The sequence below is a fragment of the Acomys russatus genome, chromosome 9, assembly GCF_903995435.1.
Source record: "Acomys russatus chromosome 9, mAcoRus1.1, whole genome shotgun sequence".
Lineage (NCBI taxonomy): Eukaryota > Metazoa > Chordata > Mammalia > Rodentia > Muridae > Acomys > Acomys russatus.
This window is the reverse complement of record NC_067145.1, coordinates 41228586-41350481: the sequence shown is the minus strand read 5'-3', so window position 1 is coordinate 41350481 and position 121896 is coordinate 41228586. Positions and strand designations below refer to the sequence as shown.

General features: G+C 40.5%; 3 protein-coding genes across 4 annotated transcripts; 2 read left to right on the top strand and 1 right to left on the bottom strand.

Moving 5' to 3' along the window:
* Positions 1-431: 431 nt before the first annotated feature.
* On the top strand, positions 432-35842 carry Acbd5 (acyl-CoA binding domain containing 5). Of its 2 annotated transcripts, XM_051151218.1 has the most exons (13): positions 432-639; positions 826-1000; positions 6848-6968; positions 9132-9204; positions 11534-11648; positions 11898-11930; positions 19494-19628; positions 22790-22987; positions 23685-23791; positions 25349-25577; positions 29612-29811; positions 35287-35328; positions 35710-35842. In XM_051151218.1, the coding sequence occupies exons 1-13, from the start codon at positions 625-627 to the stop codon at positions 35821-35823; spliced, it is 1557 nt and encodes a 518-aa protein (XP_051007175.1). In that variant the 5' UTR covers positions 432-624; the 3' UTR covers positions 35824-35842. The 2 variants fall into 2 exon arrangements, with proteins under 2 accessions (XP_051007175.1, XP_051007174.1); XM_051151217.1 differs by lacking the exon at positions 11898-11930 and having other exon boundaries at positions 434-639.
* A 13234-nt stretch (positions 35843-49076) lies between these two features.
* Positions 49077-83856, bottom strand: Mastl (microtubule associated serine/threonine kinase like). Its single transcript, XM_051151216.1, has 12 exons — positions 83636-83856; positions 78484-78621; positions 73466-73605; positions 72777-72865; positions 68760-68866; positions 68217-68364; positions 64176-64348; positions 60618-61712; positions 58959-59100; positions 51780-51893; positions 51335-51436; positions 49077-49602 (listed from the first exon to the last, which is right to left on the bottom strand). The coding sequence occupies exons 1-12, from the start codon at positions 83816-83818 to the stop codon at positions 49445-49447; spliced, it is 2589 nt and encodes an 862-aa protein (XP_051007173.1). The 5' UTR covers positions 83819-83856; the 3' UTR covers positions 49077-49444.
* Positions 83857-84224: 368 nt separating this feature from the next.
* On the top strand, positions 84225-120499 carry Yme1l1 (YME1 like 1 ATPase). Its single transcript, XM_051151215.1, has 19 exons — positions 84225-84723; positions 88960-89091; positions 91256-91418; positions 93702-93800; positions 96995-97104; positions 98815-98965; positions 99504-99587; positions 103795-103877; positions 105885-105975; positions 109635-109787; positions 110419-110551; positions 111346-111408; positions 114276-114388; positions 115412-115567; positions 115933-116084; positions 117158-117284; positions 117366-117439; positions 118043-118129; positions 119546-120499. The coding sequence occupies exons 1-19, from the start codon at positions 84691-84693 to the stop codon at positions 119687-119689; spliced, it is 2148 nt and encodes a 715-aa protein (XP_051007172.1). The 5' UTR covers positions 84225-84690; the 3' UTR covers positions 119690-120499.
* Positions 120500-121896: the final 1397 nt, after the last annotated feature.

Sequence of the window (121896 nt, the reverse complement as noted above, 5' to 3'; positions counted from 1 at the left end):
CTAAGCACTTCCATACGTGCCCCTAATCCCCCTTCCTACCCTTTAGCATAGTGTAAATGCGCTGGAGAGACCAAGTGACTCGTCCTAGGCCACTGATATTAAATGGCAAGAAGGAAGTTTTCAAGCGAACTTTTTATGACTCAGTACCTTCCACCGAGGACCGCCGACTCGTTTTATTTTTTATTTATTTATTTACTTATTTCTTTATTTATAAACACTAGGGGTATCCAGGGGCACGTTTGGGCAGGCGTAGAATCCTAGCGCGTCACCGGCCTTGGTCTCCCCAGCCCGAACATAAACAAGCACAGGGTCCCAAACGCAGACTGACCCCAGCCGGGACGCCTCGCAGCCTCTTCCCCCCTCCTTCGAGCACGCTCTGCCCGCGCGCGTCACCAGGGCCGAGCGGGTGGGTGGGGTTTGCTGTACCCCGGCGGCGGCAGCAGCGGTAGCTGCGGCTAGTGGGTCCCTCCGGTGACTCCGGGGCGGGGCTGCGGGGAGGGTGCCCACCGACAGACAGTACGACTTCTCCGGAATGGGGGGTGTGGCTGGTCCTCCAGCATCTTCCGGGTGGGAGAAAGGGTCCGCTACTACTAGCGGCACAACCTCCAAGGCCTGCTGCTAGAGATGCTCTTCCTCTCGGTGAGTTGTTTTGCTGTTTTTGTTGGCTGGCAATGTAGTCTTAGTCACGCCCCACGAGGGAAGGAACCAGGCCACCTTGGTCGGTGTGGCCTTGATTGGGCAGGGCAAAGGGGAATTGACCAGCTCTGCTCCGGGACCACTTCACTTCGGGCTATATCCTAAGCAGTGGCTGCGCTTGGTGTTCAGTTTCATGCAGGCTCTTGGGAAAGCTGGTGCTGCTGCTGCTGCTGCTGCCTGATTCCCGCGGACAGTCCTTGGGACCGGGGCCGGCGCTGGCAGCTGGAGATGGCGGACACAAGATCGGTGTATGAAACCAGGTTTGAGGCGGCCGTGAAGGTGATCCAGAGTTTGCCGAAAAATGGTACGTGCATTGGGCTCTCCGTTAAAACCTTTCAGCTGGCTCTAGTCTACTTTTTTTTTTTTTAAGCGCCCCCTCCCCTCCAGTCATTAAAAGGAATGTAATTGAAAAAATGACATTCAATGTAAATTACCCGCCGATCTTGAGTCCAAAGGTGAATGTATTATCCAGATTTTAAGCAGTTTATGTGGTTGAGAACACCGATAAAAGCCTCGCTAATGACTGCAGACTTGGGAATGCGTGAGGGGAAGCTGAGGTGGGATGTCTGGTGCCACATAACTCAAAAGCGTGTAATCCAAACCTTTAGAAACTTGATTATGAAATGAAAGAACATTCACTGGTAAAGGGATTATTTTGACCATGATATGTCTAGATACGGTTTTCTTTCATTTATATAATCCTGGTAACAATTTGAAAAACTTTTTGCATTTTTTTGTCTGACCAGTGTTAAAGGAGTTTTTAAATCACCACTAAATTTTATTTTTTCTTTCAGTGTTCTAAGTAGAGAAGTTTGGTGAGGGAGACTTTTAAAAAATTCGTATGTTTAATTATAAATTAGATTAAAAACTGTCTTAAGCCAGGTGAGGTGGCACATGTCTTTAATCCCAGCACTCAGGGAGGCAGAGGCAGTCAGAAGGCTGTCAGTTCAATGCCAGCCTCGGCTACAAAGCTAGTCTAGAACAGCCAAGGCTAACACACAGAAAGCCTGTCTCAAAAAATCAAACACCAAACAAAAACAAAAAAACTATCTTAAGCATTTTTACTGTGGGTGCTAGATTGGTAAGCCAAATCAAACATAACATCACTATATTCTTATAATATTTAATGTCCTCTTCTCACTTACCATTATCTGGCTAAGTAATGAATAGTCAGCATAGTTCATTTCAGAAAAAAAAAAAAATTCAAGCATGGTTTTGCAAGCTTGTGGGGCATGTGTTACCATGCACAGTGCCTGGATTTGGCTCTGTACCCCTCCTAAACAGTGGCACAGGCTGTACTCCAGCTGCTGTGCAGGATCAAGAGGAGTTAGGCTTACTAGAGCTGGGCACGTGCCTAGTGTGTAGCAGCTCTAGGCTCGATCGTGTCTTATTTTATACATTTAACACGGTCTTGGAGGAGAACATATGGAAGACTAAATACGTACAAATAAACCAAGTGAAGGAAGGAATGCTAAGCTCAGTGTGGTGGCGCTCACAGTTAATCTCAGCACTTCAGAGGCGAAGGCAGGTGGATAGATCTCTGTGAGTTCAGGGCCAGTCTAATCCGGATGGAGACCTTAAAGAACAAAAAAGGAAATACAATGGGAACTCTTTAGATATTGATAAGCTTTTTAATTTTCAAATTTTTATTTACATTGGTGTTTTGCCTGTATGTGTGTGTGTGTGTGTGTGTGTGTGTGTGTGTGTGTGTGTGTGTGTGGGTGTCAGCTCCCTTGGAACTGGAATTACAGACAGTTGTGAACTGCCCTGTGTGCGCTGGGATTTGTACCTGGGTCTTTTGGAAGAGCAGCCAGTGGTCTTAATCAATGAGCCATCTCTCCAGCCCCAGATAATGATGTTTTAAAATGCTCAATAAAGATATATATAGGAAATTATAATTTAAGAGTTTTATGTAAGTAGAATGTTCACCTTTCTTTTTTCTTTTTTGGTTTTTCAAGACCGGTTTCTTTGTATAGCCTTAGCTGTTCTGGACTTGCTTTGTAGACCAGGCTGGCCTTGAACTCACTGAGATCTGCTTGCTTCTGCTTCCTGAGAGTGCTGGGATTGAAGGTGTGAGCCACCACACCTGGCTTAAATGTTCACTTTTGTTTTTCTTTTTCTTTTCTTTCTTTTTTTTTTTTTATGACAGGGTTTCTTTGTGTAGCCTTGGCCGTCTTGGACTCTTTTTGTAGACCAAGCTGGCCTTGAACTCACAGCAGTCCACCTGCCTTTGCCTCCTGAGTGCTGGGATTAAAGGGGTGTGCTACCATGCCTGGCTCAAATGTTCACTTTTCTAAGCTATTCATTTTATCTTTTTTTTTTTTAACCATAAGCTAGACCTGGTCTTTCGATTCTTCCTACTTTATTATTTTTACATCCTACTTATTAAAATACCTATACATGATAAGAAACCTGTATCTAATGGATTGCAGGCCAGCCAGTTTGGACTACATAGCAAGATCCTGTTTTTAAAAAAGTATTGTGAAATTAAGATAAACTTATTAAATGGCCCTTGCAACAGATGTGGTGGGCTGTAGCTCAATGACAGAGGTTGCCTGGGGCCTTAGGTTCATTCTTCAGAGAAAAAAAGGTAGGCAGACATGGCTGATGACAGCATGGCTGATGACAGCATGGCTCGATGACAGAGTAGGTATTTATAAGACATGACGCCGTCAATAATACAGAAAAAAAATCCCCCCACACCAAACAAAAAGTCGAAGAGGCCCCCCCCCTTGTGTTAGACAAATTCAATGTACTATCCCGAAAGCTAATTGATATTAACTGAATAGTATTTGCTACAATGAATATTTAAGTAGTTTTGTGGGGTTTTTCCTTGGGGTTTTTTGTTTGGTTTTGGTTTTTGAGATAAAACTTATTATTGTGCTCAAACTGACCTCAAAATTGCAAGATTCTCTTGCTCCTGCCTCCCAAGTGCTGGGATTAAAGGCGTGCGCCTAATTTTTATTTAAAGCCTAAAGTGCTGAAGAGCTAGGCAGATGGTCCAGTGGTAAAAAGTGCTTGCTGCGTTTTCAGAGGACCCACGTTTGATTCCTAGCTCCTACCCATCCCACCTATAACTCCAGCACTGGCTGATACAATGTCCTTTTCTGGCCTCTACCGGTACTACCAGTATATACACAGGTGCACAAATAAAAATACAATTACAAGTAAATCTGAGTTAATAAATTATATAAAATCTATTTGGTAGAATTTTAGTTATTAGACATGTATATTCAAACATCTGTTATATCTGTCATCAGAACATCTTTAGGCAGAAGTTAAGCTGTCTTATACCTAGTACATTCAACATATATTCTCAGTTTTTGTTTATATACACAATAATATGTACGGACCATTTACCTAAGCCAATAAACTGTAAATTCTGTCAGCTTTCTGAAGATACGAGATGAAGTAATTTAACTAAAGGTTTTTTTTGTTTGTTTGTTTTTTAAGATTTATTTATTTATTATGTGTACAGCATTCTGCCTGCAGGCCAGAAGAGATGGTTGTGAGCCACCATGTGGTTGCTGGGAATTGAACTCATGACCTTTGGAAGAGCAGTCAGTGCTCTTAACCTCTGAGCCATCTCTCCAGCCCTTTTTTTTTTTCTTTGAGACAGGGTTTCCTGTGTAGCATTGGCTGTCCTGGACCCATCTTTCTTCTAGTTTTATTCTTTGCTGTATAAAAAATAATTATCGCTGGGTGTGGTGGCCCATGCCTTTAATCCCAGTACTCGGGAGGCAGAGGCAGGCAGATCTTTGTGAATTCGAGGCCAGCCTGGTCTACAAAGTGAGTCTAGGACAATGAAGGCTACACAGAGAAACCTTGTCTGGAAAAAAAAGAAAGAATAATTATCTTCTGCAAAAATTCCAAGTAGCCACCTGACAGAGAAAGGCCAATATAGAACCTCCATACCTTTGGGGCGGTGGTAAATGCATCTGTGTCCCTGAGACTTGTGGGAAGCATCAGAAGACAAGTAACTCATCATGAAATGGACTCAGCCCCAGCCAAATGAAAATAAAAAATGGTTTTCCCTTTCCATTCACCTGTTTTGTGTGTGTTTTAAGAGAGCGTGTCTTAAAGGCGCTTTTTGACGTAGTCAGTCTTTGACCTGGTGCTTTTTAAAAGTACACTAAGAAAAGATTTAGTGGAGGTAGCAGTAAAGCCATTTTGTGGAAAATGTGAACACCCCTCACGTTTGACAAGTCTACCTGACGAAGTGTGCTGGGAAGAGACTGGGAGCTGTTCTTCGGTCACTAAGATGTTCTTTAAGTTGAAAAGCCAGCTAATAAAATGCCTTAGTTTGAAAAAAAAAAAAAAAGGAATAATTATCTTGCTGAAATACTGTGTCTAAGAAATACTACTAAATAAATGTTCAGATATAATATAGGTAGTTATTACTGTGACTTTCGGAATTAATTACCCATTCTGGGCCAAACCTGAACTACTAGTTTTTCATGTATTTACATTGTAATTTCTAGTTAAAAAAAAACAAAAACAAAACCAAAAACCCCTAGATTTTGATTACTGAATGTAATCCTTGATATATAATCTATTATCATTAAACTATCTTTTTAATTTCTTCTTATTATGATGATGGTGATCATGTTTTCCAAGACAGGGTTTCTCTGTGTAGCCTTGGTTGTCCTGGACTCACTTTGTAGACCAGGCTGGCCTTGAACTCACAGAGATCCTCCTGCCTCTGCCTCCCAAGTGCTGGGATTGAAGGCATGTACCACCACCTCCCAGCTTTAGAACGAGAATTTTCTGAGAACTAGAAACTTACTTAAATGTGTTTCTATTTTATATCATGGATTGAAAATTGCTTTACCACAAGACTTTTATTTAAAATATTAACATTTCCACTTATGGCTCTTATTGACTATTGCAATTTATAGTACTTGATTACATAATTTGAATTCGAGAGTTTTAAATATAACACTGTTAGCTGGGCAGAGGTTGGTCATACCTTTAATCCCTGCACTTGAGAGGTAGAGACAGGTGGACTCTTGAGTTTGATACTAGCCTAGACTGCAAATCAAGTTCCAAGAAAGCCAGGCTACAGAGAAACAAACAAACAAGCCCAACCCAACCAAACCAAACAGGAAGAAACAGTTACTGTGTTAAAAACAATATATATACATATATTAAGATGTATAATAACTTACTATGTAAAGTAAAGCTCCTGTGGGAAACTGGGTAGCATTAAAATTTTAACAGTAAATATCAACTTCTTAGCCAAATTCCAAGTTTTCACTAGATAAAGGATTTTTGGGAGAGTCAGTTATTATGGACTTTGGTTAAAGAAAATAATAATGTGAGCCCGGCATGGTGGTGCACACCTTTGATACCAGTACACAGGAGGCAGAGGCAGGTGGATCACTGTGAATTGGAGGCCAGCCTGGTCTACAAAGCAAGTCCAGGACAGCCAGGACTACACAGAGAAACCTTGTCTCCGTGAGGGGGAGGGAAATGTAACAGATTTCACAATTTCTACCTTTTAAGTGTGGATACATTAATTTCTTTTCTTTTTTCATTTAGTTTAGTTTTATTTCATTTTGTTTTTTTGAGACAGGGTTTCTCTGTGTAGTCTTAGGTGTCCTGGAACTTGCTCTGTAGAGCAGGCTGGCTCTAAACTCAGAGATCTTCCTGCCTCTGGAGTGCTGGGATTAAAGGTGTGTGCCACCACCAGGCCAGCATTAATGTCTTTGAGGACAGTTTGTCACATATTTCAGTTACTTTTGTAAAATGGTTGCTTATTTGTTTATTGAACTTAGACTTCTCTTAAAAGTTTGAACTTGTGAGCCGGGCGTGGTATCACACACCTGGGAGGCAGAGGCAGGTGGATCTTTGTGAGTTCGAGGCCAGTCTGGTGTACAAAGCAAGTAAGTGTGAACTTGCTTAATTTTTTGAAATCAAAGGAGGTGTAGCCCAGGCGTAGTGGCTCCTGCCTTATCTCACCACTCAGGAAGCTGAGGCAGAAAGATTGCTGTGAGCCAGAAGCCAGCTTGAACTGCAGAATAGCTCCAGGCATCTGGATAAAACCAAACCAAACCAGGAAATCACAAGTGTGGTGTGGCTAAGCTAATGCCTAGCTTTTGTTGTGAGTGAGAGTCCCAAGTGACGTGCATTTCATGCGTGTTCCCCATAGGCTCATTCCAGCCGACAAATGAAATGATGCTCAAGTTCTACAGCTTCTACAAGCAGGCGACTGAAGGGCCCTGTACACTTTCAAGGCCTGGATTCTGGGATCCTATTGGACGATATAAGTGGTAATTCCCTTTATAGCGCTAACAGAGAATTTTCGTTTAAATGAGTTAATTACGTAGCTGTTACTTATTGTCTTGTACGTGAAGCATCCTAGGTATTGGTCACAGTTTTATTCTTTAGGTTTTGCCTATACGGTGAACATGTTCTGTTGTGCAACAGGAGACTGGCTCTCAAAACAAAACAAAACACAAAATACAAACAGAACGCCCCAACAACAACAACAACAACAACAAACCCCCTACAAAACTTCTTTATCTCTTTAAGCTGCCAAAGAAAATAGTGGCTTTTGTTTGTTAAGCGAATTGTTTGGTTGGACACTTTAAGGTAATGTGTAACTAGGCATGATGAGCCACATTAACTGTGGTCGAAGGTGACTTCTGGCCCGCTGGACTTGAGAATAATGTTGTTTTCTAACGTTAGAGTTAGAAGAGTCATGAAGTGGTTAGAAGCTCTCCCGCTTTCTGAATTGACTAATACTTGTGAACAGCTTGATATGTGTGGGTACCACTGCAGACTTACAAATACCTGGCAGAGGTTCATTTTAGATTATGCTTTATCAGTAGTGTGTGTGATTAGGGCAACGTGTTTTCAAATAACTAACCTATTGGATTCACAGATGAGGAAATCATTTTCCCCCAGATTTAATCTTTGGCAGAACTAACTGCTCTCAAGATAAATGTACGAAAACAGACTCTGTGCTACTTTTTGAGGCAGTCTTATCCTAAAACTCACATGTAGCCGAGGATGGCTTTAGCTTCTGCTCTCCTTCTCTGCCTTTTCAATATTGGGGTTACAGGCATGATTACAAGCTTGTGCCGGAGTACCTAGTTTATTCCATGCTAGGAAAGTACCTTTACTACTGAACTCTATCCTCTGTCCTGCTCCATCTTTAGTACTAGTATATAACTTAGTTGTTTATGTAAATTAATGGGAGAATTTTAACCAAAATCTCTATTTGTTTACATAATGGCTTTCAAAGTTCTCACAGGTTTTTAAACTATTCACTACTGTTACTGTTCTTTATAAATGACATAAAATCCTTTTTGTGGCTGGAGAGATGGCTCAGCAGTTAAAAGCATTTGGTACTCTCTCTTGGCCTTGGGTTTGGGTCCTAACATCCACACTGGGTTCTTACAACTGCCTCTGACTCCAGTTCCAGGTGATCCAATGCCCTCTTATGGCCTGTGAGTACAGATTCATGCAAATGTGCACATACACACACTTAGGTTCACATACATACACAGAAAAAATAAAATAGATCTTTGGGGCTAGAGACATAGCTCCGTGGTTAAGTGTGCTCACTTTCGCAGAGGACCTATGTTTAGTTCCCAGCACCCATATGGTGACTTCCAACTGTCTGTAACTCCTGTTCTGGGGAATCTGACAACATCTTCTGGCTTCTGTGAGTTCCTGTACATAAGTGGTGCACATAAATTCCTGTAAGCATACACACATGCAAATGAATTTAAGGAAATTATTAAAACCTTTTAGAGGGTCTTTAGAAAATACTTATGCATAGTTTATTGTCTTCTGCAGTCTATATTTATGTAGATGGGTTGAAATCTTAATGTTTTAAAATCCTATTTTTTATGCTTTCAAAAATTGTTATAAAATATTACATAAGGCCATTTACACGCACGTATGTAATGTGCTTGAGCACCTTTCTCCCACACTTAGCTGCCCTCCACTCTCCTGTCTTCCATTAGTCCCTGTGCTCCTCTGTTTCACTTGATATTCATGTCATCAGTACAGACATGATTTTATGTGTAAAGTTTAAGATCCATAAGTGAGAAAAAAACATGATGTTTGTCTTTTTTAAAGATTTATTTATTATGTACACAGTGCTCTGCCTGCATGTACACCTTCCTGCCAGAAGAGGGCACCAGATCTCATTATAGATGGTTGTGAGCCACCATGTGGTTGCTGGGAATTGAACTCTGGTCCTCTGGAAGAGCAGTCAGTGCTCTTAACCTCTAAGCCAACTCTCCAGCCGGATGTTTGTCTTTCTGAGAGCTATTTAATTGATTTCATTTGATTTTCTCTAGTTGTATTCATGTTTCTGGAATTAGCATAATTTCATTCTTTAATGCCTTCAGGCATGAGCTTGCATGCCTAGCTCAAAACTCAAGTGTCTCTTGTTATTATGTCTATATTTCCATTTGTAGGGATGCTTGGAGCTCATTGGGTGACATGACTAAAGAAGAAGCCATGATCGCATATGTTGAAGAAATGAAAAAGGTAGGGAAAATAATTTAGTAGAGAATAAACATATCCAAAAGAACTTGAATTTACATTGTGTGTGTGTGTGTGTGTGTGTGTGTGTGTGTAGTTAGGATTAAACCCATGCCAGTCAACTACTCTACCATTGAGCTGTATGTCCAGTACCTCTCATTTGATTTTTTTTTTTTTTTTTTTTTTTTGAAACAAGGTCTTATGTATCTTAAGCAGCTTCAAAGTTGATAAGAAGACCTTATGGACAGCCATCACACAGCCCAGTTTTATGTGGTGTTGGAGGTAGAGTCACATGCATGCTAGGCGAGCACTCTGTTAACTCATGCCCAGCCCTTGTCTGATGATCTTAAGTTGCTTTTGTACATAAAGAAAATCTTCAATAAGAGAATTAGTTTCCACAACCCACAGAGGGTTTTCAGCAATTTTTATTTGGAAAATTCAGAAAGCTATTTTTTAGTATTGCCTGTGCTACTCTTGTGCCCTTTGATACATTTTCACAACTTTTATGTAGTAGACTTTAGAACAGAGGGCAGAGTTTAATTCTTTCCACTGTTAGCTTTATCAGTAGCATAAAAACAAAGGAGCATTTCAGAGCAGAGAGAATCAAAAGGTATTGTGGTTTGATAATTCTTTCTTAGTTATTTATGAGTATGTGTGTCATAGTTCAGGAGACACTCAGAGGACAACTTGTAGGCGTTGGTTCTCTCCCACTGTGTGGGTTCTGAGTATTGGCCTCAGGTTATCTGGCAGCAAGTGCCTTTACGCACTGAGACAGCTTACTGAACTTTTTTTTTTTTTTTTTTAAAGATTTATTTATTTATTATTATGTGTACAGTGCTCTGCCTGCATGTATACCTGCAGGCCAGAAGAGGGCACCAGATCACATTATAGATGGAAGAGCAGTCAGTGCTCTTAACCTCTGAGTCATCTCTCCAGCCTGTTGCTGAACTTTCTTAACCTAAATAGTGTATAATTTTCAGGATACATTTTATATTCAGTATGAAGTTTAGCTGACATTAATATTTATCCATTTTTTTCTATTTAGTTTTATTAAGTAATGGTTTAATCACAGTTTAGAGTGGGAAAGGGAACTGAAGTGGTGACTTGTACTTCTAATTCTAGCACCCTGGGCTCTAAGGCAGGGGGATTGCTAGGAGTTGAGGACAGCCTAGGTTACAGTGCTTAAGAGCCTGTCTCAGCAGGACATGGTCAACCACACCTTTAATTCCAGACCTTTGGAGGCTGTGGCAGGAGGATCCCTATGAGTTCCACGACAGCCAGGGCCACATAGTGAGATCCTGTGCACCCCTCACCCAAAACAAAACCAACAAAGCCCCCAAACTCCCAAACAAATGGATGACTCTAACTTGTCTCATAGTCTTGAGGGTGTCAACATATTTCTTGGTTCCTGCTTTATATTCTCTTAGAAACTTCCTTACTGTCAAAACCAGATAATTTCATTCTAGTGCTACTGTTTCTGCTTTTAATAAACCCCAGTGTTTAATATGCAATTTAAAGATTATTACATTGAGTTTTGTGTGAAGCCCATGTAAAATAGTCTTCGAATGAAAAGACTTTTACAGATGAAAGTTACTTTACTTTGTGTGTGTGTAAGGCTGAGTGCATGTGAACCACAGGCATGAGGAGAGGTCAGAAGTGCAGCCGGTGGTTGTACGCCACCACACGGGCGCTGCGGACCGAACCTGGGGTGGCTTTAAGAGCATCAAGTTCTCGATAACTAACAGCCAGCTCTCCACACCCCAAAAAACTTTTAGATCTTTAGTGTATACATCTTTAGTTTGCTTGAAAAAATTTAGTTTGAGATGGGCGTGGTGATACATGCCTTTAATCCTAGCACACGGGAGGCAGAGGCAGGCGGGTCACTGTGAGTTTGAGGCCAGCCTGGTCTACAAAGTGAGTCCAGGACAGCCAAGGCTACACAGAGAAACCCTGTCTTGAAAAGACAAAAAGAAAGAAAGACAGAAAGAAAATTTAGTTTGAAGCTGGAGTGATGGCTCAGTGGTAAAGAGAACACCGTCTACTCTTCCAGCAGTCCTGAGTTCAATTCCCAGGAACCACATGGTAGCTCACAACCATCTATATTGGCATCTCATGCCCTCTTCTGACATGCAGGTGTGCATGCAGATGAAGCACTTAAATATATAAGTCTAAAAATTAGTTTATATATTGTATAATGTAGACCCTTTGTGAATGAACTTTGCTAATGAACTTCAAATCTGAAAATTATTGACAATCTGGAAATAGTAGATTTTATACCACTATAGATCAAGTTAATAGTTGGTAGTGTCACAGTATTTCTTTCTCTTAATTACAGATTATTGAAACTATGCCAATGACTGAGAAAGTTGAAGAATTGCTGCATGTTATAGGCCCATTTTATGAAATTGTAGAAGACAAAAAGAGTGGCAAGAGTTCTGACTTGACCTCAGGTGGGACGGTCTTGTGTTTCTTTTCGAGACACACATCTTGTGTAGAAGGCGGGGCCAGGCCGGCCTCGAACTCACCGTCTCACGGCCTCATTCCCCGCAGCCTGGGGCCTGTGTGCCCCCTGCTCAGCTCTGTTTTCTTCTCCTCCTCCTCCTCCTCCTCTTCCTCCTCCTCCTCCTCCTTCTTCTTCTTTTTAATGCAGCAGCTGATGTATACATGCACTAATTTTCTCTTTTACTTTCACATGCCAGTCCGATTGGAGAAACTCTCTAAACACTTAGAAGGTAGGAGTAATGAAATCCATGGGAAACGTTTGTTTCAAATGTATAGGGCAGTGGGGTTTAAGTGACGACTCCATGGTTAAGAGCATTTCCTACTCTTCCAGAGGACCAAGTGTGATTCCCAGCACCCGCGTCAGGCCGCTTAACAGCTGTTTATTACTCTTGCTTTAGGGCATCACCGGATGCCTTCCTGGCTCTGTGGCGTCCCGCACACACATGGAGTGCACTCAAACTCACATACCCTGAAACATAAAAGTGAAAGTGTAATGCCCAAGTTGTGAAACCCCCAAAGACCACCAGGAATCAGCCAGATGCCAGTCACACACTGTCTCGTTTATTTCAAGCTCAGAGCCTGGACCGTCAGCCCCCTCATGAGGAGGGAAGATGGTGGCCCCTGGTAGGGGAACAAGGTTTTTAAAGGAAAAAAAATGCAGGTGTGGGGTATGCGGGTGTTTGGGTGGGTTCTAGCCATTTCTAAGCCTTGCTGTTACAATGTAGCTTAGAGGAGCGCAGGAAAGTTGCCCTTTAAGCTGATTGGCTGGGGGACCAGGGCCAGACTGCAGGAGGGAAATTTTTGTTTGTTCTGGTCACTGTGACATGTAGCTCTGAATCATTGGTTCTGGGTGCAGGCTCCTAGGAATACTTGCTAGCTATCTGTTTGTGGCTCTTCCTGGAAACTCTGGGGACGGGCGTGTCAAGTTCTCAGGCCCTGAACACAAAATGGCGTTGGTTTGGTCTCTACAAAAACAAGTAATGCGGCTGGAGAGACGGCTTCAGTGTATAAGGGCCCTGGCTGCTTACCAGAGGTGCTGGATTCAACTCCCGGCACTGACACGCTGGCTCACACCTGTAATTCTAGTTGTAGAGGCTCTTGTTTCCACTTGTAGCCTTTGGCGGGGGTGGGGTGGGTGATGGGTGGATGGGGGTGGAGGTGTTACCAGGCATGCAAGTGGTACACAGGCACACATGTAGGCAAAGCACTCAAACATAAAATAAAATGAAATAATTAAAAATACTAATAGAGCCAGGCGTGTTGGTGCACACTTTTAATCCCAGCACTTGGGGAGGCAGAGGCAGGCAGATCGCTGTGAGTTCAAGGCCAACCTTGTCTATAAAGTTAGTCCAGAACAGCAATGGCTACACAGAGAAACTCTGTCTCCAAAACCCAAAACCCAACCATCAACAAAAGAACTAATAGAAAAATAAATACTAACAAAGTTTATAGGGAAAGATAATTCTGCACCAATACATAAAACGTAAATTTTATCATCTAGAAATTGTTATTCAAAGCAAACACATTGTATTGAGATTCTAAAGTAGTGAACTGAAAGTTTTAACCTTTTATTAAATTATGCCAAGTGGTTTACTTTTATATTATATAAATTTAGAAGAATTCATAATTTTTTTGTGTTTGTTCTTAATTAAATAAAAAAATTATTTAGTTAGTGCACTCATGCCACTGTGCCAAGGGTGGAGGTCGGAGGATGAGTTTTGGGACTCACTTTTCTTTTTCTACCATGTGAGTCCTAGGGAATCAAACTCAGGCCCTCAAGCTTGGCAGCAAGTGCCTTTACCCACTGAGCCATCTCTCTGGTCAGTTTTGTTTTGCTAAATGATTTGGTTTTATAAAATATGCTAGTAACACCATGAATTAAATGTTTCTGTAGCTTATTTTTAAAATGTTTATTTAGAAACAGTTTCTTTCGCCAGCACTGACTTTGAGCTCATTGTGTAGATGAGGATGGCCTTGAACCCTGGATCACTCCGTTTCTACCTCTCAAGTTGTGGCGTTACAGGAATGTGCCACTATGCTGGGCTGCTCCTGTAGTTATTTACTTATGACAGAGTCTTGCTGTATATATAGCCCTGGTTGGTCTAAAACTTACTGTGTAGGGGAGGCTCTTCTGGACCAATTGTCTTCTTTCTTCCATGTCCTAGTACTGGGCCCCCCTCCCCCCCCCCCCCCCCCCCCCCCCCCCCCCCCCGCCAGGACAGGGGTTTTCTGTGTAGCCCTGGCTGTCCTGGAACTCTTTCTGTACACCAGGCTGGCTTCGAACTCATAGATCTTCCTGTCTCTGCTGCCTGAGTGTTGGATTAAAGGCGTGTACCCCCAATGCCTGGCTTAGTACTGGAATTGTTAAGTTTATGATGGGACCTCATTGTAGGCCAGGTTGGTCTAGGACACTGTGAGGCCCAGGCTGACCTTGAACTCATGGGACTCCTATCTCACCCTCCCAAGTGATAAGCGTACAGGTATGAACTATGATTTCTGTGTCGCTCACTTTAAACATGGGCGTTTATAGTGTGGCTTAACGATTGCAAAACAGGCTAAAATAAAACATCTCATGAATTCACTAAGCTTGTTGTTTATTTTAAAAGTTTCTCTGTTTTGAATTTTGTTTTCACATTCCCAGTTAAGAACTTAAGAAGCTGTTTTTTATGTTCCAGCAAATGTTAAGCAAAATGTTAAGACTTGCTGTTAGTAATTAACATTTTCTGTCTTACTCGTTAAGCAGAAATGAGACTACCGGAATAGATTTACGTGAAAATTATGTATGCTTTAATTAAAGATTAGATTAGCATTCCTTTTTGTGGTATCTTTTCAGTAATTGGCAGTAGTGGTAGTATTGTTTCATACCGGAAGCAGACGATGGTTTGCTTCTGTTAAGTTAGGCAGTAGTGGCTGCTTCTGGATATTGCCTTGTATTGCGTCATTTTTATCTGATTTGCTTAGAGGAGTTGGATTTTACCTCTTTCTACTTCTTGCTTACTAACTTAAAATAGTTAAATGTTTTCTTTATGATCATCATGCTAAATGCAGTGCGGCTAAACCTAGACCTGCTTGCCTGAGGCAGGTGTTGACTAATTCTCTGAAAAATTCCTGTCTCAGCTAAGTGCTGGGACAATAGGTGTATGCTGGTGTTCGTAATCTTTTAAGAATTTTCCAAATATGGGGCTGGGAGATGGGTCAGCCGCTCAAGTGCTGCACAAACACGAGGGCCTGGGTTTGGAGCTCAGGGCGCATGTGCAAAGGTGTCTCTGCTTCACTAAGCCCTGTGTTGGGAGGCGGAGACCTCAGGATCCCTGGGGCTTGCTGCTCAGCCAGTCTAGGTGAACTGTCAACCTGCAGACTCAGTGAGAAAACTATTTCTCAAAAAATAATTCGTCACAGTGACATGGCTCATGGAATAGAGGCACTGGTTACTGGGACTGATGATCTGAATTGAGTCCCTGGGTGCCACAATTTGTTATTTGCCCTCCACTAGTGGGCTGTGTGCATGATCCCACTAAGACATACAAAAAGACATACAAAATAAATAGATGTTTGTTACAAGAAAAAAACACAACAAAACATAAGAAAACATTCAAAAATTAAGTTGGAGAATGACTGAAGAAGACACTTGATGTCAACTTCTGTATGCCACATGCACCCACACATGTGTGCACCACCCCCATGCACACACAAACACACATGACCATTTATACAACATTCACTTACAATAAAGAAATTGAGTTGGAGAGGTGGCTTCATGGTGAAGGCTCTTGGCACCAAGTCTGACCACCTGAGTTTGATCCACAGAACTCACGTGGTAGAAAAAGAAAACCTATTCCCACAAGCTCTTCTGTTCCATGAGTATGCTATGGCTCTCTCTCTCTCTCTCTCTCTCTCTCTCTCTCTCTCTCTCTCTCTCTCTCTGTGTGTGTGTGTGTGTGTGTGTCTGTCTGTCTGTCTCTCTCATAAGCAAACATAATAAAATACTTTTTAAAAGGGCTTGTGATGGGCTCTGTGGAACACACCTATAATTCCTGCAGTCGGGGAGGCAGAGGCAGGCTACTCTCTGTGAGTTCAAGGCTAGCCTGGTCTTCAGAGCCAGTTCCAGGACAGCCAGGGCTGTCATACAGAGAAACTCTGTCTCAGCACGTGGGGCAAGTCGGGGTCTGAATTCCATTCCCAGGGCATGTGTAGTGGAAGGAGACAGCTGACTCCTGTGTGGTGTCCTTTGACCTCTTACATGCAAGGTGTGGCTGGTACATGGTAGCTCCAGAGTAGCTAGGATTGCAGGGCGTTTTGCTGCATGATTCTTAGAATCTTCTGGTGAATGTCTGCACTAAAGTCAGTGGAATTTTGGTAGGGGTTACAGTGAACTTTGATCATTTGGAGGTCAGTGGGTAGATTCCCATTTCCTGAGAGCTTTTACTGTGTTTTGATCATTTGCAATGTATGTCTTGCTTTTTTTTCTTTTTTCTTTCTTTCTTTCTTTCTTTTTTTTTTTTTTTTAAGTTTTTTTTGGGACAAGGTTTCTCTGTGTAGCCCTGGTAGCTCTGGAACTTGCTTTGTAGTCCAGACTGGCCTGGAACTCACAGAGATCTGCCTGCCTTGTCCTCCCAAGTGCTGGGATTAGAGGTGTGAGCCTAGTGCCTGGGGAGCAGAAGAGCACATCAGATCCCTTGGGACCTCGGTATGGGTGATTGTGAGCCACCATGTATGTGGGTGCTCACATCTGGGAACCCAGGTCCTAGGCAGCCAGTGTGTCTCACTGCTGTGCCAATCTCTCAGCCTCTCAGGAATCTTTTGCTTTATGAGGCTTAAGGAAGTTTTCTTATATTCTTTGTTTCTTTACCATTTTTATAACAAAAAAGTAAGTTGTGTTTTTGTTTCTTCATCTCATCTATGTGGTAATCATGTGGCTTTTGTTATTTAGTCTATTAATATAGCATTTTACATAGATTTTTGGGTGTTGAATAATGCTCACTCTCACGTAACTACATGGATGTTATGTTTTCTGCTGTCAGATGGTTTTGTTGCAGACGTCTACTTGATGGCGGTTTGGGGGAGGTTCTTGTTATATTTGATGAAGGTGTCCACAGATGTGAGTTTCTTTTTGTGTGTGTCTGTGCATACTTGGGTTCCTTTCTTCTTGTTCTGTTTTAAAAATGAAAACAAACAAAAGTATGCTCTCATACACAAGGCCCTAGGGAAAAGGAACTTTGGTATGTGATATAACAAATACCTTATGATTGGGACTGAACATTGTTCGTAGCATACTTGCCTTTCATGGATAAGACTCACAGTCTGATTCTTTTTTTTTTTTTTTTTTAATCTTTATGTGCATTGGTGTTTTGCCTGTATGTGTGTGTGAGGGTGTCAGATCTTTGAGTTACAGACAGTTGTGAGCTGCCAGATGGGTGCTGGGATTTGAACCTCGGTCCTCTGGAAGAGCAGTCAGTGCCCCCAACCGCTGAGCCATCTTTCCAGCCCTCACAGTCTGATTCTACAAAACAAACTATGGAGATGTCATGATTCTCTCATAGAAAATAGACTTGAAATTTTAGTCTTTTGTTTGGTTAGTTAGGTAGACTTAAATAAGAATGTAGGTCTTGGGCAGCTGGGCTTGGTGGCACACATCTGTAATCCCAGAAGCAAGTGGCTCTCTGTGAGTTTGAGGCCAGCCTGGTCTACAAAGAGAGTCTGGGACAGTCAGGGCTACACAGAGAAACCCTGTCTTGATATACCCCCGAAGCCCCAAAAAAGAATGTAGACCTTGTGGGTTGGTGGCACACGCCTTTAATCTGTGAGTTCCAGGCCAGCCAGGGCTACAGAGAAAAACTTTGTCTGGAAAAACAAAACTAAACAACTAGCCAACCAACCAAACCAAACCAAGCAACGACAATAATAAAACCCAAAAAAGAATGTAGGCCTCATTGTTTAAGGTGTATGGGTATTTTGAAATTTACTATAATTGGAGTTTTTCCTTTTAATGGTTTTATGTTAATTTCTGTGTGCATGTGTGCATGTGTACACACTAGTGAGAATGTGGAGGCCAGAGAAAGTTTACAAGGACTGGCTTTCTTAGTACCTGCGGATCCTGAGAATTGAATTGAACTCAGATCAGGTTGGTGGGGACATCTCTACCCACTGAGACATCTTACATGCCCAAAGAAGATTTTTGTAAGAAAAAGCCAAAAAGTTTATGGCACATGATCGCTTCTTTTTTTCTTCTGTTTTTTGGTTTTGTTGTTGTTTTGTTTTGTTTGCTTTTTGACAATGTTCAGTATGTAGACTCTGCTGGCCTGAACTTAGGATCCTCACCCTCAGCCTCCTGAGTGCTGAGACTACAGGCATCATACCCAGCCCCTTCTACTTTCTTTAGTGATTAGTGTGTTAACAAGACTGTGTAGATGCTATTCACTGTTGTGTCTTAAAATGTGGTCTAGAACCCAACAGCATTGGTAGTGCATGGGACTCTTGGATATGGACAATCCACTGTAGAACTACTGATTCCTGATCTGTGTCCTAATTAGATCTTAATTGATGCATAAGCACATTACAGTTATATATCCTCTGAGGGGAAACTTTAGCCAATACAGTTTGCCTCTTTAAGTTAAATTGATACCTTAAAAAAATCTTATATGGCTGTTGGTGTTGGCTGGCACATGCCTTAAATCGTAGCACTTGAAGGGCAGAGGCAGGTGGATCTTAGTTTGTGTACTCTAAGCCCTAAATATAGCAAACATTTGTTTCTTTTCCTTTCTTTTCTTTTTTAAAGACTGTGGATAGTGCCCGATTCAGCAACATAGGTGCTAAAATCAAATAATGCAGTGATTAGCATGGTTCCTGTGCAAGGGTGATGGTGCAGATTCATGGAGCATTCTATATCTAATGGAAAGAAATTAGCTGGGCATGCTGTGTATGCCTGCAGCACCAGCACTTTGGATGCAGAGGCAGGAGGATAGCTGCAGATTTGAGTCCAGTCTGACTGACTGCCAGGGCTGTAGTGTGATTCTTTATCTGAACAAACAATTAAAATGGAGTCCAACTATACTATCAAGGAGACTGGTCATAGGGCTAAAATAACATGCGGATGCTTTCCACAGGCTAGCAAATCATTATTCATTTACTGTGTATGAAGGTCATTTACCTCCAATTTAATTTTTTTGTTCGATGTCAAATTCAAAATCAGTTCTCCCTTGGCTTCAGAAAGGATAGTTAAGACAGTGTTTTCATTTTTGTTCTAAACTGGTAATTGAAGGCATTTGTGTAGTTGTAAATGTATAGAGTAAAAGAATACATACGTACGTACACACACACACACACACACACACACACACACACACACACACCACACTTTTTTTTCTTTTTTGAGACAGGGTTTCTCTGTGTAGCCCTGGCTGTCCTGGACTCACTTTGTAGACCAGGCTGGCCTCGAACTCACAGCGATCCACATGCTGCTGCCTCCCAAGTGCTGGGATCACAGGTGTGTGCTGCCACCACACCCGGCTTCTGTGTATACTTTTAATAGTTATTTTTATTTTATGTGTATGAGTGTTTGGCCTGCGTGGATGTAAGTGGAACTGGAGTTATGGACAGTTACAAGCCACCATGTGGACGCTAAAACTGCACCTGGGTCCCGTGGAAGAGCAGCCAGTGCTCCTGACCTCTGATCCATCTCTCCAGCCCCCATTCTTAGTATTGCAACAACAAATGATGTTTTAGTTTATTTTGCAAATTTCAACATTGAGCTATATTAGTACATTGCAGATTGAGGTTTTCATTTTGTGTTTTAGATCTTGGTAATGTTCTGACCTCTTCAAACGTCAAAGCTGTTAATGGTAAAGCTGAGAGCAGTGACAGTGGAGCTGAGTCTGAGGAAGATGAGGCCCGAGGAAAATTCAAAGGAGTAGAGCAGAGTAGTAGCAATGGTAAGTTTTGGGCAACTGGTTAATGCAGGTAATTATTTTGTACCTGATAAGATAAAAGGACATGAGAATGTTTGGGCTGATTAAAAAAAAAAAAAAACTGTGTGATTAATAATGCACGTGGGCAGCCTTTGGGTTATCGACTGTGTTTTTTGTTTTGTTTTTTGTTTTTTGTTTTTCAAGACAGGGTCTTACTGTGTTAGCCTTGGCTGTCCTGGACTTGCTTTGTAGACCAGGCTGGCCTCAAACTCACAGCAATCCACCTACCTCTGCCTCCCGAGTGCTGCGATTAAAGGTTATCGACTGTGTATCCTGGTATTCACTGGGTCAAAGTGCTCTATTATGGAATATGTAGCCAGCCAGTCTTTTTTTTTTCCCTCATTTTTATTTTTATTTATTTAAAAAAAAATTTTTATTATTAATTTATTCTTGTTACACATCAATGGTTATCCCATCCCTTGTCTCCTCCCATTCTTCCCTCCCTCCCCTTTTCCCCTTATTCCCCTCCTCTATGACTGTTAGCCAGCCAGTCTTAATCATGACTGAAATAGGAGTTAGTTGAAGGTAGACAAGAGTAGTCTACTTTTCCAAGTGTAGTGCATACAATAATGTATTATATATTTTTTAAAAAATGGTATTTATTTTCATTTTATTATGTGTATGGTGTTTTGCCTACATATGTGTCTGTGTACTATGTACATGCAGTGCCCTCACAGGCTAGAAAGCGCATCAAATTCTTTAGAACTAGAATTATAAATAGTTTGAGAGGCCCTGTGGAAGAGCAACTAGTGCTCTTAACTGCTGAGCCATCTTTCCATCCATGCATTTATATTTTTTTCTTTTTCTTTTTCTTTCTTTCTTTTTTTTTTTTTTTAGTGACAGGGCCTCTCTGTGTTAGCTTTGGCTTCTCTAGACTCACTTTGTAGACCAGGCTGGCCTTAAACTCACAGTGATCCTCTTGCCTCTGCCTCCCAAGTGCTGGGATTAAAGGCATGCACCACTACACCCGGCTATAATTTTAATTTAAAATTTTTGGAAACAATACCTCAGTTGTCCGAGGCTGGCCTTGAGTATGCTGTGTAGCTGAGGAGGACCTTTAATTTCTGCACCTCCTGCCTCCACCCTCCTCACTGGATTACAGGTGAGTGCTTCCACGCTCAGTCTATGCATTGCTGTCATTTAAGGCCAGGGCTTCATTAATGTCATGCAAGCGGTCTACCAACTTAGCTACATCCCTAGCCCCATCTTTATATTATTTCAGGTGTTATTTCCCGCCTGGATATAGGCATATATAGTAAATTCTTTAGCATTCTATCAAAAATAAAATGGAATATAGAGAATAGAATACAGGCGTGGATTTCTTTTTGCTTGCTGAGGATTGAATGCAAAGCTGGCACATACAAGGCTAACATTCTACCACTGAGTTACTTACTGAGTTCTTACTGTTTTGAGACTAAATCTTACTATGTAACTCAGGGTGACCCCAAATTTAATAGTCCTCCTTACTCTGTCTCTAGAGGGTTGCAATTACATTGTGTCTCTTGGCCATCTCAGGCATAATTTTTGATGGAGTATTGGAATTACAGAATACCTCATCCGATGCGCTATTAATAGAAGGACAAGAAATTCTAATTATAGAGAGATACTGAACTGCTCAACTTAGCTTTGCTTTCACACTCTGTTCTTTATGGATCGGTTTATTAGTCTGGTAGTCTTCTTCATTTCTCGGTTTCTAGAACAGCTTGCCTGTCTGAGATAATCTAAAAGCATTAGGACATTATTCTAGTTGCTGGAGAGGTGGCTCAGTAGTTAATATCATTAGCTACTTTCCCACAGGACCTGGGTTCAATTCCAAGCACCCACATAGCAACTCACAGCCATTCTGAATTCTCATTTCTAGGGGATCTAATGCTCTCTCCTGACCTCCTAGGGCACCAGGCATGCATGTGATGCACAGACATATTTATTTACTGTGTGTGTTTGTCTGTGTGTCTGTGTGTGTTCATGCATGCATGCATAGGTGTCTGTGATTTTGTGTGCCGTAGTGCTCATATGGGCATCAGAGGACAGCTTTTGGGGTCAGCTCTTTCCTTCCATCATGTGGGATCTGGGGATTGAACTCAGGTCATCAGACTTTACAGCAAGTACTTTTACTTGTCGAGATGCATATCTCTAGCTCAAGAGATTATGTTTGAAGCCAGGTTAGGTAATCCTATAGGCAAGAGGGCGAGGCATCAGGATTACTGTGAGTTCGAGGCCAGCCTGAGTTACAAAGTGAATAGTAGGCCATTTAAGGCTACATAGTGAGACCCTTTCTTATAAAAACCAAAACTGGAGTTCTGCATGGTGGTAGGCACTTTTAATTTCAGTATTTGGAAGGCAGATACAGGCCAGTCTCTGAAGTAGGGTGAGACCCTCTCTTAACGAAACAAAAAAAGAACACCCACACCCAAAACAAACAAACAAACAAACAAACAAGCAAAATATAAAACCAAAGAAAAGAGCCACCACACCTTTAATCCCAGCACTTGGGAGGCAGAGGTCTGCAGATGACTGTGAGTTTCGAGGCCAACCTGATCTACAAAGTGTGTCCAGGATAGCCAATGCTCATAGAGAAATCCTGTCTCAAAAATTAAAAAATTAAAAAAAAAAACCGCCAAAAACAAACAAAAAACCCCCAAAAGACCTCCACCACCAAAAACAATAAAACCAAAGAAAAGAGCAAGATGATATTATTTTAAATATTTTTTTCATTTTTAGATTTATTTTATTTTTGTGAGTCTGTGTGAGCATATTGTTGCCTGCAGAGCCAGAATAGGGTACCAGATGCTGTGGAGCCAGAGTTCTAGGCAGTTGTGAGTCTGTCATGGGTGCTGGACCATCTCTGCAGCCATCCATCTCTCCTATGCAGATAGGAAGCCCTTCAAAAGAATTGTGGTAGTTTGGGAATTGACTAGTGATTCTAGAACTTTTTCCTTTCTTGAGACAGGGTTTTTTCTATATAGCCCTGGCTGCCTTGGAACTCTCTATATAGACCAGGCTGGCTTCGAACTCACAGAGATCCACCTGCTTTTGCCCCTTGAGTGCTGGCATTAAAGGTTAAGTCACCATGCCTGGCTACTATGCACTTTTATGCATCTCTCCTTTTTTTTTTTTCATGCAAGATAAGAAAATGACGAAGAAATCAACAGATGAGAATTTGGAGACCATTGTTACCAATGGCTATAAGGATAGCTTTGCTCAGGACACACACAGTGACGTTCCTACTGACTCTTCCCAAAGTGCAGGAAGCTCCGAAGAGGCAAAGCCTGCAGACCAGAGCTTGCAGCAGGCTGGAAACACTGCTGTCTCTGTTCACCAAGGTATAGTCCTCAAGTTCTCCTTTGTCCAGCCTGTTTCTTGTAGCTAAAATCTTGTATTTAGTAATGACTTCTTAGGGCTTGTTAATACTGTAAGGGCTAATTAGTTGCTTTGAGATACAGTAATTAGAGCCAGGACGTTTTCTTGCATTTGTTTCTTTTTTATTTTGTTTATAATGTGCAGTTGTGTGTGCACCATGGTACGTCTGTGGAGGTCAGAGGGGCAGCCCCATGGAGTTGGCTCTCTTTCTACCTTCCCGTCCCATGTGGGTTCTGGGGATTGAACACACGTTGTCACTTGGCTGCCAGTTCCCTGACTCCCTGAGCATTGTGTGTTTTATCAAGACCCAGCTCTGTAGACCTGGTGGCCATGAGCTGCTGGTTTTTGTCCTGCGCTTACCTCTTAAGTCTAGCTGTAATCTGTTCAGTTAAGTAGATATAGGTAGTTTATTAAAAAAAGCACGACTTGGAGCCTGGTGTAGTGGAGTACCTGTAATTTCAGCATTTCAGAAGCTGAGACAGGAGCATTGTGGATTTGTGACCAACCTGGGTGCATAGTAAATACTATGAATTACTAAGACAGCTCTCCCTCCCACAATGAGTATAATATAAGACTGAGAACTTATGAAAAATGGAATAAAAATATGTTTTTCTTGTCTTAGAGCATAGCTATACTGTCTGGACATTTGCTTATATTTAGATACAAATGAAGATCACAGTGAAGATGCTTCAGGAATTCATCATGTGACAAGCGACTCAGATAGTGAAGTGTACTGTGATTCTATGGAGCAGTTTGGACAGGAAGAGGTAAAGATGACATTTTCTGAATGACAAATTACAAAGAGGTGTATCCAGTGCACAGAATGTAGTGGGACATGCATGCAGGAAAGTGCCATAATGAAACCTGCCACTTTGTATGTTAACAAAAACTAACAAAGGCAAAAAGAAAAAAATCCAGTGACTACCTTTTGTTAGTAGCTAATAAGTGTGTTCATTGCTTTGGAAACATTTGTGCTATAGGGAAAAGTGCTTGCTGTGCAAGCCTGAAGACTTCAGATCCCCAGAACCTGTGGAAAGCTCAGTACTCCTTTAGTGGGATGGGAGGTGGTCATGGGGGCTCCCAGAAGCTGGTCCATGGATTTACTCTTCAGGAGTTCAGCTTCGGTTACTGCTTCTTTGGTTCCAGCCATTACTTACTGCCAGTAACTATCAAAGTAACTCTTCTGAACTCTGCCTTACTCTTTGCCTAGTATGCTGGCTAGTTTTGTGTCAGCTTGACAGAGGCTAGAGTAATTTGGGAAAGGGTACCCTCAGTTGAGAAAATGTCCCCATCAAAATATCCTGAAGGATCTTTTCATGATTGAGATTGAAGTACATGGGCCCAGATTCCTGTGCATCGAGCCACCACTGGGCCCGTGTTTCTGGATGGTGTAAGAAAGCAGGCGGAGCAAGCCATGAAGAGCAAGCCAGTAAGCAGCACTCCTTCATGGGTTCTTGCCTCTAGGCTCCTGCCCTGACTTCCTTCAGTTATGATTTCTAAACTGTAAAGTGAAATAAGCCCTTTCCTCCCTTGCTTACTTTTGGTCATGGTGTTTTTAAGCACACCACAGAAACCCTATCTGAGACAACTATGGCATCAGTTTTTGCTTACCTGTATTTGAACTGTTATCTCCTGTATTTATCTTAGTAAATCACCGAACTGTCTAGTCCTCACAGCTCCTTTTCTTGCTCCCCATGCTCAGCATTTTAAGACCAGCATGATTCTGTTGGAAGTTCTCAAACCATCTTCCATCCAACTACACGGATGGCCATTCTGTCGTCATGACACCTTTGATTTGGCTTAGAGTCATTTGTTCTTTTTTTGGAATTTGCATCAGGGGCTGACTGTAGCTCTGGTTGGTCAGGCTGCCCTCTGACTCACAGACATCCAACTGCCTCTGCTTCTGAGTTCAGGGATTAAAGATGCATGGCACCATGGCCCTCAGTCATTTGTTCTCAGTTGAAGCTTTTCCTGACCACACCTGCAGCTCCAGTAAGGGCTGGGCACTGACTTGACTGACTCCTGAAGCAGCAGCTGTGCTGTTCTCAGGAACCTCAGCAGACAGTGGAGCCGTAACATCATCTCACTCCTTACTAAGTTGCAGGACCTTCTTTCTTTGAAACTCATGCCCATCTCAACTATTTCCTGTATGTGGGAAGCCTCATACAAGGGGAAGAACTTTTTAAAGAAAGGAGTATTTTCAGCAGAATCATGAAAGGACCCTTTTAGAAAACAGTATTTATATTACCATGAAAACTTGTTGTATTGTTTATATTTGTAACTTGAACTGTCACAGCTTTATGTCAAACAATGGACACTTTCAGTGTTACTCAGGTGGTGACCCCAGTCAGCATTTGGACAATCCTGGGTTTTGCAAAGATGTTCACATATCTCCTGGAAATGGCAGCATTGGGAAAACACAGCTGGGAGCAGTTGAGGGAAAAGGTGAAGTAAAGCATGGAGGAGAAGATGGCCGGAGTCACAGCGGAGCGCCACACCGTGAGAAGAGAGGCGGGGAGAGTGAGGACTTCTCTAACGCCAGAAGAGGGAGAGGTGTGTGGTCCTCGCTCCTTGGCTCCTTTTGATTTCTGATACAGTCTCATATCTAGCTCAGTCTGGCCTGGGACTTGTGATCCTTCTGCCTCTGGCTGCCAAGTGTTGGTGTGATAGTGCCCAGCTTTATTTTCTTAATCTTCTGGGTATTGTTTTCTAAAAGAATGTGTGTGTGTGTGTGTGTGTGAGGGTCTGGGTATACTCTACGTACAGTGGCATGCGTGTGGAAACCAGAGGACAACTTGTGGGAGTCAGTTTTCACCGTCATGTGGCTCTCATCAATCAAACCCAGGTCATGGGTTTTGGCAACAGGTGTCTTTGCCTGCTGAGCCACTCTGGCAGCCCATTTCTAAGGAAATGGTAATATTTCTTAATATATAAATGTAGTATTTCTAAGGAAACATGTTTATGCTTGACTTGTTTTTCCTTCTGTGCAATTACTGACTGCTCTAACCTTGATGCCACTTTCATTCTCTGTGTAAGTCAGTCTGAATTCTTTATCTTTTCCTTACATGGGTTAAAGGAGATCGGATAACGCTGACAAGTCAAGTAATAAGAGTGAAGGAACATCAAACACTAAAAAATTGACAATAAGGGCTGGAGAGACGGCTCAGCAGTTAAGAGCACTGTCTGCTCTTCCAGAGGTCCCGAGTTCAATTCCCAGCAACCACATGGTGGCTCACTACCATCTATAATGAGATCTAATGCCCTCTTCTGGTGTGCAGGTTTATATGAAGGTAGAGCATTCATCTACATAAAATAAATAAATCTTTTAAAAAACTGACAATAGTGATGTGGGCTGGCAAAGTGGTCCTCGGGTAAGTGTACTTGCTGCCAAGCCTGATGACTTAGATTTGATCCCTGCAAGGAAGGAAATATAGCTGACTTCTGTAAGTTGTCCTCTGACCTCAAATGCATGCCTTGATGTAAGCATGCCCTCTGACACACCTGACACAAAATAAATAAATACATGTAAAAATGATAAAAAAATAATAGTGATGTGATCAGGGAGTAGAGTAGATATGAGTGTGAAAAAAGTAAATATATTTGTTATAATTATTTATGGTAAGAAGTGAAGATACTGTTGAAAGAAGACACACACATGCACACGCACGCACACGCGTGCGTGCACGTGCACGCACATACACACACACACACACACAGAACGAGAGAACATGAATATATAGAATTGTAGTGTAGAACAAGAGTTCAGTCAGAGCTTGAGTTCAGTCCGCACCATTGATCAAAAAATGAAAGGGAAAGGAAGGGTTGAGAAATAATCATGTGAACAAAGTCTGGCTACTTCTCAATTTTCATAGGGGTATGTCCCAATACATCCCTTAAATTGTGGATATTGAAGTCTAACAGTCTTCACTGTACGCACAACACTTGCATATTCCTTCTCTAGGGCAAAATCAGCCACCACAAAGCCTGTTTAATAAAATACTGTATGTTAGGGGCTGAGAGATGGCTTGGTGCTGCAAAATATTTGTTGATCTTGGAAAGGATGTGTGTTCAGTTTCCAGCACCCATATCAGGGCTCACAGCTGTCTGTAACTCCTGTTCTGGAAATTGAACACACTTTTCTGGCTCTGTAGGTATCATGTGGTGCATAAACAAACATTCTGTCTCTGTTTGTCTGTCTCTTTCACACACATTCGCACAAATCTTAAAAGAATACTGTACTTCAGGCAAAATCCACATTATCATATGGGTCCCCTCCCGTGCCACTGTAATGCTGAAGCAGTGTAGGTAGAGTCTGTACATTCAGGAGAAACTTTCACACATGAGTGCGAATAGTAGAGAGGGAACGAGAGAGCGGGCTGGGTATCCTGATACTTAGTTCATCGAATGTGCATAGGCCTACCTGGCTCGCTCTTTGCACTATAAACAGAACTGTATCCCGAGCTCAAGTGAACTGGGGTTTGCTTTCATACTTGATCTGCATATACCGCTGACCAAGAGAATGTGGAAAGGGCAACAAAGAAAAGCCATTCGGCTTCTGTTTTCAGGAAAGGTCTGTAATACTCTTTTTATAAGAATACACAGGAATAAAAGTGTTAGCTGTGCTGGGGATGAAGTTCAGTGGTAGAGCGCTTGTCTTGTGTATGGGAGGGCCTAGACTGAAGCCCCAGCAACACAACACACACACACACACACACACACACACACACACACACGGAGAACACAGATAAAGGACAAACACAAGAAGAACAACAAGAAATCTTTTTAGCCTTCAGAAAAACAAGTTGGCAACACTAAAAACCTTAACGACTCTATTTTGAAGTCTTTTGATCCAACAGTTATTATATTAGAGTCTGGACTAAAGGAGGCGTGATGGTTAACATCGCTTGTTAACTTGGCAGGGTTTACAGTCACACCTAGGATACAGCTGCTGGGCACACTTATGTGGGATGTCTAGATTGCGCTAATGATCTAAGAAGACTTTCTTTCTTTTTAAAATATTCTTAGGGTTTATTTATTTATTATTAATACAGTATTCTGTGTGTATGTACACCTGCACGCCAGAAGAGGGCAGCAGATCTTACTGTAGATGATTCTGAACCACCATGTGGTTACTGGGAATTGAACTCACCACCTTTGGAAGAATAGTCAGTGCTCTTAACCTCTGAGCCATGTCTCCAGCCATAAAAAGAGTTTCTTAAACTGGGGTTCTAGATTCAATACCCAGGAGGAGTTGCGCCGAACACTGGCATTCAGCTCACTCGTCTTCCTAACTCCAGGTCCATTGTGACTAGTAGCCCAATGTTTCTACTGCTGTGCCATTCCTCCCGTGATGGACTTTGCCTTGACTGGAAGCCAGAATAAAATTCTTCCTTCCTTCCTTCCCTTTCTTTCTTTCTTTTTTTTTTTTTTTTTTGGTTTTTCAAGACACGGTTTCTCTGTGTAGCTCTGGATATCCTGGAACTCTGTAGAACAGGCTGGCCTCGAACTCAGGGAGATCCACCTGCCTCTGCCACCTGCTGGGATGAAAGTTGTGTGCCACCATGCCTGGTGCAGTTTGTACTCTTAACTCTGAGCCATCCACAGCCTGTAATGTAACGTTTAATACTTTAAAACAACAGTTAATGTTTTCTTTTTAAATTCAAATCAATTTTGATTACAATAAGGAGGGTTTACATTTTTTTAAAAAAGATTTTAAATTTTACTTTCTGTATATGTGAATTTTGCCTGCATATTGTTTATGTGTACCATGTGCATGCTGGTGCCCACAGAGGCCAGAAGAGAGGGTCAGATCCTCTGGAATTGGAGTTACACATGACTTCAAGCTACCGTGCAGCTGCTGGGAAACAAACTCCAGTCCTCTGTAGGAGTGACAAGTGCGCCACAGTAAAAGGGTTTTTAACATGTACTCTGAACATATATCTTCCTTATGGATTATACAAACATGGTCATAGATTAGTAAGTTATATACAATCTTTCCCCTGATAGAGAATAGAAGTTTTATATTGATTTTTTTCAGATGAGACTACATCTTTTTTTAAAAAAATGATTTATTTATTTTACTTGCATTGGTGTTTTGCCTGCACGTATGTCTGTGAACAGTCCTCTGGAACTGGAGTTACAGACAGTTGTGAGTTGCCATGTGGGTGCTAGGAATTGAACTCAGGACCTCTGGAAGAGCAGCCAGTGCTCTTAACCTCTGATCCATCTCTCCAGCCCTTATATTTATTCTTTAACCTTAATGTGCTTCCTGTTGCTTTTACTATACTTTGTACACTTACGTATCAAGGAATTAACAAGGAAAATGAATAATACACTAATTCTATTTAAAAAGAAACCTTTATTTTCCAGGCATGGTCATGCACACCTGTAATCCCAGCACTCAGGGAGGCAGAGGCAGGCGAATATCTGTGAGTTTGAGGCCAGCCTGGTCTACAAAACGAGTCCAGGACAGTCAAGGATACACAGAGAAACCCTGTCTTGAAAAAACCAAAAAATTAAAAATAAAAAAAAAAAAGAAAGAAAGAAACATTTATTTATAGTTATTTTACTTTACTTTCTTAAAATAGGGCATAGAATGCCGCATATGAGTGAAGGAACGAAGGGTCAGCAAGTAGGCAGCGGAGGTGATGGAGAACGCTGGGGCTCAGACCGCGGATCCAGAGGCAGCCTGAATGAGCAGATTGCTCTTGTGCTCATTAGATTGCAAGAGGACATGCAGAGTGTCCTTCAGAGACTTCATAAGCTGGAGACACTAACTGCTTCCCAGGTAAGCAGTTATCTTATTCTTATCTTCTTTTTTTATTCTGTAGAGCAATATAGAATCTGTATTGATGATATTTGCATAAATACATTTTTACATTTCAGATTTGCATAAATACACATTTTTCACGAATTGGCACAAATTTTAATTTTAAAAAAATCTTTAAAAGTCATGTCTTTCTTTCTTTTTTATTTTATTTATTTATTTATTTTATTTTATTTTATTTTATTTTTTTTGAGACAGGGTTTCTTTGTTCCATAGAGCTCTGGCTGTCCTGGACTCTTTGTAGATCAGGCTGGCTTCGAACTCACAGAGATCCGCCTGCCTCTGCCTCCCGAGTGCTGGGATTAAAGGTGTGCGACACCACACTAGACCTACAGATTTTAATTTTTGTTAACAATAAAATAACCTAATTTTGAAAAGGCTGGCCTAAAAGGTGAGTGCCCCTTACAGTAATAGAATGTTTAGAGTGTGCATTTGAGCAGTTCACAGGCCCTAGTGAAAGAGTTGAATGGTTTAGCATTTAGAAGGCCCTGGGCTCAATCTGCACACTGAAGAGAATAAAAAATTAGTGCATTGAAGTTAGGGACTGGACACTTGATGTTAGGAGAAAAATTTCTACTATACACTAAGTTTAAAGAACTAATTAAGGAAATCTTTACTAACATCTACTAGTTGTCATTAGAGTCATCCTTAGCCACTCAGGGTGGCACATGCTTTAATTCCAGCCACTCAGAGTGGCACATGCTTTAATCCCAGCCACTCAGAGTGGCACATGCTTTAATCCCAGCCACTCAGAGTGGCACATGCTTTAATCCCAGCCACTCAGAGTGGCACATGCTTTAATCCCAGCCACTCAGAGTGGCACATGCTTTAATCCCAGCCACTCAGAGTGGCACATGCTTTAATCCCAGCCACTCAGGGTGGCACATGCTTTAATCCCAGCCACTCAGGGTGGCACATGATTTAATCCCAGCCACTCAGAGTGGCACATGCCTTAATCCCAGTCACTCAGGGTGGCACATGCCCTAATCCCAGCCACTCAGGGTGGCACATGCTTTAATCCCAGCCACTCAGGGTGGCACATGCTTTAGTCCCAGCCACTCAGGGTGGCACATGCTTTAGTCCCAGCCACTCAGGGTGGCACATGCTTTAATCCCAGCCACTCAGGGTGGCACATGCTTTAATCCCAGCCACTCAGGGTGGCACATGATTTAATCCCAGCCACTCAGAGTGGCACATGCCTTAATCCCAGCCACTCAGGGTGGCACATGCCTTAATCCCAGCCACTCAGGGTGGCACATGCTTTAATCCCAGCCACTCAGGGTGGCACATGCTTTAGTCCCAGCCACTCAGGGTGGCACATGCTTTAGTCCCAGCCACTCAGGGTGGCACATGCTTTAATCCCAGCCACTCAGGGTGGCACATGCTTTAATCCCAGCCACTCAGAGTGGCACATGCTTTAATCCCAGCCACTCAGAGTGGCACATGCTTTAATCCCAGCCACTCAGAGTGGCACATGCCTTAATCCCAGCCACTCAGAGTGGCACATGCCTTAATCCCAGCCACTCAGAGTGGCAAATGCCTTAATCCCAGCACTTGGGAGGCAGCCTGGTCTGCATAGAGAGTTCCAGGACAGCCAGAAACAAAGCAGCAGCAACAACAAATTCTTGTGTTAAACATTTTTTGTTTGAATTATTTAGGGTTAGTTTTACTATCCACAATTTAAAACTAGAGATCAGTGTAGAGTGTGACTTTCACTGTCTTTTGGCCCTATGAGGTCCAGGGATGCTAAACTCCTGATACTCCTGAGAGTGTGGAACAGTGGCTCTAATTCTCGCGCCTTCTCTTTTTCATTTGTTTGTCTTATGCAACTTTGATAGGATAGTTTTGTTTTTCTTATTATATTCTGTTTTGTTATATTTTATTTTGATGCCTTGGAAGCCTGTTGTTTTTTAATGAGATAGAAGGGGGTGGGTCTGGATGGGAGGGGGGGTGGGGAGGAGCTCGGAGGAGTAGGGGGAGGGGAAACTGTAATAAGGATATATTATGTTAGAAAACAATCTTATTTTCAATAAAAGGGAAAAAATTGAACCTTGAAAACAAAGTAACTAGAGACTGAGGGTGTAGCTTGGTGTTACAATGTTTTCCAAGCATGTTCAAGGACAGGGCTCCAAATCCTAGCACCACAGAAAGGAAAAAGAAAAGACACTATCTTTGGTCACTTACAAAAGCCCAGAAGGAACCCAGACATCCCAGTTTGCTGGACTTTTTCTTATACAAATTGCTATCCTTTAATCAATAAACCTGATATAGGTGCCAGAAACTGAACTTAGTGCCTCTGGAAAAGCAGAAAGTGTTCTTAACCACTGAACCATCTCTCCTGCCCCCAATACTTTGTGTTTTCTCTTTTTGGGGTGGTGGTGGTGGTTTCAAAACAGGATTTTTTTTTGTGTAGCCTTGGCTGTCCTGGAACTATCTCTGAAGACCATGCTGGCTTTGAACGCACTGAAATCTACCTGCCTCCGCCTCCGAAGTGCTGGAGTGCTGGGACTGAGGCCTTTCCTATTATACCTTGAGGTGTAGTCTAAGCTGCCGCCAAACGTGTCCTCTTCTTGGCTCTGTCTGCTGCTTCAGCAGTGCCGTGGCCTTCTTTCCTTTGTAAAACAGCCTACTGAGTTGAGTTAGTAGCATCACCAACATGTGGACAACTTTCTACTCATTATACCCTCAAAGGGAAAAAAAAAAAAAAAAAAGACTCTCCACCCCCAGGCAGCCATCATCTGCCAAGCTCCTCATCTGTGGCATGAGGACTCAAAAGCCACCTCTCCCGTTCATACCAGAATTTTGGCCGGCTTGATCTTGTTCAGACATTGAGCATGTAACAACCATTGTTGCTGCGAGTTCATGAGTGCAACAGTCAAGCCGCATTTTGAAGACAGCAGTGTTCTTCCCCATGGCCTTCTGTTCTCTTACTCATCCCTTCTGAGCTGTTCCCTGAGTCTTCAGAGTAAGGGCTGGTAGTAGAAGTGCCGTGTAGGGCCGTATTATTCTAAGTAATTTGAACAGTTCGTCAACTGCACATTACCATAGAGGAAGTTTTTCTAGCTAAGATTGGGAATAACACTAATTTATGTAGGAAACAAATATTTACAAGTAATTTGAATATGTCCATTTAGCAAAACAACAGCACTGTGTTCCTCCCTAGGTCTGTGACCTTTCCAACCATGGGCTTTTGGCCGGGTTTATAGTATCAGATATAAATTAGCCTCCTTGTGTAACAGAAAGTGGTTGGTTACCCTGTAGCAGTTATGCCACGACTGCACCAGAGGTTAGGTCTCGCCTGTCATGACAGTATCATGTACACAGGGCCCAGTGTTGATGTCTCCCCCCCGCGCCGCCCCCCTCCGGGCCTGGCATAGCACATTCTGGCACTATGAAAGCTACCTAACAGGGAAGAAGTTTCCAGGTCATTTTCAGATTAATTTCTCACTATCCTGCAACCAAAGTGTGTGGTATCTTCTCTTGAATGATCTCATTGATCATTCTATTTCTCTAAAACTATAGTAAACAGAGAAAGTGGAGTAACATGTATGTTTTTAGTATATAGTGTAAGTAAACTGGTTTTTTAAATGAGCCGAATTGAAATGTCAATTTTCAAAATTAGCTGAAAAGTTTTTGCCTAATTTAGATCAGAGCTCTTAATGACATAGAATATAGTTCATTTCTCATGTTACATGTTGTGGGTTCTCAAAGAAAGCATGCATATTGTTTATAGCCATTTGACTAATGACAAGGCTGCAGTTCTCAAACCCGTTTGCAGATGGATGGCTTATATGGCAACTAGAGCAGGCAAAGCTGAAGATGTGATAAGACTAGAAGCAGCATTTGGCATTATATATAACACAATCGTGGGAACAGTAAACAGCAACCTAAAAAATAATTTAGAAATGTTGTCTCGTGTATCCCATGTTAACCTCAGTGTAGTCAAGGATGGCCTTACGCATTTAATCCTCCAGTCTTCATCTCCTGAGTGTAAAGATTGCAGTGGGACCTGTAACTCTGGGGATTAAATACAAGTGAATCATGTATTCTTTTTGTTGTTTGTTTTGTTTTTGAGACAGGGTTTCTCTGTGTAGCCTAGCCTTGGCTGTCCTGGATTGGCTTTGTAGAGGAGGCTGGCCTTGAACTCTCAGAGATCTTCCTGCCTCTGCCTCCCTGAGTTCTGGGATTACAGGCATGCACCACCATTCATGGCTGATTTGTGCATTATTGGTAAAAACTCTACTAGTTGAACTGTATCTTGGACATTGATTTCAGGTTTTATTTTTTAATTTCATGTAATTTGAGCTATATAAACAATATAAGGTATTTGCATACCTTACAGATTTAGGGACCACACTGGCCCCGCAAACTCTCAATATAACTGAATATAAATCCCCTCTGCCGCCACCCTCCCTAATACTGAGATTACAGGTATGAGCCGCCCTGTGTTCTTCCCACACACCCACACACACACCACACACACCCCTGTGGTCAGTGTGGGTGTTAGTATAATCAAAATTTAGTATAAAAAGAGAGAACAAGCTACTTATTCTGTTTACTAAAAAAAATTGGAGCTAGAAAAAATGTTGTATAGGGCTATGGCTATAGCCTTTTTGGTAGAGTGCTTGCCTAGCATGCATGAAGCCCTGGGGTTTGATTACCAATACTGCATAAACCAGGGGTGTGTGTGTGTGTGTGTGTGTGTGTGTGTGTGTGTGTTGTGCAGGTGTGCATGTGGATATGTGTGGTGTGATGTGTGTGTTTGTGTGTGTGTGTGTATGTGGTGTGCATGTGTGCAGGTGTATGGGTGGTGTGCATTTGTGCAGGTGTATGGGTGGTGTGTGTGTGTGTGTGTGTGTGTGTGTGTGTGTGTGTGTGGTGTGGTGTGTGTGGTGTGAGGGGACAATACAGGGTGGCTCATACCTGTAATCTCGTTATTAGGGAGATTAGGAGGTGGAAGCAGGGAGGACTAGAAGTTCACATACAGTTACATTGGAAGGTGTAGAGCCAGCCTGGGCTAAATTACATTGGAAGGTGTAGGGCCAGCCTGGGCTAAGTTACATTGGAAGGTGTAGGGCCAGCCTGGGCTAAGTTACATTGGAAGGTGTAGGGCCAGCCTGGGCTAAGTTACATTGGAAGGTGTAGGGCCAGCCTGGGCTAAGTTACATTGGAAGGTGTAGGGCCAACCTGGGATAAGTTACATTGGAAGGTGTAGGGCCAGCCTGGGCTAAGTTACATTGGAAGGTGTAGCTCCAGCCTGGGCTAAGTTACATTGGAAGGTGTAGGGCCAGCCTGGGCTAAGTTACATTGGATGGTGTAGGGCCAGCCTGGGCTAGAGACCCTTTCTCAAGACAGAAACAAAGAAACAAAGAAAACCCAAAATTACAGACTTTTTTTCATTCTGTCAAAGTTATTACTTTTCATTTGTATTTAAAGGCGAAATTATCATTGCAGACAAGTAATCAGCCCTCCTCACAGGTAAGAGTTTAAAATAAATTATAAGACATTTACATTTTATAAGATACTTAAGTCATTAAATATGAAATCTACCCTTTAGAGCATTGAAGATAAAAATATATTTAGAAAAAAATATATATAGTGACTCATTTGGTTGTTGCCCACTCTTTCCCTTGAGAGTGCTTTACTTTTTTCTATAATAAACTTATTTCTTACAATACAAAAATTGGATGTGTTTACTTAAGTCTTAGAAGCCTGCTTACTGAGCACAGAATAATTTATCAGAGGAGAGATTTGTTATTAGTTTTAAGTTTTTTGAAGTACATATTAAGGATGTCTTCAAGTCTCTTTCTGCAGTATTTATGAGTTAAATGACAAGCTTTTTTTTTTTTATTTTCTCAGAGACCATCTTGGTGGCCCTTTGAGATGTCTCCTGGTGCATTAACTTTTGCTATTATATGGCCTTTCATTGCCCAGTGGTTGGTGCATTTATATTATCAAAGAAGGAGAAGGTAATACTCTAGTTTTGTAATTGAAACAGTGCATGAACCCCTGTAATGTGTAGTGGCTATAACCTGCGGTGGTAATTAAGGCGATTAGGCCCATTTTATAGATGCATTGCCATTCTGAACATCTGCTGATCCTGAGACTAAAACTACCTTGGAAAAGGTATCTGCGGACTTCTGGGTACTTGGAAAAGATAATTTTTAACTCAAATATGTGATAGATATATATGCTTTTAATTTATGTAACATGACATAGCTAACTGTATGCTTTTTAAGCGTTATCACTAATGAAAATACCACACTCTTAAAGGCTGTTTATTTAGAAACAGCTTTACTACAACTCTGAAGCAGCATTGTCTTGGTAGTGCCAGTCCCTTTAAAATCTGTTGATGTGTGTGCTCTTTGAAGATACAAACTCTAACTTACAATTTAGGGGAGTTTCAACCCCCTTCTTTTTTTTTTTATTACTTTTATTTTATTTGATGTATATTAGGTGTCCAGGGCTTTGTACTAGGCAGACAGCCTACCACTGAGATGTGCCTTCTAATCTGTCAAACTTCTTTGTGTTTCTTCTGTAGAAAGCCAGCAGTTAGGGCTATGGAGATAGCTAAGTTGCACAGCAAGCATAAGGGATCTCAGTTTGATTTTCAGTTTCTACAGAACAGAGCTGGGCATGGCTGGGCATGCTTATAGTAACCAGTGCTAAGAGGCTGATATGTACTGAGAAGGAAGGGGCCAGCCAGCCTGGCCCACTAGAGTTTCCCTGTTTGCCTCTAGAACAGTGTTCTTCAACCCTCTTAATGCCGTGACCCTTAAATACAGGTCCTCATGTTGTGGTGACTTCCAGCCATAACATATTTTTGTTACTACTTTAAACTGTAATTTTCTGCTGTTATAAATCGTAATGTAAGTATCTGTATTCTCCAATGGACATAGGCGACCCCATGAAAAGGTTAATTGATGCTCAAAGGGGTCACAACCCAAAGGTTGAGAACCACTGTTCTAAAACATGATATCCCTGAGGCAGCAGTTCTCAGCCTGTCACAGCATTGCTGCTCTAAGGAATGATGCCTTAAAGAGCCTTGTTGACGTATGGCTTTTACATGTATTCAGCACACACACACGCACCTGCACATGCAAACACACGCAGCCCCCAAACATGTACACACACATATATACAAAATACATAAAATGAAAGTGGTTGAGAAATTTGGCATAAAACCATAATAATTTGTTTTTTATTTAAGATTGAAGCAGCTTATCACACCACAAAGGAGTAAAATCTAGTGACTTATCTAGGCATGATAACCCATGCCTATAATCTCAGCACTTGTGGGTCGGAGATAGGAGGAGCAAGAGTTCCAGGCTAGACAGTTACATAGTGAAGCCCTATCCTTAAAAAAAAAAAAAAAAAAAAAGGAAGAAAAATTGTTTTCTTTTGTTCTTTATTCTTTCAGTCTTAGCTTAGGCTGTCTTTGAACTTGCATTGGTACCCTGCCTTAGCCTCCCAAATGCTGGATTATAGGCCTGCACCATCACACCCCTTTGAAAATTGGATTATTTTTTAGAAAATTGCTAACAGAAGTCTAGTAATGGAGGCTTACTGTTTCTTTTGAGTAACCTTTCAGTTGTTCAGAGACAGAGAAACAATAACAAAGGTCTGTGTTGTATTATTGAGTTTTTCACTGTTAAGTGATCTTTCCAATGCAGACTGTTCAGTACAGTGCATGTTAGTGAGGTATGTTTAAACACTTGGCTTATGTATATGGCAGATGATTCTGGGTGGGAGGCAGGTTGATTAGGAAATTATTTTTAGGCTTGAGAGGATTTGGGTATTTTTTCTTTTATTGAAAATATTCTTTTTTCATATATTATATCCTGTCATAGTTTCCCTTCTCTCTGATCCTCCCGTTTCCTCCAACCCCCTTCACTACAGACCCACGATCCAGTTGATTGTCGCAAAGAACCAACTCTTGGTTTCATTTCTACTGTTATCTTTGCTTTTATTTCACTGGTTGCAGCCCTCAGTTTGATTGTTTTTTTCAGTCTAATCTTGGGTGTGGTTACTTTTTGTTCTAGAGCTTTCAGGTGTGCTAAGTTGCTAGTATGAGATCTCTCCAGTTTTTTTTCTTTGCAAGCACTTAGTGCTGTGGACTTGCTTTTTAGCAATGCTTTCATTGTGTCCCATAAGTTTGGTATGTTGTGCCTTCATTTCATTGATTTCTAGAAAATGTTTAATTTCTTTTGTTCTGTCTTGACCCATTTTTCATTGAGTAGAGTTGTTAGGTTTCCACAAGTTTGTAAGTTTTCTACTGTTTCTGTTTCTATTATTGTTAATATTCAGCTTTACTCTGTGGTGCTTTGATAAAAAGCAGGGAGCTATTTCAGTTTTTTTTTTTTTTTTTTTTTTTAATAATCTGTTGAGACTTGTTTGATATCTGAGTATGTGGTCAATTTTGCAGGAAGTTTTGTGAGGTGCTGAGAAGAAGGCCATTCTTTTGTGTTTGGGTAAAATGCTCTGTCAGTATCTGTTAGGTCCACTTGGTTTATAACATCTATTATTTCTCTGTTTAGTTTTTTTCTGGGTGACCTGTCCATTGGTGAGAATAGGGTATTGAAGTCTCCCACTGTAAGTATGTGAGGATCAATATGTGATTTAAGCTGGAGGGTTTGTTTGTTTGTTTCATTCTTATTTTTATTTTTTTAAACAAATGTGAGTGCCCTTGTATTTGGGGCATAGATGTTAAGAATTGAAATGTCATCTTGGTGTATTTTTTCCTTTGATGAGTATGTGATGTCCTTTATCTTCTCTTCTAACTAGTTTTGGTTTGAAGTCTATTTTGTTAAATTTTAAAATGGCTCTACCCACTTGCTCCTTTGGTCCGTTTGCTTTGCATATCTTTTTCCAACCCTTTACTCTGAGGTAATGTCTGTCTTAGATGTTAAGGTACATTTCTTACATTCAGTAGAAGGATGGGTCCTGTTTTCAAATTCATTCTGCTACTCTGTGTCTTTCTACTTGGTAATTGAGACCATTGACAACGAGTGATCTCAGTAACCAATGATTGTAGATTCCTCTTATTTTGTTGTTGTTGTGGGTGGTGGTGGTTGTTTTTGTTGTTGTTTTGTGTGTTTGCCTTCTTTTGATTTTACTAGTGTGCAGTTACTTCATTGCTTTGTTTTCAGCAAATGAACTCCTTAGTTTGGAGTTCTCTTTCTAGCATCTTCTGTAGGGCTGAATTTGTAGATAGATATTGTTAAAATTCTGATTTTCTGAGTCCAGGATGGCCAAGGCTACACAGAGAAACCCTGTCTCGAAAAACAAAACAAAACAAACAAACAAACAAAAATTCTGATTTTCATGGAATCTTATTTTCTTCTTCAATGGTGATTGAATTTTGCTTGGTATAGTAATCTGAGGTGGCATCTGTGGTTGCTTACGAGTCTACAGCATAACTTATCCAGGCCTCCCCGGGTTTTAGAGTCACTATTAAGAAATCAGGTATAATTCTAATATGTCTGCTTTTATATGTCACATGGCCTTTTTCCCCTTGCAGCTTTTAATATTCTTTCTTTGTTCTCTGTGTTTAGTGTTTTGATTATTATGTGGTGAGAGGACTTTCTTTTCTGGTCGTTTGCTCTGTGTACTTCTTGTACTTTTATAGACATCATCTTTGGTTAGGAAAAATTTCTTCTATGATTTTTGTTGAAAACATTTTCTGAGTCTTTGAGCTGGGTTCCTTCTCTTTCCTCTATTCCTGTTATTCTTAGGTTTGGTCTTTTCATTTAACAATTTCTTTGATCAATGTATCCATGTGTTTTTTGTTTTTGTTTTTTGAGACAGGGTTTCTCTGTGTAGTCTTGGCTATCCTGGCCTCTCTTTGTAGTCCAGGCTGGCCTCAAACTCACAGAGATCTGCCTGCTTCTGGCTCCCAGTGCTGGGATTACAGGCGTGCGATACCGCGCCCATCTTTCCATTTCTTCTATAGTATCTTCAATGCCTGAGATTCTTTCTTCTATCTATTATATTCTGTTGGTGAGGCTTGCCTCTGTAATTCATGTTTGAATTCCTAAATTTTTCTTTTCCAGAATTCTTTCTTTATTGCTTCTATTTCTGTTTTCATGTCTTGAACAGTTGCACTTGTTTCCTTCAACTGTTTGTGTTTTGTTGGCTTTCTTTAAGGGGTTTATTCACTTCTTCCAATTGTGTTTTCCTGGGTTTCTTTAAGGACCTCTATCATCTCCATATAGTTGGTTTCAAGGTCCTTTTCTTATGCTTTAGCTCTGTTGGAATATTCAGGGCATGTTATGGTAGGATAGCTGGGCTCTCGTAGGAACATATTGCCTTGGCTGTTGTTAGTTTTTGTGCTGGCATCTGGTGTAAAAAGACCTAGGTGCTGATTTTTGGATTTGTCATTATTAGATGGGCCTTTTGTTTTTATTTCCTCTGGATTTTCAGATAGCATAATGGCTGTGCATTGCCTGTTCAGCTGGTGTGTTCACAGGGAATGCCTGTCTGAGTTGGAGCCTTTGTAATTGAGATGAGTTGGGGGAAGGAAGGTTGGAGGTCTTTGTGATCGGTTGAGGTTGTGAGAGAGGAAGGGAGACCAAGGCAGGTTTCTAGCTACAGTGTTAGGGATGAGATCTGGGGGATCGGGTCTCAGGAGCATTAGGTGTGGCTCTGCCTTTAGCCTACTTGTCCTGAGAGGAGCTGCTATTGGACTAGCAGGAGGTGCCTAATCGAGTTGGGGCCTGGGACATAGTGACAAGTAGTGGAGAGAGATTAGGAAAGGATGGTGTGGGGGGATCCACAGATTGGGAAGGGTGAGGGAAGGCTGCAGCCAGTGTCTGTTGCAGTGCTAGGGATGAGACTGGGGGACACAGAGAGAGGTCTGTGGGCAGCCTGATGGTTTTCTGGTAGGCATGGCCTGCATTTTACCGCAGGCTCAATCTGGTAATTGTTAATCTCATAGTTAAAGGAATGGTGACTCTAGTTTATAACAGAATATATTAAAGAAGACAGGTGTCCAGGTCTTGGGTTGTGATTTGCTGCTTTGCTTGTTCAGTAGACGAGTATAACTTCTAAGCTTTCACGTGCTGTCACTTCTCGCATGTCATGTAAAGAGCATTTGCAGAGTTCTTGTGTGACATGGCTCCTCGGTATTCAGCTCAGTCTCTGCTAGGAAAAAGCGGTCTTTCAATAGGCTCCATTAAACACTGAAAAACACTCTGAAGTTTTGAAGATCTTGACTGATATTTATTGACACATTGGAAGATTTGGAGTTCAGGAACTAAGTTGTTGGCTTTGTAAAGGACCTTGGGTAGCAATCTGCATCATGTGGTCCTTTGGTCTTTGATAAGTGTGAGCTGTGCGGATACCCTACAGTGAACATTTCTGTCACACCTTTGCATGCAGTTATCTTCAGAACCACCTACATCTCTTTGTCTGGCATTTCAATGTTCTTCTTCTTCTTCCGTGGCAATTTTGTTCCTGATGCAGAGATTCCCCTTTTGCTTAAAATCTGATTATTTAAAATGTCACTCATGCCAAGGAAATGCATGTAAGAGGTTTTCAGCAGAACGTAAGGAATGATCTGAGTGTTTAAAAAAAATCCCACCTTGAGGCTGGAGAGATGGTTCAGCCATTGAGAGCACATAGACATTCTACCAGGACACTAGTTTGGTTCCCAGCACCCATGCTGGTGACTCACAACGGTCTCTAACTCCAGGGCATCTGCTGTCTTCTTCTGGCCTCTGTGTACACCTTAAATCATGTGCACACGCCCTCCTCCCCTTTAACACATATTAAAAAAGTAAATATTATTCTGGCAATGAGTTACATCATAAGAGGATGTCTAGAGGGAGGAATGAATCCATCATGAGAATTTCAGGTGTCTGGCATCCTGAGTCTGCTATATATTCTTTCCAGCAGTGGAGTCTTTTGCAAGTCATGTATTGTTGGTTGTGCTCTGAACTAGCAAGACTACCCTTATCTGGTAGCTCACTCTACTTTCATTAAACCTGTCACATTTATATCCATGTTTTGAGGTGTATGCTTTTACGTTGTACCCCTGCCTCCCTACCTTCCAGTCACTGAACTGAGTTAGGAACCTGCTTTATTTAATCTCTGAATCTTAGAAAAGTATGAGAATTAGAAGGTAAAAGGAGAAACATAAATTGAAATAATTAAAAATTCTTGATGGCTATTATATAATAGCAATAAATTAGTAGTAAATACACAGAAAACTGATAATTTCAGTACCTGCAATTTCATCTTTCCTACTAAGCTAAGTCACATGAAGTAACTTTATAATGCTCATTTGTAGTTTTATCTTGAATTTGAACATTGTGTTATTATCCAGAAGATTCTTTGGTATGAATGTGCTTCACATTCAGGTTTCATTTATACTTATAACAAATTGGTTTTTACTTTTTTTTTTTTAAAGAAAACTAAACTGAGGAAAATGGCATTTTACTCAAGAAGACTGCTGGGCCTGGAAGACTTAAGAAATGAATTGGATTGTGGAATTCACAAGAAAATCTCAGTTTGTGATGGTTACATTTCTCTTTTTGTCCAGTAATTTGGTTTATATACATATATATTCTTTGCACTACACAAATGATAACATTTAAGGACTAATATTGCTGATACTTGAAAAATCAATCTCAACTAGGTTTTAAGTAGCATTCATAGACTTACTCTTTTTAAGCTCGAAGGAAATTAAGTTATTATCATTCAGTAACATGTTTACCTGATTTTCTCCCATAAGAAATATAAGCTGCTTTTCTAAGGCATAATTACGATAATGAGATAAAATTTATATTTTTTGCTTTCCTAAACTAAATACAAGAAAGAATGCAAAGCAAGGGTGCATTTTAAATGAGGCAAATCAATTCTGTATAGGTCACTGAACTGTCAGCCAAGTAGCAGAAAACCCATGGAAGAGCCATTTACATTCTGTGTGGTCTACACAGAAGTTGCGGGCGTTCACAACTTAGAAAAGCATTGCCCTTTGTGCTATGCTTACTTTTTAGAAGTGATTCACTGAACAGACTTACCTTGATGATGGAAAGGATGAATAGGCCTAATGTAGGTGTAGAAGTGTATCTGAGTCTACAAAGATGACTAGTTGGATTTTAGTTCAATCATACACACTTAATCCTTTGTAACCATTTTTCTTTAAGTGAGGATATCTACTGTCTGCTCCATAGGGTGCTTTGCAATAAAATGAAAACTTATTTATACTGTTTTTACTAAGGTAAGAAATGCATGAAAATCCCTTTTTCTGCAAGTGGTAATTGATAGTCTGGATTCTTAACCTCTTAGTGCCTCAGTTCTTCCTTTGGGCTCTACTTCACAAGGGTATCAGAAGGACCTAAGTCTACAGGTCTCTGCATCCACATAATTAAGAAATGCTTAGCTAAAATGGAACTTAGGTTCCTTCTAGCCATTAAAACAAAAGAAAGATTAATTTAGATCCCAGAAGAGTATTTGAAAGATAATCCTTCTTGTGTACTTTCCCAAAGCTGTGCCCAATCACTGACCTTATGCTTTGAAGATTTAACTTAAAAACTATAATAAATGCTTTTCCTTTTGAGACAGAGGCTCAGTAGCTCCGCCAGCTTCCAGTTCACTATATAGCTAAACTGGGACCACAGGCATGGACCATCATGGCTGGCTTTGTACAGTAAACCGTTTTAATGCATTCTTGATATGTATGATGTTGGGGGGATTAGCATTAGGTACTGAATATTTTCAGTAAGAGGGAAAGAATCCATCTCCATTATATAGGGTTGCTTTTTGAAGAAAAGAATATGAGAACATAATTTGCTTGTCCCAGACTTTACAAAAAAAATCTAAACTGTAATTTAGTTTTTAAATTGTGTATCACAATTTGTTGATCTGGCATTTGCTTAAGATTAAAAAAAACCCAAATATTTCTTCTACTTTTTAGAAGGAAGAGACTTTAAAAAAAAAAAAAAAAATTAGAAAACAAGTTGGTATCACAAAATGATGGCTTTTTTCTTATATAAATAAAATGCAAATCAAGGATGTGGCCAGTTGTGATGCATTGCAAGTAGTCAAGAGCAACTAACTCCTAAAGGGTAGGGAGGGAGTTTGTATGTTGTATAAATTGTAACCATTTGTATCTTATACCAGAATTACTTTATAGTTTGAAAAGCACTTTGCAAACAGTTCTTGTATATAAAAGATGTAATTATAGGGTATAGTGGTAATGCTTTAAAACATGAACCTCATTTTAAAAATCTACAGTACGGTATTTTTTTAATGATCAGCTTTTCTGTTTATTGTAAAACTAAGTTAAAAAATAAAAGGTTAATGAGAAATGAAATGGTTTTTTATTACTTGCTAACTGTATTGATTGTGTACAAAGCTAAAATGAGAATAGTTTTTCATGTAAAGTAATCCTGAATGGCAGGAGATAGAACTCTTACATATGCCAAGCACGTGAGGTCCCAAGGTTCAGTTCCCAGTGCCATGCAAAAGGAGGTCATGAGACTAAAGTCATTTTTTTATACGTAATTTGATAACAATTTCAGAAGTGTATGCAATTTAACTCATTTGTCATCTGATTGATATTAGTAATACAGTTAAAAAAAAACTAGATAAGGTTTTACTGTGTAGCTCAGACTCGAAGCAATCCTCTTGCCTCTGCCTACAAAGGACAAAGAAGTCATTTTAGGCTTCCCCAGGTGTGAGGCTGGGAGTGTAAAGGTGCAGAGTGAGGTTTGCTTAGACTCCGGTGTCGTCTCCTGCCTCACACTAGAGCCGTCCTCACCGACAGAAATGATTTCTTAGTGTCTGCTATTTCAAACTGCCTTAAGCCCACACAATGTTTATACCAAAGAGGTGGCGACGTTCTATTTTTTCACATAGGTTGATTTCATGGGGGAACAACCAAGATTGTTCATCTCTTTGTTTTGGTTTTTCTTTAACAAGTGTCTGAATGTACAGTTTTTGACAGGTATACTTTTAGGCAATAAATCATTTATTTCTAACAAATACTATCACAAAACAGTGCCTTACCTGGTGGCAGACTATCAGGTGACTGTAGCTGCACATGCCATGTCTGTGATAGCAAACTGTAATTTTCTACTCAAGGGCTGTGCTATCTAGTTTTATCTCAAACATGACACAGGCTAGAATTATCTCAAAAGAGGGGACCTTAATTGAGAAAATATCTCTATAAGATCTGGTTGTAAGGCATTTTCTTTTTTTACTTTTATCGAATGCCTATGATTTACACATCATGCACCAAAATCCCTCTCCTCCCTCCAGTAAAATAAACCAAACAGACAAAAAATCTTGTCACAGAAGCTGTAGTGTATCACGCAGTATAGCCTTTTGTCCACATATGTTTACTTTCAAATGTTCATTGCTATGAGTCATGGGTCTGGTTGGAGGCCTACCCTATCATTACCAGATCCTCAGTGGGACTACTGTCAGATATCCTGTTGTTGCCATGTGCCAAGGAGATTCTTAGCCTTTGAATCTGCAGGTCCGGCCCCTTCATGTGTTTCAGCGGGTCATACATGGGGTAGATGTTGGGGTAAGGTGGACTCAGAGTCCCAGATAAGGTCCCCTCCCATGTCATCAGGGCAGGGCCCACTCTTCTGGTGTCCTCAGGGCAGGGCCCACACTCCCGCTCCTGTGTCCTCAGGGCAGGGCCCGCTCTCCCAGTCCTACATCATCAGGTAAGGCATTTTCTTAATTAGTAATTAAGGGAGAGGGTCCAGCCCATTGTGGATGGTGCTATCCCTGGGTCTGTGGGCATAGCTTCTATAAGAAAGCTGGCTGAACAAGCCATGTGAAGCAAGCCAGTAAGCAGCACTTGTCTGTGGCCTCAGCATCAGCTCCTGCCTCCAGGTTCCTGCCCTGTTTGAGTTCCTGTCCCGATCTCCTTTGATGAAGAAGCATAAGCTGAATAAAACCTTTCTTCCACAGCGTGCTTTTTTGTCATGTTGTTTCACCACAGCCACAGAAACCCTAAGACAAGATCTAAGTCCAGTGCAGTAATGTTTCAGGTTTGAGTGTTTTTGAGAGCGCGTGTGCCCATGTCACAGCACACGTATGGAGGTCAAATGTTGGAAGGACCCTCCTGTTTGAGGTTGCAGTGCTCCTGGTCTAGATAGCCATTCCGAGCTTGGTGTTAGGTGCAGGACTCCCTCTCCCCAGCAGGGCCTCCAGCTCTCTGCCAGACTCTACTGGGACAGAGTCTTTAGGCATGGATGCTGCTAACCACACTTGATATATGGCCCTCGACACAGCTCCCTGCTAGCTCTCCCCACTGTGTGCGCCTAGGATAATTAGGTACTGTGTTTCTGTTCATATGAAAGGAGCATGCTGCCAAATGTAAAGCAAGCATCCTTAAAGTGCATGGTTTCAGCAAATTATGAAAACCTATCCTGGAAGCCCCCACCCACTCCCCAAGGGCTACATAACCTTTGTTCTCCCTGAGTAATATTGACCTAGTTCCTGGAGTGGTTCCCAGAGTGTTTGATCTCCATGGTGCTTACGGTCTTCCAAGCCCTGCGCCTCGTCTTCTCTTGCCTCAGTGGGCTGGGGGCCATCAGCCTCGCAGGGAAGAGGAGAATCAGTCAAAAAACATTCACAGTCCTCTCTTCCTACTGTGTGGTTCTGGAGACTGAACTTAGGTGTTCAGGGTTGGTGGCAGGTGTCTTTACTTGCTGAGCTACTTACTGGGCCTAGTTTTTGTTTTACCTCCAGAATGTTTTAATTACTCATTCATGTAATTTGCCATTTAGTCACCTGAGTAAGTAAATAATCTATATTGGTTACTTTTCTGTTGCTATGATTAAGACAGCATGACCAAAGCAACTTATTAGAAAAAGAATTTGGGGCTGTGGAGATGACTCAGTGGTTAAGAGAACTGCCTGCTCCTTCAGAGGACATGGGTTCAATTCCCAGCTCCAGGAATTCTGACACCTTCACATAGATACACATCCAGGCAAAAGACCAATTTACACACAAGAAAACAACAACAACAACAACAACAACAACAAAAAGCAGCTTGTTGGGCAGTGGTGGTACATGCCAATAATCCCAGCACTTGGCATGCAGAGGCAGGTGGATCTCTGTGAGTTCGAGGCCAGCCTGGTCTACAGAGAATTCCAGGACAACCAGGGTTACACAAAGAAACCCTGTCTTGAAAAAACACTTCAGAGGGGTATAGTTCTCGATGGTGGAGCAGAGGTAGCAGGCAGCAGACTTTGGAGACAGTGTCTGAACACTCACATCTTAACCACAAGCAGGGGGCGGAGAGCACACTAGGAGTGACTTGAATCTTTTGAAACCTCAATGCTCGCCCCCAGTGACACAGCTCCCAATCCTTCCCAGACAGTTCCACCAACCAGGGACCAGGTATTCAAACATGAGCCTATGGGGCCATTTTCATTTAAGCAATCACACAATCAAAAGAAACACCAGTGCTAGAACATTAGGTTAAATAATCTTTAAAGCAGAAATAATTTTTAAAAATCACATTCTGTACAGACAGGTAAAAGGAAACAAATGTACAAAGTGTTTATGATTTACTCTGTCATTGAAAAAAATACCACCAACTACTATGAAAGAGGCCAATTTAAAAGAGAACCAATAAGTAGGAAAAAAACTTCATAAAAGATACATCCATCTACAAAGAGAACTTGGTGTCTTCCCACCCCTTGGTTCTGAATACTCATACACAGCACACTGTTTCCTTGTACAAATGCATCCCTGTTTATTCAGCCTCCCATTTATATGCTTTTCTGTCTCCTTCAGTGCTAGATTCATGTAGCCTCAGGCAGGCGAGGACCCCTCAGTAATCTACAGCAGAATCTCATTTTACTATAACCAGTTGTGCAATGATTTGATTTAAGAAGGCACCATGGGCCTCATTTTTATCAGTCCTCATAGTGGGATCCAGTGCTCTCAGAGGCCAGGACTCCTCTGACCCTAGTTTATTTCTAATTCTGGCTCTGCTTATTCTGTTTCTACACAGTGATTAGTATTTGTGTGTGTTTGGGGATTGAACACAGAGTCCTTTGTAAACCAGATAAGCATTCACTACCTCCAGCCTCCAAAGTAATCACACCATTCTCCAGTATCTTAGTGCTCAATTTTAACCTGCCCACATCATTTCAATGTAGCAGCACAGTTTAACCATTTTTTGATTCCAAAGGCCTTTTTCTTTCTACTACTTGAAAACACTATAAAAGGATGATAGAGTAAATAGACTGTAGAATTATGCTGTCACCTGAAAGTGACTCATATTTAAACGAAGTTGTAGTAACTGTATTTTGAATATTTTTAGTAAAAAAGGTGACTGGACCATTAGTCACTACTAAAGTGAGCACAGTAAAGGTTCTAAACCTAGTACCACTATACTGTGTGTTTTAATGTAACAAATTTAAGTGTCTCTCATCTGTGCAAACTATATTATATCTGGACTGTGACTAAGTGGTAATGGAACATAGGAACACTAAAGTCAATATGCAAAAGGTTATTAGCAAGAACCTTAGCTATGATACGTTTAAACCTTAATTTTGCTCTTCTAGAGAAATGCTGAAAGCCTCAGTTTAAGATAAGACTTGTGAGCTGATTCGTAGTACATATTCTTTGAAAAGAACGATGCTGAAAATCATTAGTTACGTTTACTAGGCAAAGTCGATTATTACTATTTGTGTCTGATGATGTTAGAAATGACATGATATGAAGTACAATTTTTTTTCTACTGAAACTGAACAAGCTATTAAGATGGCTTAAGGTGTCACACCTGGCCTTTCCTTTACTCTTTTAAAGAAAGAGGAATTGTGGGCGGAAGCACCAAAAACAATCAGGGCAGTGAAACCCAATCACCAGTAAGGTAAGTGTAAACCTCAGTTCTTTGTCTAGGCCACACTCTGCAAAGTCACACTGCTGAGTAATCTTCCAGCTACTTTTCTGTTTGTTTTAAGTTTTACAAGACAGGGTCTCGCCATGTAATCCTGGCTGGTCGCCAGATGAGCCGATGGACCTGGCTGGCCTTAGTCTTGAAGTTGCAGTCCTACTACTGTCTTCCACCTGCTCCTCAATACGGGGACTTGAGGTTTGCACCATCATGTGCAAATGATGATTTTGACAAATCTTTTTTTATGTCTTGACTTTTCATGTATTGTCTTTCATGACAGCCCTAATAACAGGTTTAGACATAATCATACGCAAACAAGTGAAATTTAAATGAAATGGTCCTTTTTTGTTTGATGGTAACACCAAAGTGAATAGCACTCTGACATCAGCAGACACAGATAAGCTTATGGCTCATTCCCTCTAGTTAGAGTGGTAGTGTTGTTTTAGTTTATTGGTAAGTTGGTCTTCATAAAGTGCAGTGAATAAATAAGATAGCAAGATGAAAAAGCGTGTGTGACTTATATACAGTTCTAAGGTAAAGGTAAATTACTGATTATATTTCTTAGAGTATTTTAACTCAGTGAAAGCTGTTGAATTCAGTAATTAAAAGCTCATTAGCCTGGGTAAAATAATGACATTTAGACCAACCTAGCATTAAGAAACATACTATTGTAAAACTTAATTATATATCACAAGGGTAGATATAAGCGACACATATGTGCTACAGACTAAACCCGGATATAGTCAGATGCTGAGCATTATTCCTGGCTTCGAAATAGGATGTATCTGTCTCGTTGTCTGGTTGGGGTATGAAAGGCATAGTTTGATGCTGCACATTTTCCCAGTCTACTTCACTGAAGAGAGGATGACGCTTCAGCTCTAGAAGGGGAAATATGTGAAAACCAAAATCAGGACATTATGGTACCATTACTTAAGCTCTGCTTTCAGGAATTAAAAAGAGAATATCTTCTATTACCTTGTCTTACTTTACTGCACCACGCTCAACAGTATTTGTTTGCCGTGTGTTTCCCTATTAACCTGCAGACTTCACATTGTGCTGTTTTGCATATCACCTGGCATGTTACATTTTGGTTGTGAGCCTAGCCTTCAACAGCTAAGCCATCTCTTCAGCCCTCACCTGGTATATTACAGGTGCCTGCTTTATATTGGCCAAGTGAGTGAAAGAATTGATCTTGGAGAAGTGGATCTTTCTTGATGCCAGCATCTTCTCACACCTTCCCTCACTTGGAGATTGTTTGGCTTGCTTCTTCCCTACCTCTGGAGCTCATGACTAATGCTCTAATTCTCACTCCACCTCCTGTCGTATCATGGCAGTCTTTAAGCCCTATCTATTGCCCAACATAACATAAACACGACGTTGGCCTTTCTCTATTTGCTTTCTGTACTTCATCTTCTTTCATGAGGATTCAGATACATTGATGACGATTTGCTGTATATTTAACCTATTGCCCTTTTGTTTTGATCTTTTTGTTTATGTGTTTGAGATAAAGTTTCACACTGTGGCCCAGGCTGGCCTGGAACTTACCCTGAACCCCAAGTGGACCATTTTTACAATCCTCTTCAATAGCCTCTTAAGTGCTGCCTTTCCAGGCGTGTAGCACCACACCTGGCTTGGTTCTGGTCTTTTATGGCATTTCCCACACATTCTCTTCATGACTCCTTGACTTACTTAATTTCACTGGCTGCATCATTACTGTGTAGTAGCTAACACCACGGGTTCATCATGAATCTTCTCATCAGAGCACTCCTCTGTTTTTTGTTTTATTTTGAGACAGTGTCTATGTAGTGCTGGCTGTCCTGGAGTAGGTTTCTATGTGGATCATGTTGGCTTCAAACTGCCTGCCCCTGCCTCCTTAGAACTGGGATTATGTGCGCCATCAGGTAGTTTTACTACTCCTATTTCCTAAAATAAAAACATGCTCACTTGTTGGACTGTACTGTGTTACTTAATTGCTACTGTTTCTTCTTTGCAGGGCTGGTGATTGAAACCAGGGGCTGGCACATGCTGTGCACATGTCACTGTGAGGCTCCATCTCCAGCCAAATCCTCCTCACTTATTTATTTTTGGGACAGGCTTTTTTTTTTTTTTTTTTTTTAAACTGTAGAGCCCAGGCTGGCTTTGAATTCATGGCAATTCTTATGTCTCAGGCTCCTAAGGGTTGGGATCATAGGTATGAGCCACCATATCCAGTTTTCAATCCTTTACTTTTTAAAGCAGCAATATAAATTTAGTAAATAAAGAAATGACAAGGCAGTAAGTAAATACAACCAAAAAGTATCTACTTTAAGAATATTGGGAGATGACATGCTTAATATTGATTTAGGAAATTTATAAGCCTATAAAATGTTATTCCTCTAAACTAGAAGATACAACATAATATTGTTTCTAATATCTCATGGAGAGTTACAAAATTCAGTGTGTGAGTTGCAAGTACACTGTGCTGAGTTTTAAGCTGAAATAAAGACAAATATACAACTGTTTATCTATGATTTGACCACTGAGCAGCCAGATTACTGTACTAGAACCTGACGGTACAGTTACTATGGGGAACCAAGCAAGTGTAAAGTAGTTGACTGACAAAACCCTTACCTTTCATTCCAGCTCTCTTCGTGTCATCAATGGTTAAGAGTATGTCTATTGCGCCTTGGGCGTTATCAGATAACTTTTCGTCACCTTCTGGCCAAGGGATGTCTACAAACACAAGCAAAGTTGTCTGACTTTCTTTACCTTGAGGAGCCACACTGGAGTGTGTCTTACTTTCTGTAAACCTTAGAGAAGTGGACACCCATTTCTCAGTGTAGCTTACTTCCTTTTGAGTGCCTTTCTTTCCTTAGACCACTCTGACCCCATGCTTTACACTATGTTAGAATGCCTTTTTAAACATGATTTTAAATCATTCTCAACTAACAGAGATAAATGAATTTTTTTGTCCTATGGATGAAATTAAGGGTCTCGTGTATGCTAGACAAGTGCTTTACCACCAATATACATCCTCCAACCCTGAATCTACCTTAATTAAAAAAAAAAAAATCACCTCTTTTTAAAATATTCTGGAATACTTGTTGTGGAGTTTCATCATTGAAAGGGGGGATTCCTGTTAGGAATTCAAACAAGCAAACTCCAAGTGCCCACCAGTCTACTGCAGGACCTGGAATTTAAGACGAGAAGAGTTGAATTTGCAAGCATTTTATACAAACATTTTACAACAGAAACATCAGTATATTGATGCTTGAGCCATCAGTGCCTTCTTGCTTTGGGCTTTTTTCTGTTTCTGCATACATTTCCTTCTGTTGTGCAGTGGGTTAACCATCGCCTTAACTTTCAGGAGGCTTCAAGTAGCAGCTGCCACAGATACTTAAAGACATTGCAAAGCTACTTTTTGATTGATTAGTAGCTTCTGATATTGAGTATTTTATGAATTCTAAATCTTAAATTAAGTTCTTAAACCTTTAACCTAAAGAATATTTTCTGAAATAGACTTTTTAATTTTAAGTTGAGAAATGACTACATAGCCAGGTGGTAGTGGCACAAGCCTTTAATCCCAGCACACAGAAGGCAGAGGATGGTGGATCTCTGAGTTTGAAGCCAGCCTGGTCTCCAGAGAGAGTTCCAGGATAGCTGGGGCTACACAGAGAAACCATGTCTCAAAAAACAAAAACAAAACAAAACAAAACAAAAAAAGACAACATTTAAATGATAGTATTGTTTTACCCAACGTATGTCAGCAATATTTATACTAACTGAAGGAAAGCCTAGGGAACCATTGAATGCCCTAAATTATAACGGTTTACTATGTGTTTTGTTGATGTAAAAATAAAGGAGGGTAATAGGGCGGAAAAAAGAAGGAGGGTGAGAATGGGAGGACACAAGTGAGAGGAAAACAATCTGGACATAATCTGAATAAATTATAATAAAATTTTATTTTTAAAATTATAATAAAAATAAATAATAAAATTTAAAAATACAGTTCTTACCTTAAAGGGAGGGAGAGCTATTCTGTTGCCAAAGTTGAATGACCACACCTCAGGCTTACGGATTAAGTGTGCCCTGACACACATGTTCTAGGCCTAAGGACATGGCTCAGTGGCAGGAGGACCTGGGTTCCATTCCCAGCCCCCACATGACAGCTCACAACCACCTGTAACTCCAGCTACAGGATAATTCAATACCTCCTTGTGGCCTCAGTAGGCACCAGGCATGGACATATACATGCATGCAGGCACAAAGTACACATAAATAAAGTAAAATCTCAAACAGGAAAGGCATGCTCCACCATAGAAGTGGTTACATGCAACTATATTAACTACAAAGCAAAGAAAGTTGTAAGTCAGACACTGACCGAATACACTGATGGTGCCACAGGCAGGTCATAGAAAAGCAGGAAAAACTCAGTCATCTGGTCATTCCCAGATGCTATCTGATGACATTCTTAAGCCTTTGGGTTGGTGGAAGCTAATGGGTTGCCAAAAATGCACATTTGCTTTTGTTATTTGCTTAAAAAATTTTTTATTTTCGGCTGGGCTTGGTGGCGCACATCTTTAATCCCAGCATTTAGGAGTCAGAGGCAGATGGATCACTGTGAGTTCAAGGCCAGCCTGGTCTACAAAGTGACTATAGGATAGCCAAAGCTACACAGAGAAACCCTGACTCAAGGACCCCCATTAAGATGGTAGGTAAAGTATATAGCTAAGCTTTTACAGTGCTTGTCTTTCTTGTATGAAGCCTTAGGTTTAAGTCTTAGCTCTCTAGATCTGGAAACAGAAGGATTACAAGTTCAGCTATGTGATGAGTTCAAGGCCAGCCTGAGCTACGTGAAGTCCTGTTTTGAAATAATAACACTATGGCCTGAAGAAGTAAAAGCAGTAGCTAAGAGAGCAATCAATTTAATTGACCAGGTGACTGGATATTTGGTGTTCAATGGCCAGTGGGCAGCCTGGATTCCGAGTCTGGTGGGCTGGTTCAGGCGCTGTTTGCTCCCAGAGAACAGATGGACCTTGAGGTGAAAGGTTCCAAAGTCCCGTTTCTCGCTCAGGGGAGGCTCAGGAGCGCTCAGGCACTAGGCAGGCCAGGTTCCTGAGCTTACTGGGGGAGGTGCTACTGTTTAGCTCTTTTAAATGAGATTGCTGGTAGCAGACAAGTGGAGACATTCGTTAATGCTCTTATTAGTGTTTCTTTTTTCTCTTTTTAGCCTTCAGAATTAACATTTGAAAACGCCAGATTCAAATTATTTAGAACTTTGAAAACTAATATTTTATTATCTACAATTTTGTTGGCCCTGACTGAGATAAAGTCTTTGTATACCAGTTTTCAAAATGGTATCCTAAATTCTGAAGTTAATTCTCAACTGTTTGTATGTTAGCTAGGTCTAGCTAATGACCCAGTGAGACAAAGGGCGAGGGAAACGCAGACAAGAAATAACCCCTATATATTACTGCCACTGTTACATTTAAAAACAATCCTAAAATGCTTATACTTACATATAAATATATTACATTTTAAAATATTTATACATTATTGGTCCATGAAAAGTAACAATTTCAATTCAAATTAAGTTAAAAATGAAGTGGCCAGATGTTTGTTATCCCATTATTTTCAAGAATTTTAGGGGCAGACAGTTTTCCTCATGCTTGTTACAGAGAAAATGATCGAATGTTTATAACGCAAAAACAAACAAACAAACAAAAAACCCAAAAAAATCTCAAATAAGTAGGCTCAGCAGTATAGTTGGTAAAAGCAGTTGGCATGCACGCTTGACAACCTGAAGTCCCCGGGACCCACGTAAAAGTGGAGGGAGAGAACCAACTCCACAAAGTTGTTCTCTGATCTCCACATGCATTCTATGTGTCGTACACATCACACATACATGGAAAAAAAAAAAAAAAAACCCAAATTCTCCCAAAGGCCTTGGAGAAACAAGAGCAAACCAAACCTAGAAGCAATTGGTAGAATTGATAAGGTCAGGGCGGAGCTCAATGAAATAGAAAACAAGAAACAAAAAAACCCAAAGAATCAATGAAGTAGAGATGGTTTTTAAAAGGATAAACAAGATAAACTTAGAGCCAAATTAATTAAAAGACCCAAATGAATAAAATTAGAAAAATGAGACATTAACCTATGAAATCCAGAAAATCCTAAGGACATATTTTAAATGCAGGTATCCTACCATCTACTGAGAGTAAAGCTAGGCTGTTGGGTATCACAGGTGGCTGGGTTTCAGCAAGGCAGGTGAGATGCAGTTACAGGCTGCAGACTCTGCAGACATTCTAGCTCTAGGGCAGGTGCAGGCCAGTGATCTGCTGAGAATAGCTTTGGTTATGGCACAAGGACATCTTATCAGGTAGGAGTGGGCACTTCATGGCTTTCAAAGGCATTAAAAGTAACTCAACATAATTTGGCTCTGGACTGCAACATTTTTGTTTGCTTGTTTGTTTTTTGAGTCAGGGTTTCTTTGTGTGGCCTTGGCTTTCTGGACTCACTTTGTAGACCAGCCTGGTCTCGAACTCAGTGATCTGCCTGCCTCTGCCTTCCTTAGTGCTGGGTTTACAGGTCTGTGCCACCGTGCTCAGCTAGTCTGGAACATTTTAACTATAATCAGGAAGCTCAGTTATTTGGCCTTGTGGTGTTGGGCTGGGGAGATGGCTCAGTGCATTGTAAGTGCTTGTCAGGTGCTGTACATGTAATCCTACCATTCGGGAGGCAGAGGCAGGAGGATCTCTGTGAGTTCAACGCCTGTTTGGGAGTATAGAAGAGTTCCAGACCAGCCAGGCTGTTGTCAAGTGCTGAGAACAGAAGGGTAATTCAATAAAATGGGGCAAGAAGCACATAGATTGAGCTACACAGCTCTACAAGGGGTAAAGAAAACAGAAGGCAGGCAAGGCAGCTGATGAAGAGCCTGGCAGTCCTACCCATAGGACGAGTGCACAGACCCTGCAAGCCTTCAGTCCAGCTGGGGCTCAAGGGACATACTCTGATGAGAGAGTTAATGAGAGAGTAGAGAAGACTGTCTCCTGCTGTGTAAGACAGAGTTGCATGGAGGCTCAATATCTGGAAATAAAACGCAGAGTCAACCTGCCACGCCACAGGCACAGGACTGTGAGAGAGGTGTGGGAAGTAATGTGGACAGAGGAAGGCTAGATGACCTGCAGAAAAGTTTAGGTGGCAGTAGACTCACACTGGGCAGAAGCTGGGAGCAGACCCTTCACCTCATAACTTTGGATCCTGATACCCTCAGCCTTGGTTAATTGTAGAGGACACAGAAAGAACCACTTTAATACTTTTCTTTTCAATATTGAACCTTGATCCTTTATTAATTTATTTTGTTTTGTGTGTGTGTGTGCTGCATGCATGTGGGGTATACGCGTGTGTTATATATGTCATTCATCTCTGCATATGAATGTGGAGAAAAAAACCTTAGCATTAGGTGTGGTTTGACTAAGAATGGCTCTCATAGGCTTATATATTTGAATGCTTAATTATTAGGGCCTGACATTATTTGAGAAGGATTAGAAGGACTAGGAGGCGTGGCCTTATTGCAGGAAGTGCATCACTGGGGTGGGCTTAGAGGTTTCAAAAGCTCAGGCCAGGCCCAGTCTCTCCCATCCTTTGCTAGGATGATCAGGGTGCTAATAACCTCTCTGGTACTGCTCTAGCAGCTGCCCGCCTGCTACCATGTTCCCAGCCATGCTGAGAATGGATTAAGCCTCTGATACTGTAAGCAAGCCTCCAATTAAAAGCTTCCTTTTCTAAGAGTTGCCTTAGTCACGACATGTCTTTATACAATCGAACAGTAAGTAACTAAGGCATCGGGTATCTTCCTTTATTGGTCTCCGCCTTGTTTTTGGATACAGGATTTCTCACTGAATCAGAAGCTCAAAATGTGCCCCTTGAAATATATACACCATAGAGGAATTTTAATTCAGCAACATGGCTGCTCTGATCACATCTAAAAACTTTCTAGTTCAGTGTACACACCTTTAATCCCTCTGGCTGGAATCCCTTAGTACACACTTTTAATCCCAAACAATAGCATCTAACTGAAGGGCAGACAAAGTGAAAATCAGAGAAAGATTTGATAGAATGCGCCAGAGATATGACATGTCCAATTCTCAGGAGAAAAGGTATTTAAGAGCAGTACCAGGAGAAAGAGTCAGCTTGTTTATGAGCTCGGTGCAGTGAGCTGGGAGTCAGTGCAGTAAGTCAGTGCAGTGAGCTGGGAGTCAGGGCAGTGAGCTGGGAGTCAGGGCAGTGAGCTGGGAGTCAGGGCAGTGAGTCAGTGCAGTGGGCTGGGAGTCAGGGCAGTGAGCTGGGAGTCAGGGCAGTGAGCTGGGAGTCAGGGCAGTGAGCTGGGAGTCAGGGCAGTGAGCTAGGAGTCAAGGCAGTGATCTGGGAGTCAGGGCAGTGATCTGGGAGTCAGGGCAGTGAGTCAGTGCAGTGAGCTGGGAGTCAGTGCAGTGAGCTGGGAGTCAGTGTAGTGAGCTGGAAGTCAGGGCAGTGAGTCAGTGCAGTGAGCTGGGAGTCAGGGCAGTGAGCTGGAAGTCAGGGCAGTGAGTCAGTGCAGTGAGCTGGGAGTCAGGGCAGTGATCTGGGAGTCTGGGCAGTGAGCTAGGAGTCAGGGCAGTGAGTCAGTGCAGTGAGTTGGGAGTCAGTGCAGTGAGCTGGGAGTCAGGGCAGTGAGCTGGGAGTCAGTGCAGTGAGCTGGGAGTCAGGGCAGTGAGCTGGGAGTCAGGGTAGTGAGCTGGGAGTCAGTGCAGTGAGGTGGGAGTGAGGGCAGTGAGTCAGTGCAGTGAGCTGGGAGTCAGGGCAGTGAGTCAGTGCAGTGAGTCAGTGCAGTGATCTGGGAGTCAGTGCAGTGATCTGGGAGTCAGTGCAGTGAGCTGGGAGTCAGGGCAGTGAGTGAGTGCAGTGAGCTGGGAGTCAGTGCAGTGGAGCTGTGTTCATTCCTGAGTTCATGCACCTCAGTGCAGGTCAGCAGAGGCCGCTGAAGCCAGAGAATGAGAAGGGGCCAGAAGATTAGGACAAATTGCCAGAGTCAGTCTAAGGCCAAGCAGAGCAATTCACTGAGAAAATGAGAGAAGCCAGATTGAATCAGTCAGCTTGGAGAGGAATATGAGAAAGAACAGCTCAGTTGAACCAGCCAGCCAGAATTCAGAAAGAGCTAGAAAGCTTATTCAACAGTAAGCCTCTGAGATGACAATTATATCTGACAAATAAAAGTTACATTTAAAATATACACATTCACACAGTAAATTAATAAACAAATGTAAAACACACACACACACACACACATGACTTGAAAGCAGAAGTGAGACTATTTGAGCAGAAGAAGATGTCCAGTGAGAAGGGGCATCAATATCAGGCAAGTATAGTAATATATACATATATAAAATGTCATAATGAAACTCAATACTTAGTGTGCCAACAAAAATTAATAAAAGAAATTAATGTATAAGTGAAAAATTATGACATGTCAAAATAATGAAGCCACATGATGACAGAGATGTAGGGAAAGCACCACATATAAAGAGATAGAAACAGAAAAATAAAAAATGGCCTGGAAATTAATATAAGCTTTCAGATCTCGGAAGGATCCTCCTTCAGGTTTCAGAAGTCCCTACTCTAGCCTTCAAATTTCAGATTTGTGAAGCATACGTTTTGAACCACTTGATTTGTAGTATTTTGTGGTATCAGTTCTGGCAGATGAATACAGTTCACCTTAGAATGTAGAAAAAACTTTTTTGAAAGAAAAAAGAAGGAGGATCTGAGTTCAAGGTCAGCCTGGTCTACAAAGTAAGACCCTGTCTCAAACAGCAAAAATAGAACAACACGCCCACAGTGTGGGTGTGATGGGAGAGGAAGGCCAGCCTGGTCTACCAAGTAAGAGACTATCTCAAACAGACGTCCACAGTGTGGGTGTGATGGGAGAGGGACTATGTGGCTTCCAGGGCTTGAACACAGATCAAAGAAATTTAAAACACTTTCACATAAAGGGATAATGCAACCACTGAGAAAAATGTGAGACCTGCTGGGTGTTGTGGTGCACACCTTTAATTCCAGCACTCGGGAGGCAGAGGCAGGTGGATCTCTCTGAGTTCAAGGCCAGGCTGGTCTACAAAGTGAGTCCAGGACAGCTAAGGCTACACAGAGAAACCTTGTCTTGAAAAACCAAAAACAACAACAATAAAGTGAGACCCAAGGCACATACTGGATAACTTACCATGGGCTGTACCGAGTAAAAGCTCAGGTGCCAGGTAATCTGGAGTTCCTAGAATTCGTCCATCATCCACTGGGGCTGCCCCTCTTCTCACACTCTTTGGAGTTCTGTATGACGTTCCCAATTTGACCTGATTTGGAGTCTGCTAATTCAAGAAGAGTTCAAGAGACAATAAATGTTATGGCTTTTAAACAACAAAAGCATTGAGGCAACAAGAAAAAGTCCCGTGCTCAGGGATTTAAAGGCAGGCACATGCTAGTTATAATTATAAAAAGGTCCTGCTAGGCAATAAAATGCAACAGCTCACATAACATCACTGACCTCCGACCCACAATCTGCTGCCTTAGCGTGTCAAGGGTTAGAATTACAGGCTTATAAGAAGGTAGTCTTCCTAAGCAAATACCTGGACAGCCTAGATCAGTACAAATAAGAATGGCTACGGCTGACAAAATGATGGAAACTATTAAGACAACATGTGAGATAAACTAAGTATCTGTCGCCTCTTGTACTAAATGGCCTTAAAATGTTTTTAAGGTAATTATTGCTTAACACCAACCTTACGAAACCAGTACCACAGGGACTTTTATCCTCACAGGCAGCAGAAAACAGGCTCTGAGGTGAAGGGACATCTAAGCCCTTAAAGGAAAACCCAGATCTTATAAACTAAATCTGGAGCTTCATCTTTTTATAATGCCCCCTTTAAAGGAATAAAAGAAATAGAGTCATAGATGGAACTAGAGATAGTCATACTGAGCGAGTTAACCCAGACGCAGAAAGACTCGCATGGTATATACTCACTTATAATTGGACACTAGGTCAGAAGGGATGTCGCATGAAAGTTTTCACTTCCTAGGAGATTGGGATAGATGTGAGGACTTCGTATTGGGACTCTAGCTGAGAGTATGGAGAATGGGGAAATAGAAGGATCCAGAGGGTCCTAGAAACCTCAAGAACATCATGACGGGCAGATCTGGACCCAGGGGGGTCTGCTCAGGCTCCTGCCCCAACCAAGGACAATACATGCAGTAAACATTGAACCTCTACTCAGATCTAGGCAATGGACAGGACATTCTCCACGGTTGTGTGGAGAGCAGGGACTGACTCTGACATGAACTCCAGTGCCCCATATTTGACCACCTCCCCTTGGTGGGGAGAAGGGATAAGCAGGCTACCAGGATGAGACTTGGTGGCCTGTGACTGTGTGGTGGGAGAGAAGGTCCCCTTCCGTCACAGACCTAGGGGAGGGGAATAGGGTGAAAGTGGGAGGGAGGAACGGAAGGATACAAGTGAGGGGAAAACAATTGAGATGTAATCTGAATAAATTAATTAAATATAAAAAACCAGAAAGTTTGGTTTATACAAGTCTAGAAAATAAAGACAAATAATATTTGAAATATATAAGTTGTTGGAGAATAGCAAGACAGATTTAAACTTATTTCAAAGTATGTTAAGATCAGTGAAAATATGTATTTTCTTAGAAAAGCATAGTTATATAATGAGAAAAATAAGCATTATCAGCTTTACTTTATGAGAAAAATTTCAACTATCTATAAGAAAACAAAACTATAATTAATACCATACAACCTAGCTGAGAGGCAAGAATGTGCTTTAATAGGTTATTCTAACATTGAAAGAATAAAGTGCTAATAAACCGTAATATACCTGTGACATAGAGGACCTTCCTTTCTGAGTAGGGGTCACAGCCATGGGATACGAGCCATTGTAGTCACAGGAAATGTCCATAGCATCTAAAGAAGTTATGCTCATCTTGGATGGTTCTGAGTTACTGGATGCATTAATATGACTGTTAAAGCTTCGAAAAGCTACAACATTTGTTTTAGAGGTTAATGTTTTGAAAGCCTTTGAAGGAGGAGCTAACATTTGGCTGCTGTCTTGGATAGAAGAAGTGTGCCAGTCATTTTCTTGGCACTTTGGTAATACAAGTACATCTTCATTATTTGATTCTTCAAAAGAGTATTCTTTGATGCTTTTATCTGGTTCTAAGGCCTGAATTTCCAGCGAACTTTCCATCATAGAAACTCCAGGAAAAGATGAGTCTGAATCCACACAGACAGTTTTAGAAGCTCCGTCTTCATCAGAATACACAGAGTTAGGATTTAGACAGTCTCTTTTACTAGTCATCTCACAGTCTTCATCTAGTTCAGCCATAAGGTTTTTTGCTATCACTGGAATATGCAGTTCTTCTGGGGTATGTTTATCAGTTAAGTAGGTGACAACGTTCTCCTTATTAGCATAGTCATTTTGCTGACTTCCACCAACTGACAGCTTAAGATTCTGGACTTCGGCTGTCATGCCGGTGTTTTGATTTGTATAGCAACATATACTTTCCTTACTGTGCCCACACTCTACACAGTTTTTTTTACTTTGTATAATTTCCTGACAAGGACTGGAATCAACCAATTGGAAATTTCTTTTAAAATTTCTTTTACCAAGTTGCTCCTCAGACGTACCGCTAGAATTTACAACCCACCGCCTGGACTGCTGGGAACCACCAGATTGTCTCATGTCAACGGCCATGACCTCATTATTCACACCCAGTTCTCTTGCTTCCCAAGGGACTTCCCCAGAGAAGCATCTTCTAGGGAGGTTCACGCGGCTGCTTCCGGGGGCAGGAACGGCACTGCTGTCATGGATGGGAGAAAGTGCTAACTCAAGATCTCTTTTTGTCTCGATGGCATTTGTAGATTTTGCATATAGCATTTCAACTGCACTCCAGCCTGATGACTTGGTACTTTCCTAAGAGGAGGAAAATGCTATTTTCAGTTATAAACCTTAGATTTTTAAAAACTTCTAGCGATGACTGCCTACATGTGAGGTGTAATCAATGAACTAGTATGCTGCCTTTTCTTGTTTTAGATGAAACAGAAGAACTAAAAACAATTACAGTGTAAGCTTACTATACTACATTGCTTATAATTACATTGTTTCAAGTGAAACATTGGTTAAAATTTCAATAAATTATGTCCTAATACTTACTTTGATAGCATGGTATTTGATATTAGAGAAGATTAGCAGAATATATTGAGATAAAATTTGGGGTAGGTGTATATATTGTACATAACTTTACAATGGAGGTATGGTAATTCTCTTTAAAACAGCAAAATGCAAGAGATTAAAATCTAGTAGCTGAAAAATTATAGACCAAAAATAATTATTGTAAACATGTGTTACTATATAGACAATTAAATAAAACCAGAAATACTTAGGAATTAAAATCCACTGTTGGGGCTGTGGATGTAACTCAGTGGCGAGTACTTGGCAACAAACAAAAATTGACACTGCCTCGAAAACAACATGCTTTTCTTATTTTGAGACAGTCTTATGTATTTCAGGCTTGGCTTCAACTAAACATGTAGCAAGGATAACCCAGAACTTCTGAAAAGCCTGTCTGAGTGCTGCAATTGCAGGTGTGTGCCACCAGGCCCCATACACAGGCCGCTAGAGACTGATCCAGAGTGCTGAGCTGCTAGGTGAGCACTGTACCAACTCTGGACTAGCAAAATGCTTTTCTTGAAGACTGAATTGAAAAATCTGAAGATGCTTGTGTCAGAACTTTATGTATATTAAAACTGGTGCATGGCAACTAGGATTTAAAAAAAAACAGCATTTTAAAAAAAGTACTTATTTTTATTCTATGTACATTGGTGTTTTGTCTGCATTTATGTCTGTGTGTTGTAGCCTCTGGAACAGAAGTTACAGACAGTTGTGAGCTGCCATGTGAGTGCTGGGAATTGAGCACAGGTAGAAGAGCAGCCAGTGCTCTTAACCACCGAGCCGTCTCTCCAGCCCCTATAGGATCTTTATAAGAATACTTTTGTAGCATGAATTAAGCAATGTCTAATACTGCCGTTTTCCCCTGGCATCACTGGAGACTAAATCTAGGATCATGTGAATCAAGTGCTATACCACAAAGACACAACCTCAGATTTAACAGGGTCTACTTTTAACGTACAAACATCAAACTTTAGCAACTATCATTAACTTACTTAGTAGTGAGGTACACTTAGTTCTAAGCAAAAAGAAAAATTTCAAATTGTAATTCTCTGGTTTTCTGGTATAGAAGCTGATGAACCTGGGGGGTCGGTACAGTGTTACCGGAGGTCTACTGTATCAAGTGCGCTGTATTCTCACCACTGCATTCTTGAGTGGTGAGCTAAGTGGGAGGGAGAAGGAGGAGAAGCTATCTACAGATAGGAAGAGTGCACATTATGTTCTCTAGGATAGGAAAGAGATGGAGTAAGAGCTGCAGGAATAAAAATCTGTGTACGTACAGCGTATATTATCTATAGCAATATCTAAAAAGAAAAAAAACCCAGATGTCTTGTTTTATCCAACACAAATATCTAATAGTAATAAGAAAGGTCAGATTTCTGAAAATAAGAAGCAAATAGAACCTAAATTACTTTATCAAATGACTTATTTTGATTTTATCAACCTTCTATGGAGAACTTACTATAAATTTACATTTAAATTTCTGTCACCTTTTATACTTATCAGCATTAATAACTTTATAGAGAAAGCAAAAACAACATATAATTAAGTAAAATAATATTTGTTTTGTAGGGTTTCAATGCAGGATTTCTTTGTGTAGCCATGGCTGTCCTGGAACTCATTCTGTAGACCAGGCTGGCCTTAAACTCAGAGATCTGCCTGCCTCTGTCTCCTGAATGCTGGGTTTAAAAGTATAAACCACCACTGCCTGGCTTAAGTAAAATAATTTAAAGGACATCCATTCATTTAGCTAACAATTGCCCTGAAATAGAGACTTTTAAGGACACATCCCTATTAAATTTATGTTCTAAAAGTTATTTCTGAAGAGTTTCCATTCCTTTAAATGTGAAATTGGTAGTAACAGTTCAGAAGAAGATACTCTAAGTTTTTAAATTATTAGGTAAGCAAACAGCAAACCTTCAATTATCCACCATCTTTATCACAGTAGGAAATTCAAGTTTGTCTGGAAGCCAAACATTTTCTGTTGGTTTCCCACAACACTTAATCATTTATCTTACGCTAAGCAAGTCCAGCATCACAAGTGAATGAGAAATGAAATAAAGATTTTACAAGAATGTGATAGGATATCCAGAAAAATGAAGAATTTCTTTAATAATAGTTCAACTATGCCCATGTAACCATGCCACTTCCATACAGGTTTTATAAGGAATGGTATGGTGTTGTGAATTAGCTTCGGCGGCTCCTAACCTGGCAGTCTTTTTCCCATTTGGGGCTGCTGTGGCACTCTGACTCCACACTGGATACGAAGGTCTGAGACTGACTATTAGTACTGGATGTGCCCAGCCTTTTCCTACACTGGAGGAGATTAGAAGTCAGACATTTAGCAGGTATTTCTGGATTGGATGCAAGTGTTTCAAGACCTGAAGGGAAAAGAAAATACTGGTTTATTTTCACAGCTACTAGTTCTTTATGGAACCTGACTCTTTTTTTAATTGATAATATTCATATTACATCTCAATTGTTATCCCATCCCTTGTATCCTCCCATTCCTCCCTCCCTCCCATTTTCCCCTTACTCCCCTCCCCTATGACTATGACAGAGGGGGATTACCTCACCCTGTATATGCTCATAGGGTATCAAGTCTCTTCTTGGTAGCCTGCTATCCTTCCTCTGAGTGCCACCGGGCCTCCCCATCAAGGGGACGTGGTCAAATATGGGGCACCAGAGTTCTTGTGAGGGTCAGTCCCCACTCTCTACTCAACTGTGGAGAATGTCCTGTCCATTGGCTAGATCTGGGTAGGGGTTTGATGCTTACTGCATGTACTGTCCTTGGTTGAAGCCAGTTTGAGCAGAACCCCTGGGCCCACAACCGCCCATCATAATGTTCTTCTTGTAGGTTTCTAGGACCCTCTGGATCCTTCGATTTCCCATTCTCCCATGCTTCTCTCACCTACAATCCCAATAGGATGTCCTCCCCTCTGTCCCACTTTCCTGGTAAGTGAAGACTTTCATGGGACATGCCCCTTGGGCTAGTGTCCATTGAGTATGTACCATTTGACATTCTCTGCTTCTGGGTTAACTCACTCATTATGATCATTTCTAGTTCAACCCATTTGTCCACAAATTTCGGGAATTCCTTGTTTTTTAATAGCTGAGTAGTATTCCATAGTGTAAATGTACCACAGTTTCTTTATCCATTCTTCTACTGAGGGACACTTAGGCTGTTTCCATGTTCTGGCTATTATGAATAAGGCTGCTATGAACATGTGGAGCCTGATTCTTTCCAGGCAACTGTATTACATATTATATTATATTATATTATATTATATTATATTATATTATATTATATACTACTCTTTGTAAGCTTAACCTAGTCCACAGGATGGTGGTGTGTCTGATATCATTCTTACTATGTTAAGATGTAGAAATTATTTCAAGTGTAAGTAATGCTCTGGAGGTTGTAACAAAACAAAATCCCTGTACATTTGTAAAATAAAAGCCATGATAAGGAAATTAAAATACAATTAGAAGGAAATTGATTTTGAGCTATATATGATTTACTTTCAAGTTATAGATAATGGAGCATTTGTCAGTGAGATATGCATTAGTGAGATATGCTCTAAGGTTAGAATGTTACTAAATTTACCCACCTCAATTTATGTTTAATTAAAGCTGTAGCAGGACTAGAGATGTTGAAATTTATAGTGCTCAGCAGTGTGGATTATAGAAAGCCACAGGCATTTTCTTTTCTTTTTTTTTCTTCAGTGCTCAGGATTGAACTCATGACCACGTATATGTTTAGCAAACATTCTACCAATGAGGTTGGTTGTTTGTTTGTTTTTGTTTTTTTTAAAGACAGGGTTTCTCTCTATAGCCTTGGCAGTCCTGGACTCACTTTGTAGACCTGGCTGTCCTTGAACTCACATCGATCCTCCTGCCTCTGCCTCCTGAGTGCTGGGATTATGAAGGTGTGCTCCACCACGCCTGGCTCTGCCAATGAGCTTTGCACTTATGCCTCTCTATAAGTGATTTTGTTACTATAATCTGATAAGTCACATGATAGAAATCTGACTACCAATGAACCAGTGCAATAAGGCAGCACCTACAGTATACCTGCTCCTTTATCCTACATAGATGGCTAGGAATGGTTGCTCCTTAGCTGTGTGTATGTGTGTGTGCATTTGAGCTTGACGCCAGGGATCATTCTGGAACAGAGTATCTTAGGGGCCATGTAGTTTTTCTTCTTCTTTTAAATATGTATTTTAACTTAAAAAATTATATGTACAGGTGCTTTGCTTGCATGTATGTCTGCATGATGTACATACCTAGTACCCAAGTGAGGCCAGAAAGTGTGTTAGATCCCTGGAACTGGAGTTACATACAGTTGCGAGCTGCCATGTGGGTGCTGGGAACTGAACCCAGGTCCTCTGGAAAAGCAGCCAGTGCCCCTAACTGCTGAGCCATATCTCCAGCTCCCCCGACCCTTTTCTTGAGTTAAGGTCTCTCACTATTCTAGAGCTGGCCAAGCAGTCTAGGCTGGCTGGCTACACAGTCCAAGGGATCACTGCCCTTGTCCTTAGTGCTAAAACTACAAAAGTGCACCATCATGCCTGGATTTGCAGACTGAATAAAGGTCCCCACTTTAGTTTCAATTAGACACAAGACAGTTATGCTTTTACTGATGTGTTTATGACCTCAAGGTTTCTATGCATACGGAAGGATGCACATGGTGGTGGTGAATGCGAACGGCCTGCCCAGATTTGATTAGTTGGAGGAACTGTGTGGGAAGGATCAGGAGCAGCCTAAGGAGGCAGTGTGCCACAGGGACGGGCCTGAGGTTTCAAAACATGTCTCCAGTGTGTTCTTAGCTTCTGTTTGTGGACGAAGATTGAGCCCTCAGCCGTTGCTCAAGCCACTTACTTTTGTGTCCTAGCTCTGCCATTGTGACCTCTAACCTCTGGAATTAGCAGGCCAATGAAATTCATAAGCATTTTATTTTCCAAGACAGGGTTTCTCTGTGCAGCCTTGGCTGTCCCAGATTCACTGTGTAGACCCGGCTGGCCTCGAGCTCACAGCAGTCTGCCTGCCTCTGCCTCTGGAGCACTGGGATTAAAGGTGTGCGCCACCACACCCGGCCTGCCCTTTCTTTTTTAAGGTGCCTTGGTCATGCAGTTTTAGCACAGCAATAGAAAGATAACTAAGACACATGTATCTTTTTCTTTCTCCAAAGGGATGACCATGAATTAAACTCTAGGAAAATCAGAGCTTTCTAACATAGTAACCATCGCTTTTACCACTAGGAAGGGATTTCATTTCAAAGTCTGTCTAATCCAACTTAAATTTTCATACACAAGTCCTCTAGTGGATCAGGCTGGCCTTGAACTCAGGGAGCCAGCTGCTTCTGGGTGCTGTGATTAAAGGTGTGTGCCACCATATCCACCTTTTGTTTTTAAATGCAAATATACATTTGCTTTGAAACCAGTTGTGGTGACACATATCTGTAACTTCAGTACTCAGGAGGCTGAGGCAAGAGCATTGAATTGTTTTTTTTAAAGATTTATTTGTTTATTATGTATACAATGTTCTGCCTGCAAGAGGGCCTGTGTAAGCCATAAGAGGGCACCAGATCTCATTATAGATGCTTGTGAGCTACCATGTGGTTGCTGGGAATTGAACTCAGAACCTCTGGAAGAGCAGACAGTGCTCTTAACCTCTGAGCCATCTCTCCCGCCCGAGCATTGAAATTTAAAGCCAATCGGGCTAATAGTTCAACATTAGCCTAGACAACATATTGAGAACTTTTCTCAAAACACTAACAAAACAAACAAAAGCCCCCAAACAAACCAAAATCCCGCTCCTGAAACAAATAAGAACAGGAAAACCCAACCTTTATTTTGTGTTTTTAAATTTAAACTACCTCAAAATCTTTAAAAATCAAATATGTTTACAAAGATATAATAATACTGCAGTTACTTTACTTTACTTCAGATAAAATTCCCACAGATCCAGGTTTAGTGAAATTCACCCAACCATCATTCTACTATTACAATAATTGATTACGATTATTAGCAAGATGGTTTATTCTGTGGACTTACAAAATCTACTGCAATTTTCAGAAATGTTATGTAATAAAATACACTAGTAGAATAGATTAATAGAATAGTACCATAGACTACCTGAATATTTGTATTTTATGTTACTAAACACTGCTATTAGAAATTTAAAAATTTGACATTTTTGTTCTTTAAATCACACACGTGGTGGAATAAAACATGCCTTTATACTTACATGATTTTAGACACTTGCTAGAATAAGAAGTAGGCTCTTTCTGATCTACAGACACAGGACATGTTAATCCTCGAGAAAGTTGTGCTTCAGATTTAGGGACTGAAAACCTGTTTGCAGACTCTTGATCTTTTTCTCCAACTGGTGTGAACTATTAAAAAGCAAAATTATTTTGGGCCAGTGAGATGGTGACAGATAAAGGCACCAGCCCCTGGTCCTCCCATGGGAGGAGAGAGCTGACTTCTACACGTTATCCTCTGCGTCCACTTGTGTACCGTGGTGCACATACCCACACCTACATGTGATAAACATTTTCTAAGAAGAAAAAAATATTAAAAGGAAAAATTAAAAACAAATAGTAAGAGATTTCTCTTCAGATGAATGTAGAAAATAGATGGTGTACCATCTGAACACAACACCTGCCAAAAGCAATGCCACCCCGTGCTTGGTACCTACATCCATTCGATTTTTATCTTAAAGCAGGCTTAAATTTTTAAGTGGTCATCATGAAAAGTATTGTATGAATTTTCCTTATCAAGTACTTACAAATCCCAAAGAACTGATGAGAGATAGGACTTGTCCTGGGGTTCTTGAGTAATCTTGCTTAGGTTTAGCCATTGATGGTGTTGTGAGAATATCCATCATGTTGATGTCTACATATGCAAGGAAATATATGATTCTATTTAAAGCCATTGCTTATCATTGTGTATATCAATAATCACATGTTCTGAACTTTGCCTGTCTTTCCACGTTAGGAACTTTATCTACAATCTGGCTGGTGTAGGATACATATATGCAGAGAACTTTCGGAGTGGTAGAGGCAACATTTATAATTAACTACTTGAAATCATTGAAAGTTTGAGAAGTAGACATATAGGTCAGTGGTAGAATGTCTTGCCCAGCATAACATGTATAAGGCCCAGGATTAAAGTCTCAGGACTGGGGCGGAGGGCGGGGGGGGGGGGGGCGATTTTTAGAACAGTCTTGTAGAATTGGTAGAATACAGCAAAATGACCTAGAATGCTATCAGCTTGCTAGGAAACACTTGTCACTAATTATCAGTTATCTCAGTAAAAGCAATTGCCATTGCTGTTGGCTATTCACCAAAGGAGACTGTAAGCCCTTACTGCTGAGCAAACCATACTCTCTCATTGTAGCATGCAGAGGAACTACTATGGAACTGAGCTGGGAGTTTCCTCCCTGCTGGCTAGCCCTCACAGTACCAGAGGGTGTTAGGGGGATGCTGGGGGAGGGTTACCGTTAACAGCTTCATCCAGCCACTACTGCTGCTACACTAGCCAGACATGCCCATGAGCAAGTATGTTATGGGGGTACTTACCGTTCTCTGAGTGGATTTAAGTCCAGCTGAGGGAGAGAATCCGTGTCCGATACTCTAAACTCAGTGATGAGTTCATGGCTGGGGATATCATGGGTCCTGGGGAGGGGGAAATCCCTACTGCTCTTATTTTGACAAATGGACCTGATGTACCCATAAAATCACCTCCAGAACAATTATGTTTATACCTATAGATCATCGCTGCGGTCAGTTCTGGCTAGAGAAGTTTATTTCTGTAGTGGGCTCAGGAATTACAGAAGCTAATACCTGACCAAAGTGGTAAGAAGGAGCCACTTCTATCCCATATCCCATCACAGAATGGGTAGAAAGCGTGCTATAGCTGGAGAGTGGCATGACTTCAGTGTGGAATTCTGACTTACAGGAATGACTGTAGTATTCTACAAGCCAACTGTGATCACCTAAACAAGACCTACATGAGATTAGGCCCACCAACATGGAATGAGGAGGGGTTAATAAGGTCTTCCTTTCCTAAGGACCTATAGGCAATTAATGCTTTTTGGGGGAGACAAAGACATTTCCTTCAGTGATGTAGCCACTGAGAAAGTCCCACACTCCAGTAAACAACTCTCCTATAACTAACTGGAAATTAAAAAAAAACCAACAAGACACGAAGCATTAGAGAGACTAATTGGGAAGAGGAAGGGGGGTGACGGGAGAGGGTGTGTGTGACTGTGACTATAGTACATTATAAACATGTATGAAAACTCACTGTTACCTGTTAGACTTAAAAATTATAAGCTCTGAAATTAGGCAAGATAAATTTCATTATGGGCCTTTGACATCAACTAATATGTTAAACTTAGGTCGAGAGAAATTGATCTACTTTTTTAACGTGTTTCAATATATTTGAATGGTCAGTCACCAGGGAGTAGAACTGTTTGAACGGATAAGAAAGATTAGGAAGTATGCCCTTGCAGTACATGTGGCCTTGTTCGATAAAGTGTGTCACTTCAGGGTGGGCTTTGAGTTTCCTGCCAGCTGTCTGTCTGTCTGTTTTCCTTCCTCCTCCAACCCTCTCTGCCTGTGGATCAGGATGTAAAACGCTCTGCTATGATGACAATAGACTAACCCTCTGAAACTGTAAGCAAGCCCCCCAGTTAAATCTTGCTTTTGTAAGAGCTGCCTTGGCTGTGGTGTCTCTCACAACAATAGAACAGTGACTAACACAATACTTTATTCTTTTATTTAGATGAAAAGGTAAGAGAAGTCTGTTCTCTTTTGATATGTGTTTTTAAATAGGATATTCAACCTGCAATCCAAGCCCTCAGAGGGCTGAAGCAGTAAGACTGCTGTGAGTTCAAGGCCAAAGGAAGGTCCTGTCTTAAAACAAAACATTGTACTGAGTCTGAACATACCAGTTTCATTTGTCTCACACGGATGAAGCAGAAAAAGGCAACACTAATCTTACATATTTTACCAATAATATCCTCCCTATACAATTTTCTAGTAACTAATTAGGAGTTGGGTTTGCTTCACAACTTAAAAATGTTTAAGTTATAAGAAAGCTAATATGGTGAACATATTATATATTATAAAACACCCTTAGTTGAACCTCACACAGACTGTACAATCAGATATTACTTCTGAGGCAAGATGTGTGAAAAATCACATGAAGTAGGATTAAGAAGACTATAAATAGTTTCATATCAGCTTAGGTAAGAAATTTACCTAATTTAGTAATAATTGTAGACTTGTGTTTATTTTCAAACAAGTATAATTTAGAGTTCACAATTTTTAGATCCAATCTTGCATTGTTCTTCATTTATTTAAATAAACTTTTGGAAAAAGCTGGGTGTGGTAGGTAGCACATGCCTGTATAACTGTGCTCAGGGGCAGAGGCAGGGGCATGAGGATTGTCACAAATTCACGGCCAGTCTGGTCTACATAGTGAATTCTAGGTTACTCAGGGCTATAGAACAAGACTATGTCTCAAAAATTCAAAAACAAGGGACAGTGAGACGGCTGGTGGGTAAAGGCATTTACTCCTCACTCCTGGTGACCTGAGTTTGATCCCTGGGATCTCTGTAAAAGTGGAAGGACAGAACCCCACAAAGTTGTTCTCTGACCTCCACATGCACCAGGCACGCCTCAACCCCATACCATGTATATACACATCATCACCATCATCATCATCATCATCGCAACAACAACAATCCAAAAGCAAAAAGAGTCTGCCTCTACATACAACTCTTTTGATGTGTAGGCCCTGCATATGCTAAGCAAGCATACTACCCCAGAGCCATGTGTCGCAGTCTCTTCTACTGCTTTTGGTTTTGCTTGATTTTTGTTTCTTATGCCTTTAAGTTGGAACAGAGAGGACTGGATTTCATCACAATATCTTCACATATTGTGGGCTATCACGTGCTCTTATTCCTTCCCTCCCCCAGCATCACTTCTCACCTCTTCCAATGTCCTCTCTCTCCATCTACACTTCTTTTAAGAAAACTGTATTCATGAGTACACGTGTGTCTGTCCGCATGCAAGCCCACATGCATGTGTGTGCCTGCGGAGCCCAGGAGTCAGGTTCTTTGGAAGAGTACCTAGTACTCTTGACTGCTGAGCCATCTCCCCAGCCCCATCTACCAAGGTCTTGGTGGTAGCAAGATGTATTTGCACAAGTGTTTTAGGAATCAGCGCTGGATCATATTACAGCTTTAGTTATTTTGTTGCTGCTTAATTGTTCATCCTGTTTCAGCAGGGATAATGAGAACAGCAGATGCCTGTTCCATTTTTAAAGATCTACGGAGTTTTAAGGACCTTTGAAGACTCAAGAATGACCATTTCATTTTTTTTTTTTTTCCTTCCTCTGTTTTTGGTGCTAGGACTGGATCCAGTTAAACATTCTGCCACCATTCACCAAGCCTCCTTTTAAAATTTATTTAAAAAAAAAAAAAAGATTTATTTACTCATGTATTTTATGTATGTGACTGCTCTGTCTTCATGCACACCACAATAGGAAATGAGATGCCATTATAGATGGTTGTGAGCCACAATGTGGTTGCTGGAAATGGAACTTAGTACCTCCAGAAGAGCAGTCAAGTGTTCTTAACCACTGGGCCATCATCTCTCCAGCCCCAAAGCCTTCTTTTAATGGGAATGCCCCCCCCCCCACCTCCCACAACATTACATACTAATTTCTAGCCTATCTCACAATAGGCTGTGGGGCTTTTTTAAAGGCACTTACCTCTATTCAGAAGTATCCTTACCTCTATTCAGAGTAACTCTGGAAAGGCCAAAATCTGTCAGCTTAATATGGCCCTCATTGGAGATAAGCATATTGTCCGGCTTCAAATCCCTGAACACACAAAAGGCAAATAGATACTGAAAAAAGTAGGTTTGATGGTAAAATTCTAGGTAGGGTGGGTGGAATTACAAGAGGCAACAGTGATTATTTTCTTTAAAATAACTCACGAGTGGCTCAGAAAAGTACAGACAACAGCTATCAAAAACATCTATTACATATTGGGACCTACAAAAATTTATATGATTCAATACTAGATTCTATTTGGCATTATTTTTGGATATCGCATCCTCCTGCCAATTCAAATGTAGATTTGCTTCTCCAAAGCAAGGTCTGATTGAGCGGAGCCACTTAACCTTTCTCTGAACAGGCGAAAGGTGTGCACATCGGCCGAGACCATGAGGTCTATCACTGTTGTAAGATGGTATGGGAGTGGACAGAGATTAACAATCTTTACATTAAAATATCATGTTTACATTCAAAGCAAAAGTTAACAAAATATGGGGAGATTACACAAGAGCTAATGCAGTCTCTAAGTATGTATTACAACTGAGCTGTAGGTAAATTAGAAATACAAGCAATTAGTTTCTGCATATAGTATGGATTCAGACAGAATACATTTTACGTAATAATGCACAGAAGAGTCAGTCTTACCTATGGATGATTCCATGTCTGTGCAGGTAGTCTAAAGCCAATGCTACCTCCGAAATATATTTTATAGCCATCTCTTCATCAAAATAACCATATATATGTAGGAGAGACTTGACATCTCCACCAATGAGATATTCCATAACCTATCAGAAAATTTTAAAAGCAATATACTTGAAATATAGTGTTTAAGTATTATAGTTTATTTTTTTTTAAGACTAGTTACATAATACAACATTTTTTTCTCTCTTATCACTCCTAGGCTTGAACTTACTATTTTTCTGCCCCAGTTTCCCAAATACTGTGATTATAAGCATACACCACCAATCCTGGCTTCTCATACTATTTTTCTGGTAAAAAATTAAGCTGATCAGTTTGAACAAAAATTAGTGACACATCAGTTCTAAGACTATTAGAATAACTTCCCACTTGCCAATGTTCACAAATTTTTAGCATGGGACAGATCTGGTTTCTTCTAAACACACAGACACACATACACACACACACACACACTTTAAAAACGGTAGTATTATGTATTGTGTGATCTAGTTTTTATGCCAACATGACATAAACTAGAGATGTAGGAGAGGAGGGAACCTCAATTGAGAAAATGCCTCCATAAGACTGGGCTGTAGTCGGCGAGCCTGTAAGGCATTTTCTTAGTGACTGATGTGGGGCCCAGGCCATCGTGGGTGGGGCCATCCCTGGGCTGGTGGTCCTGGGTGCAATAAGAAAGCAGGGTGAGAAGCCTATGGGGAGCAAGCCAGTAAGCAGCAGCCCTTCATGGCCTCTGCATCAGCTCCCACCTCCAGGCTCCAGCTTTCTTCAATGGACTGTGACTCAGGACCTATAAGCCAAAAACCCTTTCCTCCCCAAGTTGCTTTTGGTTATGGTGTTTCATTACAGTACTAGAATCCCTACGACACATATTAACATCTACACTCTAATATGTTAATATAATCATTCTATGTGAATGGGCTTTTGTTTATATTAAACTTTCTTTTTTCTTTTGAGACAGGGTTTCTCTGTGTAGCCTTAGCTGTCCTAGACTCACTTTGTAGACCAGGCTGGCCTTCAACTCAGAGCTCCCTCTGTCTGTGCTGCCCTGAGTGTGGGGATTACAGGCCTGCACCACCACGCTTATATTAAACTTTTAAATTTGAAAATATACATTAACTTCGGCAAATTTGGTATTAATATGTGATTTTATTTTATTTTTTGAGATGGGGGTCTTAATATGCTGTTCAGACTAGTCCTGAACTAGGTTCCACACTTCCTTCTGCCTTGACTTGATTATTGCTGTAATCACAGGTCCACACCCCTGTGCCTGGCTAGTTTTGTTTTGTTTCTGAATAATCTGATAATAAAGTTTTAAAAAGTTAATGAACTGTTATCCTGAAGTTTCTGTTTGGGTCAGGGCATTCCTCCGTAACCCTGGCTGGCCTAGGACTTGTGGTCCTCCTGCCTTTATCTCTCAAGTGCTGAGATTGCAGGCTGGTTCTGTGACATCTGACTGCCATCAAACTTATCACGAGTTGCCGAATAAGACATTCTTATGCAAGCACAGAGCAATAAGAGTCCAATGTGGAGTCTATATTTACTTTTCTATGGCCATGTTAATGCTGTCCTGTATACTTTCTGTTATATCACTCAAGTCTCCCAGTGTTCTGTTGTGCATCTTACAACACAGTCTTGAAGAAACAGGCATATTAACAGAAAGACTCATTTTAACATGTGGTTATTCGGTGTTTCCTCATGATTCTGTGGTGTGAATATTTGGCACTCTCCTTTTTGGTGATGGCTCCCAGAAGAGACACTTAAGAGTTTGAGTTTTTTTTGGTTTCGTTTTAAGCTCTCCCCTGTCCCCCAATACCTGGGGACTGACCCCAGGACCTTATGGAGATTAGACAAGCACTCTACCACTGAGCTGTATCTTCATGCCTCTGGATTGCTACTGAACCCCTCGTGTTGCCACTGTTTGTGCGTGGACCACATTTTGAGCGGCAGGGTCTAAGGATCTAAAGGAGCAGTGAGGTTAGACACGATAGGTAGGACGTTCTCTATTATCAAATGTCTAGAATAAACAAGACGAGAACTGCAGATAGAGCTCAGGGGCAGGGTTCTTCCTTAGCATGTGTAGGGCACTGGGTTCGGCCCTAGTACCACATACACAATAAACCAACCAACCAACCAACCAACATAAAAATATTACCAGTGTCTAAGTATTAGAGCAATTCTAGAGTAGAAACAGAACGCCTCGTGTTGAGCAATCACACCTGCCACTCACCTACTGTAATAGGACTCGGAAATTACTGGACACCAAGCAGTTAGATCAGGATTGATACTAGAGTCACAGTCATGGTTTCTATATACATCCATGTAAAACGGGGTGCTGCGAAAGCATGTGCAGGCCTTGGGAAGAATTAAAAGATTAAGTAGAGGCAGGAAAGCAGAGAGAGCTTACCAACCCAGAATCATGTCCGGCCGGAGCCCCACCTGCATCTAGCTGCATAAAATCCCTTCTTGACATAAATCAGTTGCGTTACCCTGCCCTTACATCCCTAGCAGTCCTTATGAACTCTTTCTTTGAGGCTGAACACATCTTGAAACATATCCTGAAACCAGAGGCAGTGGTGGGGCCAGTCCAGTCTACACGTGTAGCGAGAGTGAGGCAATCCATGTTCTAGAAACAAACTTTCGAGGGGGAACCCTACTTACAATCCTATGCTGAGGCATAATTGGGCGCGCATATTAAAATCAGAGGTATCATAGGAAAGGATGTGCATAGTGGACAAAGTTGACATAATAACCCAAGCTTGTCAATCAAACAGAAAGCTACGCCAACCCCTCCCCTCACAATCACCTCCTCCTCCTGGAGGATCCCAGCAGTAACCGGTGCTCTGGAACAAGTTTCTCCGCCTGATATTCACTGTGCCTTTGAATAAGACTTGCTACTAGGCTACTTGTGTGTTTCTTCCATTCTTGAACCAAGGTGCCAACAACCCGGAAATGTCTGGTCCAGGCTGGTAACAAGACAAATTTCCTACCTTCTTTGGACATAGCATTCAAGGATATTACTCTTTATTCTGTGAAGAGCCAGGTAATAAACTTTAGGCTTTGTGGGATTCCAATGCAACTATTTCATTCTGCATTGTAACACTGCCAAAGACGTAGGTAACATAAACAAAAGGATGTGATAAGGTTCTGGTACAACTTTATCTACTGCCTGAAATTCCAATTTCACTGTAATTTTCATGTACCAGAAGTCTTTTCCTGGCGTTGTGTGGTATACATGTGTGTACACAGGGGACAGAGGGCATCAGGAACACTATTCTATTGCTGTCTTTATTCTCTGAGACAAGGTCTCTCACTGAATCTGGAGACAGCCTGGTGAGCAGCAAGCCTCAGTGATTTCGTGTTTTTGTGACCCTATAGCAATGGTATTACCAGGGTGTCTATGATCACCCTCAGATTTCTACATGGGCTGTTGGGATTTGAACTCAGGTCCTTATGGTTATGCAGTAAGAACTCTTACCTTCTGAGTTATCCCAATTCCAAAAAAACTCTTTATATTTTTCTCCCCACCCCCATGCCTGTTTTAAAAGCACAGTTTCCGTCTCCAGGGTGGCTTCAAAATCCTAACCCTCCTGCCTCCACCTCCTCAGTGCTGGGATTAAATGTGTACACCACTACACTAAGTTTATTTTGTTCTGGGGACTGAACCCAAGGCAAAACCAAAACCAAACCAAACAAAACCAAACTACCAAAAACTTAGATTGGTTATGGGCCTCAGTGTTTTGCAAACACCAACTCAGAGGATAGAAATCAGTATCTCTATTATTTGGTATTCATTTTCTTATAGTAAATCACCCTAAAGAACAGAGTGCTATTTTACACTGTGTTATAACCTAGACACTTTCTGAATATGTTCTCCTTAACCTTGCTGACTTCCTGTTTTTTGTTTTTGTTGTTTTTGATGTAGGATCTTCTATATAGCCCAGGCTAGCCTAGAACTTGCAATCTTCCTATTTCTGCCTTCCAAATGCTGCTATTATAGACCTGTGCCATCTTGCATGGCTTTCAACTTTGCTTTGGAGGTGAATGCCCAGACAAACTTGTATCTTCAAACCAAAATCAGTTCCCTAGAATCACCAGGTCTCATCTTCATCAGCAGAGTTTATTACAACCCAGTACAGAAATTCACCTGACTAAAGAAATCAGAACCAGACAAAGACCGGAAACAATTTCATCAGCAATATAATCACCAAAAATATGACCAAATTCATGAACAAATGCTGGAATTCTATGTTGTTCATAGAGAAAACAGGCAGGACTTTCTCCTTTACCATTCATCTGAATGATGGTTTAAAAAAGAAAAAAGACAAAAAGATAACAAAATCGCCCTGTTTGTAAATTCATCCTGACAAAATGAAAAAAAAGGTGCTCAGCACTATGCTGCAAAACCTTCTTTCCTAAAATTTCTCTTATTAGATCTTGTACCACACTTAACACCAGTCTAAATATACCTGAAGGTTTACTGAAGATTGGAAATGGGCTGAATCATCAGGTACCAGACCAGTTTTTAGGCCAAGCACCATTTTTATAGCTCACCCAAGGTATTCTTTAGATGATGCTAACATTTAAATCAGTAGACTTTGATAAAGCACTTTATTCTCCATAATGTCAGTAGCCCTCAATCAATTGTCAACAGCCTTCAATCAGCCTGCCTTATAGAAATGGCAGCATTAGTCAGCTTCTAGAGTAACAGTCTAACACCTACTGACACTTAAATGCTCGGACTCATTAAAACAAATGCACACACCCCCCCCCCCATGCCCACTACACATATATAAACACACCCCATTGGTTCCTTTTCTCACTAAAACAACATGTAAGTTGGTCAAGGTCATTAAGCACCAAAGCAGCAGTGCAGATGCAAGACGTAAACACAGATACCGTGCTCTTAGATCACTGGGCTCAGCGGCTGCTGAGTTACTACGGAGACTATAAAGCTGTTTACTCACCAAGTAGACATTTCTTGCCGACTGCAGTGAGTAATACAGGTGCACAACAAAAGGGCTTTTGCTCAGGGCCAGTGCATCTCTCTCAGCTTGTACCTGATGCGTCATATTTTTATTGATCATGTCTGCTTTTTTGACAACCTATAATAGACAACATGACAGGAGACACATTTACTCTCTTATTATCTTATTAAAGTGTTCAGAAGTTTCAAAGTTGCCATAATAAAAACTTCAAGAAAGAGAAGATCATTTAGATCCGATGGACATCAGCAAGTGGCTAGAAAAATAGCTCAGATGGTGAAACAAACAGAAAACACTGCTTAAGATAGTACTGTTTGCTATCTTGGATTAAATGGCTAAAAGACCATGAACTAGAGAAAGAAAAGAAGTTAAGCACCCGACTGATCTGTATGTTTGTAGGAAAGCCTTACTATAACAAAGCCAAAAGATAATAATGTTCCTAATAAGCCCATCCAATCACCAGGAAGCTGGCTACATGAATAGCAATATATGTTTATATGTATACATATACTTACATTTTAGCTTCTTGTTCTTTAGTTTTTATCTTAAATTTATTTATTCACTTTACACCCTGACTGCAGCCCTCGTCCTCGCCTCCCAGTCCCCCCCCATACACCCCTTGTCTCCATTCTCCTCGCATTCTCCTCAGAGAAGGGGACGGTGCCCATGGGTATCCACCCGCCCTTGCACATTAAGTCCCTACAGAACTAGGCGCATCCTCTCCCGTGGAGGCCAGACAAGGCAGTCCAGAGAGGGGGATGGGATCCAAAGGGAGGCAACAGAGTCAGAGAGGACCCCTGCTCCAGTTGTTGGGGAATCTGCACGAAGACCAAGCTACATGTCTGCCACATATGTGCAGGGAGCCTAGGACCAGTCCGTGCATGCTCTTTGGTTGGTGGTTCAGTCTCTCTGAGGTCCGATGGGTCCAGGTTAGTTGACTCTGTAGGTCTTCCTGTGGAGTCCTTGACCCCTCTGGCTCCCTCAGTCATTCCCCAAACTCTTGAATGTGACTCCTCAAGCTCTGTCTAAAGTTTGTCTGTGGGTCTGTGTATCTGTTTCCATCAGCTGCTGGGTGAGGCCTCTCAGGGCAGTTATGCTAGGCCCCTGTCTACAAGCAATAGCAGTTTAACATCAATAGTGTCAGGGTTTGGTTCTCTCTCACAGGATAAGCCTTCAATCTCTGTTGCATCTTTGTCCCTGAACATCATGTTGGCAGGACAAATCTTGGGTCAAAGGTTTCATGGGTAGGTTGGTGTCCATATTCCTCCACTGGCAGTCCTGACAGGCTACAGGAGGTGGCCATGTCAGGTTCCATATCCCCATAAACTTCCTTGGACCTCCCCTATACCAGGTTTCTGGCAAATCCCAGAGAGGCCCCCACCTCAAATTTCCATTCTCAAATGGCCCTATCTCCCTCTCTCTCTCTTTTTAATCTTCACCTTACTCCCTTCCCCTTCCCTCCCCAGATCCCTCCCTCTACCTACCTCCAATGCCCGCCCCCCTTCTTAGTAAGATGCATGCATCCTCCATTGGGCCTTCCTTGTAACTTAGCTTCTTTGGCTCTGTGGACTGTAGCATAGTTACCCAGTACTTCATGGCTAACATCCACTTATATGTGAGTACACACCATGCGTGTCTTTTTGAGTTTGGTTACCTCACTCAGGATGACATTTTCTATATCCGTCAATTTTCCTGCAAATTTCAAGATGTCCTTGGTTTCAATAGCTGAGTAGTATTCCATTCTATAAATGTACCAGATATTCTTTATTCTTCAGTTTATCCTATCTATATTCTCAGTTGAGGGTCATCTGGGTCGGTTCCAGTTTCTGGCTATTACAAATAAAACTTCTATGAACACAGTTGAGCAGATATCCCTGTGTTATGGTGGAGCATCTTTTGGGTATATACCCAGGATACCTAGGAGTGATATAGCTGGGTCTTGAGAAACCCTCAGATTGATTTCCACGGTGGTTGTACAAGTCTGCACTCCCACCAGCAATGGAGGTGTGTTCTCCCCTTGCTCTACATCCTCACCAGCATGTGCTGTCAGCTGGATTCTTGATCTTAGCCATTCTAATGGGTGTAAAATGGAATCTCAGAGTCATTTTGATGTGCATTTCCCCAATGACTAAGGATGTTGAACATTTCTTTAAGGGTGTCTAGATTTCTCTGTTGTAGCTTCGCATTCTTCACCAGGGAGGAACAGAGTAAGAATGTCTGGGCCTGGAAAGATGGTTCAGTGCTTAAGAGTGTGCACTACCCTGCCAGATGATCCAAGCTCAGTTCTCAGCACCCACATCCGGAGGCTAACACCTGTCTGTGACTGCAGCTCCATGGAGCCACACAACACCTTGACCTCCACGGGCATCCACACACGTGGCACGCGCGCGCGCGCACACACACACACACACACACACACACACACACACACACGTGATTATTCTTTGATAGAAGGTTAGAGTCAAAATGTTGGGGGCTGGATTCAGACTGCTGAATGGTTAAAAGAATTTGCTGCTCTTATGGAGGTCCTGCGTTTGGTTCCCAGCACTGATATGGAGCCTTATAACCATCTGTGACTCTAGTTTCAAGGAGTCCAGCATCCTCTTAGGGGTCCCCTAGGTATCAGGCATGCACATGGTGCGCATACATGTATTGAGCCAAAATGCTCATACACATAAAATAAATCTAAAAATAATTTCTTTCTTTCTTCTTCTTCTTCTTCTTCTTTTTTTTTTTTACAAAAAATGTAGGAAGTGTTTATCTTATGAATGATGAGAACCGGCCACGGTGGCACATGCCTGTAATAACAGCATTTAGGAGGTTGAGGAAAGCCTGGACCACAGAGCAAGACTCAAATCTCAAAGAACAACCACAAAACAAAACACATTTCTGAAATAGTCTCAATTGCCGCCTTACAGAAAAATCAGAGCTATATCCCCAGCCTATGTGCCTTAGGCTGGCTTTGCATTTCCTGAATAGATGAGGATGCTCTCGAACTCCCAGTGATCCCACCTCCACCTCACAAATGTTGACAGCACGGGTGTGTGCCACGGCGTCTGGCTACATTACACCTTTTATGTTTCAAAGCAAATGGCTTAGAAACAAAACTATACGTTAAAATTGGAGCATTAAGTGAAATAGTAACATTGGGATCATATAACTCTCAAATCAGTGAAAAAATATTTTTAAGAAAATCCTGGGATCCTCCCCGCTTGCGAGCTATGACAGGCAGGAGAGGTGGCCCCAAGGTCATGAGAGTGGGAGAGCTGGCCCTGTCCCTTACAGGCTGCAAGCTGTGCACCTCACCTGGGAAGCACAATAGAGCCGGCCCTGGTGGCATGGGCATGTGTGAACCAAAAAAGTGGCACTATGACTGACTTTTTAAAGATTATGGATCTGGGTCTGCAGGGCACAGCCTAAAGAATGGATTAAAAATAAGAACAATGATTCTAGTTAGGGGATTATTCTAATGAACTAGGGACAGAAACGAAGGTCTGATGAATCTCAAACCACCAGGCCAAAAAAAAAAAAAAAAAAAAAAAAAAAGAACATGCAAAAGATCATACACTGTAGGATCCCATTTATGTGAAATGTCCAGAAAATGCGACCTTGCAGAGATAAAAAGTGAATTGGTGCATAGGGCATGTTGGTACATGCCTGTAATCCCTGCATGTGGAAGATGGAGCCTGGAGCACCAGTAGCTCAAGGCCAGCCAGCCTCAGCTACATTGTAAATCTCAGGCTATTTGGGACTGCCCAAGAGAGAGACAGAGGAGGGAGATGGAGAGGACGGTTAGGAGCTACCTCCTGATGGATTAAGGGAAGAGGCGCTACAAATAGGCAGAAAAGATATTTTCTGGGCTGTGGGACTTTTCCTTAAAACTGGAGTTCGATGAGTGTCCCACAACTATTTAATTTACTAAAACCATCACTGAACTGTACTTTTATGAACAAATAAGTGGGGAGAAATGAAGGGCCCAAACCTAGTTATTTCCTTGGGAATGGGAAAAAAAAAAAAAGTTCCACAGGGAGAACAGGAACAGTTATAGGATACACGACATGAATGAAATTTAAGAAAGTTAAAATGCCGCAAGTTTCTAGCCTGAAAGGTAGGGATGATGTTGGTGCCATTAAAGGGAGTGAAGGAATACAGGAGGGCCAACCTTTGGGCAGGCAAGAGGACGGCTGGCCCTTTGTGTGCTATTCACTGAGCGCTGTGTACCAGACACTTGAAACTGTCAACGCATACTTTCCTTTGTTAGCTCCACTCATTACCATAATGTGAGTAAGCTGAAACTTTGGGTGTGGATGAGAAGCAAGAGTGAATATTAAGTGCACACTGTTTTTAAGATCACATATAGATAATAAAGGCTTGGTTTAGGACATATTTCTTGCTACTTGCTCTATACATCAACTTACAATCTAGATATCACTGTGGAAAATTTGAAAAGCACGAGTGAGGCTTAATGAGGTCTTCTGGTTGTGCAGCACTTGCTCCTGCTTATTCATCTGCTATCAAATGGTTGGAATTAATACATAATCTGAAAAGTGACTACTGCAAATGTAACGGAAGTATCAAATGTAATCCCGGTGACGCTCAAGTTAGTAAAACAAAAATCCGGATGACATATAAAATAAGTGATACTAGAATTTTAAAAATTACACATTAATTTCATAGCCGAAAATTTGAAATAATGCAGCTTCTTGGTAAGAGTGGCATTTGAAAACCCATGTCCACAAACCAGTCTTATTTGTGACAGCAAGATTTCAGCTATTCGGTATGTCCAAGCAAACAAGGAAAACACAACCATCGTACTTAAGGTCTTTTGAATTTTGAAACATGACTCATGAATCTTGGCTGTGACTTCAAGTCTTTGCCGTTAGCCTCAGCTTTCTCTCATTGGTTAACACTGGCCAGGGCAAAGTTTTGCTCTTTTCACTGGGTAGTGAGTGATTCTCAGGATACTGAAAGGAAGATGACAGACACCTGCTCATTGCACTCAGGACTGCGAAGGCTTCTGCAAGCCGAGCATTCCAGGCTAGAGCTCCAGCAGCCTCAGAGCCTGTTCAGCATCGCAGAGAGGAGGACCATGGAGGAGGACCATTTAAGGCCGTGTCCCTTCTAGACTTCCTACCTTCACTGCGTACAACTTGCCGCCTTTCTGTCCCAGGTACACTTTCCCGAATGCACCACGGCTAATGGGCTTCACTATGGTGAACTCCTCAATGGAGGGTGGTCTTGGCACCGGGATCTTATTCACGCACTCTTCTGTCGCCGCGCCTCCTTCATTCTCCTCGCTCCCCGTGGCGGACTCCATAGCTGTACAGTTCGCACTGCAGCCGCAACTCCCGCCAACTAGATTCAAAAACCAGGCTTCGCCCACGCAGGGCGCCGCTCGTGACGTCACCGCGCGGCTGCGCCCTGCCGGGTCGCTCCGGGCCAGCTTCGGTGGGCGGGGCCTGCGGCGCGCTGGGCGGGGCCCGGGGGCGCGTGGGCGGGGCTCGGCTGGATTCGGGTTCCGCCAGCCCCCGGTGGGGTGGGTGTGTGCGTGTGTGTGTGTGTGTGTGTGTGACGGGGCTGCGCGGTTGCCGGCCAACGACCGAAGGGGCCACTGAGGCTCTGATGCAGATTGAGTCTGGTGGGGTCCTTCCGGGTCCCGGTAAAGATCTGCAGTCGACCCTCCCTCCCGCCCGCCCTCCGCGAGAGCTAGAAACCAGGCCGACTGTTGAGTAAAGCAATGACTAGGGATGAGGGGTGGAAGCGAGCGAAGTCGCAGAATGTGGAGAAGCTGGGTGAGCGGGAGGCGCGGTTGACCCCGTACTGAATCCAGAAACACATCAGGAGTGACTAGAAGACCATCCAGTTTATTGTGTGGGAAACAACGACAACGAAACCCCCTAAAAGTGAAATACTATCCGGAAGAGGCGGAGCGCTGACGGTCTTGTGGCCCGGTGAACGTGGAGGCGTTCACTTGCCCCGGAAGTACTCTTTCGTTAGTCCCTGGTCTTCCGGGGTAGATGTCGTCTTAGCAGCTGTAGGGGAGGGGAAGCCATTTTTTTGCTTCTGGGAGGAGTAAGGAAGAAACTGGGAGAAAAGCGAGGGGAAGTAAAAAGGAAATAAAAGGGCTCGGCCCCTTTCCTCAGAGCTGAAGATAGGAAGCAGTTTCGGCGGGCTGGTCAGGGCCCAGAGATGTTCTCTTTGTCGAGCACGGTGCAGCCCCAGGTGAGTCCAGCGGTCAGCCGTTTCCCTGCAGCCCTTTTGCGACTGTTTACCGGATGGTGTCGTAGAGTCGGTTTTGCTGAAGCAAATTAGTGAGGGAAACGACGAACCCAGTGAGAGTCGCGGGCTGAAAAGTAGATCAGGGGACAGTGCTGAGAGTAGGACCTGACACTAACCCTGGTGAACATCCTAGCTTATCCGATGGCTTGTACAGAATTTCTGTTAAGAGAATTCCAGGCATTGTTCAGGGTTGGACAGCCTGAGATGGGAGTTTGTCAAGTCTGTGATGAGAGATAAAGAAAGTAATGTTCTTTCCGTCCACAACTTTCTGACCCTCCTTTTTTTCTTACAAGCAGAATTTAGCTTAAACATACTCTAATACTTTGAAGAGATACCATAATTTCTTTCTTTTGTTTCTGGACCAGAATTAATTCAAGTACGTTTTTGAGTCATTGGATTCTTGGTATTAAAATTATTTAAAAATTGATTCAAATTCCATACGTTTGGGGTCCTTTTTCAGGACCGAAATTGTGTTAATTTTTTTCTTTCATTAAAAATTTATTTTTGGATAGCAATGGTTTTGTTTGTTTGTTTGTTTGTTTTTTGTACATTCAGATTCAGGCCTCTTAATTAATTAAATCAGTTTATTTATTAATATAATTTTTATATTTGTTGGTGTTTTTCTTCGAGATAGAGTTTCTCTGTGTAATGGCCCTGGCAGTCTTGGAACTCCATTTGTAGGCATGGTCTCACTGTGTATCTTTGCTGCCCTGGACCTCGAAGTGTAGTCTAGGCTGGCGTCGTACTCTCTGAGATTAGCCTGCCTCCGAAGTGCTGGGATCGTAAGTTCTACCGTTATCACACCAGAGGCATCCTCAGCTTCTTGTCTTAAGAAAATGATTATTCATCTGACGATGGTGGCACACTTTTTATTAGTGGCACACACCTTTAATCTCAGCACTTTAAAGGCAGAGGCTGGGGGATCTCTGTGAGTTTGAAGCCAGTCTGGTCTGCAAATTGAGTTTCAGTACAACCAGGGCTGTTACAGAGGGGAAAAAAAAGATTATTCTGTCTGGGTTTGGAGCAGATCTTTAATCCCATGATTTGGGAGTCAGAGACAGGCAGATAGTCCAGACAAAGTTACATAGTGAGAATTTATCTCAAAAGACCGACCGGGGGTGGGTGGGTGGGGGCGGGGCGGGGAAGAAGAAAAGAAAAGTAAAAAGGTTATAGTTCTTTAATTCCTATTACTTTTTTTGTGATTCTATGGTTTTAGCTGACTAATAGAGAATGTAATTGCTCAGCTACTACTTAAGCAGCAAATAAACAAAGAATAGATGGATTTTTGCTAGTGACTGGAAGTAAAGAACAGTAAACAGGAGTTTCAGGCAGATGGAAAAATAGAAAAAGTGAAAAGACCTGTGAGGAACAGAAGCCAGGCCAGTGACAGGAGCATAGTGGTTGAAGGGAGCAGTGTCAGAGATGAAGTTGGAGAGCAGCGTCAGGACAGTTGAGGGTTATTCGGTTTCCATGACCAAATTTTTATTTGTTGGCTTGCTCTGGCTGCTTGCTGTGTGGAGAGTATGAGAGGGCAAAAGTGTAAGTGTTATGGATTAAGGATGCTGTGGCCCTCACCCATAAAGTGGCATTCAGTAATTATAGAAAAGAGGTGGCCGTGTCTAGTGTGGCAACTCTAGTTCCAGACTTGGGGGGAGGGGCAAGAGGATTAGGAATTGGCAGCCAACCTATCTGAGAAAAGTTAAAAAAGAACAGAAATAATAGAATTTCACTTGGGCATAAGTGTGGGAAATGGTAGAAAGTGATGTTTCTGTTCTGATCTTCTTGATACAGGAAGCAGCTGTTTTCCAAGATGACAGTGTTTGGGAAAGTTTTAGTAATTTGAAAAGGCAGGCAGAGAGAGACTGTTGAATATAATATTAATTATATCAAGAAATCATGATGAATAATTGGGGTAGAAGATATAACATGGTAGATGAGCAAGGGGGAACCCGCTCTGGTGACATGAGGACAGGACTTCATGACTTCACTGCTTTGTTGTGGGTTTTGTACAGCTGATCTCCCATGTGGCACAGAACAATGGCTCGTAGCAGTGTGCTGTCTGTCTTAGCTAATCCCTCCCACCCCTTACGATGGAAACGGAATTCAGCATGACTTTTAAAGGGAATATGCCTCCAAATCACAGCAAGAAGTTTAACAGTCCTAATGTTAATGTCAGAGGGATTAAATTAGTAAATTTTGAGACTTGGTTTACAGTCAAAGCCCATTATTCTATTTAGTCAACAAAAATGTCTATTTAGATTTCTCTGTGTACACACTTGTGTTGGGATGCAACATTGAATACTAAAATAGAAAAACATTCTTTTCATATGGAGTTTGTCTTTTAGTTGGGTACTATAATATGATAAAAAGAATACTTAATTTGTGTGGTTTTCCTGATACCAATCTTCTGTGAAATAGTTACTCATAAATCACAAGCCCCCACAGATTACATCTGTGCCTGTCCTAATGAGGTAACTATAATCTGCGTATAATCTCAGCTGGGGGCCAGTCAGACCAGATAAGTTCATCACACTGTAATTCCCAGTCTTCAGGCAGTGACTGACTGAGCCGCTGGCTGTGGCGTTGTGTAGAAGGTGTTGCTTCATGGCTCCATGGAGCATGTCCTCCACTAGGTGTTCTTTCCAGGCCTTGCCCTGTGTACTTCCTGTCTTCTTACAGACTGGCAAATGTAAACCAAGTGTTTTCATGTGTTCTTTGAGCCATTTTCTAACACAGGGAACAAAGGGCCATGTAATGAAGGGAAGTAATAAAAACCTAAACCATAGATTTTTCAAGTTCTGCAGGTATTAGATTTTAAGCAGAGAGTGGTGTGACAGACTTTGATTTTAACATCACTTTTATCTAGTTCTGGGAATGTGCTACAGCTGAGGAAGGGCAGAGGCAGGAAATTAGGTGGTGGGATTTAGAACAAGGTGATAGCATCAGGGAAGTGCAAATCCAGAAAATTCTTGGTATGCACTTTATTTTGGAGAAGAATTCTGTGAAAATGCCTTTTATTTTCTACTTTGCTAATGATAGTTCCCTCCAGCTTTCCATTATTCTAAAATTATTCTGAAAAAATTATCTTAATAAGTGTGCTCATATTTGTCAAATTATTTCCTTAGAATAAATTCCTAGAAAGTAGACTTTGAAGGATAAAAGAAAGTATATGTGTATGTATGTGTGTATGTGTGTGTATATATATATATATATATATATATATATATATATATATATATATTCAAATTAATTAATTATTTTTTGCGACAGGGTCACTGTGCAGTCCTCCTGGTTGGCCATGAACTCTATGTAGAGCATGCTGGCCTTGAACTCACAGAGCTCTGCCTTGTCTTCCTCCCCACTGCTGGGGTATAAAGTGTGCACTACCATGCTTGGTTTCTAATGTGTACAGAATAACATCATGAAAGAACAAACACATTTTCTTCCTATCAGCAGAATATGGACGATTTTTCCATTTTGTTTTTTTGTTTGCTTGTTTTTTGCTTTTTCAAGATAAGATTTCTCTGTGTAGCCTTGGCTGTCCTGGACTTGCTTTGGAGACCAGCCTGGCCTTGAACTCACAAAGATCTGCCTGCATTTGCCTCCCTGAATGCTGGGATTACAGGCATGCACCACTGCGTCCAGCTCATATGGACAATTTTTAATGTCTAGTTCTATAGATTTTTTGTGTGTGTGTGTGTGCATGCGTTTGTGTTTATGTCTGTGCTAATCTCTGTTTGTATGTGCATGTACTTGTGTGTGTGGTGCTGGAGCTCAAAACGAGATCATCCTTTGCCCTGAGCAAGAGTTCTACCACTGGGCCAGGTGGTACACGCCCTTAATCCCAGCACACCAGGCAGAGACAGGCGAATCTCTGTGAGTTCAAGGCCAGCCTGGTCTACAAAGTGAGTCCAGGACAGCCAGGGCTGTGACACAGAGAAACCTAGAAGAAGAAGGAGGAGGAGGAAGAAGAGGAAGGGGGAGGAGGAGGAAGAGGAAGAGGAGGAAGAAGAAGAAAGAAGAAAAAAAGGTTTCTATCACTGAGTGTAGCCCAGCCTAGCCATAATTGTGACACCTGGTGTATGTTTAACTGTTAACAGATCTAAATCCTGATCAGAAAAAAAAGATTGTTATTTTAAAAAACATATTGCTTAATTTGAACTTTTATCTTTTTTCTAGGTTACAGTTCCTCTCAGTCATCTCATCAATGCCTTCCATTCACCAAAAAAAATATCTGTTTCTGTCAATACATCTGTTTCTCAAAAACAGCATCGGGATGCAGTTCCTGAGCATGAAGCTCCCAGTAGTGAGGTAATAATTATCTGAACTACATGAGAAAGCCTTTTTGTATGGTGGATTTTAATCATATTTGGCCAAGTATTGTCATCTAGTCATTTGTACCAGTGCTTTCTGCTTTCAGGTTAATCTTTGTAATTAAAGGTAGCTAATTCTGGCTTCAGTTGTATTGTTATGTGTATTAAGATAAGTAGTTTATTTGGTTATTCTTTTAAAACATTCATGACATTATATTTGGTATATGCCTCCTGTATTACTCCTTGTTGATACCAATTAGTTTTTCTTGTTTAGTAAAAAGTCTATTAATTTTTTTTTTATGTTGCTCATTTTATTTTATGTGTATAAATGTTTGCCTAGATGTATATCTATGTAACACACATTCTGGTGGCCACAGAGGTCAGAATAGGGTTTCAAATCCCCTGGAATTGGAGTTACAGATGATTTTGAACCACCATGTGGGTGCTAGAACTGAGCCCGGTCCTTTGCAACAGCAGAAAAAGTGCTGTTAACTGTTGAGCCATTTCTCCCGCCCTTTTAAAGAAAATTTTAAAAAGTTAACATTGTCATACGCGTGTATAATGTGCTTTGTCGTTCTCTTCCCACTTCCTCTGAGTTATTCTAACGAGTCTCGCCTTTTATTTTCATGTCTGCTGTTGGGTTGGCTGTTTGTTTGTGGCCCACTGAGTGTAACTAGGGATGCTGGTATATATAGTGGCTGCTTACTGGAGCATGAACAGTGTACTAGTGGCCATGCCCCTTAGGGAATGGCTCTCCTCCCACAGCAACCATCAGTTTCCAGTGGCTCCTCAGGGAGGGGTGGGACCGAGAGCTCACAGGTTTATGACAGTCATTACCAAAGTCTCAAGGAAGATAGCAGCATAGTAATCCTGTCGTTGTCTACTGCCTTATAGATAGATTTAATATAATTAAACACCTGGAATGGCCGTGGTGACACATCTGGAATCTGAGCCACCAGAGGATTGAAAGTTTGAGGTCACCCCGCACTCTATCTCAAACAACCAGTTCAAAAACAAAACTACAAAAATAGCTGGAGGCTAAGTACACGAAAGTCAAATAAATCTGTAAGCTGGGAAGCTTCTGGTGCTTATATAGTCATGAAGTCAGTGAAGTCCAAGGGCGTGGTAAGCCATGGACCTAAGAACCTTTTGTTTGTAAGTTTTATTAAGATAGTTATAAGCTCAGATTCCCCCCCCCCCCCAAGACAGTGTTTGTCTGTGTATCTCTGAATGTCCAGGAACTTGCTCTGTAGACCAGGCTGGCCTCCAGCTCACAGAGATCTACCTGCATCTGCCTCCCGAATATACTTTTTGTGGAAGAAAAAAGTTGTGAAGTTTTCTAAAGCCCTTTTAACCTACAAATACGGAATGTTCTTAGTTTTGGTGTCAGGCAGAGGGCAATAGAGTAGAAAAGCTTGCTTGAGGTGGTCATGGTCATCATGAGTTAGGATCTTGAACGCAGACCTTTTGCTAGGATGGCATGTGTACCTCGCTGGGCCTGACATGATAAACATTTTAATTAAAGGGAAAGTTTGTCTTGTCATCTTTGTACTTTATATTACTGTATTTGCGCAGTTACTCTTGCTCCTTTTTGTAGGCACTCCATTGCTTCTCTCTGATAACTGTCTTCTCTAATCATACAGTCCAAGAAAACCTTACTACTGAAAATACCATAAAACATAGCCTGTAAGTTAAACATAGTAAGAGATTAATAACAGAATAATAAACAGAACAATTGTATTACAGTGAAAGTTATATCGATATGATCTGTCTCAATATACCCTGTTTTACTGTACTCCACCCAGTAAATAAATACTTAAGAAAGATAGATGGCTGTTAGGTTGGCACCAGGGCACAGGGCTTTGTATGTAGAGAGGGAAAATGCTGTGCAGCCTTTCACTTCATTGTGATACGTAAACTGGTGCTTTGGGCTTCAGTAGAAATAGTCTCTCCTCATTGTGAAGTGTCATATTAGTAGGGAATTTTTTGCAACGTCATAACTAACCTAGTAAAACTAGAACCATTAGAATGTTTGTATTAACTTATTTTTAAGAATTAAAAGAAAACCAATGCATTTTTATATTTAAAAAGGTCTTATTGCTTTTGATAAGTATCCTTTAAATATTTCATTAATGTTAACTTGGCTGATTTGTCTTTTATAGCCTGTACTTAATTTAAGGGACCTTGGACTATCTGAATTGAAAATTGGACAGATTGATAAACTGGTAGAAAATTTACTCCCTGGATTTTATAAAGACAAAAGAGTTTCTTCCCATTGGCATACATCTCATATCTCGGCACAGTCCTTCTTTGAAAATAAATATGGTATGTTAATTATTGTCATTTCTAACTAAAATAGGTATTCTAATACTGATAATGATTATAGAAGGTGCAGTGTATTGCCATTTACTGTGCGCCAGCTTATTTTTTTTTTTAGTTTTTTTTTTTAATTTATAACTTTTCTTACTGCTCTAATATTAGATTTATAGAAAAAAAGTTAAAATACAGAGAATTTCTCTGTACTTTTTCATTTGCTGTAATATTGACATCAGGGTTTGCTCATTCTGTGCAAGTCTACCACTGAGCTACATATCTTGTTCATGCATGTCTTCTCTGTGTGTGGTATTCCTGGGGATTGAATTCTTAACCTCACGCATGCCAGGCAAGTACTCTACTAGTGAGCTATATCCTGCGCCCTTTTATTATGTTTTGAGCCAGGGGTTTGGCAAGGCACCCAGTCTGGCTGTGGGACCCATGCTGTAGTCCAAGTGGATCTTGGTTTCTGGTCTTCCTGCTTCAGCCTTCTCAATAGCTGGGGTTTTTGTTTGTTTGTTTGTTTGTTTGTTTGTTTTAAATGATTATAGCTCCCATGAAACTAAATTCAAACCAAGAAAAGCAGTCTCTTTTATTATAAGAATAGAGTGATAAAGAGCTGCTATTGATTAAAGACACTCAAGTAGGTAATATGAGAACCTTTGTTTCTTTGTTTTTCAAAACAAGGTTTTTCTATGTATCCCCGGCTGTCCTGTAACTTGCTCTGTGGACCAGGTTGGCCTCGAACTGAACTCAGAGATGTGCCTGCCTCTGCCTCCCAAATACTGGGATTAAAGCAGTATGCCACAACTGCCCAGCCTAGAGCCTTCTTAAAATACAGAAATACCTGTTTTATATTGTTGGAAGAACACATTTTAAAACTCAGCTTAAACTGTAAAAACTCCAAGACTAAAAGAATGTAAGAGTGAGAAAAAGTACAGTTATTAAGGTTTGAGAGCTTTGACTAGGACTTAGTTTCTCATCCTTTTTTTTTTTTTTTTTAAGATTTGTTTTTTTACTATGTATACAGTGTTTGCCTGCGTGTATGCCTGCATGCCAGAAGAGGGCACCAGATCTCATTATTGATGGTTGTGAGCCGCCATGTGGTTGCTGGGAATTGAACTCAGGATCTTTGAAAGAGCAGTCAGTGCTCTTAACCTCTGAGCCATCTCTCCAGCCCTAGTCTCTCATCTTTTAGACTTTGTAAAGCTTTGGGCCTATACAAAATCTTATGTAGGACACATTTTAATTTTAATTTTTTTTTTGTTTTAAGATTTTATTTATATATATGAATGTTCTGTCTGCATGTATACCTGTATGCCAAAGGAACGCATTAGAGGATATAGATGGCTGTGAGCCACCATGTGGGTGCTGGGAATTGAACTCAGGACCTCTGGAAGACCAGACATTGCCCTTAACCACTGAGCCATTTCTCCAGCCCCCTGTTTTAATACTGTTATTTTCCTGTTTTTCTAATCTGTAGTTTTACATTTAAAATTCTTTATACTATGAGAAATTTTCTTCACTTGGGCAGGTAGAGATATAAGGAATAGTTGGACATTTAGGACTATTTTGAAAAATGTGTTAAGTCTTATTGGGCATTCAATTAAGTCATAATCACTGAGGAGTTGGGACTGGGAGTGTAGTTTAGTGGTACTGTAAGCCTGGCTCTTTAAGGAACCTTTTTAATCCTTGCAACTCTAGATACTTTTTTATTGTTGATTTTTGTTTGTTTGTTTGTTTTTTGAGACAAGTCTCCTTAAGTAGCCCTGACTTTTCTGAAACTATGTAGACCAGGCTGGCCTTGAACTCACAGAGTTCTACTTGCCTCTACTTGCAGCGCTTTGTAATTAAAGGTGCTCACCAATACACCTGGCTTTACTCTAGATAGTTTAAGTCATATTAGACGCTGTGTTTATACTGTTCTATGACATTCTCATTAGAGCTTTAATATGGTCTTTAATCAATAGCAGCTCTTTATCACTCTATCTTTGTAATAAAAGAGGCTGTTTTTCCTGTTTTTGCCTCTGCTTATTTGAACTTAGATTCATGGGCAGCTATAATCATATGCCAGAAGAAAATAGTAATCTAGCCATAAGAGATAGTGAAAGGAGGAACTGTGAGCTGTAAGGAAGTTATGTTGATGCATCAGATGTCTATGGACGAATACCATGTAAAACTCATGCATTGTAATTTTCCTAATACTTATAAATTTATATCCTATATAATTTTTTTTTACATGTTTTTGCTTTTGCCTTGACAATTAGGCAGTAACTTCTTGTAATTTCCTTCCAGGTCACTTAGATATGTTCAGCACACTACGTTCCTCTAGCTTGTACAGACAACACCCAAAAACTCTTCGAAGCATTTGTTCAGATCTTCAGTATTTTCCAGGTATGAAACAACTGTTTATTTTTGAAAACATGATAGTTATATTTAATAAGACTGGTTTTTGTTGTTGGTGGTGATTGAGATACCTATTTCTAGTATAGTGGGCTTAAAGTATAGGAATTACTAATTTGGTTAGTTCTGTAGTTTTTTGATGTAAAGGTTTCATTGTGTTAACTGGACTGTCTTGGAACTTGTAGTCTTCCTTAGCCTCTTATGTGTTTGAGTTTACACGGATGTGCCACTGTGCCTGGCTTTCTTTGTAAGCTTTTGAGGAAAAAATATTTATTTTAGAAGTGTGGATATTTCACCTGCATGCATGCATGTCTGTGTGCCCTATGTGCCTGCTTTTCTCTGAGGTCAGAAGAAGGCATCAGAGATCTTGAAACTGGAGTTAAGGGTGCCCATGGGCCACCATGTGGGGGTTCGGAATTGAACCCAGGTCCTCTGCAAGAGCAGCTTGTGCTGGGAACTGCTGAGCCCTCTCTAGTCCTCTCTGAGCTACAAAATAATAGACACTAAACTGTGTGTGAGTGCTAAGTCCCAAGGTAAACCAGATCTGAGGAACTCATCTGTGCCTGTTCCAACGTAATTGACTAAGCGTATTTGTTGACTTACCCTCACATTCAAAAATTCATTGAAATGACAGAAAAAATAGCAGCGAATATAATATTATAGTTAGGGGTCACCACAGCATGGAGAACCGTATTAAAGGTTGCAGCAGTAGGAAGGCCGAGGACCGGTGGGATAGAGTGCCATAAATGACGTAAATGCTTCTGTTTCTAGTAGAACTTAGGAAAAATACCAAACTTGGAGTCAATAAGAACAGAAGAACAGGCTCTGGGTTTTGTCCTAGTTTGGCTTTTTTTTTCCCCCCTGCGATAAAACACTGGCCTAAGGCAACTTGGGGAGGAACTGGTTTATTTGGAGCACAGGTCCTAATCACAGTCCAGCACTGAGGGAAGTCAAGCAGAAGCAGGAACTGAAGCAGGGGCCGTGGTGACGTCCCATCGTTTCTCTGCTTGCTTTCTCATGCAACCCAGTACCACCTGCCCAGTGGTGACAGCATCCTGTTTTTGGGTTGGACCCTCCCACATCAGTGATTAAACAATATCCAAAGACTTGCCTCCAGGCCTGTCTTAGGAAGGCATTTCCTTGTTTGAGGTTCTTTCTGGATGATCCTAGTTTATGTCACATTTACAAAAAACTAACTAGCTGAGGATTGTTGATTCAATAAACTCTTAAAAGATTGCCAGGAATAGGCCACTCATAGAGCACCTGCAGGAGTTAACTTTCAGGCTGTGGGTAGCAACAAACAGTTTTCCTTATAAGCGCTATGTTTGTGTATGTGTTTGGGGGAACCTATTTTTGGAGATTTCTGGTTTGATCATTGATGTCAAAGAAAAAAGGCAAGTTTTTGAATTATGTATACACTTGTCTTGATTCACATAATTTGTCATTTGTAGTTTCAGTACGTTATTGCTTTGTTAGTATTGAGGAAACATTTGCTATCAGTACCAACCACTCTATTCTCATTTACAAATAGAAATGGGAGCCGTCTATGATGCTACACAGCTATAACCCCAAAACTTGAGAAGGCAAGGCAGGAACAACCTGAGCTATATAGCAAGACTGTCTTAAAATGGAAAGATCTGGACACTAGGAGTCTGCACTTGGGGAGAGCACGTATAGCATGAGAAGGAAAGAACCAGATTCAACAAAGACCAGAATCCCCTGAAGAAATGGCTAGTGCCGAAGACAGAAGGGTGATTAAGGCAGATTACGTGTATGTTAAGAATTTATGGAAAACCAAGGTTGAATTTTAGAGTTTGAAAGATACCTTACATTTTTATAGTGTTACAACTCTGAAGTCAGATTGATTATCAAACAGTAGAACTAAAATACAGCAGGACAGTTAAAAGAATGCCTGAGTACTGACAGGTTCCTTCCAGGTACTGTGTCATGGGTAAGGAGAAGACAGCCCTGAAATTAGACCTTGAAGATCTACATGAAAACTCTTCATAGAAAATCCTTTTAGAAAGTAGTTTCTTTATGTCACAAAAACAACTTCACCATAGGAATTTGGTCTTCATATGCTGAAAAATCAATAAATTTATAGTAGTATATTTTTGGCAGTGAAGTGGTTGAGGAACTGGAGTTAGAGCTTAGCTTAGAGAGCATGTTTAGTGTGCTTGAGGTATGATTTCAACCCTCAGCATCAACAAACAAAACTACAGCACCCTCAAATCAATCTTTAGTGTAAACTAAAAAAGTATAAATGACCATTCAACTGAATGTGCTCTGTCGTATTCTGAATTATGTCAATGGAGTTGAGTAAACTTTATTTCTAGAATGTTTTATTTGACACCATGTCTCACTATGTAGTCTAAGGGAGCATATAGTCTTCTTGAGCTCATGGTTTTCTTGCCTTATCTTCCTGGGTGCTGGGATTATAGGCACCTGCTAGCTTACCCAACTTGGAATACTGTCTTTCTTTTTTTTTATTGAAAAATAAAATCATTCATATTACATCTCAATTGCTATCCCATCCCGTGCATCCTCCCATTCCTCCCTCCCTCCCGCTTTCACCCCATTCCCCTTCCCTATGACTGACTGGTGGGGACCTCCTCTGGAATACTTTCTATAGGAAGATTGTGTGTGTAGCCTTGTGTGCGCTCTTGCACTCGAAAGGCTAGAGGATGGTGAACTCCAGCCTAGCTTCACTGTGAACCTTTCCTTGTTTCAGAAGCTTAAGAAATAAGTAAAGGAAAAAAAAAAGTGTGTACAGGCATTTAAGAGTAGTTACAGAATTATTAAGAGTGATTACTTTGTGAAATAGATTTAAGATTTAAAGAATTAATATAAACTTCAATATTTTTGGTACTAGAAACGACTTGTAACTATCAAAGAAAATTTAAAGTTAATTGTTTATATTTAATCAATTTCAATAGTTTAGCTTTTGATTTTTGTAGTGTCACAGTTTGTTACTTTCTTGTTTTCTACATTATATTGTAAAACCCTTTTAACTTTTTTATATCAACATGAAATAAATATTAAAGCTTCTTAGAAAAGGTAAAGCATATTGGAATGTCAACAGAATTAACTGTTTTTAGAACTTTACATCCTAATTAGTATCAGACTTTACATCTGTTCATTTTCCCTTACTATAGATTCAAAGTAATTGTTACTGTTTTGTTCAGTTTTCATACAGTCTCGGGGTTTTAAAACTTTGAAATCAAGGACACGCCGCTTGCAGTCTACCTCTGAAAGGTTAGCAGAAGCACAAAATAGAGCACCGTCATTTGTGAAGGTAACTGCTTCTTTGTGCTTTCGAAAGTAAGAATTTTCAAGCTGGGCACAATAGCACATGCCTGTAATCCCAGCACTTGGGAGGCAGAGGCAGGCGGATCGCTGTAGTATTTTGTACTCACTTTGTAGATTAGGCTGGACTTAAACACACAGAGTTCAGGACAGCCAGGGCTACACAGAGAAACCCTGTCTCAAAAAAACAAAACAAAACAACCCCCCCAAAACAAAAACAAAAAAACCCTTTCAAATATTGAAACATTAAAAACTTTTAAGTAATTCATTTTTCTAGTTGATAGGACCCCCACCCCCTTCTGTCCATTATCGATAGTTAACTACTTAATTTGTTGTGGCTATAAATCTTTAAATATGTTTCTCTTCTTTAATTTCATACACTTATACAATGAAATATGGTATTTACCCCCTATTCTGCAGCACAGGCTGTTCTGGACCTCACTATATAGCCTTGTCTAGCCTCAAACTCAAGGCAATCCTGCTTTAGATTCTCTCTTTCTCAATTTAAATTTAAGTTTTTATTTTTTGTTTTGTTTTGTTTTGTTTTTTCAAGACAAGGTTTCTCTTGTAGTCCCGGCTGTCCTGGACTTGCTTTGTAGACCAGGCTGGCCTCAAACTCCCAGAGATCTGCCTGCCTCTGCCTCCCGCGTGCTGGTATTAAAAGCATATGCCATAATGCCCAGCTCTGCTTCAAGTTCTCAAAGCTGAGCAACATTGCCCAGCTAAGGTTTCTTCAACCTCTCTCTTCATCCTTGTTGCACTGCTATACATAGACACTGTGGTGTTTTATTGCCTGGATCACTCTAATACGTACTCTAATCCTTTTGTTTCTGCTCTTGCTACTTTCCATCTTGCCTCCAAACTTGTATCATCTTTGCTTCTTAAATGGTGACCTCATTAATTGCGTTGCTCTGATTTATTACCCAACTCAGTCTCACACATATTAGGTGACTTTCAGGGGTGGGGTGAGGAGTTTGGAGAGATAGTCTCATGTAGCCCATGACTCTTAATCCAGTTCTCCTGTCTCTCCCTCTCACGTGCTGGCATACTTGTGCTACCAAGTCCAGTTTATGCTGTTCTGTGGATTGTGTATGCTAAGCAAACACTACCAACTGATCTACAAAAAAAATCTAACCTTCTATGTGTGCTTTTGATGTCCCATTCTCTGTCTTTTTATAGTATTCTTTCTTTTTTTTTTTGTATACATTTATATTATTACACATATATAAACTAAACCACATACAGCAGGAAGAACCACAAAACAATCCGGAATTATATTAATGTTATATTCATAGTATTTTGGCTATTTGTACTTGGCATCCTTGAAGAAAACATTTTCTAGATGAGTCTAAAATTCTGATTGTAAATCAATATCATATCTCATCTCTGTCAACCTAAAACGTCTATCTAGACTTAAAAACATCTTAACCTGATGTCCCATTCTCTTGATGTTTTGGTTGCAAGCCTTGCCTTGCTGAGCCCATCCCTCTAGCCCCAGTGTCCTACTGTTATTAAGGGATTTCTGTTTTCCACAGGTAGCATTCATTGTATTGCCATGTGTATTGCTTCTAGCAGAATATCAAAATTATTTGTAAAGTGTGTCTGCTTGTTTAACATTGTCTAGTAGACTGAAAATCTTCAGATACTGTCTTCTTTTTTTGTATCTTTATGACACTATTGTATTTTCTTGTATTTCTAGGGGTTTCTTTTGCGGGACAGAGGAACAGATCTTGAGAGTTTGGACAAACTTATGAAAACTAAAAACATACCTGAAGCTCACCAAGATGCATTTAAAACTGGTTTTGCTGAGGGTTTTCTCAAAGCTCAAGCTCTCACACAGAAGACCAATGGTATGAATATTTAAGTACTTGAAAGGGTACTTAGTCCTGCTTAAAGTATTACAGAAACCTTTCTTAATTTCAAAACAGTTTCATACAATTTCAGAATGAACATACACACACACAGAACTACAGTAAAAAAACCTTATTTCATATCTGATTTTTAAATGACTTACATATTGTTTCATACCAAGATTAAACCCTCATATAAATTATACCTGATAAAACTATACTAACGCTGGGTTCTTGTTAACAAGTTTACTACATAAATGCATATTAGTTGGTGACCTGGGGACACAGGCCGAGGTGGGTGGTAAAAATAGGCTTTCAACTTCTCTGTAAACCTAAACTTTACAAACAATTTGCTGTCATTGTTCTGAGGATTCAGCCTAGGCTTTAGGCATGCTAAGCCAGCATCCCACCAATTGGAACACTCTCAGCTAAAAGTCTAACTTACTATATCCAATTCAAAACAATAATATCCTGATATTTGCCATAATGTGTTATATTTCATTGATGTCACTTCACCTAAGGCTTTTTTTCTCTCCAGATTCCTTGCGGCGAACTCGTCTCATCCTCTTTGTTCTGCTCCTGTTTGGCATTTATGGACTCTTAAAAAACCCATTTTTATCTGGTAAAGACTTTTATATATCTGAGTTAACCTAGTTCCTCCTCAAGTATCTGGCTTTTATGTTCTTTACTGTTGTAGAAAGTATTTTACTGTCTTACAAATTTGTCTTTTGTTGAACTTAAGGTTGTTGTTACTGGGGCGGAGTATTTGAAAAGTAAGATAATCCATTCAATTTGACTTAAAAAAAAAATTTGATGTGCCATTTTGTTTAGTCTGGGTTTATAGTAAAAATTTCAAAGTTTTATTTCTGTGACCAATTGTATCAGAATAATAATTACATTTTAAAAATGAATAATTGTAAAAATTAAAAATATCACAATTTTTAAAAATACTGATTCATAAACTCTATCCTGAGTAGACCATAAGTCTGCAGTGTGTCTGGGGCCTTCATTAATATGCTCCTCATAAGATTTTTATTCACAAAACTCTCATATCCATAGATTTAAAGATTTTTTTTGCCCCCCCTTTTTCCCCTTGAAACAAGGTCGAGTGCTGAGATTACAGACATGTAATTACATGTCCAATTTATTGAGCACTGGGGTTTAAGGCCAGAATTTCATGCATGCTGCATGACCACCACACCAACAGAGCTTTATTTCAGCTCTGAAAAAACTTGTTTTGATGGAGACAAGATCTCATGTATCCCAGGCTGACACTAAGCTCACCGTGTAGCCAAGAGAGACCTTGAGTTGCTGGTCCTTCTGACTGTGTCCTTTGTGATAGGATTGTAGGTCTGGTTTGCTTGTCCTTTGCACAGCAGAGTAGAAACTAGGTAGTTGTCTGCTGAGCAGAGAAGAGCCCATACTGAAGGGATGAGAGCGGATGGGCAAAGATTATGATGCCAGTCTCCATTTCTAAAGCCTCTAGAAAGGACAGAGCTTCCTGTGGCACATTCTCCTGTCCATCACGCTTGGCCTTTCTTGAGGAGACAGTGGTATATACTTGTTCTTTTTAAGATTCATGACTGTTTCACCTGCAAGAATGTATATCTACACTGTGTGCCTGGTTCTTATGGGGGCCAGAAAAGGGCATCGAGTACCCTGGAGCTGGAGTTGAGGTGCGTGTGAGGTGTAGGGTGGGTGCCAGGAACTGAATCCAGATACTCTGCAAGAGCAGCTAGAGTTCTTACCGCTAAGCTATCTCTCCAGCCTCCTGCATCTTTATTCTTATCAGCTGCCAGCTAAATAGCAATCTTAGAAAGTTTAGTTATTTCTGCATAGTTCAGAATAAGACTTAGCTCCTGTATGTTGAGCAGTAGTGATCCTTCAGGTCCAGTTCTTGGTTTTAAAAGCTTCTGATGATAAATGAGGAGGCCATCCCCAGTAACCCCCAAGCCTGCTACTTAACAATTCCCCTGAAAAGTTGAGACCCTAAAGTCACTTAGATGGTTAAGTCAGTCTGACCAATAATACATAAAATGGGGGTACAGATTGCTTTCTAAGGCATTTGGTGCTTTTAAGGCCTTAAAAAATCAAAAGGACTAAGTTATATGGAGTTCATTGTTACAGATTATCTTAAGGAGGAACAATAGCAGTGAACTAGAAGAATAAAATCAAGCAGCAGTTAAGAATGCAAAATCTGGGCGCGGTGGCACACATCTTTAATTCTGGCACTTGGGAGGCAGAGGCAGGTGAATCCTTGTGAGTTTGAGGCTAGTCTGATCTACAAAAGCAAGTTTCAGGACAGCCAGGGCTACACAGAAAAACCCAGTCTTAAAAAAAAATAAAAGGTCCAACGATGTTGACCAGTGAGATTTGACAGATATACCCCATTTCCACCACGAGTATCCAATGAGGTACTGCTCCAGACCTGGCTTTATAAGGATCATCTGGTAGCTGGGCTTAGTGGTGCATGCATTTAATCTCAGCAAGGGGCTGGTATATCTGAAAGTCGGAGGCCATCCTGATTTATATAGCAATTTCCATGCCAGTCAGCTACATACCCTTTCTCTAAAAATAAAAACAAAGCCCACAAAACAAGACTCAGTAATAAAGTTTATTTTGGTTTATAGTATCGGAGGACTAGAGTCCATAATAGCAGGGATGGCATGGCAGCTGGAGATGAACAGGAAGCTGGCTGACAGTCATGTTTTCAGTCACGTGGAAAGAATAGAGAATGAACAGAAGTGGGCTAAGGCTACACGCTCAGAGCCTACAGGCCCTCCAAGGAGAGTGTGTCCTGAAGGTGAGCAGCACCATCAACGGAGGCCAAAGTGTTCACAAACCTGTGCCCACTTGGAATATTCTTAGTTATTCCATGACCACTGTCAGTCCAGAAAAGTCCTAATTAACCTTGGATGGCTTGGATATGGAGGCTGAAAGAGCTCTGTGCTCTAAGGAGAAGATGTGTCCTAGATATCCTGTCTTTTGGGGTAAGAGTTGAGCCTTGCGCTTAGAGACTCAGAGCCTTTGTCAGCAAGTTTATCAGATACTATTCTTACTGCTGGAGCAAAATATCTGCCAAAAGCAGCTTCAGAAAGGGGTTGTTTTTTATCTTGTCCTACAGTTCTAGCATAGTTACTGCAGGAGCTACATGGCAGCCTCAGTTGGGAATCAGAGAAGCAAAATGCTGTGCGCTCGCTCTCGCTTCCCCCCCCCCCATTTATTTATTTATATATTTGAGCACTATTTGTATGTATGCTTGCATGACAGAAGAGAGAAGAGGGCATCAGATCTCACTATAGATGGTTGTGAGCCACCATGTGGTTGCTGGGAATTGAACTTAGGAGCTCTGAAGGAGCAGCCAGTGCTCTTAATCATGGAGCCGTCTCTCCAACCCCACTTTCTCCTTTTTATTCAGTTTTAAGCTTCTCATCTTCATTTAGGTTGCTCTTCCCATCTTAGTCCAATTAAAAACTCCTTCATGAGCATGCTCAGCAGTTTCTCACTTAGATCCCATCAAATTGACAGTGATAATCATCACAGCCTGAAATCCTCATTAGGTATTCTGATTTGAATAATTCTAATTTTCTATGGCTGTGATGAAGCACCATAAACCACTTGGGGAGGAAAGGGTTTATCTGGCTTTCAGTTACATATTACAATCCATTATTGAGGGTGGTTAAAGCAGTGCAGGAGCTTGTTTGCACAGATTGGGATTACCCGCCTAGGGGAGATCCTACCTTCAGTGGGCTAAGCTCATCTACATCTCAGCCATCAGACAGTGCCCGTAGACGGGACACCTGAGCAGTCTGATCCCGGCAGCGCTTCCCAGGTGACTCTAGGTTGTGTCAAATTGATGGCTCTAACTAGAACATGGGGGTTCAGGCAGGAGAAAATGGTGACACTTAGAAGAGACACAGGTGGCTGTGAGTACCTCACTTTACATGTCAATAGCCTGCACTTGGGGTGTAATGGGAAAGTTTATAAGGACTGAATTGCTTTGTTCTTTAAAATAATCTAGTCTAGTTCTTTGTTTTATATTACTAATTTACATTTTGTCTGGGCTTTCCTGCTGTGTGTTTAAAACCATATAGGTGGCCAAAAATTAACCTACTTTCTTTTTACTGTGAGGCTCCTTAGGGTCACTTTTAGGGACTTAGGAGGAGCCTCTTGGCCTGTTTAGTTTTGTTCTCCTCCCAGCTGTGCCATCTCCGGGGCTGGACATATGTCTTGCTGAGCACATGGATTCTCATGGAAGGATCAGAGACATTCTATCTGTAATGATCCTTCTATTTGCAGATTATATGCTGGTTAGAGCCCTGGCGTCTCCACCCTCTCTGATGTAGAGGCACAGTGAAGTAGTAGGGTTGTAGGACACTTGTAGGGGTATTCTGGTCTCTCCTGGGAATTTGCTGACCTTAAATCAAAGGCCAAATATTGGCTGTCCTCTTAGCCCCTTTATCCTTATTGGCTTTGGGCCTCAGTAGTACCAAGAAGGTCATTTAACACCAATCTTGAAGAATGGATAGCCGTTTCAAATTTATGTAACATTTAGATAGGGATTGATTAAGCACAAATATTTCAAAATAAGCTTCAACTCTAACTCACTCTCCTAAATAATTTAAGGTTTCTATCTTATAATGTTAAGATTATAAGAATAGGAAAACAGTTACTGGCTGTCCTAAGCAATCTTTTGTCCTTGAACATGGTCTAGAATCCAGAAGACTCTGTTTTTTCTTTGAGATTAATTTGAGAAACTTAGGCATCTAAGACAGGCAATTTTTGTAGATTTTGGCATCAAATATCCACATGAATTTTCTTCCTGTTAGTGCGCTTCCGGACAACCACAGGGCTTGATTCTGCAGTAGACCCTGTCCAGATGAAAAATGTCACTTTTGAACACGTTAAAGGGGTAAGTTAAGAGTTTTATTCTTTTTATTTATTTATTTTCTTTTTGGCTTTCTTTGTATTTTATCTAATTGGTACTGGTTCTAGCAAGCTGCCCCAAACTTTTCTTGCAATTTAAGGCTGTGAGCCATGTTTGAATGGTAGAAAGTGAACAATTGAGGAAGAGATTGGTATGATGACTATTTAAAACTTTAATCACTAATGTAGAATGGGGGCGCTTTTCTCTTCTGACTGAGGTCTGCAGTCATACTTGGCTTTAAATTGAATTCTTGGGGCTAGAGAGATGGTCTAATGGTTAAGAGCATTTAACTGTTCTTGACAGGACCAAGGTTCAATTCCCAGCACACACTGGGTAACTCAACTGCTTATAGCTCCTGTTCCAAAAGACCCCAGTTCTGTCCTCAATGAGCACCTGCAGTCAACATGTACACACCACACGCACACACGCACACACACGCGCACGCACACACACACACACACACGCGCACACATGCGCACACACACACACCATTAAAAAATAAAGTAAATCTTGAAAAAGTTGAATTCTTGTTGAAGCTGTTTTTGCTTGGGGCATGTAAGTTTCTGCCTGCTGTGGGGATGAGGGAATGTCTGGGTATAAAACTAGAGAGAGGCTGACAACTTAAGTATATTCTGACAAAATTTAAATTCATGTGAGCAAAGTAACTTAGTAGAATTTACCATAATAGGTTTACTATTGCACAGTTTTGCCAAGTCTTAGGAAAGTTACCAGGAGTAGTTTCTTGCCTGCACTTTCTGAGTGTGTATATATAGAGCTACTTTTAAACATCTAAGAACTGTTAGAGCATCATTATCTTGATTGCTTTAGCCCTATCTCACCCAGTAGCTCTTCTGTTGCTCAACTGCAAATACTCTTGCCACAGAGATTGGGGACAGATATTATTTATTTTGAAAAGAAAATGGTGTTTCATATCTCTTTTAATTTAAAATTACCACTTACCCATTGTTTTAAGTAGATATTTGTAGTCTTTTACTGTACAGTATCCTTGAGTACTTGTAAAGTGTTCTTTTAAAGAAACTCAGCCACATCTTTTTGAAGTTCAACATATCTGCTTCAAAGTACATAAATAATGAATTTCAAGAGTAAGCACATGTTTTTCGTCAGTTCTCAGCCCAACAAAGCACGTTAGAGCCCCAGAGCCTCCCAGAAGCCTCAGCCAGTTACTGTCTCCATCACTGGAGGGACAGTCAGTATCCTGCCAGACACGTTACTCTGCTTCTGCCTATTTGAACATTGCAGTAGCTGCATATATACAGAATATCCTGTTTTGCATCTTGTTTTGCCCAAGAACATCATGGTTGGGCAATGATACACCCAACTCCATGCTGTTGGAGGTATAGTTCACATCTCCTGATGCACGCACGATTTGCATCATGGGCCTGTCGGAATACACTCCACTCTGACTAGCTTACACATTTTGGCTGTTTGTACTTTTGGACTCCAGTATTATGAATATGTTGTACCTCATGCGTTTTGTGAACATGATGCCCATTCTCTTGTGCTGGGAATGAATAGAGCTTTATTTTTTATTTATTATCATTACAAAAATTTTAGTAAAAAATTTCCTATTTCTAATAATATATATATATATATATATAATTTTTTTTTTTTTTTTTTTTTTTTTTGGAAAATTTCTAGAAATGCAATCACGTCTTAAAACAGTTTAGGCTTTCAGATTGTTCTTTGGCCTCAAGCTGTGTTTTTTTCTGATAGTTTCAGTTGAAGCCTGACCAATGTGTTTGGCTTGTTTCTCCTACTGAGTAAGTGAGAACGTCGAACGATTTTTTTTTTGGCATAATGTGGATGCCATGTAACTGGAAATAAAGATTGGGAGAAAACTGTTAGTGTGTTAAAAATTGTCACCAAAAAAGGCCAAGTCCACTCATATTTACATTAAACATATAATTGCCAAAGAAGAAGCCTTGATAATTTAGCCATTATTTGATTATTTGGTTAATTGCACCATTTAAGGTGGAAGAAGCCAAACAAGAATTACAGGAAGTGGTTGAATTCTTGAAAAATCCACAAAAGTTTACTGTGCTTGGAGGTAAACTTCCCAAAGGTAAGATATTCTCCCTTTTATCATGATTTGGTGTAAAAACTTAAAGTAACATATTACAATTTTTATTTGATCATGTTACAACTGATTGAAACTCAACTCCTAATTTTTGTTTTAAAAAATATGTGCTTATTTCACATATGAAGTTCTATAACTGCTTTTTAGTAATATGTAATGCTATACTTGGCTGTACATTTACTAAAAAGGAGTCTTGTTCTATATATGCTGTTTTGCTTGCATGTATGTGATCCTACCATGTGTATGCCAGGCGCTGGTGGAGGCAAGAAGAGAGCATTAAATTTTCCCAGGACTAGACTTACAGAGGTTGTAAGTTGCTGTGTGGGTGTTGGGAATTGAACCCGGTTTGCCATCTCTTTAACCTCATATAAAGATTATTTTTTCCTATATATTTTTTATAGTTGTTAACACTAATACTTTTCCTGCTAACTTCACTGTGTCACACATAAAGTTCATTATTTGTTCTAGTAGTGATCTTTGTAATGTTACTCCTGTCATGGTCAGGTACAAATCCAGGGTCACACTAAACACTGATGTTTTTGTCCTTTTTTGCCTTGTTTTGTTGTACTGGAGATCAAATTCTCTTACTGGGCACATGGTAGGTAAGCACCACACCCCTGAGCTACACCCAGCTCCTTAGATTTTTTTTTTTTTTAATATGAGAATATTTTTGAGGTTTTGAGGTTTTTTTCGAGACAGGGTTTCTCTGTAGCCTTGGCTATCCTGGACTTGTTTTGTAGACCAGGCTGGCCTCGAACTCACAGTGATCCACCTGCCTCTGCTGCCTGAGTGCTGAGATTAAAGGCGTATGCCACCACACCCAGCTCCTATAAAAACTTTTATATGATTTTTTTTCTATTAAAAATAGCCATTTGATGACCACTCTAACAAAGGCTTGGCCCTTCAGCCTAATTGTTACTTAGAATAATTTCTGAGGGGTAGAAATTCTGTTTCAGTTCATATGGTAGGCCCAAGATTTGATCCCCACCACGGTGTAAACTGAGCCCTAATCTCATGTGAGAGATGGAAGCAGAGGGTCAGGAATGTAAGGTTAGCCTGAAAAAACAGAAGACACTTCTTTTAAAAAACAAAAAAACCCAAATTTCTAGGACTGGAGTTACTGCATTAAACATTGTAATTTGTTTTTTGTTTGCTGTCTTTAAAGGATGGCAGGTTTTCTTTATGCTTGTAGTTTTAGAGGCTAAGCATTATAGTACATGGTACACAAAGCTCCTCACTGCACAGTAGCCAGAAAACAAGCAGTAGAGCCAGAGTGGAGAGCGGGTCTCAACATCCAAGACACAGTCTACCCTGTGAAGGGATGCCTGTGCATGTGGCACAGGACCCAAGACAACATCTATCCTTCAGAGGAAGCCACACCACCAGCTGCCCACCTCTTTCTACCCGCTGCTGTCTCTGGGTTGAGAGTCTTGTAGTAGCACCAGTAGTCTAAGCAGACCTAGAGCATGTAGGCATTTGGTCACTGTTTCAAATGCTCCAAAGTAGTAGGCTAAAGCCAGACTTTAGACCAGAGCATCTCTTCTGGGAGTTCTGCAGAGAAAATAGGAGAATGTTTTTTTTCCCAGTTGGGGGTACAGTGGTATAATATCAGAGAGGGAATATTTAAAAGCTTAGTTACACTTAATTTCTAATATAGCATTACATAAATTTACGGTAAAGCCTTGAGGTATATATACTAAGATATGTTATGTCAAAATTGGTAAACCAGTTAAATATCACTAAAACATGGTAATGCTAGTGCAATTTTCATGCTGTTTTTGATCTTGTCTTTACTTTTCTTAATGTTAAAATGCTACATCACTACAGCTTTATTGCTTTTTAATATAATTACAAAATCAAGTATAAATGCTGTTTTTATTTCCTCAGATGAGGGGATGAGATGAGAGCTATTCCCAAACTTTCTAAACTCTTGTTGGCTTGTTCAGCTCAGCTGTTCTGGCCTAAACTCAACTCCAAGCTCACTGATTTAAACCAGCTTTTCTTGGCTTCTGACTGAATTGCTCTGCCTGGGCTCAAGCTAATTCTGGCAATGCTTTAATCTTCTGGCCCCTTCTCATTCTCTTGCTTGTTCTGTCTACATCTCTGCAACCTGTCTCTGTACAACTGTCCCAGTATGAAACACTCAGTAAAATTAGTCAGCCTGTCGGTCTGTCTGTCTCTCTGTCTCTGTCTGTCTGTCTGTCTGTCTGTCTGTCTGTCTGTCTCTGTCTCTCTGTCTGTGCCTGTCTTTCTCTCTCTCTGCTCTCAAATAGCCGTTTTCCTGTCCTGTTCTCATGAGAGTTGAGCATATTCTCTTTCTAACTCATTCTGTCAAGTCTTTCTCTGATTTACCTATCCCTCAATTAGACAGAACTTTCAAACATGGTTGCTTCCTTCTATAAACTAACCTGACTGTCATTGTTTGGGATTAAAGGTGTGTACTAAGGGTGTGTCTGTATTCCAGCCTGGTCATACTGTAATCTACCAAGTCAAGACTGATCACATAGACTTAGACGATCTTTGGATGTGATCCTTTTCCGGAGCAGCCATGTTTCTGAGTTAAAATTTCTCCACAAATCAGGGATTACTTTTTTCCATCTTACTATAAGAAAAGCTTACTGGTATGAAAACTTTGAAATAATTGGGAATAATAGCAGCTAACATCTATGTATTATCAACCTAGACTCAACAGTATTTGACATTTTGTCAACTATTTTTCTGCGTTTCCCTGTATGTATACATGTGCATTTCATTTCTCCCTTGAACATATGAAAGGTGTAGACTTCAATTATGTGTCACTTACAAATAAAGACTGCACTAATCTTATTTAATTAGCAAATTACCAAATTAGCTTTTTTTTTTTTTTTTTTTTTTTTTTTTTTGGTTTTGGTTTTTTGAGACAGGGTATCTCTGTGTAGCCTTGGCTGTCCTAGACTCCCTTTGTAGACCAGGCTGGCCTTGAACTCACAGCGGTCCTCCTGCCTCTGCCTCCAGAGTGCTGGGATTAAAAGCACAGAGTGCCACTGTGCCCAGCCTAGCATTATTTTTTTAAATATCACTATTTTTGTTATTTTTTAAGTTTATATTAAATGTCTCTAGAAAATATTTTTTGGCCTTTTATGGAAGTACATTATAAAGATTCTTCCATTCATATTTGGCTGTTTATCTTTTAGTGTGAATTTTATGTTATAATGGTATTCCATTGTTTTAGTATTCTTTTCTTGTCTTGTTGTCTGTAACTTTTACATATTTATATAATATGTAATAAAAATATAATTTGTTTGTTTGAGGCAAAAGAGTCTCACTCTGTTCCCCTTGCTGGCCTGAAAGTAACTATGTAAACCAGGCTGGCCTTGAACTCACATAGATCTACTTGCTTCTGCCTCTACTGCTGGGATTAAAGGTGTGTGCAACCTCTCCTGACTGTAAGTAATATTTAAAAGGTACAGGAAAATTAGTTGTAGAGAGAATCTTGAAGTGAAACATTATCAAAAATAGGTTTGGTTTGGTTTGGTTTGCCATGCTTGGCAATATTCAGCATTAGTGTTATTCCTATTTTATTATAGAAATTGATAATTATTTGTGTTAGAGGTTTTTATCAAGGAGTTTAAAAATTAACCATTCTTGTCTGCTTTTTCTTTTAGGAATTCTTTTAGTTGGGCCCCCAGGAACAGGGAAGACACTTCTAGCCCGAGCTGTGGCAGGAGAAGCTGATGTTCCTTTTTATTATGCTTCTGGATCAGAATTCGATGAGATGTTCGTGGGTGTGGGAGCCAGCAGGATCAGAAATCTTTTTAGTATGTTTTAATGTATATTTTAGACAACATTAAACTTTCTTCGTTAGAGGAACAGTAATGTTTTATTTATCCTATCCTTGAAAATTGGTTTTAGTTTTGGGTAACTTGAATGGAGCTGCACTCATCATCATCATCATCATCATTATTATGTGTACACGTGTGTGTGTGTGTGTGTGTGTGTGTGTGTGTCTGTCTGTCTGTCAAATGTGCAGTCAGTTCTCTTCTACCTCTTTTTTTGATCAGGAATTTGAACTCAAGTCCATTTTCTACTTAGCTATTTTGCAGGCTCTACACTCTTGGGCTAAGGAATCATAACACCTAGTAGATGTGCTGGATGAAGTTAGTGACTGTTGAAAAGTTAATTCTTGAGTATTTTGGTTTTTCATTTGATTAATTCTGTAGCATATACTTAATAGTAGCCTCAATGGATAAACAGTTTTTTATCATGTTCTTTAGTACACACACCCCCTCCAACATTACTATTAGTAAAAAAAATTTTTTTCTCCTATGTTTTTTCTTGTTTGTTTTTTTGTTTTTTTCCTTTGGTAGTCTTACAAGTTTTAACATCTTTATGTTCAAAAATATTTATTTCTTGCAAATTATTTGAATCTTTTTTTGTTTGTTTTCTTAGGAGAAGCAAAAGCAAATGCTCCTTGTGTTATATTCATTGATGAATTAGATTCTGTTGGTGGAAAGAGAATTGAATCTCCAATGCATCCTTATTCAAGGCAGACAATCAATCAACTTCTTGCTGAAATGGATGGGTAATTGAGTCTTTATTAAAATATGATGAAGTATTTTGAAAATTAGTATTTACTGTATTTTAAAGATAATTTTGAGTAACAAATACCTTCCAGTATTTGATAGTTATAGACCCAGATTAATACAAGTTTTTCTCATAAAGTGTTTGGAAAAATTGTATAGGTATTAAATGTTACATGTTTAGGTAACAGAGTCATCCCTTATTAAGAAGTCAGAATTTTCTTTGATTATTGTTTTCATTACTAATTGATATATCTATAAAAGGAAAAGAATGCTTCCAGCTCAAACTGGTCTACTTAAAGTTATGGAGTATCTCAGTATGCTTACTGGTGAATCTTTTGCCTCTACTGTACATGAGCACCTGGACTAATCCCCAGCGCTGACTCATCCTCCCCTCCCCCAAGTAAGGGATAATGCACTAGTTTCCATGTAGTCAAGGACTGAGTGTTGAACCAAGTTAAAGCTTCTATCGATGTGTGTAATATAAAAGGAAGAAATGTTGCTTTGAATGAATTATATTAATGTCAGTGTGAGACATTTTCACTGAATAAAGGTCTAGTACCAAATGATTCGAGTTGGTAAAGTTAAAATAAAATTTTCAAAATCTAATGAGGCACCGAAGCCTTTTATGTCAGGTTGTTTTCCTAAATAACTAACAGAAGGTTTGTGATTTATGTAACCAGTGGTTTATTATCAATTAAGGTTAGTATTGAGCTGTTTTGTATATAAGTATTACCTCTAAGCCATACTTCAGTTTTAAGTGAAATGGTTCTTTTTATTTCCTTTCTCTCTATAGCTTCAAACCCAATGAAGGAGTAATCATTATAGGTGCCACAAATTTCCCAGAGGCATTAGATAAGTAAGTATGAAAAAACATATTCTGTGAAGTATATATGCTTCAGCACTGTGCTAAGAGAAGCCTATCACAAAATACCGTCTTGCACGGTTCTGTTTATAGAAATGTTTAGAATAAACAAATCCAGAGGCAGATTAGTGGTTGCCAAATGCTTGAGGCATGTAACCCTAACTAGTGGACATAGAATTCCTAAAGAATAAAATAATTCTAAATTTATATCAAAGTAATGTTTACAAAACCTAATATATTAAAACCCACGTGGGTTCAGAACTGTTTGAATTACTTTTCAATGATACTGAAAATATGAAAACAGAAAGCATTTTAAAAATGAAATTTATAACATTAAAAGTTTCTGTATTGCCAGGCAGTGGTCGCACATGCCTTTAATTGCAGCACTTGGGAGGCAGAAGCAGGGGGATCTCTGTAACTTCGAGGCCAGCCTGGACTACAAAGCGAGTCCAGGACAATTAAGGCTATACAAAGAAATCCTGTCTTGATAATCCCCCCCAAAACGCCAAAAAACAAAAGGGTTTCTGTAGTAGGAATGGGCTAGAGATGGCTCAGTAGTTAAGAGAGCATCTTGTCCTTGCAGTGGGTCTGAGTTTGGTTCCCATCACCTGGGCCTTCCAGCTTACAGCCACTGATAGAGAACTCCAGCCCTAGGGGATTGGGCACAACAGTCCAGTACTGTAGGCAACAGTCAGGAGAGTGTGTGTTTTTTATATGGTGTTTTGGTTTTTGCGGTTATAATTACACCATTCTTCCCTCTTCCCTTCCTTCAAGTCCTCCCTTGTAACCCCTTCCCCCAAGCCAAGGCTCTTTTCTAAATTCTTTGTCTTTTTTCTTTGGTTTCTAGCATGTGTGTCTTTCTTCATACATAAGTGCACCTGCTTACTTTGTATAGTGTTACTTGTATATGCATGTTTTTTAGGGCTGACTTTGATTTGTTCTTCCCTGGGAAATACTGTTGCTTCTGTTCTCAGCAATCTTTACTTACCTGTAGTTCTTTGTCTAGAGTTGAAAGTTCATGAGCTTTTCCCCATCCATATTAGTATAACGTGGCATCACCCTTTTGAGGTCATGTCTAGGCACCCATGTTGGTGAGATATCATGAGTGTAGCTTCTGACATTTGGAGGAGATACAGTTTCACAACAGGCTCCCTGATCCCCTGGCTCTCACAGTCTTTCCACCCCCTCTTCTAAAGTGATCCCTGAGCCTTGAGTGCAGGAGTTGTATTGTAGGTGTATTCGATGGTAATGGGCTCCACAACTCTGCATTTTGATCAGGTGTGGTTTTATACAATGGTCTCTGTCAGTTTCAGAGAGAAGATATTTTTGGTAAGGGTGAAGACTACACTTATCTCGATATCAGGACAAATATTTAGAATGTAGTTAGAGATTGTATTGGTTAATTAAAACAGCAGTGGTAGGTCTCCTTTAAGATCTTTTACTAGCCCTGGGCAGCTGGCTCGGTCTAGTTGCAGGCATGATTTCCCTCTTGTTGAGTGGGGTTTAAGTGCAATTAGAGAGCTGTTGGTTACCATCAAAGTACGCACGCCACTACTGAACTCTTAGGGTTATCTTGCCATGCTGATCATTATTATGGTTCATAGGTTGTCTAGTTGGGTAGGACTGTTGGCTACTTTACTTTTTGGAAGCTTTCATGGTGCCTTCTAATACCATGAAAGCTAATCTTCAGGGAAAAGGGATTCAGATCAGTTCCAGCTCAGACACCTCTGGGTCCTGTGTCTTAAGTTATATGTGTCTTCATCTATATAGATTTACTTTCCACTTCTGGTGACAGGTTAGGACAATAGCAATAACTTTTAATATTTTGTGAGTCTCTTGGACAACAGTGACCAACAAACTCATCCCTGCTCTTGGGTTTTTGTTAGATGCTCTATGGCTCTTTGGTGAAGCATTATTAATCCAGAAAGGATTTTGCAACAGACACACACACACACACACACACACAAACACACACACACACACACACACACACACTTTTGTTAGGTCCTCTATGGCTCTTTGGTGAAGCATTGTCAATCCAGAAAGGATTTTACACAACACACACACACACACACACACACACACACACACACACAGAAAGAGGGGGGTTATTAAAGATATTTTTAGGTAGTTAAAATATGATGGACATTTTGCAACACACATCACACATTTAATCTCTGCATTTGGGAGGAAGAGACAAGAAGATCTCTATGAATTTGAGGTCAGCCTGGGCTACATAGTGAGTTCAAGAACTATTGGGGCTATATAGAGACCCTGTCTCAAAAGGAGCTGTATTTCACTAGTCCAATAAAACAAAAACTAAAACATTTCTGTGGTAGACTGATACAGAATCCATGCATCCAGCTCTAAATCCTCAGATATGAATACATAAGCTGGAGTAACTGAACAGATCAGGAAAGCAAAAGGGGCCATTGGTGAGGGGGAACAGCTGCCTGAGAGAGGAAGCTAGAGGGTATAAGTGATCTGAAGTGGGAAGGGGGAAAAAGGAACGGGGACTATAAATAGGGAGGGAAAGAGAGGTAATGCTACCTTAGTTGCACACATATATCGAAATGGACCTTTCTTTTGCCTTCTGTTTATTATTATTTCACACCAGGTTACAGTACACAGTACAGGTTGGTCTGGGACTCCTTACCTGGCTTCTTGAGTTCTGTGACTGTGGGTGTGCAGTTCCTGTTAACCTTGACTTAACAAGTCTTCTGTGCTTCTGAGGGAACTGTGAGAACATTTATATTCAGAATTCTTTCTTATCTTGGGTTGTCACTGTTTTCCCTTCACATGTTTAGCATGTGCTGGCATCTTCAGCTTACTTATATGTATCCTTTTTATTTTTCCCTTAGTGCCTTAATACGTCCTGGTCGTTTTGACATGCAGGTTACAGTTCCAAGGCCAGATGTGAAGGGTCGTACTGAAATTTTGAAATGGTATCTCAATAAAATAAAGTTCGATAAATGTGAGTCTAATTCCTTAATTCAAACATTGTTATTTCTGGAAAATGGAAATAGACCTAACCATCCTATTAGGTCCTTATTTGGCTAATATCTCAGTTTTTTGGTTCCCTTTACACCCATTTATATGTGCGTTCTTTAGTTTGTGTGTGTCTATCCATGATATTATTTTATACTTGAATCCTTATTGTTTGGGTTTATATACAGGCATATTATATATAAATGTATATAAAGATGAATGTATAGATTTTAAATAAAAATAGAAAATACAAGAAAGCAAGACTCCATTTAGGAGGAAAGCAGAATATGAAACAAAGCATATGGAAATACGGAGCTCTTGAGAAAACATGACAGTAGTGTAAGGCACAGTGTTTTCAAGGATGTCTCCTACAATAAGGAGAGACCCAGCTATGTCAAGGTGAAATTTAAGAGAAAAGAATTCAGACTGTGAGCTTGATTTTTAATTTGTGGCCAGACTGGACATAAGTTAGGGCATATTTAAGATATGTTTATTTAGATCTTTCTATGTATATGTATAACTGCCTGTCTGCATGTATGTATGTGTACAACATGTGTGCAGTAACAATAGAGGCCAGCAGAGGAGCTGTCCTGTGGATGCCGGGAACTGAACCTGAGTCCTCTGCAAGACCAGCTGGTGCTCTTAGCTGCTGGGCTCTCTCTCCAGGCCCAGCAGAGGTCATATTTGAAGTTTCTAATTTCATTTCTAGCAACTCGACTTTTTCTTTCATTTTCAAAAAGTTAATACAACTTAGGACTTTTCTGCAAGTTTTATTATTGAGATAATAATGTATTATTAACAATAATATTATCACTAATTCATAATAACTAGTAATATTAACTTAAAATGGCATATTTTGATGTTTAAGTTTTATTAAATCCAGTTTCAGTTTTAAGATAAGTGTTTTAATTTGTAATTTAGAGTAATTGTGTTCTTTCTTCAAATGTGAGTTCAGTGGAAAGAGTTTCTATGTAGTGATGGAGATTTATTATATTCTCATTCTTTACAGCTGTTGATCCAGAAATCATAGCTCGAGGTACTGTTGGGTTTTCTGGTGCAGAGTTGGAGAATCTTGTGAACCAGGCTGCATTAAAGGCAGCAGTTGATGGAAAAGAAATGGTTACCATGAAGGAACTAGAGTTTTCTAAGGATAAAATTCTAATGGGTATGTGCTTTCTCATATCTCATTCTGCAGTTTACTTTTTTTTTTTTTTTCCTGCCTTACCTTTCTTTTTCTTTTTTTTAAGACTGACTCTCGGTCTATAATCTAAGCTGGCCAGCTGGCCCTCACTTCCACTGTGTACTTCAGGCTGGCTGCAAACCCTCGGTAGCCATTGTGCCTCGGCCTCCTGACCACCGGTCCTCCGTCCTGCATGATGCGTGCTCACACATTCCTAGTCTCTGTGTTCTCTCTGTGTGCACGCACACACATGTCTTCGTTCCTACCACAGTGAATCCTATTCTAACCTGAAACCTACCATTCCCAGCAGCTGTGAGTACTGTCCTAATATAGCACGTCACTTATCTTAGGACCAGAGAGAAGAAGTGTGGAAATTGATAACAAGAACAAAACCATAACAGCCTATCATGAATCTGGTCATGCTATTATTGCATATTACACAAAGGATGCAATGCCAATCAATAAAGCGACAATCATGCCCCGAGGGCCAACACTTGGACATGTAAGTTTTCTATAGTTTCCTATAGACCTTCCTCACCCCTCCTCCCATAGTGTAGTATGACCTCAGGGACCGGAGTGACTGAACTATGCCCCTGCTCATATTTGTTCAGTTGATTTGTTTTGTTTTGTTTATTTGCCCTCTTTGAGACAGGATCTCACTTCTTATTTTGTAGCTCAGAGTGGCCTAGAATTCTCCATGTAGCCTGGACTTGCCTGGAACTTGTGGTAATCCTTCTGCCTTATCTTCCCAAGCCCTGGGAACACATGTTTGAGTCACCTGGCCTTTCATTCCTCATTTTCTTGTTTAAAAATTCCCTTTCGAATGTAGCTTTCTAGAAGCTTATGTAGGAGTTTGTAACTCCTAATGATTTTTATCCTTTTTTATTTCCTGAACAATACTGAAATAAGATCCATTTGCTATAATTTTCTATCAGAATAGTTTCATATTTCAGGTGTTATATATTAATGCCAAATTGTAATTGAAGAATGACTATAGATTAGAAGTTTTAAACATCTAAATAAGACATAAAGACACATATGTCACAGTGGCTGTTTTCATAGTTCTAAGATATTTCTTAGTACATACTTCAGTCTTGAAATTATATTCAGGCTTGTACTTATTGTGGTAATATATTTTTTGTGCAGTTGGAAAAAAGTCCTATTGCAGCATTATGTACCTATTGTTTATAAGATGCATTTTTATAGATAATTTTGTTTTTATGTTGATATTGTTAAGTTGCCTGGTGACATGCTGGATGTGGTGGCACAGACCTTTAATCCCAGCACTTGGGAGGCAAAGGCAAGATGGATCAATATGAGTTCGAGGCCAGCCTGGTCTACAAAGCAAGTCCAGGACAGCCAAGGCTACACAGAGAAACGCTGCCTCAAAAAAAAAACAAAAAACAAAAAACCCAAAACAAGTTACCTGGTGACTATGTCTAAAGAATCTCTTGTCTTTCAGCATTATCCTGAGTACTATCTGAAAAAAATTAAATAACTAGTTATGACTATAACTATTTCAGAAGTGTGCCGATTGCCTATCCATTCTTATCATGTTGTTCCTGAATTGTGTAGGTCTCCCTGCTGCCTGAGAATGACAGATGGAATGAAACTAGAGCCCAGCTTCTTGCACAGATGGATGTGAGCATGGGAGGAAGAGTGGCAGAGGAACTCATATTTGGAACCGATCACATTACAACAGGTTGGTTTTTGATAGAGTATTTTCTTTAAATTTATATTCTTTTAAAGATATTTTCAAGTTATGCTTATTTTTTTAATCTAGGTGCTTCGAGTGATTTTGATAATGCAACAAAAATTGCAAAGAGGATGGTTACCAAATTTGGAATGAGTGAAAAGGTAGTTAATTTACCATGTGGTTCTTTTGATAGATTTATGAGTTGATAACATTGTTTTCCCTTGTCTGATTTCTAATTCATTTTTCTGAGTAGTATTAACAAATTTATTTCTGCTTTAACATCATGAACTGATAGTGTGACAAAATAAATTATTTAGCTCATCTTTCTGAACTTTACATTTTCATATTTCACATTCCTACATTATCATTGCTAGCCATGAGGCACGTGAACTGTGGATTTCTAGATGGGGAGAGCTGCCAGGGTTCTCTGAGAAGGCACTTAAAGGACTTACATTTTCATTTGTCCTTATAATTTCCAGAGAATGATATTTGGTTGCACTCTTTTTTTTCTTTCTTTAAAGATACAGTTTCTCAGTGTAGCTTTGGCTATCTGGACTTACTTTGAAGACCACTTTGGTCTTTGGACTCACAGAGATCCATCTGCCTCTGCTTTCTAGAGTGCTGGCATTCAACATTTTTCTGTTGGATTTTTTTTTTTGTCCCCCACTGCCACACATAATATTTGTTTGTATATAGGCTCATACTTACTGTGCTAAATTTTTTTATAGTAATTTGTTCAATTACTTTATTCCTTTTGATGTTAGCTTGGAGTTATGACCTACAGTGACACAGGAAAACTAAGTCCTGAAACTCAATCTGCCATTGAACAAGAAATAAGAATCCTTCTACGGGTAATATTTTTCTGAGCTTGACTATTATTATTATTACTACTTTTTAAATAATGTATATCTTATGTGCATTCATGTTTTGCCTGCATGTGTGCCTATATGAGAGTGTCAGATCCTGGAGTTAACAGACAGTTAGGAGTTGCCATGTGGGTGCTGCGTATTGAACCCGGGTCCTTTGAAAGAGCTGTCAGTCCTCTTAACCACTGAGCCATCCCTCCACCGCCATTATTATTTTTTTTAAATACAAATGTACCTGTGTATTTTAAGAAATGATAATAAGGTGGATATAGTTCACTAGAGAGTGCTTGCCCAGCTTATGAAATGCCTTGGGGTTTATCCCCCAGCACTGCTGCTGTTAGTGATGATAACTGATGTTCCTAAATCTTACCCTATAAAACGTAACAGATGAAGAAGTGCTGAGTGTACTCAAGAGACTGATGCAGACTTGGGATGTGGCTCAGTTGGTAGTGATTGCCTAGCACGTACAAAGTACTGGGTTCAGTACCCAGGACCACAGAAACTAGGCCTAGTACTACATGCCTGTAATCTCAGCTCTGTGAAAGTATAGGCAGGAGGATTAGAAGTTCAGGTCACCCTTGGACACATAGTACATTTGAAATCAGCCTGGGGGAGGGGGCGGACATAAAAAAAGGCATAGACTTAAAATACTATATTTCAGTTATGAAAGGTAAGAGAGCAGCTAAAACTATTTTCCAGATTTCTGCCTCTGGTAACTATATTGTTTGTGCCATTAACTGAAGAACATGAGGACCAAAATGAAATGTACACTGTTGGTGTAGGTAGATTGTTTTTTGTCTAATAAGAAGTTACTGAATTTGGACATCTTAATGAAGGTTTTAAGTTAGAAAAAGGTATGACTGTCTGGAGCTTACTAGAAAGGTTGCTTCTGTATTCTTAGATAGTGAAATTGCCCATCACTTAAGGAAGCTTTTGGAGTGAAGAAAAGATCTGGCTGAGGGGCAGTGCCTATTGAAGGAGGAATGTAATCAGTATTAATTAGATGGCTTGTGAAGGGGCTTTGGTAGCCAAGTATTCAAATGGTTTGACCTTCAGAGGAATAGTGCTTTCTGCAGGAGGTAGGTTACTGGTGGCCTGAAATGGTGATGGGAACAGAGAAATGCCTGGCAAGAGTAAGAATTTCAGGAAAGCAATCTTCAGAGGAGGCTGCCAGGCTTTAATTAACCTCTGGAGGGTAAGGAAAGAAATGCCTTTATAGTTAGAACAGAAAAAGTGAGCATTTTGGAAAGGCACAAGCTCTTTTGAAACTCTTGTTTTTTTTTCAGTTCTTCTATTGGTATAAATCAGCAGACATTTTAAAGCCACATTGGGTTTATTTTCTCTTTTCTTATGTTTTTGCATTCCTAAATTTTTTTTCTGTGACTTGCTTTTCTCTTTCAGGAGTCATATGAACGAGCAAAACATATCTTGAAAACTCACGCAAAAGAGCATAAGAATCTAGCAGAAGCGTTGCTGACCTATGAGACTTTGGATGCCAAAGAGATTCAAATTGTTCTTGAGGGGAAGAAGTTGGAAGTGAGATGATAACTCTTGATATTGCTGGTTTTATTATAAGCGTATCCATTGTCCTGCAGTCTCCTTTTGCAACACTCTCCAGCCCCCACTCTTGGTTTGGTATAATTCAAGGATGTGAAACACTTTGTCAATATTCTGTCACATTATCTGATGTGGTTATTCCTGTGCTGACACCCACTGGAGATTAGGAACCCATAGCAAGTATATGAAAAGATAAATAAAGAGCTGTCAGGATTAAAGAAATTGTTTGAAAAATGTCAATCAATCATGTTGAAAGTAAACAATCATTTTGTGGTTGATTACTTGAAGTGAGTAAAAATTGTGCCTTTAATGGTAAGTATCTTTAAATTTGGAAGCTTAAATAATTGGAAAGCTATCATCTCCTGATAGTGGTATTTCTCTGGTGGATCATTTCTACTAATATCAGTGGGAATGCGTTCAGATGAATGTAATTATGCTCGTGGTTAACTGTGTGTAAAATGGCCTTTAAAAGAAAGCTGTTTGAATTGTAAATATAAAGCTATAATCAGAATTTAAATTATTGTAATGTTTTAAAAATGCAGCATGCATACCCACTTTCCTTCAGATATTACTATCTCACTGAATATATTTGTTTCAGAACAACAGTATTTTATGAAGTAAACAAGTAACAAATTATATTCTGAATAACTGTATAATTTAATCTCAAAATCAAAATGAAGCCAAAAAACTCAATTTATTTGAAAGTGATCTTTCAACTTCTTCCTTGCCAGAACTGGAATGCCCATGCCATGTGCACATGTTACAGGGTGTAGTGGTAATTTCATATTCAAGTCTGTAGACCATAGAGTGAGTCATAGTAGTGTTACGGCCAGACTGCATTCTTGAAGGAACTACTAAACTTACGTTCAGTTTTTTCATTGAGGATGTATATGGCCTTCATTAAAGAAGATAGGTATAATTAAAGGGATCTTGTTACATGATATTCTTGACCTTTTAAAATAATCTTAAATTTTGATACAGTTTCAAACTGAACTTGTTGATAGAGCTCCTTCATATTCTTGATCTCTAGATTCACAGGTTTTTTTATTTTTTACTGCTTTTTACTGTCTCCATTGTCACTCACATTCATGTGCTTATTCTCTCTGTCCCTATATATTCATACATACACATATGGAAAACATTGGTAATGTGTTTTATCTATCCTGCCTTAAAACATTTTTGCATTTGCATTGAGTTGTAATTTTCATGTTATAAAATGTATCCATTGTAAATATATAGACCAAAAAATTTTTTTTTCTTTTTCTGTGAAATCATCACAATTAAGTTTTAGGGCATTTTTTCAAGCCTTCAAAATTCAAAGTGACCACATAATTTTCCTTTGTAGCTTGTATTATGTTTCTGTTTCATCATCAGTCAATATCTTACAACTGGCATCCAAATTGAATTCCTCAAAATTTTAGTCTCAGTAAATTGTATAGCAAGTTTACTATGGCTTTTGAGTTTTAGTTGGCTTTATTGCATCTACTTTGTGTGTGTGCTAAGGCTTTGACAACCAAGGGTGGATATAATTACCTGGAGAATTTTCTGCTCTGCATGTCTGGTAAACCAAGGGTATTTCATGAAGTCATGATCAACTTCCTCTGGGTTTCTCACACCACAGAAATCTCAAACTTACCTTGTTTGCGTGTCACAGAGCAACCAGCCACTTCAGGGTAGTGAGCTGCTTGCTGTTGAGTTCATAGATTTACTCAGTAGTATACCAAATGAGCTAGATTTCTCCTGGGGAAAGGAGAATAGCCTTTTTTATTTTTATTTCTCCGGGGTGGGTCTTTTGTTTTTTATTTTTATTTTTGGTGGTGTTTTGGATGTTTTCCAGAAAGATCTCTGTATGTTGTCTAGGCTACTCTTCATGAGGCTGTCCTCCTGCCTGAGCCTCCTGGGTGCTGGAACTGTAGGTGTGCTTCACCATTCCTGGCACATAAGTCTCCTTTACAGGGTCTTCCTTCACCCTGCTTTAGCCCTTGGACGTGTGGTCTGGGAGCTACCCTGAGTCGCCAGGACTGCTAGAGAAACATGTTCTTTGTTAAATTCTGTGGTTTTCATGAAAAAACAAGCCGTACTTTGTTGTGGATCTGTTAATTCCTAGAGTCATACAATGTTACTTGTGATAGTTTCATTCAGTTTTGTACTTTTCTAAGAAACTAAAATGAGTTTCTGCTGATATACTTTAAGAT

What these genes read in the sequence shown, in the direction of transcription:
- Acbd5 (XM_051151218.1), top strand. An exon ending in GAGTTCTGACTTGACCTCAG is followed by an intron (nt 11,649 to 11,897) that starts GTGGGACGGTCT and finishes TTCACATGCCAG; the next exon opens with TCCGATTGGAGAAACTCTCT. An exon ending in GTAATCAGCCCTCCTCACAG is followed by an intron (nt 35,329 to 35,709) that starts GTAAGAGTTTAA and finishes TTATTTTCTCAG; the next exon opens with AGACCATCTTGGTGGCCCTT.
- Mastl (XM_051151216.1), bottom strand. Translation starts at nt 83,818, where the DNA reads ATGGAGTCCGCCACGGGGAGCGAGGAGAATGAAGGAGGCGCGGCGACA. An exon ending in GCAAGTTGTACGCAGTGAAG is followed by an intron (nt 78,622 to 83,635) that starts GTAGGAAGTCTA and finishes TGTCTATTATAG; the next exon opens with GTTGTCAAAAAAGCAGACAT. An exon ending in CAGAGTTACTCTGAATAGAG is followed by an intron (nt 68,867 to 72,776) that starts GTAAGGATACTT and finishes TTGCATATGTAG; the next exon opens with ACATCAACATGATGGATATT.
- Yme1l1 (XM_051151215.1), top strand. Translation starts at nt 84,691, where the DNA reads ATGTTCTCTTTGTCGAGCACGGTGCAGCCCCAG. An exon ending in CAGGATCAGAAATCTTTTTA is followed by an intron (nt 109,788 to 110,418) that starts GTATGTTTTAAT and finishes TTGTTTTCTTAG; the next exon opens with GAGAAGCAAAAGCAAATGCT. An exon ending in AAATAAGAATCCTTCTACGG is followed by an intron (nt 118,130 to 119,545) that starts GTAATATTTTTC and finishes TTTCTCTTTCAG; the next exon opens with GAGTCATATGAACGAGCAAA.